The sequence below is a fragment of the Tachyglossus aculeatus genome, chromosome 24 (genome assembly GCF_015852505.1).
Source record: "Tachyglossus aculeatus isolate mTacAcu1 chromosome 24, mTacAcu1.pri, whole genome shotgun sequence".
Classification (NCBI taxonomy): domain Eukaryota; kingdom Metazoa; phylum Chordata; class Mammalia; order Monotremata; family Tachyglossidae; genus Tachyglossus; species Tachyglossus aculeatus.
This window is the reverse complement of record NC_052089.1, coordinates 24,905,292-25,049,470: the sequence shown is the minus strand read 5'-3', so window position 1 is coordinate 25,049,470 and position 144,179 is coordinate 24,905,292. Positions and strand designations below refer to the sequence as shown.

The 144,179-nt window shown below is 48.7% G+C and overlaps 3 protein-coding genes across 5 annotated transcripts; all 3 read left to right on the top strand.

Annotated features, from left to right (window-relative positions):
* The first annotated feature begins 910 nt into the window (after positions 1-910).
* Positions 911-2,333, top strand: OLIG1 (oligodendrocyte transcription factor 1). The gene has a single exon (XM_038766297.1). The coding sequence runs from the start codon at positions 1,038-1,040 to the stop codon at positions 1,638-1,640; it is 603 nt and encodes a 200-aa protein (XP_038622225.1). The 5' UTR covers positions 911-1,037; the 3' UTR covers positions 1,641-2,333.
* Positions 2,334-77,189: 74,856 nt separating this feature from the next.
* On the top strand, positions 77,190-104,644 carry IFNAR2 (interferon alpha and beta receptor subunit 2). 3 transcript variants are annotated; one of them, XM_038766224.1, is made up of 9 exons: positions 77,190-77,260; positions 84,651-84,806; positions 89,754-89,795; positions 90,873-91,002; positions 91,768-91,937; positions 93,886-94,064; positions 96,159-96,327; positions 99,776-99,909; positions 103,266-104,644. In XM_038766224.1, exons 2-9 carry the CDS (start codon positions 84,749-84,751, stop codon positions 103,941-103,943), a joined length of 1,560 nt encoding a protein of 519 aa, XP_038622152.1. In that variant the 5' UTR covers positions 77,190-77,260; positions 84,651-84,748; the 3' UTR covers positions 103,944-104,644. The 3 variants fall into 3 exon arrangements, with proteins under 3 accessions (XP_038622152.1, XP_038622153.1, XP_038622154.1); XM_038766225.1 differs by lacking the exon at positions 89,754-89,795; XM_038766226.1 differs by lacking the exons at positions 77,190-77,260; positions 84,651-84,806 and adding an exon at positions 87,284-87,315.
* Positions 104,645-113,763: 9,119 nt separating this feature from the next.
* Positions 113,764-142,932, top strand: IL10RB (interleukin 10 receptor subunit beta). The gene is made up of 7 exons (XM_038766275.1): positions 113,764-113,910; positions 120,106-120,229; positions 126,560-126,720; positions 132,008-132,174; positions 136,604-136,751; positions 139,485-139,642; positions 142,142-142,932. The coding sequence occupies exons 1-7, from the start codon at positions 113,871-113,873 to the stop codon at positions 142,364-142,366; spliced, it is 1,023 nt and encodes a 340-aa protein (XP_038622203.1). The 5' UTR covers positions 113,764-113,870; the 3' UTR covers positions 142,367-142,932.
* The last annotated feature ends 1,247 nt before the right edge of the window (positions 142,933-144,179 follow it).

Below are 144,179 nucleotides of genomic sequence, written 5' to 3'. Positions count from 1 at the left end.
GCTGTGGGGAAGGGAAGGAGGCAAGACGGGAGGGGATGGAGAGGGGGACGAGGGGGAGAGGAAGGAGGGGGCTCAGTCTGGGAAGGCCTCCTGGAGGAGGTGAGCTCATTAGTGTTATTGAGAAGCAGCGTGGCTCAGTGGAAAGAGCACGGGCTTTGAAGTCAGAGGTCATGGGTTCGAGTCCCGACTCTGCCACATATCTGCTGTGCGACCTTGGGCAAGTCACTTAAATTCTCTGAGCCTCAGTTCCCTCATCTGTAAAATGGGGATTAAGACTAGGAGCCCCACGTGGGACTTGATCACCTCGTATCCCCCCAGAGCTTAGAACAGTGCCTTGCACATAGTCAGCGCTTAACAAACGCCATTATTATCATTATTGTAACCTCCCCAGCGCCTAGAACAGTGCTTTGCGCATAGCGCTTAAAATAAATGCCATCATTATTATTCTTATCCTTCTTGATTTGTTTACCTTAAATATTCAATGCTAAAAAAAACCAAACAAATCAAGAAGGCTAATAACGATGATGATGGCATTTATTAAGCGCTGACTAGGTGCAAAGCGTTTGTCATTGGCATCATGAAGAGCCCACTGTTGGGTAGGGACTGTCTCTATATGTTGCCAATTTGCACAGTGCTCTGCACACCGTAGGCGCTCAATAAATGCGATTGATGAGGAAGAGTAATGAAATGGACGGACGGTTGGTCCCGGCGAGGAAGGGGAGGGAGAGGTGGGGAGGGGGTCCTCGGGGGGGAGATGGGGGGGTCCCCTCCCCTCCGGGCTCAGCCAATCAGGGCTCGCCGGGGCCCCGGCTCGCCCTCCCATTGGTCGGGGTGGCGCCTCTCCCACTCCCCAAATTGGGGGGCCGGCTTTAAAGGGGTCCGGCCGGGACAGGCCTCATCTTCCCCTCGACGCGCGCGTAGCGCAGTGCTTCGCGCCCCCGGAGCATCTCCAGGAGGAGGAGGGGGAGGAGGAGGGGGACCCCCCCACCCACCCCATCTCTCCTGGGCCATGAGGGGGTGAGGCCGGGCGGGCCACCATGCCGAAGCCCCAGCGTCCGGGGGAAGGGACGGGCATCTCGGGGCTGGGGCCCGGAGGGAGCCGGGATGAGGAGCAGCAACAGCAGCAACAGCAACAGCAGCAGCTGCGGAGGAAGATCAACAGCCGCGAGAGGAAGCGCATGCAGGACCTGAACCTGGCCATGGACGCCCTGCGGGAGGTCATCCTGCCCTACTCGGCCGCCCACTGCCAGGGAGCCCCCGGCCGCAAGCTGTCCAAGATCGCCACGCTGCTCCTGGCCCGGAATTACATCCTGCTCCTGGGCACCTCCCTGCAGGAGCTGCGCCGGCTCCTCGGAGAGGTCAGCGGGCCCGGGCCTCGCCTGCTGCTGGCCGGCCTGCCCCTCTGGGCCGCCCCGGGCTCCGTGCTCCTTCACACCCCCGGACCCCAGCCGGAGGGCTCCCCGGCGGCGGCGGCCGCGGCCGCCAGGCCCGCCAAGTACCTGTCGCTGGCCCTGGAGGACCAGGCCGGGCCCTGCGGGCCCTTCCCGCTGCCCGGAGGGGCCGCCCTCTGCACCTGTGCCATCTGCAAGTTCCCGCACCTCGTGCCCTCCGGCCTCGGCTTGGCGCCCTTCTCCAAGTGAGGGGGGCGGGGGGAGGACGGGGGGGATGGCCGCTGTCCGTTCTGACTAGCCTGTCTCTAATAATAATCATCATCGTGGTACTTGTGAAGCGCTTTATTAGGTGCCAAGCGCTCCTCTGGGCGCTGGGGTAGATGTGGGGTCAGCGGGTTGGTCCCCCGTCCCTGTCTCGCATGGGGCTCATCATCGTGGTCCTTGTGAAGCGCTTTGTTAGGTGCCAAGCGCTCCTCTGGGCGTTGGGGTAGATGTGGGGTCAGCAGGTTGGTCCCCCGTCCCCGTCTCGCATGGGGCTCATCATCGTGGTCCTTGTGAAGCGCTTTATTAGGTGCCAAGCGCTCCTCTGGGCGCTGGGGTAGATGTGGGGTCTGCGGGTTGGTCACCCGTCCCTGTCTCGGATGGGGCTCATCATCGTGGTCCTTGTGAAGCGCTTTATTAGGTGCCAAGCGCTCCTCTGGGCGCTGGGGTAGATGTGGGGTCAGCAGGTTGGTCCCCGTCCCTGTTCTGCATGGGGCTCCCTGTCATCATCAGGGTACTTGTGAAGCGCTTTTTTAGGTGCCAAGCGCTCCTCTGGGCGCTGGGGTAGATGTGGGGTCAGCAGGTTGGTCCCCCCGTCCCTGTCTCGGATGGGCCTCATCATCGTGGTCCTTGTGAAGCGCTTTATTAGGTGCCAAGCGCTCCTCTGGGCGCTGGGGTAGATGTGGGGTCAGCAGGTCGGTCCCCGTCCCTGTTCTGCATGGGGCTCCCTGTCATCATCAGGGTACTTGTGAAGCGCTTTTTTAGGTGCCAAGCGCTCCTCTGGGCGCTGGGATAGATGTGGACTCAGCAGGTTGGTCCCCCGTCCCTGTCTCGCATGGGGCTCATCATCATGGTCCTTGTGAAGTGCTTTATTAGGGGCCAAGCGTTCCTCTGGGTGCTGGGGTAGATGTGGGGTCAGCAGGTCGGTCCCCCGTCCCTGTCCCGCATGGGGCTCCCTGTCATCATCAGGGTACTTGTTAAGCGCTTTTTTAGATGCCAAGCACTCCTCTGGGCGCTGGGATAGATGTGGACTCAGCAGGTTGGTCCCCCATCCCTGTCTCGCATGGGGCTCATCATCATGGTCCTTGTGAAGCGCTTTATTAGGTGCCATGCACTCCTCTGGGCGCTGGGGTAGATGTGGGGTCAGCAGGTCGGTCCCCGTCCCTGTCCCGCATGGGGCTCCCAGTCTTCATCAGGGTACTTGTTAAGCGCTTTTTTAGTTGCCAAGCACTCCTCTAGGCGCTGGGATAGATGTGAACTCAGCAGGTTGGCCCCCCGTCCCTGTCTCGCATGGGGCTCACCATCATGGTCCTTGTGAAGAGCTTTATTAGGGGCCAAGCGCTCCTCTGGGCGCTGGGGTAGATGTGGGGTCAGCAGGTTGGTCCCCCGTCCCTGTCCCGCATGGGTCTCCCTGTCATCATCAGGGTACTTAAGCGCTTTTTTAGATGCCAAGCGCTCCTCTGGGCGCTGGGATAGATGTGGGGTCAGCAGGTTGGTCCCCCGTCCCTGTCCCGCCTGGGGCTCCTTGTCATCATCAGGGTACTTGTTAAGCGCTTCATTAGGTGCCAAGCGCTCCTCTGGGCGCTGGGATAGATGTGGGGTCAGCAGGTTGGCCCCCCGTCCCTGCCTCGCATGGGGCTCATCATCATGGTCCTTGTGAAGAGTTTTATTAGGTGCCAGGCGCTCTTCTGGGCGCTGGGGTAGATGTGGGGTCAGCAGGTTGGTCCCCGTCCCTGTCCCGCCTGGGACTCCTTGTCATCATCATCATCATGGTGCTTGTGAAGCGCTTTATTAGGTGCCAAGCGCTCCTCTGGGCGTTGGGGTATACTTGGGGTCAGCAGGTTGGCCCTCCGACCCTGTCTCGCATGGGGCTCCCTGTCATCATCACCATCATCGTGGTCCTTGTGAAGCGCTTTATTAGGTGCCAAGCGCTCCTCTGGGCCCTGGGGTAGATTTGGGGTCAGCAGGTTGCCCCCCCCCCCCACCCGGTCCAAGCGCTCCTCTGGGAGCTGGGGTAAATTTGGGGTCAGCAGGTTGGCCCCCCGTCCCCGTCCCTGGCTTCACCCCCGTTTTACAGATGAGGTGACTGAGGCCCGGAGAAGGGACGTGACCGGCCCCAGGTCCCACAGCAGACACGTGGCGAAGCTGGGGGGAGATACCAGGGGTCCTGCTGACCCCCAGGCCCGGCTTCTACCCACTAGGCCGTGCTGCCTTGGGTCGACCCCGGCCCTTGGCGCAGTGCTTGGCGCAGTGCAAGCGCTGAACGAGTACCACCTCTTCTTTATTAAGAGGGAGGGGGGAGAAAGAAGGGCCTCTCCTAGGCCTGGACCCCCAGCTTGGGCGGGGGTCGGGGGGAGGCGGTGGAGGGGCACCGTCGCTCTCCAGTGGAGGCTGGGTTGTGCCAAGCTTTGCTCCACCCTGGCACGGATTCTTATTCCCTCGCCCTTTGGGACTGAGGGAATTGGGCCTACTGAAAGCAAGCCTTGGCTGGAGTGTCTGTGCCCGGAGCTGGCACTGCCCCCAAGGGGAAGGGGGGCAGGGGGTGCCCAGCTTCTGCGCCCCCACCCCAGCCACCGACACCCCTCCAGGAGGCCAGCAGCCGCAGCAACGTCGGGATTTATTGAGCGCCTACTGCGTGGAGGGCACTGTACTAAACGCTTCGGAGGACACAATATTCCGGGGGACCCCTGAACGGGGTGAGGGTGGCACTGGGGTCACCCTGGAGGACGCTGGACCTTGTTTCCACCAGGGTTGGAGCCTAGTGAGGCTGGGGGAGGGGGGCATCGGGTGCTTTTCTCGTTCCAGGAACCCACACGAGGAGCGCATCCCACACCTCTCCAACCGGCGCCTTTTCCCCCCCCTTACTAAACCTCCATAACACTGCCCCTCCCCTCTCCCCCCCACAAAAAAACACAATAACCAATTAACTCTGAATCTAATTAAAGCAAAGCCACTGGGATCCGGGAGCCCACGGGGGTGGGGTGCAGACGACGACCCCCTCCCCACCCTCGGTGGCAGAGCTGGTGCCCTGGGCACCGCTTTGGGTTTCTGCCGTTTTGTGAAGTGTATTTTTTTATGTTGGAAATAGTGTATTTTTTAACTCTAGCACTTTATCTGTGTGGCTCTTGTGGTCTTCTCGGCTGGACAGTAGGAGCAGTACTCCATAGAGCTGGAATCGACGAAATAAAGAAAAGCGTTTGCAAAAGTTGGCTATTTGACTCGTTTATAAAGGGTGTGTGCGTGTGTGTGTGTGTGTGTGTGTGTGTGTGTGTGTGTGTGTGTGTGTGTGTGTTTCTGGGGGAGGAGGGGAAGAGGGACCCTCGCTGGGGATGGAGAATAAGATTATCTCGTTTCGAGTTTAATAATAAGCAAAGTAATAATAATAATGAGAGGGCCGGGGGCGTCCACAGAGCGAGCGCACCATATCCCCTGGCCAAAGTGACTTGCAGTGTCCAGGCCTCTGTTAATCCATAACAATAGTAATTAATAATAATGTTGGTATTTGTTAAGCGCTTACTATTTGTCTGTCTCCCCCTTCTAGACTGTGAGCCCGTTCTTGGCTCACGATTGAATGAATGAATGAATGTGCCAAGCACTGTTCTAAGCGCTGGGGTAGATACAAGGTAAGCAGGTTGTCCCACGTGGGGCTCACAGTCTTCATCCCCATTTTACAAATGAGGGAACTGAGGCACAGATAAGTGAAGGAACTTGCTCAAGGTCATACAGATGCCAAGTGGCAGAGCCGGGATTAGAACCCACGACCTCTGACTCCCAAGCCCGGGCTCTTTCATTCATTCATTCAATCGTCTTTATTGAGCGCTTACTGTGTGCAGAGCACTGGACTAAGCGCTTGGGAAGTACAAGTTGGGAATATATAGAAACGGTCCCTACCCAAGAGTGGGCTCTTCCACTAAGCCCCCCATCTGTTAAATGGGTAGAAGCGGGTTCCCTCTGCAAAGGAGGATAGGGAAAGTGGCAGTGGGCCAGGCCACTTTGCCAGCAGAGCATCAGTCACAGGAACAATCACCGGCTCATTCGGTCAATCGTATTTATTGAGCACTTACTGTGTGCAGAGCACTGGACTAAGCGCTTGGGAAGTACAAATAGGCAACATATGGAGAAGGTCCCTACTCAACCACTGGGCAGAAACAGAAAAGATACCATTTAATCACGGGGCGGGGGGCAGCAGGGTCTGCCTTGCTAATAGAAGAGAAGCAGCATGGCTCAGTGGAAAAAGCGCAGTCTTGGGAGTCAGAGGTCATGGGTTCTAATACCGCCTCCACCACTTATCAGCTGTGTGACTTTGGGCAAGTCACTTAACTTCTCTGGGCCTCAGTTACCTCATCTGGAAAATGGGGATCAATAATAATAATAATAATGGCATTTATTAAGCGCTTACTATGTTGCAAAGCACTGTTCTAAGCGCTGGGGAGGTTACAAGGTGATCAGGTTGTCCCACGGGGGGCTCACAGTCTTCATCCCCATTTTACAGATGAGGTAACTGAGGCCCAGAGAAGTTACGTGACTTGCCCAAAGTCACACAGCTGACAATTGGCAGAGCCGGGATTTGAACCCATGACCTCTGACTCCGAAGCCCGTGCTCTTTTCCACTGAGCCACACTGCTTCTCCCATTAAGACTGTGAGCCCCATGTGGGACAACCTGATTACCTTGTATCTCCCCCGGGGCTTAGAACAGTGCTTGGCACATAGTAAGCGCTTAACAAATACCGAAATTATTATTATTAATATTAGCAGAGCTCAATTTTTTGTCCCCACTTCTGGCAGGAGCCACTGGAACTGACCCCACAAATATCTAGTCCACAGATCCAGCGCAGCCTCCCCTGGACTTGCAGATGGAGAAACTGAGGCAGAGCAGCCCCGTGCCTAACTTAAAATCGCTTCAAAAACTACTAGCTGGGTTTAGTGCTCTGCACACAGTAAGCACGCGATAAATACCACTGATCGAAACCGAATGCAGTTCAAGCAGTTAGCTCTAGACAAATGGATTATCCTCGGTAGATTTGTCAACACACCAGTAAACTGTAATCCTGTCATTCCTCTTTCCTTTCAGTAAAACCCGCCTTCTGGTTGCAGTGGGCAGAGAATGCGTCTACTAATTCCATAAAATCGTATTTAATGAGCGCTCACTGTGTGTAGAGCGCTGTACCGAGTGTTTGGGAGGGTACAATAGAACAACAATAAACACATTCCCCGCCCAAAAGTTATACTGTACGCTCCCAAACGCTCAGTACAGTGCTCTGCACACAGTAAGCACGCGACAAATACCACTGATCGAAACCGAATGCCGTTCAAGCAGTTAGTTCTAGACAAATGGATTATCCTCGGTAGATTTGTCAACACACCAGTAAACTGTAATCCTGTCATTCCTCTTTCCTCTCAGTAAATCCCACCTTCTGGTTGCAGTGGGCAGAGAACGCGTCTGCTAACTCCATAAAATCGTATTTATTGAGCGCTTACTGTGTGTAGAGCGCTGTACTGAGTGTTGGGGAGGGTACAATAGAACAACAATAAACACATTCCCTGCCCAAAAGTTATACTGTACTCTCCCAAATGCTCAGTACAGCGCTCTGCACACCGTAAGTGCTCAATAAGTACGATTGATTTGACTGATTGTTTGGACTCAATTCCAGCTCTGGGCACCTGGGACCCCTCTGCCCTTGCTGGGTGGCAAACGTCCAATTTATCTCTCCCGGCCGGCGTTACCCGCTGATTTGGATTCTCCACACCACATTTTCCTCTCATTCGCTGGGATAATTAAGAGTTGATTCGAGGAAAGGTGCTGGGAGAAATTTCCCTTGCGCTTCTGTAAACGGTGTGGGTATCCTCTCCATTCCCCCTTTCTTACCTCCTTCCCTTCTCCACAGCACCTGTATATATGTATATATGTTTGTACATATTTATTACTCTATTTATCTTACTTGTACATATCTATTCTACTTATTTTATTTTGTTAGTATGTTTGGTTTTGTTCTCTGTCTCCCCCTTCTAGACTGTGGGACCGCTGTTGGGTAGGGACTGTCTCTATGTGTTGCCGACTTGTACTTCCCAAGCGCTTAGTACAGACACAGTAAGCACTCAATAAATACGATTGATTGATTGATTGATTGATCCTTGGCTCATCATGGCACGTGACTCGGTGCCCACGGGCCTTGGGCCAGGACTGAAGGGCATCAATCTCATGGATTTGGCATGCTGGCAAAGTCTCTGTTCTTCTCTGCAAGGTTGCATCCTTTCTCCAGATCTCTAATTTGCCCTCTTTGTCCCCTTGGAAATGAGTCAAGCTTGACCACCCCTTAAGTTTGCGGCTGCCTCTTTGAGTCCCAGGGGAGGGGGCCGGGCTTCATCCTGCCACAAAATCCCTCTCCTGTTTATCTTTGGAAGGTAGAAACCAGCCGGGAGACGGACAGGAGGGTCGGGACCAGAGGTTGTGGTGGGGGGAGGGCAGAGCGTTGGGTGTTATGCTACTCTTCTTGAGCATGAGTGACAGGTTAAAAAAATCTGTCAGGTCTCAGAGACAGTAAATTGTAAAAGTTACAATTTACAGTTGGGGAGGTCAAGTAAATCGATTCACCTATGCCATCTCCTGCTACCAAACAATAATAATAACAATAATGGCATTTATTAAGCGCTTACTATGTGCAAATCACTGTTCTAAGCGCTGGGGAGGTTACAAAGTGATCAGGTTGTCCCCCGAGGGGCTCACAATCCTTGGGCCTTGTCCCCAGTATAGTCACAAACCCTAGAGAAACTCCACTGTCCCTTCCCAGCCAGGCCTCCTCTGAGGGTCTCCAGCCTCCCGCTCACATGGCTGCACCTGGGCTTTCTATCGAGGGGTTTCTGGCTACTGTCCTGCCCTTTGATCCCAAGCTGGGGGGCCCGGGGCCCGGGGAAAGTTTCCCCGTCTTTAAGGCAAAGGGAAAAGAAAACTTCCCTGCCCTCGTTCTGGAAATAATAAAATAATAATAATAATGGTACTTGTTAAGTGCTATGTGCCAAGCATTGTTCTAAGTGCTGGGGCAGATGCAAGTTAAGCAGGTTAGATACAGGCCAGTCCTACATGGGGCTCACAGTCTTCGTTATTTATTTATTTATTTTCCTTAATAATAATGTTGGCATTTGTTAAGCACTTACTATATGCAAAGCACTGTTCTAAGCGCTGGGGGGATACAAAGTGATCAGGTTGTCCCATGTGGGGTTCACAGTCTTAATCCCCATTTTACAGATGAGGTTACTGAGGCTCAGAGAAGTTAAGTGACTTGCCCAAGGTCACGCAGCAGACGTACATATCTATTCTATTTATTTTATTTTGTTAGTATGTTTGGTTTTGTTCTCTGTCTCCCCCTTTTAGACTGTGAGCCCACTGTTGGGTAGGGACTGTCTCTATATGTTGCCAACTTGTACTTCCCAAGCGCTTAGTACAGCGCTCTGCACACAGTAAGTGCTCAATAAATACGATTGATTGATTGATCCCCATTTTACAGATGAGGTAACTGAGGCCCAGAGAAGTGAAATCACTGGCCCAAAGTCATACAGCAGACTCATGGTAGAGCTGGGACTAGAACCCAGGACTAGACACAACATCATCATCATCACCGTCGCCCTCATCGGAAACTCAAGACTGTCAGCTCCTTGTAGCTGGGGATTGTGTCCACCAAGTCTACTGTACTGTACTCTTCCAAGCGCTTAGTACAGTATGAACTTAGTAAATGCCATAGATTGGGTGACACAAATGACTGAGGGATGAGGCTGGTGGTGGGTGGGACGGGGGTTTGGTGAAAGAGGGCATCTATGGAGGTCCCTGTCCCTGGAGGGGGCCCCTCGGTGTTGGAGGGAACAAGATCTGGTTGTGAGCCATCATTCATTCATTCCATCGTATTTATTGAGCACTTACTGTGTGCAGAGCACTCTACTACTTGTGTACATACTGTGTGCAGAGCTCAGCTGGCCACCAGTGAGCCACAAAGTCTGGTTGTCCCCAGGAGCTGTTTTTGCCTCGAAAAGGCCGGTGAATAAGATTTTTCACAGATGGTCTACCCCGGGGGTTGAGGGAGAAGTGTGGGGGGCCCACCACGAGATCCTCCTCAGGCTCATGTGTCAGGTCATCATCATCATCATCAATCGTATTTATTGAGCGCTTGCTATGTGCAGAGCACTGTACTCAGCGCTTGAGAAGTACAAATTGGCAACATATAGAGACAGTCCCTACCCAACAGTGGGCTCACAGTCTAAAAGGGGGAGACAGAGAACAAAACCAAACATACTAACAAAATAAAATAAATAGGATAAAATAAATAGGATAAATAAATAAATAAATAAATAGGTGAGGTGGCCCTCTGCCCAGGGGCCACTTGGGCCCCGCTGACCAACCAGATGAACGTCCAACATCTAGACTGTGAACCCGCGGTGGCCAGGGGTTGTCTCTCTTTGTTACTCAACTGTACTTTCCAAACGCTTAGTACAGTGCTCTGCACACAGTAAGCACTCAATAAATACGACTGACTGAATGAAGGAAGGAACTTCCAAGGGCCACCGACTCTCAGCTGCACTGCTAGCCCCCGCTGACAGGCTGACTTCATGCCAACCGCTGCCTCCAGGGTTGGGTTTACAACAATGTCAGTCAGTTTGCGGGCGCGGGGCCTAATCACCAGACCCGGCTGCATGAAATCACTGACTGACTCATCGTGGGCACCGACTGATCTGAAATTCAATCAGGTGGTGGGGAAGCAGTGGCTCTGGGAGTCGTGGGTTCTAATCCCTGCTCTGCCACCAGTCTGCTGGGAGACCTCGCTCGAGTCACTTCACATTTCTGGGCCTCGGTTTCCTCATCTGTAAAATGGGGGTTGAGACTGTGAGCCCCGCATGGGACCGGGACTGTGGCCATCCTGATTTGCTTGTATCCAACCCCAGCGCGTAGTACAGTGCTTGCACATAGTAAGCACTTAACAAATACCATAATGATGATTATTATTAATAATATTAATATTAAGCATGTTGGGGAGCTGAGTTCCAGAGGATGGAGCCCATCTTGGATTCGTGATTCAGGAACATTGAGGTGGGCAGAGGAAGCGGCAGAGCTGTCTGTAGCCCCTGATGATCTCCTTAGGCACAAGCTCACCTCTTTATTTTGTGCTTTCCAAGTTTTCAGTATGCTGCAATTTTTTAAAACGGTATTTATCAAGCACTTACTATGTACTAGGCACTGTACTAAGCGCTGGAAACAAGCTGATCAGGTTGGACACAATCCATGTCCCACCTGGGACTCACACAGTCTTAATCCCCATTTTACAGATGAGGTAACTGAGGCACAGAGAAGTTGCATTGTGCCCTGAAAGCACTCGATAAAAACTACTACTAGTAACATTTGGCAGAAATCATGTCTACCAACTCTCATGTACTCGCGTAATACAGAGCTTTGCACACAGTGCTTAAAATTGTAAGGTTGCTGTGAACATAAATTCATTCACTCATTCAATCGTATTTATTGAGCGCTTACTTTGTGCAGAGCACTATACTAAGCGCTTGGAAAGTACAATTCGATAATAATAATTAATAATAATTATGGCATTTGTTAAGTGCTTACTATGTGTCAAGCACTGTTCTAAGCACTGGGGTGGATACAAGGTAATCAGGGTGTCCCACGTGGAGCTCACAGTCATAATCCCCATTTTACAGATGAGGTAACTGAGGCACAGAGAAGTTAAGTGACTTGCCGAAAGTCATGCAGCTGATAAGTGGTGGAGCCGGTATTAGAACCCACAACAGATGATTCCCAAGCCTGGGCTCTTTCCACTAAGCCACGCTGCATGGACCATGTCTACCAACTCTGTTGCATTGTACTCTCACAAGCGCTTAGCACAGTGCTCTGCATACAGTAAGCACTCAATATATACCACTGACTGATGGATAAATACTACCAACTGCTATTACTGAGCGCTCAAGTGATGCTAAGCACTCAGGCAGGCCTATACAGCAGAATTCTGTCCGTGGTGCTGAGGGAAATTACTAAAAAAAAAAAAAATGCCTCCGTCTCAGGACAAATTGGATTTATTAACCAACGGTCAGTGCCTCGAGGAGTTTATGATCTAATGGACCAAGCAGGGCCAACACAAACGTCTGATCGCGCAATGAGATAAAAGGCGCAAGGATAAGTGCCCCCAAACACCCCCAAAGTGATTTTCTGAAACACCTGACACTTGGAAACTGATCTAGGCTTTGTTTTTCAGGACACACACTTTTCCACTCCTTCAAATGGTCAAAGACGTTGGTAAATACTGTCTGTGGGTCACGGGTCATGGCTCTTAAACTAGTCACCCAGTTTCCTTTACATAAAAAAACCCAGGCATCCCCAGAAGAATAGACAGTAGTCAGTGTACACATTTCCCACTTTGCCGTGTAGGATTCCACCTTGCCAAGCTGGCTTGCATTAGCTGAAGGGTCACCATCTGTTCACGCAATGTTTTCCCAAGTGTCCAGAACGGGCAGTTCGAGTTTCATGTTATTATGTTATTAAGGAGGGGGGGGGAAAACTATCAATTTCCACGTGTCAGATGTTTGAAAAAAAAAATCCTTGTACTTAAGCTTTTGGCACGATTCAGTCCTAAGAGCTGAGGAACCTGCAGTTGGTGGTATAACAGGAAGCTTGTTGAGGGCTGGGACCGTGTCTACCAACTCTGCTACACTATACTCGCCCAAGCGCTTAGTGTACTGCTCTGGACCCAGTAAGCGCCCTGTAAATTTGATTGATTGATCGATTGGGAGGGGAATCCGGGAAGGCTTCTGTAGGAGGTGGGCTTTCAACTGGAGAATGAGGGATGAAAGTGGAAAACCTAATACATCCTGGAGTCTGCTGCCTGATGCTCAGCTTCGGGACCTGCTGATCTGCTAGCCCTGGCTCCAGACCTGTCCTCATCTCTCTGATGGCCAAAATAATAATAATAATAACAATAATAATGGCATTTATTAAGTGTTTACTATGTGCAAAGCACTGTTCTAAGTGCTGGGGGGGGGATTACAAGGTGATCACGTTGTCCCACAGGGGGCTCACAGTCTTAATTAATCCCCATTTTACAGGTGAGGTAACTGAGGCCCAGAGAAGTGAAGTGACTTGCCCAAAGTCACACGGCTGACAGTTGGCGGAGCCGGGATTTGAACCCATGACCTCTGACTCCAAAGCCCGTGCTCTTTCCACTGAGCCACGCTGCTTCTCTAAAGCCCTGGTTCCCTCCTTGGTTTGCTTTAAAACGCTTTTCCCAGCAGAAGAGTTACATTCATTCCTTAATTTATTTGTACTTTCCCAAGGGCTTAGTACAGCGCACCGCACAAAGTAAGTGCTTAATAGGGAAAGCACCCTGAAAATCAAAGACCCTACCCAGATGATCATTTCATCAGAGAAGCAGCATGGCTCAGTGGAAACATGGGTTCTGATCCCGACTCTGCCACTTATCTACTGTGTGACTTTGGGCAAGTCACTTAGCTTCTCTGTTCCTCATCTGTAAAATGGGAGTTAAGACTGTGAGCCTCACTTGGGACAACGTGATCACCTTGTATCCCCCCCCCAGCGCTTAGAACAGTGCTTTGCACATAGTAAGCACTTAACAAATACCACCACCATCATCATCATTATTATTATTTGTATTTATTAAGTACTTACCGTGTGCACAGCACCGTACTAAGAGCTTGAGAGAATCCAATAGAACAGCATAACAGACACGTTCCCTGCCCACCATCAGCTTACAGTCTAGAGCGGAGAATGTAGAATGGAGAGGAGGAACTCAAAGGGCCCTCATGCTATTTTTCTGTTGATTAAAATGTCAAAAAAATTCAACCCACCAATAATATTAATTAAGCAATGACTGGGCATTCTGAGCACTGTACTAAAAAGTGCTCGAGAAAGTATTCTAGTGGCAAAAGACACAATCCCTGCCCTTGAGAAGCTTTCAGCCTACCCGAAAGAGGGACACAAAATCATTTACAAGTAGGAGGAAAAATGAAACTGGAGAGGCAGGTAGCTTCACTCATTGACTCGTTCATTCATTCATTCATTCATTCAATCGTATTTATTGAATGCTTATTGTGTACAGAGCACTATACTAAGCACTTGGGAGAGTACGCTATAACAATGAATAGACACATTCCCTGGCCGCAACGAACTTACAGTCTAGAGGGGGAGGCAGGCATTAATATAAATAAATAAATTACAGATGTGGACATAAGTGCTGAAACATAAGCTCAAATAGTAAAGTATGTATATCAGCATGTCCCTCTTTGCTCCGGGTGACTGCTGAGGGTCCCTGCGGACACCTGGCCTGGGAATCAATCAGTCATATTTATTGAGTGCTGACTGTGTGCAGAGCACTGTACTAAGTGCCTGGGGAGAGTATAAATACAATAGAGATGGTAGACACCCAGCTTATAGTCTAGAGGGAGAGATAGACGTTAATATAAATAATTTTTGGATCTGTACATAAGCGCTGAGGGGGCTGAGGGAGGAGGGAATGAAGGATCCAAATCAAAGTGCTAGGGGGACGCAGAAGGCAGTGGGAAGAGAGGAAATGGGGACGTGACTCAGTGGAAAGAGCACGGGCTTTGGAGTCAGAGGTCATGGGTTCAAGTCTCGGCTCCGCCAATTGTCAGCTGTGTGACTTTGGGCAAGTCACTTAACTTCCCTGTGCCTCAGTTACCTCATCTATAAAATGAGAATGAAGAGTGCAAGCCCCCTGTGGGACAACCTGATCACCTTGTAACCTTCTTGGCACTTAGGACAGTGCTTTGCACATAGTAAGTGCTTAATAAATGCCATTATTATTATTACTAGAAGGAGGAAGGGGAATTTCGAGAGGCTTGGAAGATGGGGCTTCCAGGCAGGCCAAGAGGGGATAAAAGATCTCACGGTCTCCGGAGGACGAGACGGGCATTGTTCGACAGCTGAGGTTCAAGAAGATCATCATCATCATCATCAGTCGTATTTATTGAGCGCTTACTATGTGCAGAGCACTGTACTAAGCGCTTGGGAAGTCCAAATTGGCAACATCTAGAGACAGTCCCTACCCAACAGTGGGCTCACAGTCTAAAAGGGGGAGACAGAGAACAAAACCAAACATACTAACAAAATAAAATAAATAGAATAGATATGTACAAGTAAAATAAACAGAGTAATAAATATGTACAAACATATAGACATATATACAGGTGCTGTGGGGAAGGGAAGGAGGTAAGATGGGGGGGATGGAGAGGGGGACGAGGGGGAGAGGAAGGAAGGGGCTCAGTCTGGGAAGGCCTCCTGGAGGAGGTGAGCTCTCAGTAGGGCCTTGAAGGGAGGAAGAGAGCTAGCTTGGCGGATGGGCAGAGGGAGGGAAGATGCAAACACCCAGTAGGGGCAAGAACCCACCAACTCGGAAGGAGGGCCCAGGCCCGTCTCTTGGACAGAACCAAACCCCTCAACTCTCTAGGACAATTTCCAGCCTCTAGGCCCCCAAAGGCCTCCTTCGATGGTCCCCTCTCTTTCCCCAGAGATCCAGAAGAGTGGACAGACATCAGATCAAGGCAAACAGCCCCCGGGGCCCTCGTCCACTCGATCCTGCCTGAAGGACAGAGACAGCGGGCAGAAGACCCCAGAGACAAACTGACCCATCGTAGTGAGCCTGGATTCTTTACTGTCGGTTTCCGAGTGGAGGAGGAATCCTGCTTGTCAATCAGCTAACTCGCCGGACTAATAGAATCTGGCATTTGGTGTGTGTGGCGGGGCGGGGGGGGTCAACACCGAATTTAATTTAGAGACTTAACAATACGCCCACATGCCCAGAAAATGTGGATTCTTGATAGAGTTCAGCAAGCCAAAGGAGGAAGACGAAAACAGTGCATTAATGTATAGAGAGAGAATGGTAGCAATCAGGGCTCTGTGAATTGGACAGAGAACTTGGAGATGAAGCAATTATCAACCACTGGGGATTAATAGTAAAGAGTGAATACCGAGTTGTATATGTTAGGGGCAGAATATGTTGCCTATAGAAAACAACAAAGAGCGTGTCTTACTATTAAGTGAGATTAAACGTAATAGCCTGATTTCATCACAAAAGCAGAATTAAATTCAGATGGCGACTTCAAAGTGGACACAGGCACACAGGCTAGCGCATACATTTACATATAGCTGGCATAGCTCGGGAGCATCTCAATGGGATAAAGTTTCTTTGGCCACTTAAACAATTTTCCATTCTTTGCTTTTTTTTGTGAGCATCCACTGTATTTAGCCCATAATTGCGTGCGGTTAATAAGGCGGAGCGGAGAGTTATGCTTATTCATGGAAGCTGTACTTTTTAATTCTTTCAAATGAAAAAAAAAGGGGAGAAACAGCAGCCCGGGGTCAACGAGAAAGAAGGGCCGTAATCGGATAGCGGCGGAGGAATCGATGGGCTGAGCTGGGGTGTGGCCTTTCCCCTCTCTGCCTCTGCCCGGCCACTGGGTGGGTGAGGAACTCTCTCCCGCCTGGGAGCCTAAATGGAAAACCGGGGGTTTAGCGGTCATGGGGGTGGGCTGGTTGGGGAAAGTCGGCCTCTTTCTCCGGGGCTTGGGCCTGGTCTCGTTATGGGCTGATCATCTCTTAGAGGTGCAGGCGCGATGTAACCCTAGTGAAGCGGCGTGGCCTAGTGGATAGAGAGCATGGGCCTGGGAACCAGAAGAACCTGGGTTCTAATCTCGGCTCCGCCACTTGTCTGCTGTGTGACCCTGGACAAGTCGCTTCACTTCTCTGGATCCCAGTTATCTCATCTGTCAAATGGGGCAAAATCATTTTCCTCTCTGACTCCAATCTCCTTTCATATTCCCCCAAAATCTCCGGTGGCTACCAGTCAATCTGCGCATCAGGCAGAAACTCCTCACCCTGGGCTTCAAGGCTGTCCATCACCTCGCCCCCTCCTACCTCACCTCCCTTCTGTCCTTCTCCAGCCCAGCCCGCACCCTCCGCTCCTCCGCCGCTATTCTCCTCGCCGTACCTCGTTCTCGCCTGTCCCGCCATCGACCCCCGGCCCACGTCATCCCCCGGGCCTGGAATGCCCCCAATCCCTCTGCCCATCCACCAAGCTAGCTCTCTTCCTCCCTTCAAGGCCCTATTGAGAGCTCACCTCCTCCAGGAGGCCTTCCCACACTCCACCCCCTCCTTCCTCTCCCCCTCGTCCCCCTCTCCATCTCCCCATCTTACCTCCTTCCCTTCCCCACCGCACCTGTATATACATATATATGTTTGTACATATTTATTACTCTATTTATTTTACCTGTACATATCGATTCTATTTATTTTATTTTGTTAGTACGTTTGGTTTTGTTCTCTGTCTCCCCCTTTTAGACTGTGAGCCCACTGTTGGGTAGGGACCGTCTCTATATGTTGCCAACTTGTACTTCCCAAGCACTTAGTACAGTGCACTGCACACAGTAAGCGCTCAATAAATACGATTGATTGATTGATCGATATTCCAGCCTGCCCATGCTAGTTCACAGTTATCCATGTTTGATCCCCACCTTCTCCCCTCAGAGACAGGGAGGAAAATCAGACAATCCCTGCTTTTCTTTATTTTCCATATGCATTTGGCCCTGACCCACTGCCAACAACTTGGCATTCACCAAGCACAGAATTCTAATCCCATCTTCTAAAAATCTCCTGGTTATGGGACTGGCATCCAGCAGGCGGGCTTCCGGAACCGAGGCCAACGTGGACTGAAATGTCTGGGCCCCTAAGGTGCTGAAGCGGGATGGGCTGCAGCTGATTCTCTCTGGGAGGGCACCCCCTCCCCAGGTGACTGTTGGAGGCCGGCAAGACTGACTCCCAGTTTGAAGTTCTCCCAAGGCTGGGGTCCCTGAGGTCTTGAGGTGGCTCCCCCAGAGCGGCTTTGGAGCCTCCATGATGCTAGTCCCACTGGAGGCCGGGAATGGCTCTGGAATTCCAGATTCTAGGAAGGTTCTGATCACCCCTGAGGATTAGTGTGTGGACTTCCCAGGCTCTCCCAGGATCTCTGAACCTTGGGGGAGAGGGATACATGGGGTCTGGGCCAGATCCTCCCCATCTACCTAGGGCTGGAGGAGTTTCTCTTTGGTTCCAGGCCACTGGCCCCTTCCCTGAATCAGGGAGGCTGAGATGGAAAGTCCCACTCCCTCTACCCGACTTCGCCTCTCGCCGCTGTCACTGTTTGCCAGGAGGTAGTTTTCTCCGCGGGCTCCATCACTCTTACTGCCGTACAAGGCCTTCTGACAGCTCTAATGTCCCCGTCTCAGTCCTCTCATATAAAGAGGAGGAAGACCAATTGCCCCATACAAAAGACTGAAGTGTCGGTGTAAAAAGGTCACCAAAAATCCTATCATTGCTGTCTTTGGGGGTGGGGGAGTGGTGAAGGAGAACCGACAGGCGGGATGGTGTGAAAGCAACCCTGGGACCCTGAAAGACTCTCGGGGGCAAGAGGGAGGGAGGGTGCCAGAGGGAACGGCCACGTGCTTCCTCTTGGGGTTTCTCAACCTCCATACCCGCTAAAGGAGATTCATTCATTCATTCAATTGTATTTATTGGCGCTTACTGTGTGCAGAGCACTGTACTAAGGGCTTGGGAAGTACAAGTTGGCAACATATAGAGACAGTCCCTACCCAACAGTGGGCTCACAGTCTAGAAGGGGGAGACAGAGAACAAAACATATTAACAAAATGAAATAAATAGAATAGATATGTACAAATAAAATAGAGTAATAAATACATACAAACACATATACATGTGCTGTGGGGAGGGGAAGGAGGTAAGGCGGGGGGGATGGGGAGGGGGAGGAAGGGGACAGGCCCCTGCGCATGGCAAGGCCATCCAGAATCAAGGGGCAAGGGGGCAGCCAGGCAGGGCTGACCCATCTTCCTCTCCTCACTTCAGCCTGCAGTCCAACAGGCCAGCATTGCACGCAGAAAAACAGCAAGGCCTAGTGGACACATCACGGGCCTGGGAGTTAAAAGCACCTAGGTTCTAACCCTGACTCCTCCACTTGTCTACTGTTTGTCTTTGCGTCTGTCACTTCACTTCTCTGGGCCTCAGTTACCTCATCTGAAAAATGGGGATTAAGACTAGGAGCCCCAGGTAGGATAAGAACTGTGTCCAACCTTATTAGCTTGCATCTACCCCACGCTTAATACAGTGCCTGGAATACAGTAAGCGCTTAATAAATACCATAAAAATGGGGGGTGGGGGGGGAGGCACAGGAATTTCTAGAACAGAGAAGCATCTCCCTCCTCAGGACCCCTCCTAATAGCGAAGCTCTTTAATGGGGATGTCAATCGCTCACTTGGTGAGCTTGGCATGCTCACACGGCCAATCGCAAGGGAGATTTTGGGCAAGGGGGGAGAGGGTCAAAGAAACTGGGAAGAAATCCCAGAGGCATGAGGAAGAGGAGTCCAAGTTAGATGTGAAAAAGGACAGGTGTGGGAAGCTGGCATTTGCCAAGAAGACTTGGGGGTCAGGACGAGGAGCGGTAGGGTGGATGGGGGTATCTACAGAGGAGGTACTAAGGTAAATGCAGCAGTGGGCCCTGGGGGACAGTCACCCCTGGGTTTAAGTTAGAAATAAGTACCAGACCAAGGACAGGACACTATTCCTAAATCCTATTTTAGGATTCCATCACAGCCAAGGAGGCTGTTAACGAAGGAAATTCTGGTTATCAGTTCTTTGCCAAAGAGTGTGCGGGATTGACGTGGGTGGACGGAGCCTGCAATATTGGAGAGACTCGCGATCCCAGAGAAAGAGAGAGAGAGAGAGAAAGGTGGGCAATCATGGAGAGGGGGTCAGCCTCAGGCCAGGGCTCTTGTAGCCCAGCTCATGTCGGCAGCTTCCCACTGGGAAGCCGATCAGGGTGGATGCTCAGATCAGTCCATCGGAACAGAAGCCCGGACCAGCCAGTCAGAGCAGACAGGCCCGTTTTGGAATATCTTATCTTACAGTTCCCCGCTTTGGGGACTCACCCAGGATGAGAGATGGAGGCAGTGACAGTGTCAACTTGGACCAGGAGGGAGGAAAAACCAGAAGGTGGAGATTTGTGGACCTCCTGGGAAAGGCTTGCTGGGGCCAGGAGGCAGTAAGGCTGGGAGAGATGGAAGCTCTAGATCAAGAGGGAGAGGAAGTTGAGGCCCGAACCATGAGGAGAAGGGTGTGAGCTAGGAATTCCCACTGCAGAGCTAGCTACTGCCCATTGGGCTGCATTTGCCAAGGGTCCCGTTGCCCAGAAGCAGGGTGGCCCAGTGGAGAGAGCTCGGGCCTGGCAACCAGAGGACCTGGGTTCTAATACCAGATCTATCACTTGCCTGTTGTGCAACACTATATGTGTCACTGAACTTCTCTGTCAGTCACTTTCCTCATTGTCAAAACATTAAATTCCTAGTCTCTCTCCCCCTTAGACGGGGTGGCCCACGTGAGACAGAGACTGTGTTTTATCACCCAAGCACTTGATTCAGTGGTTGGCACATAGCACTTAACTAATACTACAATAATTATTATTACTATTATGAATAAAGGTCCATGGGAAGATTTTGATCTTTAAAGTATCCTTTCCTTTATCTCCATGGCAGAGACCCAGATACAGGTCTGAAATTAAGGCAGGTGGGCTTAAGAAACCGTGGTTTTGGCTTGAGCAGACCAGGCCAGAGTGGTATTTGTTAAGCACTTACTATGCGCTAGGCACTGTGATAATAATAACAATAATGATGGCACTTATTAAGCGCTTACTATGTGCAAAGCACTGTTCTAAGCGCTGGGGGGGGGGATACAAGGTCATGAGGTTGTCCCACATGGGGCTCACAGTCTTCATCCCCATTTTACAGATGAGGGAACTGAGGCCCAGAGAAGTGAAGTGACTTGCCCAAAGTCACACAGCTGACAAGTGGCGGAGCCGGGCTTTGAACCCATGACCTCTGCCTCCAAAGCCCGGGCTCTTTTCCACTGAGCCCCGCTGCTTCTCCACTGCTTCTTCACACTGTACTAAGCATTGTGGTAGATACAGGTTTATCAGGCTGGATTCAATCCCTGTCCCGCATGAGGCTCGCAGTGTGAATTCTCATTTTACAGATAACCGGGGCGCAGAGAAGTGAAGTGCCTAAGGTCACACAGCATCGCTTCCTGGAGAGCCCCCGCAGATTGGGAAGCAGCGTGGCTCAGTGGAAAGAGCCCGGGCTTTGGAGTCAGAGCTCATGGGTTCAAATCCCCGCTCCGCCAATTGTCAGCTGTGTGACTTTGGGCAAGTCACTTCACTTCTCTAGGCCTCAGTTACCTCAACTGTAAAGTGGGGATTAAGATTGTGAGCCCCCTGTGGGGCAACCTGATCACCTTGTAACCTCCCCAGCGCTTAGAACAGTGCTTTGCACATAGTAAGCGCTTAATAAATGCCATCATCATTATTATTATTATTATTATTATTGGCCATGGTCACGCGAAAAGGGAGACGGCGGCGGCTATCCCGTCCGGACGTGGAGGAGGGGTGCTGGGTGCTGTGGCTCGGGGAACCGGACCCGAGTTATGCGGTCACACATGGTCACAGGGTGGGGCGGAGGCAGAAGGGGGACAAGGACTCCCAGCTGAGCGCTCCTTCTACTAGGCCACACTGCCTCCTAGTGGGGCTGACTGGGGCCAGAGAGGGGCCCTTTGGGCTCGTCCACTGGATAATCGGGAAGCCTGGGCTGGCGGCTGCTGAGTTTCAGGCCCTGCCCGTGCTCGGGAAGACTCGTCCGGGCAATGTCCATCGCTCCCGCCTCACCCCCAAAACGGGCAAGGCGAGCCCCTGACCATTCAGGGTGGGACGCCCTGGGCCGCAGAGAATAATGATGGCATCTATTAAGCGCTTACCACGTGCAAAGCACCGTTCTAAACGCTGGGGAGGTTACAAGGTGATCAGGTTGTCCCGCGTGCGGCTCGCAGTCTTAACCCCCGTTTTACAGACGAGGTAACTGAGGCGCAGAGAAGTGACTTGCCCAAAGTCACACAGCTGACAATTGGTGGAGCGGCATTCGAACCCATGACGTCCGACTCCAAAGCCCGTGCTCTTTCCACTGAGCCACGCAGATGAATCGCCGGGGTCTGCCGGGATCCGAGCCGTCCCAGGCCGGGGCCCAGTGGGCGACCCGGCCCTCGGCGGGCCTGCTGGGAACCCCAGGCCCGATTGTTATTCAGGTGGGATGGCCCGGCCGTGAACTGAACTAATCAGAAAACCAACTGCACCCACACACTGTCGCTCACACGCAGGGCCAGGGGCCGCCCTCTCCCCCGACCTCTGGCCCCGGGCGGACGGGACGCAGGTTGTCCTTCTGGATTTCTGCACCTTCCCCGGTTACCAGACATCTGCGTCCGCTCCCCGCCCCCTGCCCCTCCTCCTTGTGTTGGGCATCAGGGTCAGAAATGTTCAACAATTCAACGTGGGAAGTCTCCCGGAGGAAGTACCAGGCCATAAATTTCGCTCCACAAGAGCCACCGATCAAGCTGGGGCTTGTTTAGAAGACTCCCTCAAAATCATCACAATAGGGGCTGTAGCTCTGGGCCGGGGGAGCGAGGGAATTCAGAAAGCCAACCAGTGGCTGGGATCGCTTGGGAGTTCTTCTTGCCCTTCTCTCCTGTAGCCGACAGTTCTGCTCCTTTCGTCCGGGGAAACGTTTGGGCGGTGGGAGCGGGACGTGAACCTACTCCGATGAGACCCGCCACCCACTCTCTTGCCAAACAGCCAATGGCCTCCTCCCCGTAAATTCCATCCACGTGATCTTCCCCCACCCTGAGAAGTATTTTTCCCAGAAAACTATCAGATGCCCTGAAACACTTAACCCAGTTCTCCGCCCCAGGTAGATGGTTGATTGGTACTGTTGATTGATTGACAGTGAGGTGCAACGGCGAGCTTACAGACTGGAGGAGGAGTTTGCAGATGGAGGAGGAGCTTAAAGACTAGAGAAGGAGTTTACAGATTAGAGGAGAAGTTTACAGAGTGGAGGAGCAGTTTACAGAGTGGAGGAGCAGCTTACAGAGTGGAGGAGCAGTTTACAGAGTGGAGAAGCAGCTTACAGGAGGACTTGCCTGATTATTCCCACCACTGTCTTGGTCAATCAACCAGTCAAAAGGATTTATCCGGCGCCAACTGTATGCAGAGCCCTATCCTAAGCCCTCAGAAGAGAACGATAGAGTTTGTGAACCTGTCAGCTGTCTCCACGCTCTATTTGCCAAATCTATTCACTTGGGCCCATCTTGTGTATCTACCCTCTCAACCTGAACTATGATACTGTTTATTAGTCCACTTGAATCAATTGTCTCAGACTGAAAGCTCCTCAAGCACAGGGATGGACTCTTTCGCTTCTTTGGTGTGTTCTCCAAGAGCTGAGAACTCGCGGATGTTCAGATAACCCTGTGGTTACTGGTACTAAAAACAAGAACTCAGTGGGAATCAATGCTCCCCAATCTGCTCTCTGGCATATAGATGGTAAATAATAATAACAATTATAATCGTGGTATTTGTTAAGCTCTATGTTCCAAGCACTGTAATAATAATAATAATAATAATGACATTTATTGAGCACTTACTATGTGCAAAGCACTGGGGAGGTTACAAGGTGATCGGTTGCCCCACAGGGGGCTCACAGTCTTCATCCCCATTTGACAGATGAGGTCACTGAGGCACAGAGAAGTGAAGTGACCTGCCCAGAGGCACACAGCTGACAACTGGCGGGGCGGGATTTGAACCCGTGATCTTCAACTCCAAAGTCTGTGCTCTTTTCCACTGTACTTAACACTGGGGTAGATACGAGATCATCCGGTCCCACAGAGGGCTCACCAACTAGGTAGGAGGGAGAACGGGTATTGAATCCCTATTATGTAGATGATGGAAGTGAGGACCAGAGAAGTGTGGTGACATGCCCAAGGTCACACAGCAGGTAAGTGGTGTAGCTGGGATTAATCAATCATTGGTATTTATTGAGCACTTACTTCATGCAGAGTACTGTACTAAGCATTTGGAAGAGTACAGTACAACAGAAATGGCAGGAACATTCCCTGCCCAGAACTAGTTTATAATCTAGAGGATGATCTTACAGTCTAGAGGGTAGACTTGTTGTGGGCAGGGAATATGTCTGTTATTGTTGTACTGTATTCTCCCAAGCGCTTAGTACAGTACTCTGCACAGAGTAAGTGCTCAATAAATAGAATTGACTGATTGACTAGAACCCAGGTCCTATGACTCCCAGGCGCATTCTCTTTCCACTAGGCCACACTGCTTCCCTGGGACTTAGAAAGTGGACCATCAATCGGACCATCATCATCATCATCAATCGTATTTATTGAGCGCTTACTACATGCAGAGCACTGTACTAAGCCCTTGGGAAGTACAAATTGGCAACATATAGAGATAGTCCCTACCCAACAGTGGGCTCACAGTCTAAAAGGGGGAGACAGAGAACAAAACCAAACATACTAACAAAATAAAATAAATAGGATAGATATGTACAAGTAAAATAAATAAATAAATAGAGTAATAAATATGTACAAACATAAGGGGACAGAAACAAGCTTCTTCTCCAACCCCCAGCCTTTTCCAACCTGGGCTCTTTCCTCATTAGCTGCAAAAGCAGTCAGGCTAGGCAAATCACAAGGAGAGCAGGGTGGTGGCCTATACCCCCTTCATTTCTTCCACGGCAAGAACCACAACATAGAATGTTTTCCTATGGGTTAAGCGCTTAGTAAGGCGCCGTGCACCCAATAAGTGCTCAATAAATACTATTGAATGAAAGTTAAAAATCAGCTTTGTCTCCCCAGCAGGCCAACCTTGAAAGGTGTGTACCTTGTGGTGATGAGATTTTTCTTTTTGAGGAGAGAAAGGCCGGGGAGGAGAGCGAGGGACGACGGGATCAGACTAAAACCCCCCTTCCCAGTCCTTGAGTCTCCAGATTATCACGGCTTTAATTGGGTCCGGTGCGCTGTCCCGAGAAATATAACAATACATCTCGTTCGATCTGAGTGGTCGGCAGGCCCGTGTACAATCCTGGCTGGCAGCTCTCATCATCATCATCATCATCATCAATCATATTTATTGAGCGCTTACTATGTGCAGAGCACTGTACTAAGCGCTTGGGAAGTACAAATTGGCAACATATAGAGACAGTCCCTACCCAACAGTGGGCTCACAGTCTAAAAGACTGTCTAAAAGCTCTCTACAGGCCGGCCGGCGGGAGCCAGCCGGTTAAGGAATGTGGGCTCACACCGCCACCCTTTCTAACCAGTCCCGACTTGGTTTTGGGGAGGCTGGCAGAAACTGACACTTTCTCTTTGGCTTAATTAAGTCGTTCAGAAGGAGGCTGGTCAAACAGTTGCATCTACGTGGGGAGTCCTGAAATGAACAGAAAGCAGAGGGCGTTGCCAACATAAAAAGGGGGATTCTGTTATTGTTACGGCGCGGATGGGTCACTTTTTCAAAGTTACTGCTGGCTGAGTGACCCAAACCCTGCAAGCAGCCATGAAAGATCATTAAAGCGGCTTAAACTCAGCTACCTTGGACTCTAAAGTACATTTAAAAAGGCCGGAGACAGCAGCTACGCTCCTTCGGGTAGCGTTTTCTTTCCTTTTATTTTTTTATTTAAAAAGGCAAACGGCAAGCTCAGAGCAGTTCTTGTTCCCATCGGGCAAACACAGTCAATGCCAGGGGGTGCCTAGGGCAAGAGTGGCCTCAATGATTAGGGGAGGGGGTGTGTATGTGTGAGAGCTGGGTGGGGGTGGGGGTTCATTTTACCAATCATAAGGGGGAGGGGTGGGGGGATTGTTGATCCGGAGGAGGCGGACATCACAGGAGAGAGCACGGCCGTTTAAATTCCAACTTTGGTTCTTGGCCGATGTTATGACAACGGCAGACAATATCCACCTCCTGGATTTTCTGGAGGGACGTGGGCTCACTTAGAAACTTCCTTTTATTTCTAGGGGGAAAAATGAGCCTGGTAGAGGGTCCCCGGCCCAGCCCCTTTCTCCCCTGACTGTCATTCACGTTGGTAAATCCTGGGCTCAATTCTTCCCGGAGCCTAGAACTATAGAGCATCCTCCCCCGAGGACCGACGTCTGATGTGGGAAGAGATCGCCTGGGGATAGGGGACTCCTCAACGGGCTTGGGGAGGGGGCCGGGAAAGGAGCAGGGAGGAGGAGCCACTTCTGGACCCATCACTGGCACAGACATATTTCGGGAACTTCTCAGCCCTCGTTTCCACCTTCTTGGTGCTCAGCCCTACTCTGGGAACCACGAGACCTGTGTTCCACGAGGTGGATGGGCCCGTCAGGAATCCCGAACAGTCCCCGGCTAATGTGGACAGTGAAGACCACAGCGGTTACCGAGGTAACCCCCCACATCGGTTCACAGCGCATCAGCATTCAGCTGCAGACACTTTGGCCGTTGGTGGGCCCTGCACATAAAACGCCTCTGTGGGCACCATACCGTGTGCCACATCCCAGCCCGCCTACTCGCTTGTCACATTCCCGGGCCCCAGCAGAAACACGATGGGCAGGGATGAGCACGTGCGGGCACAGTTGACCAACCACTAGCACTAGAATCAACTTCTTCACGTGGACTTTAGGTCCTAAAGTCCCACAACTGAGGTACAGGCGTTGTTCTCGATGGGCAACTCGGTCACTGTTTGTTGATCTTTTTCCCTCTCTGAGTCGTGATGTGGTTTGAGAGATGCCCGGGGTGGGAGGGGGTTGGCATTGGGGGAACGGATTGGGGGAGAAGAGGAAGAGCACCTTAGGATGATGAGCATTGCCAGAGAGCACTCTCATCGGGGCAGTTAAATGCTTTTCTAAGAGATGGAAATCCCTACTGTATTCCCACAAGGCAGGAGGGTGAGTGACCCTGATGGTTTAGGAGAATTTTAGGGCATCACAGACTTTGGGGGAATCAATCAAATGTTACTTACTGAGCCCTATGTGCAGAGCACTGTACAAGTTCTTGGACAAGTACAATAGAGTTGGTAGACATGATCTCAGCTCTCAAGGGGTTTACAATCTAGTTGAATCTAAGAGCTGCTCTTTTGTAAGTCTCAAGTCCAACTTTGTCCTGGTGGAAAGAGCGTCGAACTGGGAGTCAGGAGACCTGGGCTCTAATCCCAGCTCCACTACTGGCTTGCTGAGTGATCTCCAGCAAGACACTTAAGCTCTCTGGGCCCCAATTTCCTCACCCGTACAATGGGAATAAAAATACCTGCGCTCCCTCTTAGATTGCCAACCTGCATGGGTTAGGAATCGGGGACCAGAATTCCCAACTTGTTCTGTTCCTTCTGCCCTAGACTGAATTGGGGCACCTCACAATAGCATCAGTCATTATGGTTTTTCTGTTGAGCACTTCCCGGGTGCTGAGAGCGGTGCTAAGCGCTGGGGTAGATACAAGATAGATCGGACTCAGTCTCTGTCCTACGTGGGGTTCTCGGGCTAAGAGTGAGGGAGAGCAGGGATCTCATTCCCCTTTTACAGAGGAGAAAACCGATGCCCAGAAAGTTATGCGGTTGGCCCAAGCTCACACAGGCCATTGGCAGAGCTGGGATTACAACCTTGATCTCTCAACAGCCAGCACCTCCAGCTGTGGCTATGGACCTCCAGCCTTCGTTCTGAGCCCTCCGCGCCCCGCAACGATGCGTGCCGACCCCCCATGGGACCTCATCCCCTTCAGCCGGACGGCTGGTGGCCTTTCACAAACAGCATCTCTCTCCACGAGACGTCATCGGCGGGTGGCGGGTGGGGAGAGCGGATGGGGGTGAGAGGGGAGACCAGATGGCGACACCCGGGCTCCGGCTGCGGGACGGTCCTCACGTCGCACCAGCTGGCGGCATTTTGGCGGGTCCGGAGGGTTTGGGGGTCCAGCTTAGGGCCAGGGTCTCCCCTCTTCTGACTCCCTGGGGGCCCAGTGGGGGGATTTCTCGCTGCCAAACCCAACCTTCTCCCAAGCCACCCAAGCCCCTGCTGCTTGCTGAAGTCGGCCTTTGGTTGGCCCGCCCCATCTTCTGCCTCTCTCCACCCGGGCAGGCGGAAGGCCACCCCACAGCAGTTCAGACACTGCCTCCAAAGTCCTAAAGACAGAGAGGGAAGGATGCACAAGGGCTGGCCTCGGGCCAGCTCTCTCGCCCCGGCCCTCGGACGTTCCACATGGAGGTTTGAGACTCGGCTGGACAAAGAGCGCAGTTTCAACGTGGAGCCCCGCGTTCCGCTGACAGACGCAGAATCGACTGATGGAGTGGGCCCCGGGCCGCCTTTCAAAAAGCCCAGTGACACGGGAGGGGAGGGAGGGAGGGCCGGCCGGCGTGGGGATGGTCTTTCTGCAGGTGTTCGCCCACTGTCCCTGTATTAGCATGCATTTGCATGCAACTGTCAAACAGTTGGCTGACAGAAACTCTGAGTAGCTCTGGACGCGGCCCAGACCTGTCAGGGGCTTTCTCCTTGCCGGTCGAGGTTGGCTCCGACCGCAATTAAAAACAGGAGACGAAAACTTCTGACGCCGCGGTCGGAGAAGTCACAGCTGGGGCCAGGTGGGGAGGGAAAGGGGGTTTTGTTAGGGAAAAATGGAGAGGAGAGGAAAGGGGAGCGGAGGACAGGCGGCCAGGGTCTCCCCACTACCGGGACCGTTGGGAGATGGTGGTCCAGGCCCAATGGGACCCCTCCAGGCCAGGCCTCAGTTGGGCAGGGATCGGGGCCTGGCCGCTGGGGACCACATTTGGATGCAGAGAGAGAGAGAGAGAGGGAGGTAATAATAAGAATAACTGTGGGATTTATTAAGTGCTTACTACATACCAGGCATTGTACTAAGCGCCAGGGTGAATACAAACAAATTGGGTTGGACGCTGTTCCATGTGGGGCCCACAGTCTCAATCCCCATTTGAGGTAACTGAGATACAGACAAATGAAGTCACTTGCCCAAGGCCACACGGCAGACAAGTGGCGGAGCCGGAACCAGCCAACGGGAGAGGGCTTAGGGAATCTGCAAAACTGGGGCTCAAACCACCCTGAAATTCCATTTCTGCTCCATCGGCCTCTGGAATGACTTGGGGTTGTGCGGAACCTTTCCCCACCACCACTGGGGCAGGGAGTGAGGGAGGAGGACTGGGCGATTCTTCGGTTTTGGGTTGTTTTTTTTCCCTTTGGCATGAGGATTACGGATCATCCCGGCAGAGGGATCGCAGGATTGGGAAGAAAGAAAGGAATAAAAAAAACCCCAAAACTGCCAGTCTGGGCCTGGAACCCCGGCCGGGCCGGATTAATCAGGAGAGACGGAGGAAGCGGGAGAAGAAGTTGTCAAAAGAGCTCGGGGAGATTTCTATTTGGGAGGCCCACATCCTCCGGCGTTATTGTTCCCAGATTCCCTAACCGAGCCATAACAATTTATTAAATGCTTCATCTTTAAACAGGGGTGGGACACTACAGTTTCATGAGGCCGGACAATAGGTTCTGTTTATTCGCCGACAATAAAGAGATTGTTTGACTGGAAGCTGCAAGTGACTGAGCCATCTGGCCCATATCACCACAGTAAAACATTGTCTGCGGTACAAAAAATGACTACATCCCCAGGACCGACTAATGCGAGGCCCAAATAAAGCCCCGCTCTGACGCCGTGATATCACACTGCACCGGGGACACCAGCACAATTGAATCTGGTCACCGAGAACACAAGTGAGATAAGACTATTTAAAGACCATTTTACAGGAGACTTTTTGTCCTCTGGGCCAAGCCATCCAGAGCCGACTACAGGCCTGAAACATCTTTTGCATTCGCTCTTCAGGCCACAGTGCCGTTCTGTTCGGGCCCTGGCAGGGCTCCTGGGGGGTTGTGCTGGATCCAGGAAGTCGCTGTCCAGTTACAGAGGCGACACCTGCACGCTTTTTCTTCCGACAACGTTCTACTGACGGGCTCCCCCCGACCTGCCCCAGCCTTTTCCCCCAATCCCCCCCAGACAAGGAGGCCTTTCTCCTCGCTGCCAGCGGGAGAGCCGGGCCTGCCAGGAGGCTCTCAAAGGGCAGAACAAGCCCCTCTCAGGGCTGTCCCACCTGAATGGCAGCTCCGTGACACAGGCACATATGCGTGGACACCCACATCCACACACACACAAACTTCTCCCACCCTTCCAACCGTCTCCAAAAAAGAAAGACCATTTCACTCGACGAAAGGCCCCTTCCTTTGGGCTGAAAGGGTGCTTGCATTACTGCCTTTGAGAGCATGAGCATCGCCATTTCTGGGTCTGACCAGAAATGACCACCAGTCCAGAACTCTGTATCTGACCCAGGCCCTATGGCGATTCACAGAACTGGGTGACCATTCCCCTCCTGGAGCCCCCGACCTCATGGTTCAGGTCTAACAGCCGGAACTCTCCATTCTCCATCCTTAGCTCTCCCTTCTGGGACCCACTGTGGACCACCCGACACCCTGAACTCTCCTCCTCTCCACTCCTGACTTTCCCTCAAGTGACCCAGAACGGATGGCTCGCCCATGGTGATGCCTTGGATCGCTTGGACCCTGCCAATGAAACACTTGAACTTGAAATTATTGTTACTATTGTATTCGTAAAGTGCTTACTATGTGTCAAGCACTGTTCTAAGTGCTGGAGTAGATAGGAGTTAACTAGGTCAGGTACGGTCCCCGTTCCACATGGGGCTCACAGTCTAAGTAGGAGGGAGAACAATCAATGGATCGCATTTACTGAGCCCTTACCGTGTGCGGAACACTGTGCTAAGCGCTTGGGAGAGTACACCATAACCGAGTTGGTAGACACGCTCCCTGCCCACAGTGAGCTTACAGTCTATAGGGGGAGAATGGGCACTGAATCACCATTTTACAGAAATAAATAGAAAAAACTAGTAGTCATTTTAGACTCTACTCCTCTTCGAACCATGTAAGAGGTGGCTGGATACAAAACACTCTCTTTTCAAGGACCCAATTTACTATTTTTTACCTCTCCCTGGGGTGGAAACATAAAGGCCGATTCTATATTCTTCCTTCAGACCGACCTCGTTCCAGTAACTCACCTGCCCAGAAAAAAGCCTAAGGCCTCATTCATTCACTCATTCAATCGTATTTATTGAGTGCTTCCTGTGTGCAGAGCACTGTACTAAGCGCTTGGGAAGTACAAGTTGGCAACACATAGAGACGGTCCCTACCCAACAGTGGGCTCACAGTCTAAAACTCCCTGGATATTTTTTAACACCCAAATGTGGACTACAGCCACTGTACTTTCCAAACCCCCCATTTCCCAGGATTCCTGCTCTTTCTTGTGGTGGCTGTTCCCACACGTGAGCAAGCAGGAGTTTCGGGTCTCCTAAAAGCAATTGGGAAGGGGCTGGCCAGGTCCCTGCTAGACTGTAAGCTCCTTGAGAAAAGAGTCCTAGTGGACTCTTCCAAGAGCTTAGTACGGTGCTCTGCACACAGTAAACGCTCAACAAATACTACTGATCGACTGAAAGTGGTGTCAGTAGGGGCCATGGAATGGGAGAGGCAAATATGGGGGTGTGGGAGGCTTTGGGGGCAGGGGGAAGTGGGCTGGGAGCCACAAATAGCATACCAAGTCCACCCCAACCATCTTTCCAACCATTTTGAGTCATCTTTCTCCCCAGACGGATTCTCGCCACCTCCAGAGCCACCCCTGGCTTCTAGATATCCCCATTCTACATCCAATCCGGAAGACCACCGCTTTTCCATTCACTTCCTAAGGGGCGCTCCCAAACCAGGTCTCCATCCCCTCTTCCCGACGTTTCTTACGGACTGGCTGACTTCTGAGAAGCCAGGCCTACACGGGCAGCTGTACATTAGAGTGTAAGTGCCTCGTGGGCAAGGAACATGTCACTTCTCTGCCTGGTCCTTCGCTGTCGTTTAGTCTAGCACACAGCACCCAGTGGGCAATCAGTACAAGCCACGACCACTCCCGACAAGACAGAAAAATGAGTACGACTGCCAGCCGGCCTCTCAATCTGCACTTCAATAAGGCATGTTTTCACCCCTCTTGCACCCCCCTCCAATCCCTGCCCATGTTAAATCTAAGCCCCTAAATAACCTCATCCCTTGAACTTTGACCCCCTCCCTCTGTTCCTGGGGTCTCCCCTGCCCCTCTGGGCCTTGGAAGGCAGAAGGAGGCTGAGTTTTTGAGCTCCTGAGTCTCAGTGTCACCCAAGAGGCAAGCCAGGCCCAAGACAGGGGATGAGAAGGTCTCCACCGTTTCATCTATTCCACGGGATTTTTAAATCATCCGTGCTGAAGATAATGACTATTAATCATTTGCACTTCTGTCGCCCTTTCATCCATGAGATTCAAAGTGGTCCTCCTGTAATGGGTCTCTCCTCGGGAATAAGGACCCGCTCTGGAGGTTGTGGGGAGAGGGCTATTCCCGGGTGACCCTCGAGATGAGCCTCCCTCTTCCTTGACAAACTTCCCCCATCAATCAAGAAACCCTAAATGACTCCCTGCGAATGGCTGGCTTTGGGACTCTTCGTCAGGACGCAGACCTTCCCCTCTACCCTGCCAAATCTGCGGGTCATTTATGGCCTTCTGCTTTGAGGATTTCCAGGGAACAGAAATTAGTTTCGCGCTCTGCCCCTGAGTGCTAGGAGCTGTCACACATCATCAATATAATTATAGTATTAATGAAACACATCCTGTGGGATGAGGCACTGTACTAAGCCCTGGGGTGGATACAATCCAATCAGATCAGACACGGTCTCGGTCCCACATGGGACTCAGGATCTGAGGGGAGAGGATGGCAGATATTGAATCCCCACCAAACAGATGAGGAGACTGAGGTATAGAGAAATCAAGTGACTTAGCCAAGGTCACCTGGCAGGCATGTAGTGGGGCCGGCATTAGAATGCAGATCCCCTGATTCCCAGGTGCATGGCCTTCACACCAGGTCCAAAATTAATGAAAAGTTGAAAGATCATACACACACATAATTGATGTCGGCTGGTCTTCCTTATTAGACAGTCAACTCCCCGAGGGCAAAGGTGGCATTTTTTGCCTCCTCCTGTATGAAACTCTGTGCCCAACAGAGAGTCATCGTCATCTTCGGTATGATGAACTACTTATAGCAGATCCTCAATCAATCAATCAATCGTATTTATTGAGCGCTTACTGTGTGCAGAGCACTGTACTAAGAGCTTGGGAAGTATAAGTTGGCAACATATAGAGACGGTCCCTACCCGTCCTGTGCTCCGTCCCCAGGAGGTGATGAGTATACCCCTCAGAACATAGTAGGCATCCAAACACTGTAGTGGATACTCAGTTTGTTCCTCCCAAATTCCCCTACTCACTGGGTCTGTTCTTGTCTGTCCTGCCGCCTTCTTGCTCACGCCCTGCTCTCTTCCCTAAAACTCCCTCCCCCTCCGTATTCGTTTGCTCATTCAATAGCATTTGAATACTGAGCGATACTGTGTGCAAAGCACTGTACTAAGTGCTTGGGAGAGTACAGTATAAAATAAAAGGACACATTCCCTGCCCACAACAAGCTTATAGTCCATATCTGACAGACTCCACCTCTCCCAAATCTTCAGAGCTCTTCTGAGATCACATTTCCTCCAGGAAGCCTTTCCTGCATCATCTCTCCCAAGCGCTCAGTACAGTACACAGAAAGCACTCAATAAAGACAATGTATTGATTGATTGATCTCTCATCTTCCAACTCTGTTTCCCCATTACCGCCACTTCAGCACTTTCGTGTCAGCTAAGCTCACTTGTCATCGCAATCCCCCATCCCACTGATGTACACAAGTCTTCCCTGTTATTTGATTTAAGGCTCAATCTCCCCAACTAGACTGAAAGCTCCTAGAGGGCAGGATTTGCGATTACTCTGCTCTCTTGAGCTCTCAGTCTGGAGCGCCGCACCCGGTAGGTGCTCAGTAAATACTACTGATGGATGAGGAAGATGAAGATGGTGATGAATATGGAGATGCTAAAAATGGTTTATTTAATAATAATAATAATGGTATTTGTTAAGCGCTTACTATGTGCAGAGCATTCATTCATTCAATCGTATTTATTGAGCACTTACTGTGTGCAGAGCACTGTACTAAGCGCTTGGGAAGTCCAGGTTGGCAACATATAGAGATGGTCCCTACCCAAAAATGGGCTCACAGTCTAGAAGGGGGAGACAGACAACAAAACAAAACATATTAACAAAATAAAATAAATAGAATAAATATGTACAAGTAAAATAGAGTAATATGTACAATCAATCAATCAATCATATTTATTGAGTGCTTACTGTGTGCAGAGCACTGTACTAAGCGCTGGGAAGTACAGGTTGGCAACATATAGAGACGGTCCCTACCCAACAGTGGGCTCACAGTCTAGAAGGGGGAGACAGACAACAAAACAAAACATATTAACAAAGTAAAATAAATAGAATATGTACAAGTAAAATAAATAGAGTAATAAATATGTACAAACATATATACATATATACAGGTGCTGTGGGAGGGGAAGGAGGTAAGGTGGGGGGATGGGGAGGGAGAGGAGGGGGGATGGGGAGAGGGAGGAGGGGGATGGGAGAGGAGGGAGAGCACTTTTCTAAGCGCTGGGGAGGTTAGAAGGTGATCAGGTTGTCCCACGGGGGGCTCACAGTCTTAATCCTCATTTTACAGATGAGGTAACTGAGGCACAGAGAATAATAATAATAATAATAATAATAATAATAATAATGGCATTTATTAAGCACTTACTATTTGCAAAGCACTGTTCTACGCGCTGAGGAGGTGATCAGGTTGTCCCACGAGGGGCTCACAGTTTTAATCCTCATTTTACAGATGAGGTAACTGAGGCACAGAGAAGTGAAGTGACTTGCCCAAAGTCACACAGCTGACAGTTGGCGGAGCCGGGATTTGAACCCATGACCTGGAGGCTCTCTGGGGCGATTTGAGGGGAACAAAAAACCAGGGATGACTTTTTCTTCTTGATTCCGGACTCCCACTTGGAAACAAGAGGCGTTAATTCCAACAGCACCCTGAGCAGCTCCTGGGTCCATTCAGATTTTTTTATCTAAGCCAGCGCTTAGTACAGTGCCTGGCAATAGTAAATGCCGAACAAATACCACAATCATTATGATTATTCTTATTATCTCCCGCATAAAGGACATCACTTATTATTATCTATTATATTCTAAATAGAGAAGCAGCGTGGCTCAGTGGAAAGAGCCTGGGCTTGGGAGTCAGAGGTCATGGGTTCGAATCCCGGCTCCACCAACTGTCAGCTGTGTGACTCTGGGCAAGTCACTTCACTTCTCTGGGCCTCAGTTCCCTCATCTGCAAAATGGGGATGAAGACAGTGAGCCTCACGTGCGACAACCTGATCACCTTCCAGATGAGGTAACGGAGGCCCAGAGAAGTTAACTGACTTGACCAAAGTCACACAGCTGACAAGGGGTGGAGCCGAGATTCGAACCCATGACCTCTGACTCCAAAGCCCGGGCTCTTTCCGCTGAGCCACGCTGCACCTCTGCTCATGGGTTCAAATCCCGGCTCCGCCGGTTGTCAGCTCTGTGACTTGGGACAAGTCGCTTCACTTCTGTGGGCCTTAGTGAGCTCATCTGTAAGATGGACCCCCCGTGGGACAACCTGATCTCCTTGTGACCTCCCCAGCGCCTAGAACAGTGCTTTGCACATAGTAAGAGCTTAATAAATGCCATTATTATTATTATATTATTATATATATAATAATTATATATATTATTATAATATATATTATTATATAATAATATAATAATAGTGATGGCACTTATTAATTATATTATTTATATATTATATATTATTATATTATTATAGATATATAATAATATAATAATAATGATGGCATTTATTAATTATATTTATAATTATATTGTTATGATATAATATATAATAATATTATATATTATTATTATTATTATCACTTTGCTGTGTAACTTGGAATTCCCATGGTAACCGGGTCCTGATTGGTCAGGGTTTTCCTGGCTCCTGCTCCCTATCTTGTGATCAACAGCGCCGCTCACTGGCCAGTTGGAAGTCAGTCCGGGGCAGGGGGGGTTCTCCAGTCCTCTTGGACCCTTGTCGGAAGAATAGGACACACCGACTTGTCCGTGTCCCTTTAATAATAATAATAATAATAATAATAATAATAATAATAATAATAATAGCATTTATTAAGCGCTTACTATGTGCAAAGCACTGCTCTACGTGCTGGGGAGGTTACAAGGTGATCAGGTTGTCCCACAAGGGGCTCACAGTCTTAACCCCCACTTTACAGATGAGGGAACTGAGGCACAGAGAAGAAGAAGAAGAAGAATGGCATTTATTAAGCGCTTAGTATGTGCAAAGCACTGTTCTACGCGCTGGGGAGGTTACAAGGTGATCAGATTTGTCCCACAAGGGGCTCACAGTCTTAACCCCCACTTTACAGATGAGGGAACTGAGGCACAGAGAAGAAGAAGAAGAAGAATGGCATTTATTAAGCGCTTAGTATGTGCAAAGCACTGTTCTACGCGCTGGGGAGGTTACAAGGTGATCAGGTTTGTCCCACAGATGAGGTAACTGAGGCACAGAGAATAATAATAATAATAATGGCATTTATTAAGTGCTTACTAGGTGCAAAGCACTGTTCTACGCGCTGGGGAGGTTACAAGGTGATCAGGTTTGTCCCACGAGGGGCTCACAGTCTTCACCCCTATTTTACAGATGAGGGAACTGAGGCACAGAGAATAATAATAATAATAATAATGGCATTTATTAAGTGCTTACTAGGTGCAAAGCACTGTTCTACGCGCTGGGGAGGTTACAAGGTGATCAGGTTTGTCCCACGAGGGGCTCACAGTCTTAATCCCCATTTTACAGATGAGGGAACTGAGGCACAGAGAATAATAATAATAATAATAATAATAATGGCATTTATTAAGCACTTACTATGTGCAAAGCACTGTTCTACATGCTGAGGAGGTTACAAGGTGATCAGGTTGTCCCACGAGGGGCTCACAGTCTTAATCCCCATTTTACTGATGAGGTAACTGAGGCACAGAGAAGTTACGTGACTTGCCCAAAGTCACACAGCTGACAATTGGCGGAGCCGGGATTTGAACCCCTGACCTCCGACTCCAAAGCCCGGGCTTTTTCCACTGAGCCACGCCGCTTATAAAATCCAGATCCCAAGGGGGATGGATCATCATCATCAATCGTATTTATTGAGCGCTTACTGTGTGCAGAGCACTATACTAAGCGCTTAATGTGCCCCCACTGCCCCAACCTCGACGGCTATCGACACCAATTGGAGAAGAATCCGGACCTCGGACGCATGTAGCGGCGAGGCCGTCGGCTTCAGGTTTAATTGAAAGTAGAAAGGCATCTGAGTTCCAAATGGATGACGGTAGATGACCATCAGTAAAAGAATTGATCCGAGCAGTTTTAAAGCAATCGGAGGGGCCGAAGTGCAGGCGATTTCATTAATAAAACATGACCATCTGTGGCATGACGGTACACTACGGTGCTCAATAAATACGACTGATTGACGGATGAGAGGAACAAATTCCCAGGGCTGGGACTGGGCACCAGGAGCAGGGAAGGCAGCTCCCGGTGGGACCTTTGTACTTCCCAAGCGCTTAGTCCAGTGCTCTGCACTCAGTAAGCGCTCAATACGATTGATGATGATGATGATGACCTGCCTAGGGGATGGGATTGGAAGAGATCGGGTGAGTGACACACTTCACTTGGCTTTCTGGACTCCCAGGAATACTGGGTTAGAGGCTGGGGCTCTTAGTACAGTGCTAAGCGCTTAGTCCAGTCCTAAGCGCTTAGTCCAGTGCTCTGCACACAGTAAGCGCTCAATAAATACGATTGATGATGGGGGCTAGAGCTAAGGGAGATGAAGTTTCTCGAGTACAGAAAATGAGTTGTGATGTTGAAGAAAGGATTAGGATTTTACCTTTCGTAGGCCGAAGACCCTTTTTTCCCCAGCAGTGTGTGGACTATCATCATCAATCAATCAATCGTATTTATTGAGCGCTTACTGTGTGCAGAGCGTGGACTAAGCGCTTGGGAAGTACAAGTTGGCAACATATAGAGACGGTCCCTACCCAACAGTGGGCTCACAGTCTAGAAGGGGGAGACAGAGAACAAAACCAAACATATTAACAAAATAAAATAAATAGAATAGATATGTACAAGTAAAATAGAGTAATAAATATGTACAAACATATATACATATATACATGGTATATAGATATGATATATATATCAATGCTATTTATGAAGCGCTTGCTGTACTATGCACTAAGGAGAGTATACTACAACACAGCTGGTGGACACATTCCCTGCCCACTATAAATTTACAATCTAGAGGGATTCATAAGTCCATCAATTGGTGGTATTTCTTGAGTATCTATAGTGTATCCAGGGCACCACTCCAGGCACACGGGAATCAATCAATTGTATTTATTGAGCACTTACTGTGTGCAGAGCACTGTACTAAGCGCTTGGGAAGTCCAAGTTGGCAACATATAGAGACGGTCCCTACCCAACAGTGGGCTCACAGTCTAAAAGGGGGAGACAGAGAACAAAACCAAACATACTAACAAAATAAAATAAATAGAATAGATATGTACAAGTAAAATAGAGTAATAAATATGTACCAACATCTATACATGATATATATATGATATATATCAATGATATTTATGAAGCACTTGCTGTACTATGTGCTAGGGAGAGTATACTACAACCCAGCTGGTGGACACATTCCCTGCCCACTATAAGTTTGCAATCTAGAGGGATTCATAAATCCATCGATTGGTGGTATTCCTTGAGTATCTATGGTGTATCCAGGGCACCACTCCAGGCACACGGGAAGGGTGCGATAGAAGCCAGGGTTCAATTTCCAAGGTTTGCATCATCATCATCATCAATCGTATTTATTGAGCGCTTACTATGTGCAGAGCACTGTACTAAGCGCTTGGGAAGTACAAATTGGCAACACATAGAGACAGTCCCTACCCAACAGTGGGCTCACAGTCTAAAAGGGGGAGACAGAGAACAAAACCAAACATACTAACAAAATAAAATAAATAGAATAGAGATGTACAAATAAAATAAATAAATAAATAAATAGAGTAATAAATATGTACAAACATATATCCATATATACAGGTGCTGTGGGGAAGGGAAGGGGGTAAGATGGGGGGGGTGGAGAGGGGGACGAGGGGGAGAGGAAGGAAGGGGCTCAGTCTGGGTTTGCATGAGTTCCGAGGGTTTTGAACGACAAAAGTCCACCAGGAAACCTGACTGGAGGGTGGAAGACTGAAAAACCAACCCTGTCAAAGCTGAAAACCACAGCATGCTTCGCGTCCAATTAACATACTGCTTGGGGAAAAGCTGGAAAAGAGAAGGGGGATTAGGGACGGGGTGTCCCTTGGGAGAAGAGGTCTCCGTCACCTCAGATGGAACTAAATTGGGCCTGAGAGGAGCTGGAGGGTTTGGGTTGTTTGGAGAGAGTGGGAACCGGAGTAGGGAGAGAGCGAGTTAGTTGGTCCTTCAGGAGCAAAATCTCCTCTGCAACTCTTGGAAAAGGCTCAGAAAGCAAAATCAGGAAAGAGGAGACTGATTTGCACTCAACCCCGGTTTGGGATTTCCTGTGAATGCCTCGAAAGTTTGCCTCCACCGCGGTATTTGAAACATTTGAAAATAGAAATATAAGGGCCGAGAGAGCACTCTGAGGCCAGTGGCACTTTCTGGCTAGTGTCCCCACTTGCCCAAGGGAACAACACACTCATCCCCGACCCGTGTGCTAGACCCTCTGCGTGCCAAGCCCGTCCCTCCTCCCAGTGAGGACCAGATCTGAACAGCCCCGGCGCCTTTCCTGGGCCTAATTTTATCTCTGTTTGGGACTCATTACCGTGGCGGGGCTCATTGCTCGCAAACAATCGCCGGTTTTCAGGATAACAAGGGGATTGTGGTGTCTGTTTCCAGCGTATTCCTTAGAGGGCGAGCCGTCTCCAGCTGAGAAAGGTGGATTCCTTGTTAAGCGCTGGAAAGAGCCCGAAATGGAAATGTGTGTTCCTTTCTTCAACGTGCTTAATTGCCCATAAATGTCATTAAGTCCAGAAATGTTTTCCACCTAATAAACTTGGGCTCATGATGTCTAATTAGCCCGGGAAGCTGAAAGATAACAACTTACCGGTCTCCGTTGAAGAAAACATGTTGAATAGGTGACTTTCAGCTCGCGGTGGTGGGGACGCAGGGATTGTAGCTGTCAAAATGGAGCGTGATCACGGTAATTAAGTTTCATGTCTCCGTTTCAGCACAGAGGACTCACTGGCTTCCTCACAGATGTTTCAAAAACCGTGGTGGGGGCAAACTTTCGAGGCATTCACAGGGAATCCAAACTATATGCCGAAAACCCGTGGAAAGGATAATAATGATGATGATGACGATAGTGCTGATAGCTGCAGCATTTCTTAGGCGCTTACTACGTGCCACGAACTGTGCTAAGCGCTGGGGTAGAAACAATACAATCAGAATAGACACAGATCCTCTCCCACGTGGGGCTCAAAACCAAGGTGGAGGGAGAACAGGTATCATCATCATCATCATCAATCGTATTTATTGAGCGCTTACTGTGAGCAGAGCACTGTACTAAGCGCTTGGGAAGTACAAATTGGCAACATATAGAGGCAGTCCCTACCCAACAGTGGGCTCACAGTCTTAAAGGGGGAGACAAAACCAAACAAACAAAATAAAATAAATAGAATAGATATGTACAAGTAAAATAAATAAATAAGGTATCTTATCTCTATTTTCAAAGAGAAGGAAACTGAGGCACAGAGAAATTAAATGACTGGCCCAAGGTCACGCATTAGATCTAGGGAACAATTCCTGAAGAGTGAGAGTTTTTTTTTCACCCCAACGGCTCATTTCTCAAGAGAATCAGGGTGGCTCAGTGGATAGAGCACGGATCCGAGAGTCAGAAGGACCTGGGAGGTTTTTTTGTTTGTTTTTTTGTGTTTTTTTAATGACATTTATTAAGCGCTTACTATGTGCAGTGCAGTGCACTCGCCCAGCAGGAAACCGGGAAAAAACACTCAGCTGCAGAGAAGCAGCGTGGTTCAGTGGAAAGAGCCTGGGCTTTGGAGTCAGAGGTCATGGGTTCAAATCCCGGCTCGGCCAATTGTCAGCTGTGTGACTTTAGGCGAGTCACTTCACTGTGCCTCAGTTACCTCATCTGTAAAATGGGGATTAAGACTGTGAGCCCCCCGTGGGACAACCTGATCACCTTGTATCCTTCCCACTGCTTAGAACAGTACTTTGCACATAGTAAGCACTTAATAAATGCCATTATTATTATTATTATTATTATTATTATTAACACGGGCGGCCAAGACCGTGGCGGTTGCTGAGGTAACCTCCAGCTGGCAGGGAGCTGTGGCATGGCGTGGGCACTCAGACACCATCACTTGGGTTGCCCATCCAAGGGCAGCATGTGTCCTCTGTGTGGTGTGAACCCCAAAGCTGGGCAGGGATGAGAGCCCCGTGGCAGTGTGTAACCCGCTGGCACAGTAATAATAATAATAAAAATAGTACTTGTTAAACACTTGTTAAACACTTACTATGTGCCAAGCACTTTTCTAAGTACTGGAGTAAATAATAACAATAATGATGATGACGTTTGTTAAGTGCTTACTATGTGCAAAGCACTGTTCTAAGTGCTGGGGAGGTTACAAGGTGATCAGGTTGTACCAAGGGGGGCTCACAATCTTAATCGCCTTTTTACAGATGAGGTAACTGAGGCCCAGAGAAGTTAAGTGAACTGCCCAAAGTCACACAGCTAACAAGTGTCAGAGTCGGGGTTTGAACTCATGACCTCTGACTCCAAAGCCCGTGCTCTTTCCACTGAGCCACGCTGCTTCCCTAATACAAGTTAATCAAGTTGGACACAGTCCCTGTCCCAAATTGGGCTTATACTCTTAATCTCCTTTGTTGACAGATGAGGTGACTGAGGCACAGAGAAGCAAAGTGACTTGCCCAAAGTCCCACATGGAAAAGTTCGTAATGGCCTTCTAGCTGACCAATCGATGGTGTTTAGTGCTTTCTGGGTGCAGAGCGCTGTACTGAGCGCTTGGGAGAGGACAACCCAATTGGTAAATGCAATCTCTACCCTCAAGGAACTTCTAGTCTAGTGCCCTAAAGGTTCCACTGTGCAGAGAACTTGGACTTAGGCCACAACATGCCACTACACCAGGCCCCGCTCCCTCTCCAGTCACCAACAATCCTGCAAGTGCCGTCGACGATGCACTGGCAACCGGAAAAAAAGTTTTTATTTTTCAGGTACTCGGTAAGCGCTCGCCAACCACCTGGATAGACACAAGATAATCAAGTTGGCTCGAGTCCCTGTTCCACGTGGGGCTTTCAGGCTAAGCAGGAGGGAGTAGGATTTAATCCCCATTTTACAGATGGGGAAACTGAGCTGCAGAGAAGCGGAGTTGCCCAAGATCACACACAGCTGGTGAACGGCAGAGATGGCATTAGAACCCAGCTCCTCTGACTCCCAGGGCCTGGGCTCTTTCTCCTAGGCCGTGCTGCTTCTCCTGCTGCTTTCCGGCTACTGTTACGGGAGGTCTTCAAAACTTCCTCCATCTCCAATTGGCCGGGAAAAGAGCGTCTGAGGCTGAACTCCACCCTGCACCAATGGAACAATTCCAGACTCTGACCCGGAATTCCACACCAATCCCTGGACCGCACTGTGCCATCCATTACCTCTCACGCCTCCTCTCTGCCTACTGGCAAGCTGGTTCTCCTTCACCATACGTCCCCGAAACAGTGAGAGGTCTTCCCCACACCCAACGCAAAACGCAAACACCCCGGAGAGGATGGGTCTGGCGTGACGGAGACCCCCGGGCCTAACGCGTAAACCTGGAAGGATTATTTTCCTGGCTGTGTGCTACCTGTTACCCTCCCTCCCTCCCTCTCAGCTTCCGGGGCCGCTACTGCTGTCAGTAACACATGTTTTCCTGCTCCTCTCGGGTGGCCCCAGCCTCATTAGCAAAGGATTTGGTGCGCGTTAGTTAATTGAACCCTCTTCTCGCCACCTGCCACTTGCTGGCCTCATGTGCACACTAACTGCTCCTAATTGTCATCATACGGCAGGCCCGCTGCAACGGCTCGGGAACAGGTCCTTAGCGGGGTGCGCGGGAGGCCCCCCCGGCTCTGGCGGCGCGGCGTCCAGGGGAACGCTGGAACGATTCAGTCGGGGACCAGATGCTTGGGGAACGTCCAGCGGGTGGGGATTGATGGGCCCATGAGCCGGCTCAGGTGGTCCCCTCCTGGGATCCGGGGAAGGCCGTCACAGGGCAAACCTCCGGGCTTGGCCCACATTCATGTCCGCGGGGTCACTGGGCTCGCTTGGCTGCCCCTTCTCCCAAGGCCCTGCTGTGTGACCCTGGGCAAGCCACTTAACCTCTCTATTTCTCAGTTTCCTCCTGGGCAAAGTGAGCACCCTCTTAGATTGTGTGCCCCAGGTGGGATGGGGACGGGGTCCAGACGGATGATCCTCCATCTATTCCAGCACCTAGCACAGTGCTAGGCTCCGGGGAGGCGCTTGAAACCATACCAGACCTCAAACACGGAGAGTGTAGACACAGCCACCCTCTGCTCTGCTCCTTCTGCAGTGACACTTCTGGGTTCTCTAGGCATCCATTACACCACCTCAATTATTTATTCGTTGGTTATTCAATCTTTTATTGTGATTATGCGTAAATATGTTTAGGCCCCCAGCCCCAACATAGCCACCCTCTGCTCTGTTCCTTCTGCAGTGACACTTCTAGGTTCTCTAGGCATCCATTACACCACCTCAGTTATTTATTCATTGGTTATTCAATCTTTGATTGTGATTACTCTATGCGTAAATATGTTTAGGCTCCAGCCCCAACACAGCCACCCTCTGCTCTGTTCCTTCTGCAGTGATACTTCTAGGTTCTCTAGGCATCCATTACACCACATCAGTTATTTATTCATTGGTTATTCAATCTTTGATTGTGATTACTCTATGCATAAATATGTTTAGGCCCCAGCCCCAACACAGCCACCCTCTGCTCTGTTCCTTCTGCAGTGACACTTCTAGGTTCTCTAGGCATCCATTACACCACCTCAGTTATTTATTCATTGGTTATTCAATCTTTGATTGTGATTACTCTATGCGTAAATATGTTTAGGCCCCAGCCCCAACACAGCCACCCTCTGCTCTGTTCCTTCTGCAGTGACACTTCTAGGTTCTCTAGGCATCCATTACACCACCTCAGTTATTTATTCATTGGTTATTCAATCTTTGATTGTGATTACTCTATGCGTAAATATGTTTGGGCCCCCAGCCCCAACACAGCCACCCTCTGCTCTGTTCCTTCTGCAGTGACACTTCAAGGTTCTCTAGGCATCCATTACACCACCTCAGTTATTTATTCATTGGTTATTCAATCTTTGATTGTGATTACTCTATGCGTAAATATGTTTAGGCCCCCAGCCCCAACACAGCCACCCTCTGCTCTGTTCCTTCTGCAGTGACACTTCTAGGTTCTCTAGGCATCCATTACACCACCTCAGTTATTTATTCATTGGTTATTCAATCCTTGATTTTGATTATGCATAAATATGTTTCGGCCCCCACCCCAACACAGCCACCCTCTGCTCTGTTCCTTCTGCAGTGACACTTCTAGGCTCTCTAGGCATCCATTACACCACCTCAGTTATTTATTCATTGGTTATTCAATCTTTGATTGTGATTACTCTATGCGTAAATATGTTTAGGCCCCCACCCCAACTAGACTGTAATTTATATTAACGTCTGTCTCCCCCTGAAGCTCCTTCGTTCATTCAACTCAATCGTATTTATTGAGCGTTTACTGTGAGCTCCTTGTGGGCAGGTAACATGTGGGCCAACTCTGTTGTACACTCCCAAGTGCTTAGCACAATGCTCTGCACAGAGTAAGCTTAATGCATTGATTGATTGATTTGCTCAGCTTGCTGGGGAAGGAGGAGCTACAGCACATATTTTCCTACACTATTTGGACATGGTACATTCTTTTCCCAAAAAAAGGAGTCAATTCCATAATTACATGATTTCCCCCGCCAATGAAGGGGAAAATGATTGCGTGGTGCCGTGCACATGGGTGTTGCGGTCCAGTCATGATGGTCCTGTGCATCTCAGACTGTCCTTCAGCCTTCCTGCATTGTAACACACAGGGTTTTTTGTGTTTGTGTTTTTCCAGCTTTAGAGTGTTTGATACAGTAAAATCGCCAAAAGTGGCCAGGGTATAAGAGATAACAATGATATGGGCGTTTGAATGGAAAAAAAAAACCAATGTCAGTTAAGGCGGTATCACCGAACGCCTCAATCTCTGTACTTCCCATTGAATCAAGTTCTTCCAAAAGTCAAACCGGTCTTTGAGTACTCCCTGTATACATCAAATTCCTAGGTTTTTTTGATGCTATTTGTAAAGTGTTTACTATATGCCAGAACTCAACAAAGCGCTGGGGTAGTTACAAGCTAATCGAGTTGGACACAGTCCATGTCCCACATGGGGCTCACAGGCTTAATGTCCACTTTACAGATGAGGGAACTGAGACACAGAGAAGTGAAGTGACTTGCCCAAAGTCATCTAGCAGACAAGTGACGGGGCCAGGATTAGAAGCCAGGGCCACGCTGCTTCTCAGTTACATCCTCGTACGGTATTAAAAACATAGTAGGGGCTTACCAAGTGCTTAGTACAGTGCTGTGCACACAGTAAGTGCTCAATAAATACGATTGAATGAATGAATGAATGAATACACGTTTTTGAGGAGGATGATGACTGTGAGCTGATGGTCCTTGGGAATTTTTCCCCCACAAAATCCCCAAGCAGCAGCAAGCATCCTTTCCAGCCACAAGGCGGAACAGCAATGACAGACGGCAGGGAGGCACTTCCCTGGCACAAACTGTCTGAGATGGCAAGCCCCTCGAGGGCAGGGAGCTTGCCCACAGCTCCTATTTTACTCACCCCAAGTGTGGTGTTCTGTGCTCCCCTATTACTCTATCAACGATCCCCCCCATCTCTCAAGCCCATAACCTTGGCGCTGTCCTCGACTCATCTCGCTCATTCAACCCACACGCTCAATCTGTTGCCAAGTGCTGCCGGCTCTACCTCCACGACATCTCTAAAATCCACCCGTTCCTCTCCAAACTGCTACCACGCTGACCGAGGCGCTCATCATTTCCCACCTTGACTACTGCATCAGCCTCCTCGCTGACCTCCCTGGCTCCTGTCACTATCCTCGCCGGCCCTCTCTTCACTCTGCTGCCTGAATCATTTTTCTGAAAACCATTCCGTCCACATCTCCCCACTCCTCCAGGAGAGGAGGTGTTCGCTCAACAACCTCTGCATTAAACAGAAACTCCTTACCTTGGCTTCAAAGCACTCAATCAGCTCTCCCCCTCCTACCTTACCTCGCTGATCTCCTATCACCCCCCAGCCCAGTCCATTTCTCAAACACCAACCTCCTCACAGTACCTTGATCACGTCTATCTCGCCGACAACCCTTGGCCACGTTCTCCCTTGGGCATGAAATTCCTTCCCGCTTGATATCTGACAGTCCACCACTCTCCCCACTTTCAAAACCCTGCTTAAATCTCCAAGAGACCTTCCCAGACTAAGTCCTTTATTTTCCCCATCCACCCTCCTCTCCGGATTGCCTACGCACTTGGGTGAATGCTCCTTAAGCACTTTGATACTCACCAGATCTCCGCAGTACTTATGTAAATATTCTTATATTCTAATATTTCCTCTATCCCTAATTCTAGACTGTGAGCCCGTTGTTGGGTAGGGACCATCTTCATATGTTGCCAACTTGTACTTCCCAAGCACTTAGTACAGTGCTCTGCACACAGTTAGTGCTCAGTAAATATGATTGAATGAATGAATGAATGAATCTGTCCCCCCCTACCCCCTTTAGGCCATAAACTCCTCGTGGGCAGGGATTTCATCTACCACCTCTGTTCTATGGCGCTTTCCCAAACACGTGGTACAGTGTTCCGCACACAGTAAGTGCTCAATAAATACCACTGATTGATTGATATTTATTGAGTTCTTACTGTGTGCAGAGCACTGTACTGAAGACTTGGGAAAGTACCATACATGAGAGCTGGTAGACATTATCCTTGCTCACAAGGAGCTCACAGTCTAGAAAGAAATAACCAGGCTGGACACAGTCCCTGTCCCATATGGGGCTCAGAACCAATACCACCCAAAGACTGAATGAGGAAGCGTGAGTTTCGATTTGGAGCATTTTTCTCGTTTACTTCATTTGGACACCTTGGCATCTCAATCAGTCCGTGGCATTTATGGAGAATTTACTCCATTTAGACCACTATGCTAAGCTATGCTAATACAACAGAGTAGACACGTTCCCTGCCCTATTTCCTCTAAACTGTAAGCTCATTGTGGGCAGTGAGTGTGTCTGTTTATTGTTTTGCTATACTCTCCCAAGCACTTAATTCAGTGCTCCGCACACAGTATGCACTCAGTAAATATGACTGACTGACTGACTGCCCATAGCGAGCTTGCGGTCTAGAGGGGGAGACGGCCCTTAATATCGATAAATTCGATCTCCAAAAATGCCCAGCCCGGCCCCAGCTCAAAACCAAATGTACATCTAACTCTCGTCTTGGTGGTCTTCCTTTCTCTCTCTTTATGTCTTTCTCTCCTCTCCCCTCCACACTCGGCCTGTGAACTCTGAGGGCCGGGGCCTCTGGCAGGTTTCCAAAACAGGAGAAAGGGGGGGAAAGAAAACCAAGCAGACAGACAGAGAGTGGCAGTTTGACACCGGACTGTCACCATTAAAGCGGTCCTCCGTGTGACCCAGGCCCGGCCCCGGCGCTCCGTACCCAATCACAGCTGAAGGGGCATCTGCCGCCCTTCCCGAGGCCTGCAGCTCCATGCTGAGAAACCAGCTGCCTCTGTTTACGCTCTCCTTCTCCGGCCTTCTGGTCGGCTCGTAGCCAGCCCGGACCGGCTCTTCCAGCCCTGGCCTTCCTCTGTCTCCTTGGGCCCAAACTGGCCTGGTGGGGCTCGAGTCAGTGGATTGAAGCCAGCGATGGATGGGACGCCTCTCCTGCCTGACGCAGTGGCATCGCTGGTCATCCAGAGCCATCCTCGGGGTTGGGAGCAGCCTATGTTGGAGCCCCCCACGGTCCCCCATCCCGGTCTCTGCCGAGAGGCAGAAACTGAAGCAAGCCCGGACTCCCAGCCCGGAGACGGGCACACTTGAGTTTTGTTTTACCCAGCCCACGGGGACTCACGGAGAACCGTGACCGAGTTGTGGGATGGATGATAATTAGTGTCAGGACACGGCAATGCCTTAGGTGAGGGGAAGATCCAATTATTACCAGTGTATTTCTTAAGCACCGTGGTTTGAGCACTGTGCTAAATGCAGGGGTAGATCAAGCAATCGTACTTGCTGGTATTTATCGAGTGGTATTTATTGAGCGCTTACTGGGCCCAGAGAATTGTACTAAGTGCTTGGGGGGGTACAATCGAGTAGGTAGGTAGGATCCAGTGAACAATAATAATAATAACGATGGTATTTGTTAAGTGCTTACTATGTGCCAAGCACTGTTCTAAGCACTGGGGTAGATACAGGGTCATCAGGTTGTCCCACAGTCTTAATCCTCATTTTACAGAAGAGGTAACAGGCACAGAGAAGTTAAATGACTTGCCCAAAGTCACACAGCTGGCAAGTGGCGGAGCCAAAATTAGAACCCATGACCTCTGACTCCCAAGCCCGGGCTCTTTCCACTAAGCCGTGCTGCCTCCCAAGCATTCAGATAGCGCTCAATAAATACGACTGAATGAATTCAGATAAGAAGCATTCAGATACAATGGGCTCACAGTCAGAGAGGAGAAATATTTCATTCTCATTTATTTATATTAATATCTGTTTCCCCCTCTAGACTGAGAGCTCGCTGTGGGCAGGAAATGTGTCTATTGTTATAGTGTACTCTCCCAAGCGCTTAGTACAGTGCTTGGCACACACTAAGCACTCAATAGTGCGACTGAATGAATGAATAATTTTTCAGATGTGGAAACTGACTTGTTCAGTGACTTGTCCCAGGAGAGCCAGCAGGCTAATGACAAAACCCGGGTCTCCCGATCCCACAGCTCAGGGCTCTTTCCATTAAAACAAGTTGCCCCCTACTGCAGCTCCATGAAACGAGTGGATGAAATGGTGGCTGTCGTCACAAGGCCTGGGGCAAGCCCTTTTTTCCCATCCTCCCTCCCCCTCCCAGCCCCAACCGGAGTCCTGGCCCCAGGAACGAGTAGATACTGGGATGGTGGCCACACCTGTGACCTCATACACCTCTGAATATCAGTTATCTACGGGGGCCATTGGTGGCCAACTTCCAAATGGGCATCGCCTGGAAAGCCAAGGCCCCCCCATTTGCCCCCTCCCTCCCTGGGCCGAGGACCTCTGCCTTATCAGTTTCTCCTTCTTGTTCACGGGGTGGAAGAGGAAGAGTTTCCTCTCAATCAAACAATACCGCAGGCTGGAATACAGGCCTGTATGCCTTCCTCCTTAGACTCTGAGCCCCACGTGAGACAGGGACTGTGTCCCATCTGACTAACTTAGGTCTCCCCCAGCACTCAGAACAGTATTTGACACATATTAAGCGCTCAACAAATACCATAATAATATACACAAAAGAGTTCACTGTCGGCCCATCTTCAAGGCGAAGGATGATTCTACTATTTCTACACGTGTCCTAGGCCTGTTCAGATTTGCTTTTCTGAACTGTGCTGTCTGCTGCTTTCTGATGTCTCTCTTCCCTTCTCTTAGAACCTTAACTAGAAACATAATAATGATAAGAAGTCTGGGATTTTTGAAACAATTATAAAATTGGTAGTTCATTCATTCAAATTTATTGAGCGCTTACTGTGTGCAGAGCACTGTACTAAGCACTTGAGAAGTACAAGTTGGCAACATCTAGAGACGGTCCCTATCCAACAACTAAGTGCTTATTCTGTACCGAACACCATACTGGGCACTGAGGAGGGTACAACATTCATTCATTCATTCATTCAATCGTATTTATTGAGTGCTTACTGTGTGCAGAGCACTGTACTAAGCGCTGGGGAAGTACAAGTTGGCAACATATAGAGACGGTCCCTACCCAACAGCGGGCTCACAGTCCACTCTGTCGACATGTTTTGTTTTGTTGTCTGTCTCCCCCTTCTAGACTGTGAACCCATTGTTGGGTAGGGACCGTCTCTGTATGTTGCCAACTTGTACTTCCCAAGCGCTTAGTACAGTGCTCTGCACACAGTAAGTGCTCAATAAATATGATTGAATGACTGACTGAATTCAATCATATTTATTGACCGCCTACTGTGTGCAGAGCACTGTGCTAAAGGTCACGGTCCCTGTCCCACCTGAGGCTCACAGCCCATCTGATTCCCATTTTGTAGAGATGAAATGAAGGCCCAGAGAGGTTAAGTGACTTGTCCAATGTCACACAGTAGGCCAGGCCAATGTGCTTTCCACTGGGCCAAGCTTCCACCAATACACCCCCTACCCGTGGACTCCCCAACTCATTTTCCCATTTTAGCAAGCAGCAAGTCGAGTTGGGGGTATCTGTCCTGGTTCAGGGCTCCTTTTCCTCGCTGCTCTCACAAAGGGCTGTTAGTGCTCAGTTGAGTTGGGCTGTTAGTGCTCAGTTGAGTTTCCTTTCTGAGTCTCAGGCTGGTGGGCTACTGGGGAATAGTGATAGCTTGCTGCCGATCCCTCGCCTACATCCTGCCTCTGGCCTGGAACTCCCTCCCTCTTCAAATCCGACAATGATTCTCCCCCTCTTCAAAGCCTTATTGAAGGCCCATCTCCTCCATGAGGCCTTCCCTGACTTGACACCTGTCCACATGTTTTGTTGTCTGTCTCCCCCTTCTAGACTGTGAACCCGTTGTTGGGTAGGGACTGTCTCTATCTGTTGCCAACTTGTACTTCCCAAGCGCTTAGTACAGTGCTCTGCACACAGTAAGCGCTCAATAAATATGATTGAATGAATATGCCCCCATTTCCCCTTCTCCCAATCCCTTCTGCATCTCCCTGACTTGCTGCCTTTGTTCTTCCCCCCACCCAACCCGACAGCACTTTATGTATGTATGTATCTGTAATTTATTTATTTCTATATTTCTACTAGTGTCTGTCTCCCTGCCTCTAGACTGTAAGCTCGTTGTGGGCAGGGAATGTGTCTGTTGACTGTGGTACTCTCCCAAGTGCTTAGTACAGTGCTCTGCATACAGCAAGCACTCAAAAAATATGATTGAGTGAATGAATAATAATAATAATAATAGTATTTGTTAAGTGCTTACTATGTGCAAAGCACTGTTCTAAGCGCTGGGGGGATGCAAGGTGATCAGGTTGTCCCACGTGGGGCTCACAGTCTTAATCCTCATTTTACAGATGAGGTAACTGAGGCACAGAGAAGGGAAGTGACTTGCCCAAAGTCACCCAGCTGACACGTGGCAGAGTCGGGATTAGAACCCATGACCTCTGACTCCCAAGCCCAGGCTCTTTCCACTGAGCCACGCTGCTTCTCTATTGTATTTATTAAGCATCTACCGTGTGGTATGCACCGAGAAAAAATACAGAGGTGAGAACTAGATAAGGAGGGGAAGGAGTTGAAAACAGATAGAACAGGAAAGATGAAACAACCAAAGCATAAAATCAACATAAAAGCCAAATACAATGAAACTTCAATACATACATGAAGAACACTGTACTATGCACTGGAATAGATACAAGCTAATCAGGTTGGACGCAGTCCACATCCCACATGATGCTCACAGTCTTATTCTCCACTTTACAGATGGGGTAACTGAGGCATCGAGAATCAATCAATCGTATTTATTGAGCGCTTACTGTGTGCAGAGCACTGTACTAAGCGCTTGGGAAGTACAAGTTGGCAACATATAGAGACAGTCCCTACCCAACAGTGGGCTCACAGTCTAAAAGGGGGAGACAGAGAACAAAACCAAACATACTAACAAAATAAAATAAATAGAATAGATATGTACAAGTAAAATAAATAGAGTAATAAATATGTACAAACATATATACAGGTGCTGTGGGGAAGGGAAGGAGGTAAGATGGGGGGGGATGGAGAGGGGGACGAGGGGGAGAGGAAGGAAGGGGCTCAGCCTGGGAAGGCCGAGAAATGAAGTGACTTGGCAAGGACACCCAGCAGACTAGACTTGGGACTAGAACCCAGGTCCTTCTGATTCCCAGGCCTGTGCTCTATCCACTAGGCTACAGTACTTCCCACCCACCCCTCAGCCCCAAGGCACTTACAACCCTATAATTTATTTATACTACTGTCCGTCTCCCCCTCCAGGCTGTAAGTTCAGGAACGTCTACGAACTCTGTTGCACTCTACTCTCCCGAGCGTTCAGTACAGTGCTCTGCACAGTCAGCGCCCCATTGATGGGTCTCCCCTGATTCCCCAGTTCTAGGGGCCTTTGACATCGAGCCCACTTTTAGACCATGAGCCCGCTTTTTAGACTGTGAGCCCACTGTTGGGTAGGGACTGTCTCTCTATGTTGCCAACTTGTACTTCCCAAGCGCTTAGGACAGTGCTCTGCATCATCATCATCATCAATCGTATTTATTGAGCGCTTACTATGTGCAGAGCACTGTACTAAGCGCTTGGGAGGTACAAATTGGCAACATATAGAGACAGTCCCTACCCAACAGTGGGCTCACAGTCTAAAAGGGGGAGACAGAGAACAAAACCAAGCATGCTAACAAAATAAAATAAATAGAATAGATATGTACAAATAAAGTAAATAGAGTAAAAAAAATATGTACAAACATATATACAGGTGCTGTGGGGATGGGGGGATGGAGAGGGGGACGAGGGGAGAGGAAGGAAGGGGCTCAGTGTGGGAAGGCCTCCTGGAGGAGGTGAGCTCTCAGCAGGGCCTTGAAGGGAGGAAGAGAGCTAGCTTGGCGGATGCACACAGTAAGCGCTCAATAAATACGATTGATTGACTGATCCACCAGAAAAATTCGGTACCGACTTGTTCATCCCAACCTGCTGGAGTCTGGTGATGGAAACTAACAATGACTGCGTGGAGCGGGGGGCCTCTGGCCCCGCCAAACTGTTACTTCGGAGTTAAGTGCTGACTTTGATGCAAACGAGCCTTTAATTGTTCCATCCTCTCCCGCGGCTCCCCCCACGCAGCGCCTTTCCAGATGTTCCCAGCAGCTCGGCGGATTAGCGGGGAAAACCACAATTAGGGGTTGTCCTGTGAAAGGTCTACACGCCCCATTAGCTCCCGCCAGCCCCGACGGAGGAGAGCCTTCAATCAAGAGGAGATTTTGATATACATCTGTTTCTGGTGGGCCGTCAATCCGGAAAGACGACGGGGGGCTTGTTTGGGGTCGCTTTTCAGGACGGAGAGATGCCTGTTGCTTTTGTTCTCTGGAAGGGGCTTCGCAGCCTGAGAGGCCTCTGGTGTATTTACAACCTCCTGCAGCACTTTCTTTTCCTTCCCGGTATTTGTTAAGCGCTTACTTTGTGTCAAACACTGTTCTAAGCTCTGGGGTGGGTACAGGTTAATTACGTCGGACACAGTCCCTGTCCTGCATGGGGCTCACAGCCCAAGTAGGAGGGAGAACGGGTATTTAATCTCCATTTTCACAGTTGAGGAAACTGAAGCCCGGAGAATAATAATATGTCCTTGAAATAAGTCACTTTATGCATGACGTGACTTGAAATAAAGTTTCAATAATAATAATAATAATAATAATGGCATTTATTAAGCGCTTACTATGCGCAAAGCACTGTTCCAAGCGCTGGGGGGTTACAAGGTCATGAGGTGGTCCCACGTGGGGCTCACAGTCTTCATCCCCATTTTACAGATGAGGGAACTGAGGCCCAGAGAAGTGAAGTGACTTGCCCAAAGTCACACAGCTGACAAGTGGTGGAGCCGGGATTTGAACCCATGACTTCTGACTCCAAAGCCCAGGCTCTTTCCCACTGAGCCACGCTGCTTCAAGTCAGACTTACGGGAAAAACTGTGTCACATCACGTCTTCCGGATGATTTCCTCATAGCACCCAGGAGTTGGGCTCTGATGTAAGACTCCGTCAGCCTTGGTGATAATAATGGTTTTTATTAAGTGCTTCCTAGTTGCCAGAGCTCTCTGCCATTCAGGCAGGGACTGTTTTACAGATGAGGGAAATGAAATGACTTGGTCAAGGTCACACAGCCAGCCACTTGACAAAACCTCGGGAAGGCTGCTGAAGCGTCCAGTAGAGTTAGAAGACTAGATGGGAGTCTAGCATGCAGCCCGCTGAATTGTAAACTCCTCTGAGGGCAGTGAGCATGGATACTAACATTACTGAATTCTCCCACACTCTTAGTACAGCGCTCTGCCCAAAGAGAGCGCTCAGTAAAAAGTTTTGATTCATCGCAAACATGTTCAATCGAAGATACTTATTAAGCATTTACTCTGTGCAGAGCACTGTACTGAGCGTTGGGGAGCGCTTGCAATACGGTTGGCAGAACTGGAAACATTGCCCACCGTCAGTGAACTCCACAGGCTCTTTAACTCTTCATAGATACCTTCTCTTCTTCCATCTCCTCATCCCTATCATTAGTAGTATTTATTGAGCACCCACTAGGTGCAAAGCACTCTACTAAGCACTTGGGAGGGCAGACTAGAAGTAGACTGGGAGTCCCCCAGCGCTTAGAACAGTGCTTTGCACATAGTAAGTGCTTAATAAATGCCATTATTAGTATTAGTATTTCAGGCCAGTCATTTCTCCATCCCCTATCCCCACCCCAAAAACCTCTGGAGAGACTAGAAATAGCTGGGACGGCGGTGACTGAAATTAGAAAGTCTGTCGTGGGACGAAGAGTGGACGTGCCAGTGAAAGTTAAAATAATTACCTGCAAAGAGTGGACAAGTTTCTTTCATCTAATTAGGTAATCTGCCCAGGTGTTTAGCACCAAAGCACCCTTAAGGTAATTGGAAAAGTCAAGGATGGAAACTAATTAGCAGTGGTAATTCAAAGCAGACATCGAATGGTGATTAACCACAAATCACCATCACAATGGGGTCCCTTTATCCTGAGCCACTTTTCAAAGGAAAAAAGAGAGGAAACCAATTTGGGACTTTAGAGTGGCTCCCAACCACCCAGCCTGGCTTCTCCCTAGTCTGCTTTTTGGGGGCCCAAGCAAGAATCAGGGGTCCCCAGACTCAAAGTAGGCATCCATCCACAGAATCACCACTGCCCCCTCCCCAGGGAAGGATTGCAAAGGTGAAGCCACCCTGTTTTTTTTTTATGGCATTTATTAAGCGCTTACTATGTGCAAAGCACTGTTCTAAGTGCTTTCCAGATCAAATGTTGTCACAGGTTGGAAAGAGCCCATTCCAGCTCCCAAACTTTCTCCCTCAGCTGCAGCTGGCCCTGGTAATAATATTAACAATAATGATGGCATTTATTAAGCGCTTACTATGTGCAAAGCACTGTTCTAAGCGCTGGGGAGGGTACAGGGTGGTCAGGTTGTCCCACGGGGGGCTCACAGTCTTCATCCCCATTTTACAGATGAGGTAACTGAGGCCCAGAGAAGTGAAGTGACTTGCCCAAAGTCACACAGCTGACAAGTGGCGGAGCCGGGATTCAAACCCATGACCTCTGGACTCCAAAGCCCGGGCTCCTTCCACTGAGCCACGCTGCTTCTCTAATTCTCTATATTAATAATAATTGTGGTATATTAATCAATCAATCGTATTTATTGAGCGCTTACTGTGTGCAGAGCACTGTACTAAGCGCTTGGGAAGTACAAGTTGGCAACATATAGAGACAGTCCCTACCCAACAGTGGGCTCACAGTCTAAAAGTGCTTTGTTAAGCACTTGCTATTTGCCAGGCACTGATCTAACTTTCTCCCTCAGCCGCAGCTGGCCCTGGTAATAATATTAATAATAATTATGGTATTTGTTAAGCACTTACTATTTGCCAGGCACTGCTCTAAGTGCTGGGGTGGATATGAGATAATCGTCCCTGTCCCACATAGGGCCCACAGTCATAATCCCCATTTTACAGAGGAGGAAACTGAGGCACAGAGAAGTGAAGTGACTTGCCCAAGGTCACACAGCAGATTAGAACCCATGACCTTCTGATTCCCAGGTCCATGCTCCAGCTCCTGGTCATGGAGGGCACGACAGGATTGGGAGCCCCATTTGGTTCCATGTCAAGTGGAAGACAGGACCTTTTCCACATGAAGGACTCTTCTGCTAATTCCCCATCCATGGGGAAAGAGAGATAGGTCATGGTCCAGGCTGCACATAAGCATGACGGAGGGAGGGAGAGAGGGAAAGAGAGAGAGAGAGAGAGAGCGAGAGAGAGAGAGAGGAAGAGGAAGAGAGAGAGAGAAAGAGGAAGAGAGAGAGAAAGAGAGAGAGAGAAAGAGAGAGAGAGAGAGAGAGAGAGGAAGAGGAAGAGAGAGAGAGAGAAAGAGGGAGAGAGAGAGGAAGAGGAAGAGAGAGAGAGAGAAAGAGGAAGAGAGAGAGAGAGAGAGAGAAAGAGGAAGAGAGAGAGAGAGAAAGAGGAAGAGAGAGAGAGAGAGAGAGAGAAAGAGGAAGAGAGAGAGAGAGAAAGAGGAAGAGAGAGAGAGAGAGAAAGAGGAAGAGAGAGAGAGAGAGAGGAAGAGGAAGGGAGAGAGGGAGAGAGAGAGAGAGAAAATAAATATGATGCTCCCTGTAAGTCTGAAACCAGGGAACCCAAGACTGGAGAAGAAGGGAGCTAAGCACTGGAATCGATTCCTTAACACAGGTTCTTGGCCCTCAAGTTTCAGGCCCAGGGCTCAGTCATGGTTCCTGACGGGAGGCTTCATCCTCAGTGTTGTGCAGAAAAGGTGCAAAATACATCCTCCCATTATGAAAAAAAATGGCACTCGTCTTAATGGTTGTAGTACCAATTCTGTTTACTAAGCACCTACTCTGGGCAACACACTGCACTAAGTGGTAGGGAAAAATTTACAGGTGAGCATTGGATTTGGGCCCTGAACCCCAAAGGGTTCAGTTTCCTCTAGACTGTAAGCTCACTGTGGGCAGGGAATGTGCCTGTTCATTGTTATATTGTGCTCTTCCAAGAGCTTAGTACAATGCTCTGCACACCATTAAGTGCCCGTTCATTGTTATATTGTGCTCTTCCAAGAGCTTAGTACAATGCTCTGCACACCATTAAGTGCTCAATAAAAACATCCGACTGATTAAGAATAAGGTCAGGTGCTTAGTTCAGAGCTCTGCACACGATAAGCACCCAGTGTATGCCACTGCTTCACAGATTGGTGACAGACACAAGAGGAGAGATAAAAGGATAAAACACACAAAAACAACCCAAGAGACAAGGAAAGTGATCAAATCGAGGCCTTCGAGGTTCTCTCCCCCGCCAGCCTTGAATCACTAAATACAAATTCACTTTCTATCCCATCCCACGCTTCTTCCCGTTTCCAACTCCCTCCTCTTGCTCAGCCACTCGGAGGGGGGGAAGCGCCTGGGTTGAGCCCACCCTTCTCGGGAGTGGTTTTCAGGAGATCATGGAGAGTTTTTCTCTTCTTTGCAAAGCTTGGCAGGACCCAGATAAACGCCACGAGCCGCTCCCATCCGAAAGTGGAAACCACGGCCTGCTTCATTCAGTCGTATTTTTTGAGCCTTTACTGCGTGCAGAGCGCTTGGGAGAGGACAACAGAACATCAACAGTTGCATTCCCTGCCCACAGTGAGCTTACAGTCTAGAGGGGGGAGACAGATAGTAATAGAAATAGATAAATGACAGATATGGACATAAATGTCGTGGAGGTGGCGGGGGGCGGTGACGAATAGAGGGAGCAAGTCAGGGTGATGCAGAAGGGAGAGGGAGAAGAGGAAAGGAGGGCTTAGTCAGGGAAGCCCTCTTGTCCTCAGACCATCATGTGGGAACTGGCTGAAGGGAGGCAGTGGGCAGAAATTGCTGCCACCAATGAAAGCCACTCACCAGGGAATTCCCATATTCCTCCATGTCTGCCTCCCACCTTGGCCAGAAAGAAACAAACACACCCCCGTGTTTTGACTTGGGAGCTAAGAATAATTGCCATCGATACTGATTGGCCCAGGGGGACGGGGTTTGAAGTTAAAAATTACACACTGCGAAATCCCGGGGGGCGGGGGGTGAGCCGCGCTTCTGTTGCCACTTATTTACGCTGTGTTCCTATGTTTAAACAAAATGGAGGGAAAGTGAGAAATTAATATCCTTCCACAGTAGCCCAGGTGTCCGTTGAGAGCCGGTCCCTGCTGGTGCTGCTTGTCATCATCATCATCAATCGTATTTATTGAGCGCTTACTATGTGCAGAGCACTGGACTAAGCTCTTGGGAAGTACAAATTGGCAACATATAGAGACAGTCCCTACCCAACAGTGGGCTCACAGTCTAAAAGGGGGGGACAGAGAACAAAACCAAACATACTAACAAAATAAAATAAATAGAATAGATATGTACAAGTAAAATAAATAGAGTAATAAATATGTACAAACATATATACACATATACAGGTGCTGTGGGGAAGGGAAGGAGGTAAGATGGGGGGGATGGAGAGGGGGAGGAGGGGGAGAGGAAGGAGGGGGCTGAGTGTGGGAAGGCCTCCTGGAGGAGGTGAGCTCTCAGTAGGGCCTTAAAGGGAGGATGAGAGCTAGCTTGGCGGATTTGCTTCTCTGGTTTCGCCCCCAGACAAGGAGAGGACGCTGGGGACAGTGACCCATGCTGGATGAGGAGCAGAGACGATTCTGGCCCCCAACCCACCAGTGCGGTTCTCCCCTTGAGCGGGGGGAGCGTCAATCCACTGATGCCATTTACTGAACATATTGTGTGCGGAGCACTGAACTTGGTGCTTGGGAGAGTATGAGTGGTGAGAACACCGCGCTCCAAGAGTTTACAATCCAGCAGTGGAGGGAGACCCTGAAATAAATTCCACTATTGGCTTCAAGGCTGTCCATCACCTTGTCCCCTCGTACCTCACCTTCTTTCTCTCCTTCTCCATCTCAGCCCGCACACTCCGCTCCTCTGGTGCCGCTAACCTTCTCACTAGTCTCGTTCTGGGCTGTCCCGCCATCGACCCCCGGCCCACCTATGGCCTGGAATGTCCTCCCTCCTCTAATCTGCCAAACTAGAACACTTCCCCCCTTCATAGCCCTACTGAAAGCTCACCTCCTCCAAGAGGCCTTCCCACACTGAGCCCCCCTTTTCCTCTGCTCCCCCTCCACTCCCCATCACCCAACTCCCTCCCTCTGCTCTACCCCCCTCCCCGCCCCACAGCACTTGTGTATACATGTACATACTTATTATTCTATTTATTTTATTAATGATGTGTGCATATCTATAATTTTATTTATTTATATTGATGCTATTGACGCCTGTCCACTTGTTTTGTTGTCTGTCTCCTCGCTTCTAGACTGTGAGTCCGTTGTTGGGTAGGGATTGTCTATATTTGTTGCCGAATTGTACTCTCCAAGCCCTCAGTACAGTGCTCTGCACACAGTAAAGCGCTTAATAAATATGATTGAATGAATGAATGAAGGAGGGAAAAGGATTCCCACAAGTAGTAATGTCTAGCTTTAGCTGTTTCAGAGGGTTGGGAAGTTGCGTGTTTTGTGATGGGTGGGTGGATGTATGAATGTGTGTATGCCCACACACGTGAATTTTCTAGAAGACATAAAAGAAAGCCCACCTACCCTCTCACATTCACATTAGAAGACCCTCCTGCAGTCAACAATCAGCAAAAAATATAAAGCACTTGCATAACTATGTCTACTGTCCTCAACTGAATATGGTCATTTATTCCACGAAATCTATCTGTAAATACTTTTTTTTGGTTTTTGTATGTTCCCCAAACTCCGCCCACTGTAGACCCTATATGAGTCCTCGATAACTATGGATTCTGTAGCCATCCTTCAACTTTTTCTTTATTGCATTTGTTACATGCTTACTATGTGTCAAGCATTGCTCTAAGCACCGGGGCACATACAAGGTCCCTGTCCCACGTGGGGCTTACAGTCTAAATAGGAGGGAAACAGGTATGAAATCTCAATTTTACGGTTGAGGAAACTGAGGCCCAGAGAAGCCAAGTGACTAGCCCAAGAGCCGGGATTAGAACCCAGGTCCTCTGGCACCCAGATCCAGGCTTTATCCACTAGGCCACGCTGCGTCTGTGATGATCTGGGAGAGAAACTCTACTAGAAAAGTGAAGCTTAGTACATTGCACTGCACTCGGAAGAAATCAATAAATACCATTACTACTACCGGTGCCCAGTACACAGAGTGGCATCAGCACATTTTGCAGGGCATCCGTGATCGCGATGACATAAAGATTCCCGCTGTCACTGGTTATCTCAGTGGCCAAAATTTAACTGGCACAGGACTCGTGACCCCCATGCTTATATTTGGTGATTCTCTTCTGGACGGGGAAACTCCTACACTTCCAGACCCTAACGCTTCTCCCGGTCACCGCTTCCTCTGTCCCAGCGGGAGCGGCGGATACGTTTAACTTCTTGCATTCGGTTATAGAGGGAAAGAGATTTTGTAAACCCGAACAGGCCCTTCAGACGGCGAGACGTAAAACTACCGAATTCATCTGAAGCACATTCTTTTCTGCTCCGATCATTTCATTTCCAGACTGATAAGCCCCAGTCTGGATGTTTGGTGAGGGATGTTTCCATTTTCTTTAACTCTTAAAGGGCACCTTCATTTGAAAACATGCTGGGGCTTTCTAATGAAGATACGAAGCAGGAAACCTGAGCACCTGAAAGACCGTGAAACACAAAGAAAACAGCAATTGGCTTCTTTTCTACAATCAGGATGGTAGTAAATATTACGCACCTAATTTGCACCAAACCCTTTGCAAAGTTCAGGGAAAAAAACAACATTATCAAATTGGATGCAGTCCCTGTCCCACATGGGGCTCACTGCCTATGGGGAAGAGAGAACAGATATTTAATTCCCACTTTACAGAGGGGGAAACCGAGGCATGGCAAAGTGAATTGACTCGCCCTATAATGACCCTGTTATTTTACTGTCCAGTTGGGGAGACAGACACATGATCTACACGGACGCACAGAAAGGAAAAAAGGGTTCAAAGGAAATTGAAAAGGAAAGACGATGAAGTTCTGTTCACTTAGCACCCACGTGGCTATTCCAGTGGAGTGAGTCATCTATCTAAGAAAGACAGTTTTGAGAACTCCAGACCATACAATCCACCGGGGTTAGGGAATACCAAGGAGATTTTTTTTCAGAACTGTTTTCTAAGAGACTTTATAATCACCACACAAGGGACAGCAGTCTCTAGTCTGTTTCCACATAGCACTCTGTGCCAAATGAACTACTTAAAGGTAGATTTCCAAAGCAGAACAATCCGATTTAAGAATTCCCGTTCAGGGTGAAGACGGATGATTTTCTTTGAAAGCGGACTTTTTCCTATTTGGCCCAAATATGTTTTCCTTCAAGAGTGAATCAAAACTCCAGTTTACTGACCAAGCCAGTTACAAAATCCATCGTCTTAAGGGCAGAAAAAAACAAATCTCTCAGAGAGAAAGCTGGTCCCTGGGAACGTCATCTGAAGAAAAATCCAAGTTAGAGAATCTCTGGATGGGGAAGGGGCCTGGAAGTTGAGAAGTAGAATCGGGAGGCAAAGTTTGACCTCTTAGGGCAGACCGTGCCCTGAGCCATGCTACACATTCCAGATGGAAACTCTTTGGATCGTTGTGCAAAAATAAGACCCACACAAACCCGGCACCCAAACCCCAGGCATTGTGGATGTGTGTGGGCAAGCTGGACTTGGTAGTTTAGAGCCGTGGCTGGGAGCCCACTGTTGGGTAGGGACCGTCTCTATATGTTGCCAACTTGTAATTCCCAAGCGCTTAGTACAGTGCTCTGCACACAGTAAGCGCTCAATAAATATGATTGATTGATTGATTGTAGCCTTACCACTATTGTTGCTTTCAACAATAATAATGGCAGCCATGCCACACGTTCCCAATCCCCCAGATGGTGAGATAAAAAGTCATGAAATAGTTTAAGCCCTGCCATGGTCTTCTGCCCTGGATAATACATTTGTTGTGGGATAATAATCACAATAATTAATAATTGTGGTATGTGTTAAGCACTTACTATGTGCCAGACACTGTACTAAGCGCTGGGGTGGGTGCAAGCAAATCATGCTGGGCACAGTCCCCGCCCCACGTGGGGCTCGCAGTCTCAATCCCCATTTTACAGATGAGGTAACCGATGCTTTGCTCAGAGAAGTGAAGTGACTCGCCTGAGGTCACACAGCAGACAAATGGCGGAGTTGGAATTAGAACCCATGACCTCTTGACTCCGAGGCCCATGCTCTATCCACTATATGCCTATTATGTGCCAAGCACTAGGCTAAGCGCTGGAGTATGTAAACGATAATCAGGTTGGACACAGTCCCTGTCCCTCATGGGGCTCACATTGGAAGTGGGAGGGAGAACAGGTAGAAAATCCCCATTTTAAAGACGGGGTAATGAAGGCCCAGAGCAGTTAAGTGACTTGCCCAAGGTCACACGGAAAGTACACGGCTGAGGGGCAAATCATTTTCCACCAGCAGCAGGTCCTGTGGGCCCTGGGGGGCAGACCACTAGGTCTGGGACTGGTCAGGGGAGAAGCGGAGTTGGTTAATGGTGCGTGAAATTTTTTGATCCAGTGTCACAGGGAGAGAAATGGAGTCCACCCTCTTGGCAAAGAAATAATAATGATGGTATTTGTTAAGCACTTACTATGTGCAAAGCACTGTTCTAAGCGCTGGGCGGGGGAATACAAGGCGATCAGGTTGTCCCACATGGGGCTCACAGTCTTCATCCCCGTTTTACAGATGAAGCAACTGAGGCCCAGAGAAGTGAAGTGACTTGCCCGAAGTCACACAGCTGACAATTGGCAGAGCCGGGATTCGAACCCACGACCTCTGACTCCAAAGCCCGGGCTCTTTCCACTGAGCCACGCTGCTTCCCCTATAGAACAAGGCAGGACCGGGTTCGGGATAACCAAATCTCAGCTAAGCAGACACAAGCCTAAAGTTCCTTGAGGTTTGGGAAACGAACATATCTGTGTTTGCTCACTGCCTCAATCAGGAGAAACACAACTCGGCAAGTGAACTCCTTCAGACTGTCACACGAATCTTAAAACAATGGACTAAAATTCCCAAAAAGCAATTTGTAGAAATAATGGGGTTCAAATTCCTGAATAAACTTGTCGCAGTCAGTCGATCGCATTTATTGAGTGCTTACTGTGTGCAGAGCATCGTACTGAGTACTTGGGAAAGTACAACAATAAACAGACACAAAGTACTTGCAGCATGGCTCAGTGGAAAGAGCATGGGCTTTGGAGTCAGAGGTCAGGGGTTCAAATCCCGGCTCCACCAATTGTCAGCTGTGGGACTTTGGGCAAGTCACGTAACTTCTCTGTGCCTCAGTTACCTCATCTGTAAAATGGGGATTAGGACTGCCCCTGTGGGACAACCTGATCACCTTGTAACCTCCCCAGTGCTTAGAACAGTGTTTTGCACATTGTAAGCGCTTAATAAACGCCATTATTATTATTATTTTCATTACAGCTTCTTCTTCCTGCTGCCCCAACTTCTATAGTCAGTCAATAAGAATTTATTGAGCACTTGCTGCATGCATAACACTGCTCTAAGCACTTGGGAGGGAGTTCAATAATTCAATAGAATAGATTGGTAGACACAATCCCTGCCCTTAAAGAGTTTATGATTTGCTCTCCCGACTCAATTGCAAACAGGACAGCAGGAAACAGGCGCCTTACTTAGTACTGTGCTTCAAGCAGAAAGCACTCAATAAATTCCCTGATGAAAATGCTGACTCTGAACGGACACTGGGTTAGACAACCTCATCTCAGGCCGAGGATACCACCCCTGCATCAGACCACGCGTATCAGGGGTACTTCTTTCCCACTAAATCCCACCTTTTCTCTCAATCTCTCCTTTGCTCTGTCCCATCCTTCCATAGTTTTTCTCCTCTCATCACCTAATATGACCTCTTTTTTTTTTTTTTACCATATTAGTTAAGCACTTAATCAGTATTGAGCACCGTTCTACGTGCTGGGGTAGATACAGGTCACTCTGGTGGGAGCACGGTCTCTGCTCAAGGCCCTACTGAGAGCTCACCTCCTCCAGGAGGCCTTCCCAGACTGAGCCCCTTCCTTCCTCTCCCCCTTGTCCCCCTCTCCATCCCCCCCCATCTTACCTCCTTCCCTTCCCCACAGCACCTGTATATGTGTAGACTTTTAGACTGTGAGCCCACTGTTGGGTAGGGACTGTCTCTATATGTTGCCAATTTGTACTTCCCAAGCGCTTAGTACAGTGCTCTGCACATAGTAAGCGCTCAATAAATACGATTGATGATGATGATGATATGTATATATGTTTGTACATATTTATTACTCTATTCATTCATTTATTTTACTTGTACATATCTATTCTATTTATTTTATTTTGTTAGTATGTTTGGTTTTGTTCTCTGTCTCCCCCTTTTAGACTGTGAGCCCACTGTTGGGTAGGGACTGTCTCTATATGTTGCCAACTTGTACTTCCCAAGCGCTTAGTACAGTGCTCTGCACAAAGTAAGCGCTCAATAAATACGATTGATTGATTGATTGCTCCGCCTGGAGCTCACAATACAGGTAGGATGGAGTACTAGTATTCACTCCCCATTTTACCAGTGAGACAAGTGAGGCACTGAGAAGTTAAGTGACTTGCCCAAGGCCACCCATCAGGTAATTGGCAGAGCAGGTGGTCCAACTCCCAGGCCCAGGCTCTGAGAAGCAGCGTGGCTCAGTGGAAAGAACAAAGGCTGACAGAGGTCGTGGATTCTAATCCCGGCTCCACCACTTGGCTGTGTGACCTTGGGCAAGTCACTTAACTTGTCTGGGCCTCAGTTCCCTCATCTGTAAAATGGGCCCTCCTCAAAAATCTCCAGTGGCTACCGATCAACATACGCATCAGGAAAAAACACCTCACTCTCGGCTTCAAGGCTGTCCATCCCCTCGCCCCCTCCTACCTCACCTCCCTTCTGTCCTTCTCCAGCCCAGCCCGCACCCTCCGCTCCTCTGCCGCTAGCCTCCTCACTGGGCCTCGTTCTCGCCCGTCCCGCGTCGACCCCCGGCCCACCTCATCCCCCGGGCCTGGAATGCCCTCCCTCTGCCCATCCGCCAAGCTAGCTCTCTTCCTCCCTTCAAAGCCCTACTGAGAACTCACCTCCTCCAGGAGGCCTTCCCACACTGAGCCCTCTCCTTCCTCTCCTCCTCCTCCCCATCCCCCCCACCCTACCTCCTTCCCCTCCCCACAGCACCTGTATATATGTTTGTAATAATAATAATAATAATAATAATTGGCATTTAAGTGCTTACTATGTACAAAGCACTGTTCTAAGCGCTGGGGAGGATACAGGGTGATCAGGTTGTCCCACGTGGGGCTCACAGTCTTCATCCCCATTTTATAGATAAGGTAACTGAGGCTCAGAGAAGTTAAGTGACTTGCCCAAGATCACACAGCAGACATGTGGCGGAGCCGGGATTCGAACCCATGACCTCTGACTCCAAAGACCGGGCTCTTTCCACTGAGCCACACTGCTTCTCTATGTAATGTTTGTATGTTTGTACGTATTTATTACTCTATTTTACTTGTACATATTTACTATTCTATTTTATTAATATGTTTTGTTGTCTGTCTCCCCCTTCTAGACTGTGAGCCCGCCGTTGGGTAGGGACCGTCTCTAGACGTTGCCAACTTGGACTTCCCAAGCGCTTAGTACAGTGCTCTGCACACAGTAAGCGCTCAATAAATGACTGAATGAATGAATGAAGACTGTGAGCCCCACACGGAACAACCTTGTATCTACCCCAGCGCTCAGAACAGTGTTTGGTACATAGTAAGTGCTTAACAAATACCAACAGTATTATTTCCGCTAAACCACACTTCTTCTCCGGTTTTTCCAGAAGCCACCAGGGGCCAAGGCCCGGTCCCCACAAGGCCAGGGGAGACTCCCCTCTGATGATCCCCTCCCACCCTCGCCTCCCTTCCCAACACAAACCCAATTACGGGGGACACCTCATCCCTTCCCCACCTCCCCCTCTCACTGCCCAACCAACGGTCGGCCGGGCCCCAACCCTTCACAGGATCCAACAAACATTAAATCGCCTGAGAAGCAAACATGTGGCATGAAAAAAGTCATCTCCAACAGACCTGAGAGGCTGGAGGGCGAAGGGCCATGGCTCCATCCTGCAGGCTGCACCCCAACACCATCTTCCAGTGGGGAGATTGCGGTCACTTCAGCAGAAGAACTTGGAAAGAGCCCGGGTTTGGGAGTCAGATGTCACGGGTTCTAATCCCGGCTCCACCCGTTGCCAGCTGTGTGATCTTGGGGAAGTCATTTGACATCCACCTCACCTGTAAAATGGGGATTAAGGCTGTAAAACCCAGGTGGGACAACCTGATCATCTTGTATCAGATTAGATACAAATCTCATGGGTTCAAATCCCAGCTCCACCAGTTCATTCATTTATTCATTCAATCGTATTTATTGAGCGCTTACTGTGTGCGGAGCACTGTACTAAGCGCTTGGGAAGTACAAGTCGGCGACATATAGAGACGGTCCCTACCCAACCGTGGGCTCACAGTCTAGTCAGCTGGGTGACTGTGCGCAAGGCACTTCACTTCTCTGGGCCTTAGTTCCCTCATCTGTAAAATGGGGGACTTGCCCTGATGAGAGCTCACCTCCTCCAGGAGGCCTTCCCAGACTGAGCCCCTTCCTTCCTCTCCCCCTCGTCCCCCCTCCATCCCCCATCTTACCTCCTTCCCTTCCCCACAGCACCTGTATATATGTTTGTACATATTTATTACTCGATTTATTTATTTATTTATTTATTTTATTTGTACATATCTATTCTATTTATTTTATTTTGTTAGTATGTTTGGTTTTGTTCTCTGTCTCCCCCTTTTAGACTGTGAGCCCACTGTTGGGTAGGGACTGTCTCTATACGTTGCCAATTTGTACTTCCCAGGCGCTTAGTCCAGTGCTCTGCACATAGTAAGCGCTCAATAAATACGATTGATGATGATGATGTAAAATGGGGATGAAGACTGTGAGCCCCCCGTGGGACAACCTGATCCCCTTGTAACCTCCCCAGTGCTTAGAACAGTGCTGTGCACATAGTAAGCACTTAATAAATGCCATCGTTATTATTATTATTGTATCCTCCCCAGCGCTTGGAACAGTGCTTTGCACATAGTAAGCGCTTAATAAATGCTATTATTATTATTATTATTATTATTATTATTATTCAGCAAACCCTGTGCAAATCCGTGCGCGGGGAAACACCGCCACCTCGTGGGCTTCGTTTGCAACGCCTGCAATTACAGGGCTGTGTGTCTGTGTGTGTCTGTGTGTGTCTGTGTGTGTCTGTGTGTGTCCGTGTATTGGGAGGGGGCAACGTCGAGATCGGACTGTCACAACGGCAACATGACAAGCAGAGCGGCATAGTGGATACAGCACAGGCCTGGGGGTCAGAAGGTCGTGGGTTCTAATTCCGCTGTGCCACTTACTTGCTGTGTGACCCTTAAGCAAGTCATTTAATAATAATGATGGTATTTGTTCATTCATTCAATCGTATTTATTGAACTCTCACTGTGTGCAGAGCACTGTACTAAGCGCTTGGGAAGTATTTGTTAAACGCTTACTATGTGCAAAGCACTGTTCTAAGCGCTGGGGAGGTTACAGGGTGATCAGGTTGTCCCACGGGGGGGGGCTCACAGTCTTCATCCCCATTTTCCAGATGAGGTCACTGAGGCACAGAGAAGTGAAGCGACTTGCCCCAAGTCAATCAATCGTATTTATTGAGCGCTTACTGTGTGCAGAGCGCTGTACTAAGCGCTTGGGAAGTATTTGTTAAGCGCTTACTATGTGCAAAGCACCGTTCTAAGCGCTGGGGAGGTTACAAGGTGATCAGGTTGTCCCACGGGGGGGGCTCACAGTCTTCATCCCCATTTTACAGATGAGGTCACTGAGGCACAGAGAAGTGAAGTGACTTGCCCCAAGTTAATCAATCGTATTTATTGAGCGCTTACTGTGTGCAGAGTGCTGTACTAAGCGCTTGGGAAGTATTTATTAAGCGCTTACTATGTGCAAAGCACTGTTCTAAGCGCTGGGGAGGTTACAAGGTGATCAGGTTGTCCCACGGGGGGGGCTCACAGTCTTCATCCCCATTTTCCAGATGAGGTCACTGAGGCACAGAGAAGTGAAGCGACTTGCCCCAAGTCAATCAATCGTATTTATTGAGCGCTTACTGTGTGCAGAGCGCTGTACTAAGCGCTTGGGAAGTATTTGTTAAGCGCTTACTATGTGCAAAGCACCGTTCTAAGCGCTGGGGAGGTTACAGGGTGATCAGGTTGACCCACGGGGGGGGCTCACAGTCTTCATCCCCATTTTCCAGATGAGGGAACTGAGGCACAGAGAAGTGAAGTGACTTGCCCCAAGTCAATCAATCAATCGTACTTATTGAGCGCTTACTGTGTGCAGAGCGCTGTACTAAGCGCTTGGGAAGTACAAGTTGGCAACATAGAGAGACATACGGTCCCTACCCAACAGTGGGCTCACAGTCTAGTCACACAGCTGACAGTTGGCAGAGCCGGGATTCGAACCCATGACCTGTGAGCCACGCTGCTTCTCCACCTGTCTCCATGTTTTGTTTTGTTGTCTGTCTCCCCCTTCTAGACTGTGAGCCCGTTGTTGGGTAGGGACCGTCTCTAGATGTCGACTTAGACTTCCCAAGCGCTTAGTACAGTGCTCTGCACACAGTAAGCACTCAGTAAATACGATTGAATGAATAAGCTTAATCAGGCCAGATGCTGGCTCTGTCCAACAAAGAGGTCAGTCAGTCAATCTTATTTATGGAGCACTTACTATGTGCAGAGTGCTGTACTAAGCGCTTGGGAGCATACAATATAACAATAAGCGGATAAATCCCCTGCCCACAGTGAGCTTACAGTCTACAAAGGGGAGACAGACATTAATATAAATTAATTAATTAAAGATATAGATATGAGTGCTGTGGGGCTGGGAGGCGGGGATGAATAAAGGAGCAGGTCAGGGCAATGCAGAATGGAGTGGGGAAGGAGGGTGTCATCAGGGAAGGCCTCTTGGAGGAGGTGTGCCTTCATCCAGCGCTTAGAACAGTGCTTTGCACATAGTAAGTGCTTAATAAATGTTATCATTATTATTCTTTGAAGGGGGGGGGGAGAATAATTGTCCAGCAGATATGAGGAGGGAGGGCTTTAGGCCAGAGGAAGGGGCAAATAATTGGCGGCAATTTAGACCAGATCAGGGTATAGTTTGAAGGTTGGTGTTAGAGGAGAGAAGAAGTATGCTGGGTTGTCCTAGAAGAGTAGCGAGGTGAGGTAGGAGGGGAGAAGGTGATTGAATTCATTCATTCATCCATCCATCCCTTCAATCATTCCTTCATTCAATCGTATTTATTGAGCGCTTACTGTGTGCGGAGCACTGTACTAAGCGCTTGGGAAGTACAAGTTGGCAACATCTAGAGACGGTCCCTACCCAACAGTGGGCTCACAGTCTAGAAGGGGGAGACAGACAACGAAACAAAACATATTAACAAAATAAAATGAATAGAATAAATATGTACAAATAAATAGAGTAATAAATACCTCCAAACATATTGCTGTGAGGACGGGAAGGAGGTAAGGCCGGGGGGATGGGGAGGGAGTCAAGACCACCCAGGGCCAGCCAAGACCAGCCAGGACCACCCAGGGCCACCAAGGACCATCCAGAGCCACCCAAGGCTAGCCAGAGCCACCCAGGACCAGCCGGGACCAGCTGGGGCCACCCAGGGCCGCCAAGGACCAGCTAGGGCCACCCAGGGCCAGCCGGGGCCACCCAGGACCAGCCACGGCCAACCAAGACCAGCCAGGACCACCCAGGGCCACCAAGGGCCATCCAGGGCCACCAAGGACCATCCAGGGCCACCCAAGGTTAGCCAGAGCCACCCAGGACCAGCCGGGACCAGCTGGGGCCACCCAGGGCCGCCAAGGACCAGCTAGGGCCACCCAGGGCCAGCCGGGGCCACCCAGGACCAGCCAGGGCCACCCAGGACCAGCCACGGCCAGCCAAGACCACCCAGGGCCACCAAGGACCATCCAGAGCCACCCAAGGCTAGCCAGAGCCACCCAGGACCAGCCGGGACCAGCTGGGGCCACCCAGGGCCGCGAAGGACAAGCTAGGGCCAGCCAGGGCCACCCAGGACCAGCCACCCAGGACCACCAAGGACCATCCAGAGCCACCCAAGGCTAGCCAGAGCCACCCAGGACCAGCCGGGACCAGCTGGGGCCACCCAGGGCCGCCAAGGACCAGCTAGGGCCACCCAGGGCCAGCCAGGGCCACCCAGGACCAGCCACCCAGGACCATCAAGGACCATCCAGAGCCACCCAAGGCTAGCCAGAGCCACCCAGGACCAGCCGGGACCAGCTGGGGCCACACAGGGCCACCAAGGACCAGCCAGGGTCACCCAGGGCTACCCAGGACCATCCGAGGCCAGCCAGGACCAGCCAGGACATTTATTCATTGATTCATTCAATGTATTTATTGAGCGCTTAACTGTGTGCAGAGCACTCTACTAAGCGCTTGGGAAGTCCAAGTCGGCAACATCTAGAGACGGTCCCTACCCGACAACGGGCTCACAGTCTAGAAGGGGGAGACAGACGACAAAATAAAACATGTAGATGGGTGTCAAAGTCGTCAGAACAAATAGAATTAAAGCTAGATGCACATCATTAACAAAATAAATAGAACAGTAAATATCATCATCATCATCAATCGTATTTATTGAGCGCTTACTATGTGCAGAGCACTGTACTAAGCGCTTGGGAAGTACAAATTGGCAACATATAGAGACAGTCCCTACCCAACAGTGGGCTCACAGTCTAAAATATGTACAAGTAAAATAGAGTAATAAATTTATTGAGCACTTACTGTGTGCAGAGCACTGTAATAATAATAATAATAGTAATGATGGCATTTATTAAGCATTTACTATGTGCAAAGCACTGTTCTAAGCCCTGGGGAGGTTACAAGGTGATCAGGTTGTCCCACGGGGGCTCACCGTCTTAATCCCCATTTTACAGATGAGTTAAATGACAGTTTATCAGTGTGGGTTGAACTCTGTCTGTCTTTCTTCCCTCTCCCCAGGCTCAGCTCTCCCTTTCCTCATCTATGCAGGTGGATCTGTGACCTTCGGCCTTTTGATAATCACCTCACCCCTAACCCCACAGAATTGATGTACGTCTCTTTAAATGATGTTATATATTCATATTAATATTTTTCTAGACTGTAAACTCCTTAAGGGCAGGGAACCGGCCTGCTAATATTGTTGTACTCTCACAAGCGCTTAGTGAAGTGCTCTGTACATAGTAAGTGGTCAATAAATACCACTGATTGATTGATTGATTGAATGCTTATCCCCTCCGCATGGAAGTGTGTGGGGAAGGCAAGTGGGGAGCAGGGAGTGTGGAATTTATTATTCATTTATTGAGAACTTGTATTTATTGAGGACTTACTTTGAGCAAACACTGTACTAAGCACTTGAGAGAGTACAATATAAGCTCTCCATCACCTCGCCCCCTCCTTCCTCACCTCCCTTCTCTCCTTCTGCAGCCCAGCCCACCCCCCTCTGATCATCTGGCCCGGCTAACCTCCTCACTGGGCCTCGTTCTCACCTTTCCCACCATCAACCCCCCGATCCACATCCTTCCTCTGACCGGAATGCCCTCCCTCCACACATCTCGGGTAGGGACCGTCTCTATATGTTGCCAACTTGGACTTCCCAAGTGCTTAGTACAGTGTTCTGCACACAGTAAGCGCTCAATAAATACGATTGAATGAATGAATGAATCTGTCAAGCTACCTGTCTTCCTCCAAAGCCCTACTGAGCGCTCACTACCTCCAGGAGGCCTTCCCAGACTGAGTCCCCCTTTTCCTCTGCTCCTCTTTCCCTCCCCATCGCCCCCAACTCCCTCCTTCCCTCTGCCTAATCCCCTCCCCTCCCCACAGCACTTGTGTATATTTGTACATATTCATTACTCTATTTTATTAATGATGTGTATATCTCTATAATTCTATTTATTTTGATGGTATTGACGCCTGTCTACTTGTTTGGTTTTGTTTTCTGCCCGCCCCCCCCCCCCCCCCCTTCTAGTCTGTGAGCCCGGTTGTTGGGTAGGGATTGTCTCTATCTGTTGCCAAACTGTACTTTCCAAGCGTTTAGTACGGTGCTCTGCACACAGTAAGTGCTCAATAAATACGATTGAATGAATGAATCTGTTAAGCTAGCCCTCTTCCTCCCTCCAAAGCCCTACTGAGCGCTCACTACCTCCAGGAGGCCTTCCCAGACTGAGCCCCCCTTTTCCTCTGCTCCTCTTTCCCTCCCCATCGCCCCCAACTCCCTCCCTCTGCCTAATCTCCTCCCCTCCCCACAGCGCTTGTGTATATTTGTACATATTCATTACTCTATTTTAGTAATGATGTCATCAATCATCATCATCAATCGTATTTATTGAGCGCTTACTGTGTGCAGAGCACTGGACTAAGCGCTTGGGAAGTACAAGCTGGCAACATATAGAGACGGTCCCCACCCAACAGTGGGCTCACAGTCTAAAATGGGGAGACAGAGAACAAAACCAAACATACTAACAAAATAAAATAAATAGAATAGATATGTACAAGTAAAATAAATAAATAAATAAATAAAATAAATAGAATAGATATGTACAAGTAAAATAAATAAATAGAGTAACAAATATGTACAAACATATATACATATATACAGGTGCAGTGGGGAAGGGAAGGAGGTAAGATGGGGGGATGGAGAGGGGGACGAGGGGGAGTATATCTCTATAATTACACATATACACATATATGATGATGTGTATATCTCTATAATTCTATTTATCTATCTTGATGGTATTGACGCCTGTCTACTTGTTTTGTTTTCTGCCCCCCCCACACACACACACTTCTAGTCTGTGAGCCCGGTTGTTAGGTAGGGATTGTCTCTCTATCTGTTGCCAAACTGTACTTTCCAAGCGCTTAGTACGGTGTTCTGCACACAGTAAGTGCTCAATAAATACGATTAAATGAATGAATGAATGAAGTGGCTTGCCCAAGGTCACCCAGAAGACAAGTGGTGGAGTCGGGATTAGAACCCACGTCCTCTGACTCCCAGCCCGGGCTGTTGCCACTAAGCCACCATCTGTTAAGCGCCTCACAGCACTTGTGTATATATCTGTAATTTTATTTATTTGTATTAATGTCTGTTTATTTTTATTAATGTCTCCCCCCTGCTCCAGAGTGTGAGCTCGTCGTGGGTAGGGATTGTCACTTTTTAACTGTTGTAGTGTCCCCTCCCCAGCGCTTAGTACAGTGCTGCACACAGTCCCGACTCTGCCACTCATCTGCTATGTGACCTTGGGCAAGCCACTTCACATCTCTGTGCCTCAGTTACCTCATCTGTAAAATGGGGATAAGGACTGAGAGCCCCACGTGGGACAACCTGATTACCTCGTATCTACCCTAGCCCTTGGAACAGTAAGCCCGCTGTGGGCAGGGATTGTCTCTATTGCTGAAATATGGAAGCAGTGTGGCTCAGTGGAAAGAGCGTGGGTTTGGGAGTCAGAGGTCGCGGGTTCTAATTCTGCTCCAGCACTTGTCAGCTGTGTGACTTAGGTCAAGTCACTTCACTTCTCTGAGAGCCCCACGTGGGATAACCTAATGACCTTGTATCTCACCCAGCACTTAGAACAATCAATCAATCAATCGTATTTATTGAGCGCTTACTGTGTGCACAGCACTGTACTAAGCGCTTGGGAAGTACAAGTTGGCAACATGTAGAGACAGTCCCTACCCAACAGTGGGCTCACAGTCTAAAAGAACAGTGCTTGGCACATAGTAAGTGCTTAAAAAACCATCATTATTATTATTACTTTCCAAGCGCTTAGTACAGTACTCCGCACACCGTAAGCGCTCGATAAATACGATTGACTGAATGAACGAATGAATGAACAGTGCTTGGCACATAGTAAGCGCTTAACAAATGCCACAGTTATTATTAGTGGTAGTCAGCGCTTAATAAATTCGATCGAGGCCGTAGTTGGGAGGGCTTGTCTCTGCTGCTGAAGGGTGGTTTTCATGGCATTTATTAAGGCATTTTATGGCATTTATTATTTATGAAGCAGCGTGGCTCAGTGGAAAAAAGCACGGGCTTTGGAGTCAGAGGTCATGGGTTCAAACCCTGGCTCGGCCAATTGTCAGCTGTGTGACTTTGGGCAAGTCACTTCACTTCTCCGGGCCTCAGTGACCTCATCTGTAAAATGGGGATGAAGACTGTGAGCCCGGCCGTGGGACAACTTGATCACCTTGTAACCTCCCCAGCGCTTAGAACAGCGCTTTGCACGTAGAAAGCCCTTAATAAATGCCATCATTATTATTCTTAAGCGCTATGTGCAAAGCGCTGTTCTAAGCGCTGGGGCGGTTACAAGGTACTCAGGTTATCCCACATGGGGCTCACAGTCTTCACCCCCATTTTAGAGATGAGGTCACTGAGGCCCAGAGAAGTGAAGTGACTTGCCCAAAGTCACACAGCTGACAAGTGGCGAAGCCGGGATTTGAACCCATGACCTCTGACTCCAAAGCCCGGGCTCTTTCCACTGAGCCACGCTGCTTATCTAGAGCTTCCCGAGCGCTTAGCACAGAGCTCGATAATAATAATATAAGAATGATATGGCATTTGTTAAGTGCTTACTATGTGCGAGGCACTGTTCTAAGCGCTGGGGGGGGGATACAAGGTGATCAGATGGTCCCATGTGGGGCTTCTCCCATGAGAAGCCACATGGCTCAGGGGAAAGAGCCCGGGCTTTGGAGTCAGAGGGCATGGGTTCAAATCTCGGCTCCGCCAACTGTCAGCTGTGTGACTTTGGACAAATCACTTCACTTCTCTGGGCCTCAGTGACCTCTTCTGTAAAATGAGGATTAAAACTGGGAGCCCCTCATGGGACAACCTGATCACCTTATAACCTCCCCAGTGCTTAGAACAGTGCTTTGCACATAGTAAGCACTTAACAAATGCTATTATTATTATTATTATTATTATTATTATTATTATTATTTAGGGCTCACAGTCTTAATCCCTGTTTTCCAGATGAGGTAACTGAGGCCCACAGAAGTGAAATGATCTGCCCCAAAATGACACGGTTGAGCCGGCATTGGAATCCATGCCCTCTGGCTCCCAAGCCCGGGCTACATATTTATTTTATTTATTTTATTTTGTGAATATGTTTTGTTTTGTTCTCTGCCTCCCCCTTCTAGACTGTGAGCCCGCTGTTGGGTAGGGACCGTCTCTCGATGTTGCCAACTTGGACTTCCCAAGCGCTTAGTCCCGTGCTGTGCACGCAGTAAGCGCTCAATAAATACGATTAATTGATTGATTGTACATATTTATTACTCTATTTATTTATTTTACTTGTACACATTTATTCTATTTATTTTATTTTGTGAATATGTTTTGTTTTGTTGTCTGTCTCCCCCTCCTAGCCTGTGAGCCTGCTGTTGGGTAGGGCCCGTCTCTCGATGTTGCCAACTTGGACTTCCCGAGTGCTTAGTTCCGTGCTCTGCACACAGTAAGTGCTCAATAAATATGATTAATTGATTGATTGTACATATTTATTACTCTATGTATGTATTTTACTTGTACATATTTATTCTATTTATTTTATTTTGTGAATATGTTTTGTTTTGTTGTCTGTCTCCCTCTTCTAGACTGTGAGCCCGCTGGTGGGTAGGGACCGTCGCTCGATGTTGCCAGCTTGGATTTCCCAAGCGCTTAGTACAGTGCTCTGCACACAGTAAGCACTCAATAAATACAATTGATTGATTGATTGATTGATTGTACATATTTATTGCTCTATTTATTTATTTTACTTGTACATATTTATTCTATTTTATTTTGTGAATATGTTTTGTTGCCTGTCTCACCCTTCTAGACTGTGAGCCCGCTGTTGGGTAGGGCCCGTCTCTAGATGATGCCAACTTGGACTTCCCAAGCGCTTAGTACAGTGCTCTGCACACAGTTAGCGCTCAATAAATACGATTAATTGATTGATTGATCGATTGATTGTACATATTTATTACTCTATTTTACTTGTACATATTTATTCTATTGATTTTATTTTGTTAGTATGTTTTGTTTTTTTGTCTGTCTCCCCCTTCTCGACTGTGAGCCCACTGTTGGGTAGGGACCGTCTCTATATGTTGCCAACTTGTACTTCCCAAGCGCTTAGTCCCGGGCTCTGCACACAGTAAACTCTCAATAAATACGATTAATTGATTAATTGATTGTACATATGTATTACTTTATTTATTTATTTTACTTGTACATATTTATTCTATTTATTTTATTTTGTGAATATGTTTTGTTTTGTTGTCTGTCTCCCTCTTCTAGACTGTGAGCCTGCTGTTGGGTAGGGACCGTCTCTCGATGTTGCCAGCTTGGACTTCCCAAGCGCTTAGTACAGTGCTCTGCACACAGTAAGCGCTCAATAAATACAATTGATTGATTGATTGTACATATTTATTGCTCTATTTATTTATTTTACTTGTACATATTTATTCTATTTATTTTATTTTGTGAATATGTTTTGTTGTCTGTCTCCCCCTTCTCGACTGTGAGCCCGCTGGTGGGTAGGGCCCGTCTCTAGATGTTGCCAACTTGGACTTCCCAAGCGCTTAGTGCAGTGCTCTGCACACAGTAAGTGCTCAATAAAGACGATTAATTGATTGTACATATTTATTACTCTATTTATTTATTTTACTTGTACATATTTATTCTATTTATTTTCTTTTGTGAATAGGTTTTGTTTTGTTGTCTGTCTCCCCCTTCTAGCCTGCGAGCCCGCTGTTGGGTAGGGACCGTCTCTAGATGTTGCCAACTTGGACTTCCCAAGCGCTTAGTCCAGTGCTCTGCACACAGTAAGCGCTCAATAAAGACGGTTAATTGATTGATTGATTGTACAAACTTATTACTCTTTATTTTACTTGTACATACATTCTATTTATTTTCTTTTGTGAATATGTTTTGTTTTGTTGTCTGTCTCCCCCTTCCAGACTGTGAGCCAGCTGTTGCCAACTTGGACTTCCCAAGCGCTTAGTCCAGTGCTGTGCACACAGTAAGCGCTCAATAAATACGATTTTTGGATTGCCACGGAGCCACGGTGCTTTTCGATCAGTCCGATTGAACGGGGGCCTAACTGCCGGAGGGGCTGGATGACGGAGTGAGCGTGTGACGCTGAAGGCGGGCGGGCTGGAAAGCCCCTCCTGCTCCCGGCCGGGGAAGGGGGCGGAGGGCAGGCCCGCTTTGGTTTTCGCAGTTTTGGGGGTCGCCCCAGCCAGGACCGGCCCCAGGTAACCAGGGGGGACACGCAGAGGGGGCGAGGGCCGCAGGCCGCAGGCCCCCGGATTGCCTGGCTGGGCCTGGTTGCCCCCCCCCGGATGGGCCTGGGTGGCCCTGGCTGGTCCTTGGTGGCCCCGGCTGGTCCCGGCTGGTCCTGGGTGGCTCTGGCTAGCCTTGGGTGGCCCTGGATGATCCTTGGTGGCCCTGGGTGGTCTTGGCTGGCCCTGGCTGGTCCCGAGTGACCCTGGCTGGCCCTGGCTGGTCCTTGGTGGCCCTGGGTGGCCCCAGCTGGTCCCGGCTGGTCCTGGGTGGCTCTGGCTAGCCTTGGGTGGCTCTGGATGGTCCTTGGTGGTCCTGGGTGGCTGGTCCTGGGTGGCCCTGGCTGGCCCTGGGTGGCCCTAGCTGGTCCTTGGCGGCCCTGGGTGGCCCCAGCTGGTCCCGGCTGGTCCTGGGTGGCTCTGGCTAGCCTTGGGTGGCTCTGGATGGTCCTTGGTGGTCCTGGGTGGCTGGTCCTGGGTGGCCCTGGCTGGCCCTAGCTTGTCCTTCGCGGCCCTGGGTGGCCCCAGCTGGTCCCGGCTGGTGGCCCCAGCTGGTCCCGGCTGGTGGCCCCAGCTGGTCCCGGCTGGTGGCCCCAGCTGGTCCCGGCTGGTGGCCCCAGCTGGTCCCGGCTGGTGGCCCCAGCTGGTCCCGGCTGGTCCTGGGTGGCTCTGGCTAGCCTTGGGTGGCTCTGGATGGTCCTTGGTGGCCCTGGGTGGTCTTGGCTGGCCGTGGCTGGTCCTGGGTGGCCCTGGCTGGTCCTGGGTGGCCCCGGCTGGCCCTGGGTGGCCCTAGCTGGTCCTTGGCGGCCCTGGGTGGCCCCAGCTGGTCCCGGCTGGTCCTGGGTGGCTCTGGCTAACCTTGGGTGGCCCTGGATGGTCCTTGGTGGCCCTGGATGGCCCTTGGTGGCCCTGGGTGGTCCTGGCTGGTCTTGGTTGGCCGTGGCTGGTCCTGGGTGGCCCCGGCTGGCCCTGGGTGGCCCTAGCTGGTCCTTGGCGGCCCTGGGTGGCCCCAGCTGGTCCCGGCTGGTCCTGGGTGGCTCTGGCTAGCCTTGGGTGGCTCTGGATGGTCCTTGGTGGCCCTGGGTGGTCTTGGCTGGTCTTGGCTGGCCGTGGCTGGTCCCGAGTGACCCTTGCTGGCCCTGGGTGGCCCCCGCTGATCCCGGCTGGTCCTGGGTGGCTCTGGCTAGCCTTGGGTGGCCCTGGATGATCCTTGGTGGCCCTGGGTGGCCCTGGGTGGTCTTGGCTGGTCCTGTCTGGCCCCGGCTGGCCCTGGGTGGCCCTAGTTGGTCCTTGACGGCCGTGGGTGGCCCCAGCTGGTCTCGGCTGGTCCTGGGTGGCTCTGGCTAGCCTTGGGTGGCCCTGGATGGTCCTTGGTGGCCCTGGGTGGTCCTGGCTGGTCTTGGCTGGCCCTGGGTGGCCCTGGCTGGTCTTGACTCCCTCCCTATCCCCCCCCCGCCTTACCTCCTACCCCTCCCCACAGCACCTGTATATATGTATATATGTTTGGAGGTATTTATTACTCTATTTATGTATTTGCACATATTTATTCTATTTATTTTATTTTGTTAATATGTTTTGTTGTCTGTCTCCCCCTTCTAGACTGTGAGCCCACTGTTGGGTAGGGACCGTCTCTAGATGTTGCCAACTTGGACTTCCCAAGCGCTCAGTACAGTGCTCTGCGCACGGTAAGCGCTCAATAAATACGAATGAACAAATGAATGACTGGCCCTGGCTGATCTTGGCTGGACCTGAGTGGCCTTGGGTAGCCCTGAGAGGTCCTGGGTGACCCTGGGCGGCCTTGGATGGCTCTGAGAGGTCCTGGGTGACCCTGGGCGGCCTTGGATGGCTCTGAGAGGTCCTGGGTGACCTTGGCTGGCCCCTGGCCCCTTCCTCCCCAGCAGTGTCTTCCCCCCACCCCCCGCGTCTCCCTATGCCTCGGGTTCCCCTCCTGCCCCGGGGTTGGTGTTGGGGGCGAGGGGGGACCAGACAGCAGTGCCAACGTCCCGTGTGGGAAAACCCCAGGCCCCATTTGGCCAACGCAGCCCTGCTGCTGCCCCGGGCAGGGAATGGGGGGCCCCGAAGAAGGCCCCATCCACTAGTAATAGTCATGGAAATCGATAGGCATGGGACGTTGGCCAAGTCACTTCACTCCTCTGGGCCTCAGTTCCCTCATCTGGAAAATGGGGTTCGAGACTGTGAGCCCCACGGGGGACAGGGACTGTGTCCAACCCGATTTCCTGTGTCCACCCCAGCGCTTAGTGCAGTGCCTGGCACAGAGTAAGCGCTTAACAATTATTATTTTGATACTTGTTAATAATAATAATAATGATAGCATTTATTAAGCGCTTACTATGTGCAAAGCACTGTTCTAAGCGCTGGGGAGGTTACAAGGTGATCAGGCTGTCCCACGGGGGGCTCACAGTCTTTATCCCCATTTTACAGTTGAGGGAACTGAGGCCCAGAGAAGTTAAGTGACTTGCCCAAAGTCACACAGCTGACAAGTGGCGGAGCCGGGATTCGAACCCATGACCTCTGACTCCAAAGCCCGGGCTGTTTCCACTGAGCCACGCTGCTTCTCTGTTAAGTGCGTACTGGTGTCATTCATTCAGTCAGTCATTTATTAAGTGCTTACTCTGTGCAGAGCACTGTACTAAGGGCTCGGGAAAGTACAGTGCCACGATAAACAGTGACATTCCCTGCCCACAGTGAGCTCGCAGGGTCGAACGCTGTTCTAAGTGCTGGGGTAGATGTAATAATAGTTATGGTATTTGTTAAGCACTTACTGTGTGACAAACACTGCTCTAAGCACTGGAGATGAGCTCAGCAGTTTAGACATTGGCCCTGTCCCACATGAGGCTCGCGAACGTAATCTGTACTTTTACAGATTTAACTGAGGCCCAGAGAATAATAATAATTGTGGTATTTGTTAAGCACTTATGATGTGCCATGCACTGTACTAAGCGCTGGGGTGGATACAGGCAAAGCGGGTTGGACACAGCCCCTGGTCCACGTGGGGCTCACAGTCTTGAGCCCCATTTTCCAGATGAGGGAACTGGGGCCCAGAGAAGTGAAGTGATTTACCCAAGGTCACACAGCAGACAAGTGGCAGAGCCGGGATTAGAACTCAGGTCCTTCTGACTCCCGGGCCTATGCTTTAGCGCTACCAATCAGTCCTAGCTACTGAGCAACCAGCGTAATAGGGAGAACTCCGTTCGGGACTAAGCACTGGGGTAGAAACAAGATAATCAAAGTAGACCCCATGGACTAAGCTTCTTGTGGGTAGCGAATGAGTCGACCATCGCTGCTGTATTGTACTCTCCCAAGCACTTTCCCTTTTATTCATTCATTTAATTGTATTTATTAAGCATTTACTGCGTGCAGAGCACTGTACTAGGCGCTTGGGAAAGTACAATACAACCAAAACAGTGACAGTCCCCGCCCACAATGAGCTCACAGTCTAGATTGGGGGTGACAGATATCAATAGAAATAACACATCAATACAAATAAATAAAATCACAGATATGTACACAAGTGCCTTGGGGCTCGCAGGGGAGGAAGAGCAAAGGGAGCAAGTTAGGGCGAGGCGGAAGGGGGTGGGAGATGAGGAAAAGTGGGGCTTAGGCTGGGAAGGCCTCTTGGAGGATCAGTCAATCAATCAATCACATTTATTGAGCGCTTACTGTGTGCAGAGCACTGTACTAAGCGCTTGGAAAGTACAAGTTGGCAACATATAGAGACAGTCCCTACCCAACAGTGGGCTCACAGTCTAAAAGGGGAGGATGGTACTTTGCACGCAGTAGGTGCTCAGTAATTATGATTGATTGATGGGGCTGACAATCTTGGAGGGAGAACAGATATTGAAGCCCAGTAAAGAAACTGAGAACCAAATAGATCAATCAATCGTATTTATTGAGCGCTTACTGTGTGCAGAGCACTGGACTAAGCGCTTGGGAAGCCCAAGTGCAATATCAACAGGTCAGACACAGTTTCCATCCCACATAGGACTTACAGTTCATTGAGGGAGAGGTCTAAAGGGGAAGAACAGATATTTAATTCCCACTTCTACAGATGAGAAGTTGTGGCTTGTCCCAAACCACAGGCCTGGCAGAAGAGCAGCGTGGCCTAGTGGAAACCTCGTGGGTTCTAATCTCAGCGCCGCCGCTTTGCTGTGTGACCTCGGGCGGGGTGCTTCACTTCTCTGCGTCTCAGTTCCCTCATCTGGAAAATGGGGCCTGAGCCTGTGACCGCCACGTGGGACGTGGACTGTGTCCAACCTCATTAGCTTGTATGGGTCCCAGGGCTTAGTACAATGCCGGCCACATACGAAGTGCTTAACGAATATCATCGAAACAAAATGAAACAAGTAGCAACTTGGTTTAAGTCTTTTGGCCCCGAAGTCTGTGGCTCTTCCTGTTAGGCAACACTTCTCTGTAAGGGGAAGTCCTAGGTATCTTTCCAGTCGTATGATTCTCTCCTGAGAAGCAGCATGGCTTAATAATAATAATAAATCATGGTGGTTTTTGTTAAGCGCTTACTATGTGCCCTTCCCCACAGCACCTGTATATATGGAAATATGTTTGTACATATTTATTACTCTATTTATTTATTTATTTATTTTACTTGTACATATCTATTCTATTTATTTTATTTTGTTAGTATGTTTGGTTTTGTTCTCTGTCTCCCCCTTCTAGACTGTGAGCCCGCTGTTGGGTAGGGACCGTCTCTAGATGTTGCCAACTTGGACTTCCCAAGCGCTTAGTACAGTGCTCTGCACACGGTAAGCGCTCACTAAATACGATTGATGATGATGATGTGCCAAGCACTGTTCTAAGCACTGGGGTAAATACAAGGGAAGCAGGTTGTCCCACGTGGGGCTCACAGTCTTAACGCCCATTTTCCAGATGAGGGAACTGAGGCTCCGAGAAGTGAAGTGACTTGCCCAAAGTCACGCAGCTGACAAGGGGCAGAGGCGGGATTAGAACCCACGATCTCTGGCTCCCAAGCCCGGGCTCTTTCCGCTGAGCCACGCTGCTCATGAGAATAGAGCACAGGCCTGGGAGTGAGAAGGGCCTGGTTTCTAATTCTGGCTCTGCCGCTTGTCACTTCTCTCTGCCTCAGTTCCCTCATCTGGAAAATGGGGATTAAGACCATGAGCCCTGTGTGGGACAAGAACTCAACCAATTACCATGTATCTACCCCGGCGCTTAGTACAGTGCCCGGCACATAGACTGTGAGCCCACTGTTGGGTAGGGACCGTCTCTCTATGTTGCCAACTTGTACTTCCCATGCGCTTAGTACAGTGCTCTGCACACAGTAAGCGCTCAATAAATATGATGGATTGATTGATTGATTGATTGATTGATAGAAGCGCCTAACGAATACCACAGTGACAATCACAATCGATTTCTGGGTTTCGGACTTCTCCAGCATCCTCTTCGGTCAATCAGCAGTGTCGATTGAGCATCAACTGTGTGTGCGGTGCCCTGCAGCGTGGCTCAGTGGAAAGAGCCCGGGCTTTGGCGTCAGAGGTCATGGGTTCAAATCCCGGCTCTGCCAATTGTCAGCTGTGTGACTTTGGGCAAGTCACTTCACTTCTCTGGGCCTCAGTTATCTGTAAAATGGGGATTAAAGACTGTGAGGCCCCCGTGGGACAACCTGATCACCTTGTAACCTCCCCAGCGCTTAGAACGGTGCTTTGCACATAGTAAGCGCTTAATAAATGCCAACATTATTATTATTATTATTACTTGGGAGAGCACGGCAGAGTTAGAAGGCGTGATTCCCTTCTTTCCAGGATCTACAGGCCAGTTTTTGTCGACCAGAGGAAGAGATTCCCACCACGGGCACTCTCCGTGGTCGCTCTGTAGCAGACGCAGCTGTGCCCCCGGCCAAGTTTTTAGCACGTTGGAAGGTTTCGCTTTCACCCTGGGGTCTTTCGCTTGCCAAATTTAGCCAACAGCCGAGGCCGATGGGGGAGTCCCTAGCTCCGGCCTCCTTCTCCCACCAGGAAGCTTTCCCCCAGGTGCTTCCCTCCATCCCAGGCCTCTCTCCTGCCCCTCTGCCTTCTTCTCCTCCTTCATTTTCCTTACAGCCCCCACCCCCATCTCACAGGAGCAGGGATTGAGGATGAAATCCCAGTACTCAGTACAGCGCCTCGACTGTGAGCCCGTTGTCGAGTAGGGACCGTCTCTATATGTTGCCAACTTGTACTTCCCAAGCGCTTAGTACAGTGCTCTGCACACAGTAAGCGCTCAATAAATACGATTGAATGAATGAATGAATGAAATACCTGCCCATGTAACGCCCAGACCGTGAGGCCAAATGTGGGAAAGGGACTGGATCTGATCTGCTTATATATCAATCAATCAATCATATTTATTGAGCGCTTACTGTGTGCAGAGCACTATACTAAGCGCTTGGGAAGTACAAGTTGGCAACATATAGAGACAGTCCCTACCCAACAGTGGGTTCAGAGTCTAAAAGGGGGGAGATAGAGAACAAAACCGAACATACTAACAAAATAAAATAAATAGAATAGATATGTACAAGTAAAATAAATAAGTAGAGGAATAAATCTGTACAAACACATATACATATATACAGGTGCTGTGGGGAAGGGAAGGAGGTAAGATGGGGGGATGGAGAGGGGGATGAGGGGGAGAGGAAGGAAGGGGCTCAGTCTGGGAAGGCCTCCTGGAGGAGGTGAGCTCTCAGTAGGGCCTTGATAGATATCTTATATCTATCACATTGTTTGGCACATTGTAGGCGCTAAACAAATACCGCAGTCACCATCGTAAGACTGTAAGCCTGTTGTGGGCAGGGAATGTGTCTGTTTATTTTTGTGTTGTACTCTCCCAAGCGTCTAGCACAGTGTTCTGAACACAGTACGCACTCAGTAAATACGGCTGAATGAACGACTATGCAGTTGAATCCAAACATCAGGGCTGAGGATGGGATGAAGTTTTTCGTATTTATTTCAATCGTATTTATTGAGCGCTTACTGTGTGCAGAGCACTGTACTAAGCGCTTGGGACCTTGGGAGGTATATATATATGTATATGTATATATGTTTGTACATATTTATTACTCTATTTATTTTATTTGTGCATATCTATTCTATTTATTTTATTTTGTTAGTATGTTTGGTTTTGTTCTCTGTCTCCCCCTTTTAGACTGTGAGCCCACTGTTGGGTAGGGACTGTCTCTATATGTTGCCAATTTGTACTTCCCAAGCGCTTAGTCCAGTGCTCTGCACATAGTAAGCGCTCAATAAATACGATTGATGATGATGATGATGATGATGATGATGAAGTTACGTAAATGCTCAGCGTGACCTTTGGGTTGCCTTGGCATCTTCCGCAGGTCGAAACACCTCTGCGGAATCGTGATTTGGTGACGTTACTTCCATCTCCCGTCAGCTCAGATGAGGTAACGGAGAAGGGTCGAAATTCCCCAGAGGGATGGTTTTGAGGCGGCGAAGCTCGTCGTCTGAGGGGACCGCTGATATTTTAACCTGGGGTAAGTGGCTCGTTTTCCTGTTAAAACTGCCTGGGATTTTCATACTATTCCTCCTCTAAGTGCCACGGGGCATTCTCGTGCCCCAGCACCCGCTCGGGCGAAATCCAATGGACGACCAAGCGCGATGGGAAAGGGACTCTGGATTCTTCCGTAGAATAAGGAGACCAACCCCATTTCTTGCTGCTGTGGACTTTTATTCCTCACCTCAACCCTTGCCCACAGAGCCCTCACAGGGCCAGCTGCTGTTTCAGTGAGGAAGTGATCAATCAATCAATCAGTCGTATTTATTGAGCGCTTACTGTGTGCAGAGCACTGTACTAAGCGCTTGGGAAGTACAAGTTGGCAACATACAGAGACAGTCATCATCATCAATCGTATTTATTGAGCGCTTACTATGTACAGAGCACTGTACTAAGCGCTTGGGAAGTATAAATTGGCAACACATAGAGACAGTCCCTACCCAACAGTGGGCTCACAGTCTAAAAGGGGGAGACAGAGAACAAAACCAAACATACTAATAAAATAAAATAGAATAGATATGTACCCAACAGTGGGCTTACAGTCTGAGAGGGGGAGAAGAGTGATGGGTTTTTGGTTTTTTTATGGTACTTGCTAAGCGCTTCCTATGTAAGCAGCATGGCTCAGTGGAAAGAGCCCGGGCTCGGGAGTCAGAGGTCGTGGGTTCTAATCGCGGCCCTGCCACTTGTCAGCCGTGTGACTCGGAGCAAGTCACGTCACTTCTCTGTGACTCAGTTCCCACATCTGTAAAATGGGGATTAAGACTGTGAGCCCCACGGGGGACAAACTGATTACCTTGTATCTCCCCCTCTCCACCCCCACCGCCTTACCTCCTTCCCTTCCCCACAGCACCCGTATAGATGTATATATGTTTGTACGTATTTATTACTCTATTTATTTTACTTGTACTTATCTATTCTATTTATTTTATTTTGTTAATGTCAGTCAATCGTATTTATTGAGCGCTTACTGTGTGCAGAGCACTGTACTAAGCGCTTAATATGTTTTGTTAATATGTTTTGTTCTCTGTCTCCCCCTTCTAGACTGTGAGCCCACTGTTGGGTAGGGACCGTCTCTATATATTGCCAATTTGGACTTCCCAAGTGCTTAGTACAGTGCCCCGCACACAGTAAGCGCTCAATAAATACGATTGATTGATTGATTTGAACAGTGCTTGGCGCATAATAAGTGCTTAACAAATGCCATCATTATTATTATTACTATTACCAGGCACTCTACTAAGGTCTGGGGTAGAAACAAGTAAATCAGGATGGACACAGTCGCTGTCCCACAAAGGGCTCACATTCTTAATCCCCGTTTGACAGATGAGGTAACTGAGGCACAGAGAAGTGACTTGCCTAAGGTCACACAACAGCGCTTAGAACAGTGCTTTGCACATAGTAAGCACTTAACAAATGCCATCAAAACACAACAGACACGTGGAAGAGCCGGGATTTAGAACCCAGGTCCTTCTGAATCCCAGGCCTGTGCTTGATCCACTAAGCCACGCCGCTTCCAACCCACTGGCGAATGACTCAAAAGTTGACCGAAAGGGAGGGGACGTGGCACTGTGGGAACCGGCCTGGGAGTGAGACCTGGGTTCTAGCCCCAGCACCTCCCCTGGCCTGCTGGGTGACCCTGAGGAAGTCACTCAACCCCTCTGTGCTTCTGCTCTTCCTATCTCCTAGAGCGGGGGACGGGGACTGTACCCGATCCGATCGTCCTGTTGTCCACCACATTTCTTAGTGTAGTGTTTGCTAATGGGGCGTGATATGCTCATGGGGCTTCCCACTTCAGTCCATACTTCACGCTGCTGCCCGGATCATCTTTGTGCAGAAACGGTCTGGGCATGTTACTCCCCTCCTCAAAAATCCCCAGTGGCTGCCTGTCAACCTACGCATCAAGCAAAAACTCCTCACTCTCGGCTTCAAGGCTGTCCATCATCTTGCCCCCTCCTACCTCACCTCCCCCTCTCCTTCTCCAGCCCAGCCCGCACCCTCCACTCCTCTGCCGCCGCTAACCTCCTCACTGTACCTCGTTCTCGCCTGTCCCGCCATCGACCCCCGGCCCACATCCTCCTCCCGGCCCGGAATGCCCTCCCTCCGCAAATCCGCCAAGCTCGCTCTCTTCCTCCCTTCAAAGCCCTCCTGAGAGCTCACCTCCTCCAGGAGGCCTTCCCAGACTGAGCCCCCTTTTTCCTCTCCTCCTCCCTATCCCCCCGCCCTACCTCCTTCCCCTCCCCACAGCACCTGTATATATGTTTGTACAGATTTATCACTCTATTTTACTTGTACATATTGACTATTCTATTTATTCTGTTAATGATGTGCATTTAGCTTTAATTCTATTTGTTCTGACGACACCTGTCCACATGTTTTGTTTTGTTGTCTGTCTCCCCCTTCTAGACTGTGAGCCTGCTGTTGGGTAGGGGCCGTCTCCGTATGTCGCCAACTTGTACTTCCCAAGCGCTTAGTCCAGCGCTCTGCACACAGTAAGCGCTCAATAAATACGATTGAATGAATGAATATGCGCTTAGTAAATATTATTACAACAACAATAATAACCTCAAAAGGCGAGGAGGAGAAGGGGAGGGTGTTGGCTCCCACAGATGTGTTTGAATAATGCTTGAGCAGTATCCTTGCAAAAGCTCCAAGTTGAAAAGAAAATGATCTTGTGATTCCCCATGAGGTTGCAGTTTTAAACAAGGGTCATGTTTGTGGTAAAACTGTGTTTGGTAAATCAGGGTGAACGCCTGACGCTCACCCCAGCGGGAGCCCAGGCTATCTCAAACATACTTCTGCCTAAACTTCCTGGCTTTGTGGCCCCAAAAGAAGTCGACTTCCTGCATCAGAAGGTTGGTAATTTTCCACCCCACGGCTGAAAAGGACAGAAATTCAGCTCCTCCTCATGAGTTAAGTGATCTAAAATGAGAAGTAGGCAAATCAAATGTCAGTTTCCACACTGGGGAGAGTGCAAAGAGCACAGGAATGTGCTCTTAGACTGTGAGCCCACTGTTGGGTAGGGACTGTCTCTCTATGTTGCCAACTTGTACTTCCCAAGCGCTCAGTATAGTGCTGTGCACACAGTAAGCGCTCAATAAATACGATTGATTGATTGATTGATTGAATGGAGTCAGGATGCCCAGGTCCTCGTCCCGGCTCCCCCACTCGCTTCGGTATGACCTTGGGCAAGTTACTTATCTTCTCTGTGCTTTGGTTTCCTCGCCTGAAAAATGGGGATAAAATACGAGTTCTCTCTCCCTCTTAGACTGAGCACTGTGTCGGGCGGCAGCTGTGTCTGCTGTAGGGCTTAGCACAGTGCCTGGCAAAGAGTGAGCGCTTCTCAAGCAAAAACTCCTCACTATTGGCGTCAAAGCTCTCCGGCACCTTACCCCCTCCTACTTCACCTCCCTTCTCTCCTCCTACATCCCAGCCCGCACACTCCGCTTGCTCCTCTGGTGCCGCTAACCTCACTGGGCCTCGTTCTTGCCTGTCAATCGATCAATCAATCATATTTATTGAGCGCTTACTGTGTGCAGAGCACTGTACTAAGCGCTTGGGAAGTACAAGTTGGCAACATATAGAGACGGTCCCTACCCAGCAGTGGGCTCACAGTCTAAAAGGGGGAGACAGAGAACAAAACCAAACGTACTAACAAAATAAAATAAATAGAATAGATATGTACAAGTAAAATAAATAAAAATAGAGTAATAAATATGTACAAACGTATATACGTATATGCACGTGCTGTGGGGAAGGGAAGGAGGTAAGATGGGGGGATGGAAAGGGGGACGAGGGGGAGAGGAAGGAAGGGGCTCAGTCTGGAAAGGCCTGTCCCACTGTTGAACCCCGGCCCGCATCCCACCTCTGGCCCTCCCTCCTCAAATCCGCCAAACTAGCACACTTCCCCCTTTCGAAGCCCTACTGAAAGCTCACCTCCTCCAGGAGGCCTTCCCAGACTAAGCTCCACTTTTCCTCTACTCCCCCTCCCTTCCCCATCACCGCAATTTGCCCCCTTTACCCCTCTCCCCGCCCCACAACTCTTGTGTATATATGTACATATTTATAATTATAATTCTATTGATTTTTATCTTTATTAATGATGTATGTATATCTATACTTCTCTTTATAATAATAATAATGATGGCATTTATTAAGCGCTTACTATGTGCAAAGCACTGTTCTAAGCGCTGGGGAGGTTACAAGGCAACCAGGTTGTCCCACAGGGGGCTCACAGTCTTCATCCCCAGTTTACAGATGAGGGAACTGAGGCACAGAGAAGTTAAGTGACTTGCCCAAAGTCACACAGCTGCCACTTGGCGGAGCCGGGATTTGAACCCATGACCTCTGGACTGTCTCTATATGTTGCCAACTTGTACTTCCCAAGCGCTTAGTACAGTGCTGTGCACACAGTAAGCGCTCAATAAATACGTTTGATTGATTGATTGATTTCCATTGAGCCATGCTACTGATGCCTGTTTACTTGTTTTGTTATCTGTCTCCTCCCTCCTAGACTGTGAGCCTGTTGTAGGCAGGGATTTTCTCTCTTTACTTTCCAAGCGTTTAGTACAGTGCTCTGCACACAGTAAGCGCTCAATAAATACATTTGATTGATTGATTGATTTCCATTGAGCCATGCTACTGATGCCTGTTTACTTGTTTTGTTATCTGTCTCCTCCCTCCGAGACTGTGAGCCCGTTGTGGGCAGGGATTTTCTCTCTTTACTTTCCAAGCGCTTAGTACAGTGCTCTGCACACAGTAAGCGCTCAGTAAATGCGACCGAATGAATGAATGAATATCCACTGAGGAATGAATGGTGCCAAATTGAGGGTTTGTGTTGCAGTCTCCCCGACTGAGTCATTTCCACCGAGCTGAGTCTAGAGAAAACACTTGCGGCTTTTTCTCATACTTGCATTTGTTCCCTTTCCAGTGTACTTCAGTCTGGTGATTGGTGGTTCATCCAGCCCGACCGGTAAGAGATTTTCAAGTGTTTTTTGAGTTGTTTGTGCAGGGCTTTTACACCTCCCCGCCAAAGTTCCCATCTACATCTGCTCAAACTAACGGCCCCGAAACTCTTGAGAGGTAAAGCACCGGAGAAACTGGAGGGATTCTGGCCCGACCCCCTCAAGCCGTGCCCCCCAAAATGCCCCGTTTTGCTCGAACTGGCCCGGGAGTAGTCACTGTAGAAATAGGAATAGGAGTAGCAGTAGCAACGGTCTGATTTTTTTATGCCTGCCTCTCCTGCTAGAATGGAAGATTCTTCACTCACTCATTCATTCATTCATTCATTCATTCATTCATTCAATTGTATTTATCATCATCATCAATCGTATTTATTGAGCGCTTACTGTGTGCAGAGCACTGTACTAAGTGCATGGAAAGTACAATTCAGCAATAGAGACGATCCCTGCCCATACCCAAGTGTGCTTCCCAAATGCTTATTACAGTGTCAGAGGCACTCAGTAAATCAATCAATCAACGGCATTTATTGAGCGCTTACTATGTACATACCTGTACAAGCACATATGTACTTATGTACATATCTTTAAAGTATTTATCATCAATTACTTGTTCATGTTAATGTCTTTCTCCCCCTGTAGACTGTAAGCTCATTTTGGGCAGGGAAAGTGTCTGCTTCTTCTCTTGTACTGTAATAATAATAATTGCGGTACTTGTTAAGCACTTACTATGTGCCCAGCACTGTTCTAAGCACTGGGGTATATACAGGGTAATCAGGTTGTCCCACATGGGGCTCACAGTCTTAATCCCCATTTTACAGATGTGGGAACTGAGGCCCAAAGAAGTGAAGTTTCTTGTCCAAGGTCACACAGCAGACAGTGTACTCTCCCAAGTACTTAAGAAGAGTGCTCTGCACATAGTAAGCGCTCAATAAATGTCATCGATTGATTGATTGATGTGCAAAGAACTGTACTAAGGCCATATTATTGTCCCCAGAGGTTAGGCTAATTCACACCCAAGCTCAAGGCAGTGGATTCATCTTTCCAGTCTTTGCCTGTCCACACAACATGTGTTGCTCTTTCTCCTGCAGAAACCCCAGCATCCTGTTCGCCCTTCACATTAAAGATGAAATCTCAGAACTTCCATCACAACCTGACGTGGGGATTAAACGACTGTCCTGTTACGCCCACTCGATTCACGGTGCAATATACAGCCATCAGGTTCGTTCGCTCTCCGGGGCCTTTCCGTGGCTGAATTCTTTCTCTTTCGGTCTCACCGGGGATCAAAGTCACCGTCAACCCGTGGCACCTTGTGAACCCTTGAAATGGAGCCGTCCGGGAGCTCAGGAGCCAAAGTTCCAATTTCTGGAAGCGATCGGCCCCCTTTCCGCATGTGAACGAGACTTGGTTCTTTCCCCCAGTTCATTGGTTCAGGAGAAAATAAAAAATCTTCACGGCCACCAGGCTGGCGCTCAGCCTGTGGGTTCGGCTCGTGCTGTGGCTTGTGAAAACAAAAAATGGGTGGGCTGGGACTTATTTGGAAGGTGCCGAAGGACCCGGATCCTTCTGATTTCCAGGCCCGTGCTCTATCCACTAGGCCATGCTGCTTCCCCTAGTTTGGGGAGGTTTCCAGGTGGAGATGGTGGTGAAGGAGAGGAAGGGTGGGAGAGGAGAAGGAGGGCAGAGACTTGTGCAAGAAACAGATCCGCTTGGTCAGAGCGGAGAGCATTTAGCCAGACGGGGCGGGCGGGGAGGACGAGGATGTCGAAGAGAAGTGGTTGCAAGAAGACCTGCCATCTGAGGACCCGGATGAGGCAACCCTGCCTGGTTGCCCGAGGAGGCGGGGGCTACTGGAAGCGGCTGGCCCGGGGACAGGTGGCGGCGGGAGCCCTCGGAGCCCCCGAGCCCCCTGGGTGATTCCGGAGTCAGTGATTCTTGGCAGGCCACAGTTGAGAGCTTCGTTTCCCATCCTGTCTCCCATCACAGTCAAGGCGACAATTTCACCGAGGTCTCCGAGTGCACCCGCACCCCGAGGTTCTACTGCGACGTGACCAACAGATTCGTAGATGTCGGGGAGACCTACATCACCCTAGTGCAGGGCTTCGCCGGGGACCGGGTCTTCACTGAAAATCTGGAGTTCATGCCGATAAAGGACAGTGAGTGTGTTTGGCTTGGGGTGGGCCCGGGTCATTCGTTCGTTCTTCCGATCGTATTTATCGAACGGCTCGTATGCAGAGCACTGTGCGAGTGCTTGGGAGAATACGGTGTAACAATAAATAGACACATTCCCTGCCCGCAGTGAGCTTACGGTCTAGCGGGGACGGCTCGTCTCATCAGGGTTCTCCAGATAACCCAAGAGACGGCCGCAGGGAGATCGTGGGCTTGAACCTTGGAAGTGATGTTTAATTCCAGAACTCAAACCCTCGGTGCAGAATGGTTACGGGGGTTAATTGAACAGTGACAGTGTGCTAACCCCGCTGGGGTAAGCTCTGCGGTGGATGCGAGATTTAACTGGTCGGAAATGGTCCCTGCCCCACACGGGGCTCACCGACTCTAAGGGAGGGAGAGCAGGACTCTTTTCCCCATTTTCCAGGTGAGGAAACTGAGCTGCCCAAGGTCACACAGGAGGCCAACGGCGGAGCTGGTCTTTAGAACCAGAGTCTCCTGACTCTTCATCTTTGGTTTTTGGTTTGGTTTTGTTTTTTGAGGGGGTGCTTACGGTATTTAAGTGCTTACTATGTGCCAGGCACAGTTTAAAGTGCTGCGGAATCAGGTTGGACACAGTCCGTGTCCCACCTGAGGCTCGCAGGCTTAATCCTCGTTTTACAGATCATCATCATCATCATCAGTCGTATTTATTGAGCGCTTACTGTGTGCAGAGCACTGGACTAAGCGCTTGGGAAGTACAAATTGGCAACATATAGAGACAGTCCCTACCCAACAGTGGGCTCACAGTCTAAAAGGGGGAGATGCGGTATCATACAGATGAGGTATCCGGCTGAGAGAACTGAAGTGACTTGCCCGAGGTCACCCAGCACACGCGTAGTGGAGCCAGGATTAGAACCCAGGTCCTTCTGACCCCCAGGCCCTTGTTCTGTTCACTAGGCCACACTGCTTCTGCTGAGACATGTGACCTAAGTCTCACTAGCCCCAGGCCTGTATCTCTTAGAAACCAAAAAAAAAATAATATTGAGGCACATAATGAAGGAAACACAGCTGGAAAGAGGAGGAGGTGGGAGAGGTGAGAACATTAGAAAAGGAGTCAGACCTGGATTTTTTTTTATCTTATTAGTTAAGGACTTAGTGTGTGTCAAGCACTGTTCTAAGCACTGAGGTAGATGCAAGTTAATCAGGCTGGATAAGGTCTCTATAGGAAGCAGCGTGGCTCGGTGGAAAGAGCCCGGGCTTTGGAGTCAGAGGTCAGGGGTTCAAATCCCGGCTCTGCCAACTGTCAGCTGTGTGACTTTGGGCAAGTCACTTCACTTCCCTGTGCCTCAGTTACCTCATCTGTAAAATGGGGTTGAAGACTGTGAGCCCCCCGTGGGACAACCTGATCACCTTGTAACCTCCCCAGGGCTTAGAACAGTGCTTGGCACAGAGTAAGCGCTTAATAAATGCCATCATTATTATTATTATTATGAGACTCACAGTCAAGTAGGAGGGAGGATCAGTATTGAATCCCCGACTTTGTGGGGGAAGTGAATCAATCAATCAATCGTCTTTATTGAGCGCTTACTGTGTCCAGAGCACTGTACTAAGCGCTTGGGAAGTACAAGTTGGCAACATATAGAGACGGTCCCTACCCAACGGTGGGCTCACAGTCTAAGTGAAGTGACTTGCCTAAAGTCACACAGCAGAGCTGGGATTAGAACTTGGCTAATAGCGCTTTATTCGCCGGGCTCCGCTCTCCTGCTGATTTTGCTGTGGGTCTCAGGTCAGACCGCTGACCCTCTCTGTGCCTTGGGAGCCCCGCCAGAGGGAGAAGAGTGCTAGAGAGAGACACCGTCTGTGAAATGCTGACTGTTATTTCCTGGGTGTGACCGAGCCGGGTCCCCGGTGCCCCGACTTGTGCTAATCGGGAATCTTGGATGTTTCTGTCCGTAGCAACTCTGGGCCCGCCTGAGGTTCACATCGCTGCTCTGGAGGATCAGATTGAAGTCACAGTGCACTTGCCAGAGGGCCTCCTAGATGACCCCAAAACCCCCTCCAACCCGTGGCCTTTTCATGAGTTCAACGGGCTCACCGGCACCATTAAAGTGGCATCGATGAACCGTCCCGAAGAGGTGTGTGGACCGGTGGCATTTCTTTCACGGCAGCTGGGAGCCTGCAAGGGGGAAGGCTTGTCGGGGGTGGAAAACAGCCCTCAGCTGCAGTTTCAAATTCACTCATTCATTCATTCAATCGTATTTATTGAGCGCTTACTGTGACTAAGCGCTTGGGAAGTACAAGTTGGCAACGTATAGAGACGGTCCCTACCCAACAGTGGGCTCACAGTCTAGAAGATATTCAAATATTTCACGTCCCAGTGAAACCCCCCTTTGTCACCGTCATCATCCATCAACTGGATTTCCTGAGCACCTTCTGCGTGCAGAGCACTGTACTAAGCGCTTAGGAGAGTCGAGACGGAGCACCCGCATGGGGCGTGGGGGTGGGAGTGGGGGCGGGAGCCAGGAAGGCGCCCCTTTGCCCTCTCTGCGGAGTTCGGGTAGACCCGTTGATCATCATCACCATCATCGTCAATCGTATTTATTGAGCGCTTACTATGTGCAGAGCACTGTACTAAGCGCTTGGGAAGTACAAATTGGCAACATATAGAGACAGTCCCTACCCAACATTGGGCTCACAGTCTAAAAGGGGGAGACAGAGAACAAAACCAAACATACTAACAAAGTAAAATAAATAGAATAGATATGTACAAGTAAAATAAATGAATAAATAAATAGAGTAATAAATATGTACAAACATATATACATATATACAGGTGCTGGGGGGAAGGGAAGGAGGTAAGATGAGGGGGGGATGGAGGGGGGATGAGGGGGAGAGGAAGGAAGGGGCTCAGTCTGGGGGAGTGGTGGGGGCGGGAGGGATCGAGGTGGGATGTTGTGCTTGGGAAGGAAGGAAGAAGGAGCCTCTGAAGGCCTAAGGCATCAGCTGATGGGGTGGGAATTCCTAAGCCAATCAGGAAACTCTCAGAATGAGGCTAAACCTGAGTCAATCAATCAATCAGTCATATTTATTGAACGCTTACTTTGTGCAGAGTGCTATATTAAGTGCTTAGTAGGGTACAGTATAATTAATAATAATGATGGTATTTGTTAAGCGCTTACTGTGTGTCAGGCACCGTACCAAGCCCCCAGCAAATCAGGTTGGACACAGTTCCTGTCCCCCATGGGGCTCATCATCATCATCAATCGTATTTATTGAGCGCTTACTGTGTGCAGAGCACTGTACTAAGCGCTTGGGAAGCACAAATTGGCAACATATAGAGACAGTCCCTACCCAACAGTGGGCTCACAATCTAAAAGGGGGAGACAAAACCAAACATACTAACAAAATAAAATAAATAGAAATAGATGTGTACAAGTAAAATAAATAAATAAATAAATAGAGTAATAAATATGTACAAACATATCATCATCATCATCATCAATCGTATTTATTGAGCGCTTACTATGTGCAGAGCACTGTACTAAGCGCTTGGGAAGTACAGATTGGCAACATATAGAGACAGTCCCTACCCAACAGTGGGCTCACAGTCTAAAAGGGGGAGACAGAGAACAAAACCAAACATACTAACAAAATAAAATAAATAGAATAGATATGTACAAATAAAATAAATAGAGTAATAAATATGTACATACATATATACAGGTGCTGTGGGGAAGGGAAGGAGGTAGGATGGGGGATGGAGAGGGGGACGAGGGGGAGAGGGCTCATCGTCTCAATCCCCATTTTACAGATGAGGGAACTGAGGCCTAGGAAAGACTTGCCCAAGGTCACACTGCGGACAAGTGGCAGAGCCAGGATTAGAACCCATGACCTTCTGACTCCTGGCATAACAGAGTTGGTAGACACGTCCCCTGCCCACAGTGAGCTCGCCCACTGCTTCATCTCCGCAAGCCCAAGCTCATATTGGTAAAATGTGGTCCGCAACCATGGAGACCAGCCCTGCTTCCATGGAGTCGAAAACCAGACTGGACGCTCCAGGCCACGACCAGTTCAGCTCAGATTATTTTCCCTTTTTTAAGTTTCCGCCGCCCTTCGCGTGACGCATGGGTCGGAGGAATTAATAAAAACGTTGGCCCTAGCTCACTGTGCGGCGTGGATGTGGTCTTGTTTTACCTGCTTCGAAGAGATCATTCTGATTTCCATTTCAGTCTCGCTTGATTAAAATCAAGGACATCCACGGAGGCTTCAGCTCTGTCGTAGAAGGTTTGTTTCTGAACACCAATTACTGCATAACCGCTGAGATACATAGCCCCTTGAATACAAATTCCCAGCCGTCGGACTTAAAGTGCACCGTCCTCGCCTCCAGCGTGAAGTCAGGTAGGTGATGCAGTGTATTTGGGGGAAGCAACCGGATTTTACGGGTGATCAATGTTTGCTTGTACTTAGAGGAAACCACTCTGCATTTTCAAGGATCCTTCTGCATTTTGGCATAGCTCCGAGTCTCTCTTCCTCCTCCTTCTCCTTGAAATTCTAGACTCCTAGACTGTGAGCCCGCTGTTGGGTAGGAACCATCTCTATATGTTGCCAACTTGTACTTCCCAAGCGCTTAGTACAGTGCTCTGCACACTGTAAGCGCTCAATAAATACGATTGAATGAATGAATGAATGAAACGTCCCTTAATTAGCCCACCTTTCTTCAACACCCTAGCCCATCCACTTCTCAACGCTTTCTCCTCAATCCCGGATCATCTCTAGACTGTAAACTCATTATGGGCACGGAACATGTCTGCTAATTCTGTTGTACTGTACCCTCCCAAGCGCTTAGTACAGTGCTGTGCGTATAGTAAGCGCTCACTAACAGATTAACCCATCACTGTGGATGGGTGTCTGAGATTATATGTACTTAAGCTGCATTGGGACCAATGACTAGTGAAGTCTTTGAAAATTGCATGTTATTATTAGTCGGTCTGTTGTATTTATTGCTCAATAAATACGACTGAATGAATGAATATGTATATATGCTTGTACATATTTATTACTCTATTTATTTTACTTGTACATATTTATTCTATTTATTTTATTTGGTTTATATGTTTATTTTGTTGTCTGTCTCCCCCCTCTAGACTGTGAGCCCGCTGTTGGGTAGGGACCGTCTCTATATGTTGCCAAAACTTGTACTTCCCAAGTGCTTAGTACAGTGCTCTGCACACAGTAAGTGCTCAATAAATACGATTGAATGAATGAATGAATGAATGAAATTTCCTTTAATTAGCCCACCTTTCTTCAACACCCTAGCCCATCCACTTCTCAACGCTTTCTCCTCAATCCCGGATCATCCCTAGACTGTAAACTCGTTATGGGCACGGAACATGTCTTCTAATTCTGTTGTACTGTACCCTCCCAAGCGCTTAGTACAGTGCTGTGCGTGTAGTAAGCGCTCACTAACAGATTTACCCATCACTGTGTACATTGACTGTGGATGGGTGTCTGAGATTATATGTACTTACTCAAGCTGCATTGGGACCAGTGACTAGTGAAACTTCGAAAATTGCATGTTGTTATTAGTCGGTCTGTTGTATTTATTGCTCAATAAATACGACTGAATGAATGAATATGTATATATGCTTGTACATATTTATTACTCTATTTTACTTGTACATATTTATTCTATTTATTTTATTTGGTTTATATGTTTATTTTGTTGTCTGTCTCCCCCCTCTAGACTGTGAGCCCGCTGTTGGGTAGGGACCGTCTCTAGATGTTGCCAAAACTTGTACTTCCCAAGCGCTTAGTACAGTGCTCTGGACACAGTAAGCGCTCAATAAATACGATTGAATGAATGAATGAATTTATTGAGTGCTTTTTGTGTGCAGAGCACTGTACTAAGCACTAGGGCGAGTGCAGTATAACAGTAAAACGGGCACATTCCCTTCCCACAATGAACTTACTGTCTAGAGGGGGAGACGAACATTAATATAAACAAATAAATTACCAATATGTACATAAGTGCTGCGGGGCTGGGAGAGAGGATGAATAAAGGGAGCAAGACAGGGTGATGCAGAAGGGAATGGAAGAAAAGGAAAAGAGGGTTTAGTCAGGGAAGACTTCTTAAAGATGTGCTGTCAATAAGGCGTTGAATAATAATAATAATAATGGCATTTGTTAAGCACTTACTATGTGCCAAGCACTGTTTTAAACCCTGGGATAGATACAAGGTAATCAATCAATCAATTGTATTTATTGAGCGCTTACTGTGTGCACAGCACTGTACTGAGCGCTTGGGAAGTACAAGTTGGCAACATATAGAGACAGTCATCATCATCATCATCATCAATCGTATTTATTGAGCGCTTACTATGTGCAGAGCACTGTACTAAGCGTTTGGGAAGTACAAATTGGCAACATATAGAGACAGTCCCTACCCAACAGTGGGCTCACAGTCTAAAAGGGGGAGACAGAGGACAAAACCAAACATACTAACAAAATAAAATAAATAGAATAGATCTGTACAAGTAAAATAAATAAATAAATAGAGTAATAAATATGTACAAAGATATATACATATGTACAGGTGCTGTGGGGAAGGGAAGGAGGTAAGATGGGGGGATGGAGAGGGGGACAAGGGATGAAGCAGGGGAGGGTAATTGTCAGATATGAAGAGGGAGGGCATTCAATCAATCAATCAATCATATTTATTGAGCGCTTACTATGTGCAGAGCACTGTACTAAGCGCTTGGGAAGTACAAATTGGCAACATATAGAGACAGTCCCTACCCAACATTGGGCTCACAGTCTAAAAGGGGCAGGTTACGGGCGATGTCTGCAGCCATAGAGGTGAGATCGAGGGACAGTGAGAAGAAACGGTCCTCTCCCTTAAGTTCAGTGCTATAATCAGATTCATATGGGTTTGACTACAGTAATAACAATAATAATAATAATAATAATAATAATGAAAGAAGAACAGACCTATCCCAAAAGTTCAGTGTTATAATCTGAGAAGGAGATTAGCTCAGAGAAGCAGCATGGCTCAGTGGAAAAGAGCCCGGGCTTTGGAGTCAGAGGTCATGGGTTCAAATCCCGGCTCTGCCAATTGTCAGCTGGGTGACTTTGGGCCAGTCACTTCACTTCTCTGGGCCTCAGTTACCTCATCTGTAAAACAGGGATGAAGACTGTGAGCCCGATGTGGGACAACCTAATCACCTTGTAACCTCCCCAGCGCTTAGAACAGTGCTTTGCACATAGTAAGCACTTAATAAATGCCATCATTATTATTATTATTATCTGGTTCACACAGGTTTGACTACAGGTCGTTGTTCCTGTTTAGTAGCTGCACTTTCTGTCTGTCAGTCAATCAGTGGAATTTGTTGAGTGCTCACTGTGCAGGAAGCATTCATTCAATCGTATATATTGAGCGCTTACTGTGTGCAGAGCACTGTACTAAGCGCTTAAGCTCTTGAGAGAGTACAAGAGTACAATTAAAATGGAGTTGTTCTTCCTGCCCAAAGGAAAGGAATTAGGGTTTTGTCAAGCCCTGGGAAGTTACGGTTTTTACCTCAGAAATAAGAGGTTGAATGAGCGTATTGTGTGAAAATATACTTTTAGGACCTGGGAGTTGTTTTTTTTTTCAGGGAAATAGATGTGGTGGGTTTTGTGGACCCACAAAACCTTCTGTTTTTCTTTCAAGGAATCGAGGAATTTCCTCTGAAGCATTACATATATAGCCATATATATACATATACAGCCATACTCCAAATAAATGCATCACCAACTTTCGCTGCCCAACCAAGTTGCTTAATTTGAAATACATTTGGTGTTTTGTTTGCAGAGCCCATAAAGTCACAAGTGGTCGGAGGGACATTTGTGTTTGTTTTTCTGTTGATCTTCGGCCTCCTCTCTCTGATGGCCCTGAAAATCGGAGGCTGCATTTGCTTAAGGAGAAAGCGTCTCCCCAAAGTTTTGGTATGTCCTGATTTGCCTTTCTTTTTTACCTTGTGTCTAGATGAATATTTTTATGTGTTTGTGCATTTGTTATGCAAGAAGCACAGATACTTTGTGTTAATGGGGAGCTGTACAGAAGCAGTGCGGCCTAATGGATAGAGCACGGGCCCGGGAGTCTAGGACTGACCTGGGACCTCGGTTCTAATCCCGGCTCTGCCACTTGTCTGCTGTGTGACCTCAGGCAAGTCACTTCACTTCTCTGGGCCTCAGTTCCCTCCTCTGTCATTCATTCATTCATTCAGTCGTATTTATTGAGCGCTTACTGTGTGCAGAGCACTGTACTAAGCGCTTCGGAAGTACAAGTTTTGGCAACATCTAGAGACGGTCCCTACCCAACAGCGGGTTCACACTCTCGAGGGAGGAGACAGACGACAAAACAAACATATAAACCAAATAAAATAAATAGAATAAATATGCGCAAGTAAAATAAATAGAGTAATAAATATGTACAAGCATATATACATATTCATTCATTCAATCGTATTTATTGAGCGCTTGCTGTGTGCAGAGCACTGTACTAAGCGCTTGGGAAGTACAAGCTTTGGCAACATCTAGAGACGGTCCCTACCCAACAGCGGGTTCACAGTCTAGAAGGAGGAGACAGACAACAACACAAACATATAAACCAAATAAAATAAATAGAATAAATATGTAATATGGGGATGAAGACTGTGAGCCCCTTGTGGTACAGGCACCGTGTCCAACCTGATTAGCCCGTGTCTCCCAAAGCCGCGTGGCTCAGTGGAAAGAGCCTGGTCTTGGGAGTCAGAGGTCGTGGGTTCTAATCCCGGCTCCGCCACTTGTCAGCTGTGTGACTTTGGGCTAGTCACTTCACTTCTCTGAGCCTCGGTTACCTCATCTGTAAAATGGGGGTTAAGGCTGTGAGCCCCACGTGGGACAACCTGATCACCTTGTATTCTCCCCAGCGCTTAGAACAGTGCTTTGCACATAGTAAGCGCTTAACAAATGCCATTATTATTACCCCAGCGCTTAGAACAGTGCTTGACACATAGTAAGTGCTTGACAGATACCATAATTGTTATTATATCAACTGCAAAGAGGCAGGAAAGAGTCTCATTTTTTCAGGCGGGTTAGCTGAGAAACAGAAAGGGCCGATGAGCTGCCCAAAGTCACACAGCAGAGCCATTGGTAGAGTCGGGCCCGGATCCCTCCCATCTCTTCAGGATTTATTGGCCACCTACTTTGTGCAGACTCATTAGGGGCAGGGAACGTGTCTGCTTATTCTCTGTACTGTACTCTCCCAAGCGCCTAGAACAGTGCTCTGCACATAGTAAGCGCTCAATAAATACCATCGATTGATGGACTGATTGCAGACCACTAGGCCCTTGGGAAAATATCGTAGACCAAAAAGGCATGGCATCATAAGTGTTTAACAAATACCATAATTGTCATTATTAGTAATAATAATGATGGTATTTGTTAAGTGCTTACTATGTGCCAAGCACTGTTGTAAGCGCCGGGGTAGATACAAGGTAATCAGGTTGTCCCACGTGGGACTCACAGTCTTAATTCCCGTTTTACAGATGGGGTAACTGAGGCACAGAGAAGTTAAGCGACTTGCCCAAAGTCAAACACCTCTCTTCCTCCCTTCAAGGCCCTACTGAGAGCTCACCTCCTCCAGGAGGCCTTCCCACACTGAGCCCCTTCCTTCCTCTCCCCCTCGTCCCCCTCTCCATCCCCCCCATCTTACCTCCTTCCCTTCCCCACAGCACCTGTATATATGGATATATGTTTGTACATATTTATTACTCTATTTATTTATTTATTTATTTTACTTGTACATATCTATTCTATTTATTTTATTTTGTTAGTATGTTTGATTTTGTTCTCTGTCTCCCCTTTTTAGACTGTGAGCCCACTGTTGAGTAGGGACTGTCTCTATGTGTTGCCAACTTGTACTTCCCAAGCGCTTAGTACAGTGCTCTGCACACAGTAAGCGCTCAATAAATACGATTGATGATGATGAAGTGGCGGAGCCGGGATTAGAACCCACGCCCTCTGACTCCCAAGCCCGGGCTCTTTCCATCAAGCCATGCTGCTTTTCTATTATTCCTGCCCTCAAAATGTTTACCGTCTAACGGAGGAGCTAACGATGTAGTCCTTCCTAGCTTGAAGCCGGCATTCCTTTGCAGCAAGGGGGCCAGAACATAGTCGGATATGGAAACCGGATCCAACATCCTCACTGGCATCCATTGCAGGTTTTCTAGAGGCAAGGAAGCAAGGGATTTAAAAGTAATTCCGTGTGGAACAGTGCACTCGATCAATTCATCGATCAATCAGCGCTATTTATTTATTTATACATTCATTCATTCAGTCGTATTTATTGAGCGCTTACTGTGTGCAGAGCACTGTACCGAGTGCTTGGGAAATACAAGTTGGCAACATATAGAGACGGTCCCTACCCAACAGCGGGCTCATAGTTTGTGGTATCTGTCAGGTGCTTACTATGTACCAGGCACTGTACTGAACACTAGGGTAGATACAAACTAATCAGGTTGGACACAGTCCATGTCCTATCTGGGGCTCAGTGTCTTAATCCCCATTTTACAGATGAGGTAACTGAGGCAAAGAAAATACTAATGGCATTTATTAAGCGCTTACTATGTGCCCAGCACTGTTCTAAGCACGGAGGGGGATACAGGGTGATCTGGTTGGCCCAAATGGGGCTCACAGTCTTAATCCCCATTTTCCAGATGAGGGAACTGAGGCACAGAGAAGTGACTTGCCCGAAGTCACACAGCTGACGATTGGCGGAGCCAGGATTTGAACCCGTGACCTCTGACTCCAAAGCCTGTGCTCTTTCCACTTAGCCGTGCTGCTTCTCTAAAGAAAAGAGAAAGAGGAGCGAAGTGACCTGCCCAAGATCACACACGGCAGATGAGCGACGGAGTCAGGATTAGAATCCAGGTCCCTCTGACTCCCAGGATTGTGCTGTATCCACTAGGCCCCTAGAGCGCCCGGTCCGGACTGAGCTGGAGCCTCTGCTTCCCGCCGACATAGGGGTGAGGCAGATAGCAAAGAAACCAAATGAGGCACAGTTTTGATCCTCAAGGGGCTCCCGCTTTGATGGGGAGAGAGAACTGGCATTTAATCCCCATTTTACAGATGAGGAACCTGAGGCCCAGAGAAGCTGAGTGACTTTCCCGAGGTCACACAGCAGGAAGTGGCGGAGCCGAGAGGAGAACCCGGATCTCCTGACTTCCCGGATCCGGGCTACTTACGCGAGGCCGGCCCGCGTGCCTAATGGATAAAAAAAAAGATACGTCCGCGTACGACTCTCTGCTTCTGTGTTGTAGGACATCTTGACCCTCCCGTTCCGTGTGTTCCAAGACCCGCTCCCCGAGAAAACGTTTCCGGTGGAAATCATCTGCCGGCCTGGGCGGAGGAGGCCCCCGAAGCGGATGCCGAGCGGCAGCGATCCGAGTGACGACGACAGTGAAGACGAGGAGAGCGAGAGCGGCGGTTACATGGGCCACGTCCTCTCGTGCATCGCCACCGTGACCGGGCAGCCCTCCGAGCACGAGGAAGACTCGGAACCCGGAGGGGCCTCCGAGCCGGAGGGGGACCCCGAACCCGAAGAGCCGGGCGGCTGGGGGGCCGGGTCCCTCCACCCCGGCTTGCCCGCCGGGGTGGCCTCGCCCGAGGGCACGGACAGCCGGGTTTGGGATCCGGTTCCCGAGGAGGACTGCTTCCCCGGTGACCGCCTGGGGAACAGAGGGCACTTCAACATCGATTTGAGCTCGGTGTTCGTGAAGATCGCCAGGGAGGAGGCGGTCGGGGGGAACCAGAGCTCGTCGCCCGCTCCGGATTGCCCGGTTCAGACCGAGCTGGAACCTCTCCTTCCCGCCGACTTGGGCGTGAAGTCGTCGCCCGCCCCCGCCAGCCCCAGGTGGGACCTCTCGTCCGAAGGAGTGTCCTCCGAGGACGGCGGCTCCTCGGAGGAAGACCTGGGCGACGGATACATAACACGATGACTCTCGGGCAGATGGGCAAATCCTCGGCGCTGAGCGATCCCGGTCTGCCCTGGGGAGAAGGCGCGAGGGAGGCAAGCGCTGGGGCTACATTTCAGAACAGCCGTCCGGGGGTGGGAGGAGAAGGACATCGTGCCGTCGGTAGAAAACGCACTTCGCAGCTCCGTTTCTATTCCTGACAAGTCTCCCCTGCCCGCCGGAGTATTTTCCTAGTCTGGCTCATTCCCTCCCCGGAACCAGCCCTGCCCATGCCCCCAAAGCCATGGGAGAGTGGACACCTCTGACGGGGCCCACGGTCTCGGGTCAAGGAATCCAACCCGGGACGAGACCTGAAGCAGTTGGCGGCGGAACCGAAGAGGAATTCAGTCTGACTTCCAAGTAGGACGCGTTTAAGGGAAAGGGCTTCCAGGCGGGTGGAGTGGAGGCACCAGTGGTGGCCCGAAACAAAATCCAGGCCGAACTCCGCGTGAGCTGAGGAGATGGGAGAGAATTAAGTCACCTCTTCTCTGAGTCCACTCCCTTCACCCCTGGACTCCAGTTATATTCTGAAGACGGTTCTCAGATGACTCTCCAAGTCAGTAGGCTTGGAGGCGCTGAGGAGATCGGATAGGAAGACCGCTTACCTAGCTCTGAAGGCCCAGGGATGGTTTAATAATAATTGTGGTATTTGTTAAGCACTTACTAGGCTGTGAGCCCACTGTTGGGTAGGGACCGTCTCTATATGTTGCCAACTTGTACTTCCCAAGCGCTTAGTACAGTGCTCTGCACACAGCGCTCAATTAAATACGAATGATTGATTGATTGAGCCCACTGTTGGGTAGGGACCGTCTCTATATGTTGCCAACTTGTACTTCCCAAGCGCTTAGTACAGAGCTCTGCACACAGTAAGCGCTCAATAAATACGATTGATTGATTGAATTCATTCATTCATTCATTCATTGTCGTATTTATTGAGCGCTTACTGAATACAACCACCTTGGACACAGTCCCTGTCCCACATGGGGCTCACAGTCTCAATCTCCATTTTATAAATGAAGGAACTGAGGCACGGGGAAGTCAAGTGATTTGCCCAAGGCCAGACAGCACACATGACCTGAGCCCACTGTTGGGTAGGGACTGTATATGTTGTCAATTTGTACTTCCCAAGCGCTTAGTACAGTGCTCTGCACACAGTGAGCGCTCAATAAATACGATTGATGACGATGATGACCTCCTGACGCTCAGGCCAGTGCTGTATATTCACCACGCCAGGCTTCCCGGAGTAGGAAGAGACCATGAGAGGTCACCTGGTCCAGCCCCCTGCCTCCGCTTGTCCTTCCCTTGAAAACTCCACCACCTCCTTCAGGAGTCCATTCTGGCGCTCTGTCTGCTTGAGGATGGAAAAGTCCTTTCCTGCTTTCCAAACGGAATCGTCCAGCCGTGATTGAAGTCCACTTCTTCCCAACTGGGCCTCAGTGGGCATGGAGAGCGGTCGGTTAGAATCGTCCCATAAACCCCTTCAGTGCCTCTAAGGAGGTTTATTTTGTTGCCTGACACGGTCCGGCCTGGTGCCAACTCAAGTGTGCCCTCCCCGTTCATGTGACTTGACGGGCGGTGGCACAGCGGGGCACACCTCCGTTCTACTGCTGCGAGCCCCGAAAAACAAAAAACAAAAAAGAAAAATAGCAAGACCTCCTCTCGGAGACCGGTCAGGGCCCAAAGCCCTTTGAACTCTGGAAGAGAGGTACTCCAGAAAGCCCGGGCACTAATAGTGCAACATTAACCACTGATCAAACAGCATTATAAGGGACCGAGCTTTCCTTTGGTGGCTGGGAAAGGGGAAAATTATGCCTTAAAAGAGAATTTCTAAGAATGGTGCCTTATAATAATAATGATGGTATTTGTTAAGCGCTTCCTATGTGCAAAGCACTGTTCTGTGTGCTGACGAGGTGATCAGGTTGTCCCACGGGCTCACAGTCTTAATCCCCATTTTGCAGGTGAGGTAACTGAGGCCCAGAGAAGTTACTTGACTCGCCCAAAGTCACCCAGCTGACAATTGGCGGAGCCAGGATTTGAACCCATGACCGGGCTCTTTCCACTGAGCCACACTTAAGTGCAGAGTCAAGAGATGCAATTAACAAGAGGGATTTGAGAACCAGTCCAATAACAAAAATGATATCCAGGGCTTCCTCCCCTAACCTTTGCAGGTCGGTCGTGGCCCAATTTCGTGTTACTTCCTTGCTGTTCCCGCCAATCTGTGAACCGAAGTCCTGTCTACCGATGCAAAGGTTCCAAGATAGTAGCAGGAGGGGGAAAAGGGACGCTCGCCTTCCTATTTTTCTCGGTCAGAATTTGTAGTCGACTCCGGGTTATCTGTTCTGGTGGAGGGGAGGAAGAGCAGAGTGTTTTGACGCGCTGTAAGCCCCTCTAAGCTGTGAGCTCGTCGTGGGCAGGGAATGTGTCTGTTTTTTGTTATTATACTCTCCTAAGCGCTCAATAAATGTGAATAAATGTGACTGAAGGTTCCATAATCCCACGACGATCAGATCGCTTCCAGAAGCCCCTTCCCCTGCCCCTCAGGATGGAGTAAAACCAGCAACGTGGGAAGTTGGCAACTTTTAGAACATGGGGGTGATCGTGGCCGTGGCTACCGCTGCGACTGCTGCTCTCTGAGCCATAAGGAGCCTCTGCTCCTTTAGCTGCAGTGTTCAATCGCTCACATTCCATTTATTATTGTCCCCGAGTCCTACGTTATTTTTGTTTTTATTGTTTGTCTTTCCGGATGTGTCTGTCCCCCCTCTCCCTCTTATTCCCCGAGAATGTGAGTTCCTCGAGATCTAGGGTCCGTGTCTAATTCTCACATGTGTAATTTTTTCTACGTTTGCACCTTGTAGGATTTTAATAAATACTACTACTACTACCACTATTGCTGAATCTGTGTCTAATTCTCACGTGTATTTTTTTCTAGGTTTGCACCTTGTAGGAGTTTAATAAATACTGCTACTACTACCGCTATTGCTGAATCTGTGTCTAATTCTCACATGTGTATTTTTTTCTAGGTTTGCACCCTGTAGGAGTTTAATAAATACTACAACTACTACTGCTGAAATGCCTGATGATGATGCTGTTTGTTAAGTGCCTATTTGGTGCCAAGCACAGAGGTGGATTCAGATAAATAATAATAATAATAATGGCATTTGTTAGGCACTAACTATGTGCAGAGCACTGTTCTAAGCGCTGATAATGATGGTTTGTACAAAGTGATCTGGTTGCGCCACGGGGGGCTCACAGTCTTAATCCCCATTTTACAGATGAGGGAACTGAGGCCCAGAGAAGTGACTGGCCCAAAGTCACACAGCTGACAATTGGCGGAGGCGGGATTTGAACCCATGACCTCTGGCTCCAAAGCCCGGGCTCTTTCCACTGTTGAGAAGCAGCCTGGCTTAGTGGATACAGAAGGACACGGGTTCTAATTCCACCTTCCCCACGTGTCTGCTGTGCAACCTTGGGCAAGTCACTTGACTTCTCTGAGCTTCAGTTACCTCATCTGTAAAATGGGAACAGATCGTGAGCCCCGTGTGGGACAGGGACGAGTCCAACCTGATTTACGTGTATCCACCCCAGCACTTAGTTACAGTGCCTGACACGCAGTAAGTGCTTAACAAATACCGCAATTATTATTATTGTAATCATATCCAAAATAGCATCGGTCTGACGTGGGATTTGGACTCTGAGAGGGAGGGGTAAACAAGTATTTTATCCCTTTTTGAGAAGCAGCGTGGCTTAGTGGCAAGAGCCCGGGCTTGGGAGTCAAAGGTCATGGGTTCTAATCCCGGCTCCACCACTTCATTTGGTCGTATTTATTGAGCGCTTACTGTGTGCAGAGCAGTGTACTAAGCGCTTGGGAAGTACAAGTTGGCAACATATAGAGACGGTCCCTACCCAACAACAGGCTCACAGTCTTATCAGCTGAGTGACTTTGGGCAAGTCACTTCACTTAGTACAGTGCTCTGCACACAGTAAGCGCTCAATAAATACGATTGATTGATTGATTCACTTCTCTGGGCCTCAGTTACCTCATCTGTAAAATGGGGATTAAGACTGTGAGCCCCACGTGGGACAACCTGATTGCCTTGTATCTACCCCCACGCTTAGAACAGTGCTTTGCACATAGTAAGCACTTAAATGCCATCCTTATTATTATTATTATTATTAGGAAACCGAGGCACAGAAAGGCTGATTTGCTCAAAGTCGCACAAACAGGCAAGTGGCCCAACTCGCAGTAGAAATCCAGACCTCACGACGTCCATTGCCGGATTCTTTCTACTACGCCTGATGCTGCCGGTAATCCACAAAGTGGATGTAGAATCCCAGCACGGGAAGGGGCCGGTCCCGGCCAGCTTCCTGCTTCTGGGAAGGAAGTCATTAAAATGATCCTAGAGGCAATCCAGGGAAGGATTTTCTTGCAGCATCATCAATCATCATCAATCGTATTTATTGAGCGCTTACTATGTGCAGAGCACTGTACTAAGCGCTTGGGAAGTACAAATTGGCAACACATAGAGACAGTCCCTACCCAACAGTGGGCTCACAGTCTAAAAGGGGGAGACAGAGAACAAAACCAAACATACTAACAAAATAAAATAAATAGGATAGATATGTACAAGTAAAATAAATTGAGTAATAAATATGTACAACCATATGTACATATATACAGGTGCTGTGGGGAAGGGAAGGAGGTAAGATGGGGGGGATGGAGAGGGGGGACGAGGGGGGAGAGGAAGGAAGGGGGCTCAGTCTGGGAAGGCCTCCTGGAGGAGGTGAGCTCTCAGCAGGGCCTTGAAGGGAGGAAGAGAGCTAGCTTGGCGGATGGGCAGAGGGAGGGCATTCCGGGCCCGGGGGATGACGTGGGCCGGGGGTCGATGGCGGGACAGGCGAGAGCGAGGTACGGTGAGGAGATCAGCGGCAGAGGAGCGGAGGGTGCGGACTGGGCAGTAGAAGGAGAGAAGGGAGGTGAGGTAGGAGGGGGCGAGGGGATGGACAGCCTTTCTTGAACTCATTTGTTGCTGTTCACCTGTTCTTTGCATTCACATACATTTTTGTGAAAGTGCTGAAAGGGTAGCGTTCCAAAGAAATACGGAGAAATCTTTGTCTCTCGATGCTGTCGTCCTTTCGGTCCATCACCCCGTGTAGCGGATTTGCCGGGGAAAGGCAGCACTGGGCCTGACAGTCTATCACCAGAAGTGGCCGTGCTTCCAAACACCCCCTCTGGAAAGCCTTCCCTGCTTAATTTTTCCCATCCCAAGTTATTTCCGCCCCACAATCTCTCTTCTCGTGTATTTAGGCCTATCCTCAGCACTTTCATTCAATCGTATTGATTGAGCCCATACTGTGTGCAGAGCACTGGACTAAGAGCTTGGGAAGTCCAAGTCGGCAACATCTAGAGACGGTCCCTACCCAACAACGGGCTCACAGTCTAGAAGGGGGAGACAGATAAAACAAAACAGATAGGTGTCAAAACCTCCCCGGCGCTTAGAACAGTGCTTTGCACATAGTAAGCGCTTAACAAATTTATTACTCTATTTTATTTGTACATATTTATTCTATTTTATTTTGTTAATATGTTTTGTTCGCTGTCTCCCCCTTCCAGACTGTGAGCCCGCTGTTGGGTAGGGACCGTCTCTAGATGTTGCCAACTTGGACTTCCCAAGCGCTTAGTACAGTGCTCTGCACACAGTAAGCGCTCAATACGATTGAATGAATAAATGAAAACCGTCAGAATAAACAGGATTATAGCTATATGCACATCATTCCTTCCTCTCCCCCTCGTCCCCCTCTCCATCCCCCCACCTGACCTCCTTCCCTTCCCCACAGCACCTGTATATATGTATATATGCTTGTACATATTTATTATTCTATTGATTTTATTTTACTTGTACATACCTATTCTATTTATTTTATTTTGTTAGTATGTTTGGTTTTGTTCTCTGTCTCCCCCTTTTAGACTGTGAGCCCACTGTTGGGTAGGGACTGTCTCTAGATGTTGCCAACTTGTACTTCCCAAGCGCTTAGTACAGTGCTCTGCACACAGTAAGCGCTCAATAAATACAATTGATGATGATCATTAATAAAATAGACTAGTAAATACGTACAGGTAAAATAAAGTACTATATATGTACAAATATACACAAGTGCTATGGGGAGGGGAAAAGGGTAGGGCAGAGGGAGGGAGGGGAAGTATCGACGTGCAGATAGGTGGTATATAAGATGATCTCCCCAGGCTGCTCGCTTTCACTTATTTATTAACAGTTCCATCTTTTCTGATTCCTGCTCCTACCAGGAGAATCCTTTTTCTTCCTCCACCTCCTACTGTGTATAACCGTTTCTTTCTCCCTGCCTCCCCGCACTGGGACACGGGCTCCTGGGGGCAGGAGCTGAATCTGTTGCTTCCAGCTTACTCCCTCCCAGGTGCTTAGTACAGTGCCAAGAACTCTGCTGGACACACAGTAGTTGCTACAGAAGCACCACAGAGCGATTGATCACCGCATGCTTCCAGCCCCTGTGCAATCGGGTGGGATTATCCCGGCCCACCTGCCCAAATTTAGCTGGAAGAACCTCTCTTGGGCATAGGCTGAGGCCCCCCACCCCCCAGGACAACTGCAAATGTGCACAGTTTGGAGCTGTTTCTGCCTCTCGGGTGGCTTGGGTTTGGAGAAGGAAGGGTAGGGATGGGATTTCTGGAATACCGTTGGGATTGGCCACAAATTCCCAGCAAGCCCAGAAACCCCACCTTGGCCCCTCAGGCTGTCGATGATGTTCCGGTGTTAGCAGACAAGCGCTTAGGACAGTGTTCTGCCCATAGTAAGCACGCAATAAAATATGACTATTTTATATGAAAATAAAATATGACTATTTTATATGAAAATAAAATATGACTATTTTATATGAAAATAAAATATGACTATTTTATATGAAAATAAAATATGACTATTTTATATGAAAATAAAATACGCGAAGCAGCATGGACTAGTGGGTAAAGCGTGGGCCTAGGAGCGAAAGGATCTGGGTTCTAATCTTGGCTCTGCCACTTGCCTGCTGTGTGACCTTGGACAAGACACTTCGCTTCTCTGAGCCTCAGTTTCCCCAACTGTAAAGTGGGGATTCAATAACGATAATAGTAGTCATTGTAGTATTTGTTAAGCGCTTCCCATGTGCCAAGCCTCATACTAAGCGCTGGGCTAGATTCAAGATAATCAGGTCCCTTGTGGGGCTCCCGGTCTTAAGTAGGAGGGAGAATAGGCACTGGATCCCCACTGTGCAGATAAGGGAAATGAGGCACAGAGAAGTGAAGTGACTTGCCCAGGGTCACACAGCAGGTAAGTGGTAGACCTGATGATAAAACCCTGGTCCTCTGAGCCCCAGGCTTATGCTCTTTCCACTAGGCCACACTGCTTCCTTCCTGTCTCTATATGTTGCCAATTTGTACTTCCCAAGCGCTTAGTACAGTGCTCTGCACATAGTAAGCGCTCAATAAATACGATTGATTGATTGATTGATTTAGACTGTGAGTCCCAAGTAGGACAGGGACTGTTTCCAGCCTGATTATCCTTAATGTACCCCAGCGCTACAAACAGTGCTAGACACATAGAAAAGCCCTTAACAAGTACCAGCGCTTAGAACAGTGCTTTGCACATAGTAAGCGCTTAATAAATGCCATTATTATTATTACCATTAAAATAAAAAATTGATTGACAAGGGGCACCAAGCTCCTCAATCCCCATGGTGATTCCTGCCTGATGATTCCCTCTACCTCGATCAATTAATCAATCAATCAATCCAATTTGAGTGTCTCCTGGGTGCAGAGACGCTCCTAGACTGTGAGCCCGTTGTTCGGTAGGGATCGTCTCTATAATGTTGCCAACTTGGACTTCCCAAGCGCTTCGTGCAGTGCTCTGCACACAGTAAGCGCTCAATAAATACGACTGAATGAATGAATGAACGCAGAGACACTTGGCAGGGTACAAGTTGCCGAATTGTGCTTTCTGAGCTCTTAATACAGTGCTCTGCACACAGTAAGCGCTCAATAAATACGATTGAAGGAATGAATGAATGAAATGAATTAGCAGGCACGAACCCTTGCCCTTGAAGAGTTTATAAGGCCTAGCAGGCCAGGCCGACGCTCAAATATAGGAGAATGAAGGGAAGTGGGGTGGGGTGTACAGAAGAAAGAGTGCTTAAGTAATCATCAGGTAGGTAAAATGTGCTACCTGTGTCTGCAAGTACAAAGTCCGTGATCGGCACGGAGGGTTGGGCTTGTAGTCGGGGGAATAAAAGTTGAGGAGAAGAGAAATGAATCAGGGAAGGCCTCAGTTCCCTCAGTTCAATTCATTACTGGGCCCACACTCTCTTCTCCCACTAACAACAATAATAAATAATAATGATGGCATTTATTAATAATAATAATGATATTTGTTAAGCACTTACTATGTGCAAAGCACTGTTCCAAGCGCTGGGGAGGTTACAAGGTGATCAGGTTGTCCCACGGGGGGCTCACAGTCTTAATCCCCATTTTACAGATGAGGGAACTGAGGCCCAGAGAAGTGAAGTGACTCGCCCCATGTCACACAGCTGACAATTGGCAGAGCTGGGATTTGAACCCATGACCTCTGCCTCCAAAGCCCGGGCTCTTTCCACTGAGCCACGCGGCTTCTCTGCCACTACCCCCCAGCTCTCACAGCCTCACCTAGGGGAAAGAGCCTGGGCTGGAGAGTCAGAGGACCTGCCTTCCAATCCTTCTCTGCCACATATCCGCTGCGTGACTTTGGGCAAGTCACCTCACTTCTCTGCGCCTCAGTCACCTCATCTGTAAAATGGGGGATTAAGACCGGAAGCCCCACAAGGGGCAACCTAATTACCTTGTATCTGCCCCAGTGCTTTTAACAGTGCTTGGCACATAGGAAGCGCTTAACAAATACCATCATCTTCATTATTATTATTATTACCCCAGCAGTTAGAACAGTGCTTGGCACATAGTAGGCGCTTAATAAATGCCATCATCATTATTATTATTACCTCTCCCTCCTCACATCCGCCAAACTAGCTCTCTTCCCCTCTTCAAAGCCCTACTGAGAGCTCACCTCCTCCGGGAGGCCTTCCCTTTTTCCCCTTCTCCTCCTCCCCTCCCCATCGCCCCGACTCTCTCCCTCTGCTCTACCCCCTCCCCCGCCCCACAGCACTTGTGTATATTTGTACATGTTTATTACTCTTGATTTTATTAATGATGTCTACAGATCTATAATTCTATTTCTCTATTTTGATGCTATTGATGTCTGTCTCCCCCTTCTAGACTGTGAGCCGGTTGTTGGGTAGGGATTGCCTCTATTACCTTACCTCCTTCCCCTCCCCACAGCCCCTGTATATATGTATATATGTTTGTACGTATTTATTACTCCATTTATTTATTTTATTTGTACATATTTATTCTACTTATTTTATTTTGTTAATATGTTTTGTTGTCCGTCTCCCCCCTTCTAGACTGTGAGCCCGCTGTTGGGCAGGGACCGTCTCTATATGTTGCCAACTTGGACTTCCCAAGCGCTTAGTCCAGTGCTCAGCACACAGTCAGCGCTCAATAAATACGATTGATTGATCGATTGCTCCTCCCTGGCTAGCCCTCCACCTCGGTGGGCCCTCCCGGAACGCCAGGGCCGGGTCCTGGGTTCGAATCACCCGACTGGCAGTTCCCAAGTTGGCTCAGCGGTTCCTCGGGGCCGGTCCCGAAAAGAGGGCGAGGACCGACCCGCTGGGGAAGCCCCTCGCCCCATTTTGGGGGGAGGAAGAGGAGGAGGAGGAAGAGAGGGGAAGTCCGGCCGAGGAAGGGGCGGGAGCCTCGATTCCTGGAAGCCGGGCCGGGGCGGCCACCGGACGGTCCCACCAGGTTGCCCCGGGGCCATGGAGCGGACCTTGTTGGCCTTCGACCTCCTTTTGGCAGGTGAGACCCCCCCCTTCCCCCCCAGGAGATCTTGGGGAGCCCTGCAGCCCGAAATCCTTTTCAGATGGGGCGGGGAGACGAATAAATTATTATTATTCTGCTATCTGTTAAGCGCTTACTCTGGGCCAGACACGGTATTAACTGCTGGAAGGTCAAAATCTGCCACTCCTCTCCTGGCCCCCGACCTGGGAAGAGCCCCTGAGGCCCTACTGTACTGAGAAATAATAATAATAATTCTGGTATTATTTATTCTATGTGCCAGGCACTGTACTAAGCGCTGTTAGGTCAAAATCGGCCACTCCTCTCCTGGCCCCCGAGCTGGGAAGAGACCCTGAGTCCCTATTGTACTGAGAAATGATGATAATAATTCTGGTATTTCTTAAGTGTTTACTATGTGCCAGGCTCCCTACTGTACTGAGAAATGATAATAATAATTCTGGTATTTCTGCTATGTGCCAGCCACTGTACTAAGCGCTGTTAGGTCAAAATCGGCCACTCCTCTCCTGGCCCCCGACCTGGGAAGAGACCCTGAGTCCCTATTGTACTGAGAAATGATGATAATAATTCTGGTATTTCTTAAGTGTTTATTATGTGCCAGGCTCCCTACTGTACTGAGAAATGATAATAATAATTCTGGTATTTCTGCTATGTGCCAGGGGAGACTAAGTGCTGTTAGGTCAAATTCTGCCACTCCTCTCCTGGCCCCCGACCTGGGAAGAGACCCTGAGTCCCTATTGTACTGAGAAATGATACTAATAATTCTGGTATTTCTTAAGTCTTTAGTATGTGCCGGGCTCCCCACTGTACTGAGAAATGATAATAATAATTCTGGTATTTCTGCTATGTGCCAGGCACTGTACTAAGCGCTATTAGGTCAAAATCTGCCACTCTTCTCCTGGCCCCCGACCTGGGAAGAGACCCTGAGTCCCTATTGTACTGAGAAATGATAATAATAATTCTGGTATTTCTTACGTGATGTGCCAGGCACTGTACTAAATGCTGTTAGGTCAAATTCTGCCACTCCTCTCCTGGCCCCCAACCTGGGAAGAGACCCTGAGTCCCTATTGTACTGAGAAATGATGATAATAATTCTGGTATTTCTTAAGTGTTTACTATGTGCCGGGCTCCCTACTGTACTGAGAAATGATAATAATAATTCTGGTATTTCTGCTATGTGCCAGCCACTGTACTAAGCGCTGTTAGGTCAAAATCTGCCACTCCTCTCCTGGCCCCCGACCTGGGAAGAGCCCCTGAGTCCCTATTGTACTGAGAAATTATAATAATAATTCTGGTATTTCTTAGGTGATGTGCCAGCCACTGTACTAAGCGCTGTTAGGTCAAAATCTGCCACTCCTCTCCTGGCCCCCGATCTGGGAAGAGACCCTGAGTCCCTATTGTACTGAGAAATGATAATAATAATTCTGGTATTTCTTAAGTGATGTGCCAGGCCCTGTACTAAGTGCTGTTAGGTCAAAATCTGCCACTCCTCTCCTGGCCCCCGACCTGGGAAGAGACCCTGAGTCCCTATTGTACTGAGAAATGATGATAATAATTCTGGTATTTCTTAAGTGTTTACTATGTGCCAGGCTCCCTACTGTACTGAGAAATGATAATAATAATTCTGGTATTTCTGCTATGTGCCAGGCACTGTACTAAGCGCTGTTAGGTCAAAATCGGCCACTCCTCTCCTGGCCCCCGACCTGGGAAGAGACCCTGAGTCCCTATTGTACTGAGAAATGATAATAATAATTCTGGTATTTCTTACGTGATGTGCCAGGCACTGTACTAAGTGCTGTTAGGTCAAAATCTGCCACTCCTCTCCTGGCCCCCGACCTGGGAAGAGACCCTGAGTCCCTATTGTACTGAGAAATGATAATAATAATTCTGGTATTTCTTAAGTGTTTACTATGTGCCAGGCTCCCTACCCAACAGTGGGCTCACAGTCTATAATGGGGAGACAGATGACAAAACAAAACATATTAACAAAATAAAATTAATAGAATAATAAATATGTGCAAGTAAAATAAATAAATGGAGTAATAAGCAGTTACTGTGTGCACAGCACTGTACTAAGTGCTTTAATAACAGGCCTCTCCCTCCCCATCAGTCCTCGGAGGACTGTCATTATTTTGCTGGTGTCACTAGATGACCTCTTGAAGTCTCCTCCAGGTGTGCCATTTTTTTTTCTTTACTTTATTCATTGATTCACTCATTCAATCGTATTTATTGAGCGCTTACTGTGTGCAGAGCACTGTACTAAGTGCTTCGGAAGTACAAGTTTTGGCAGCATATAGAGACGGTCCCTACCCAACAGCGGGCTCACAGTCTAGAAGGGGGAGACAGACAACAAAACAAACATATAAACCAAATAAAATAAATAGAATAAATATGTACAAGTAAAATAAACAGGAATAAATATGTACAAACATACACATATTCATTCATTCAGTCACATTTATTGAGTGCTTACTGTGTGCACAGCACTGTACTAAGTGCTTGGGAAGTACAAGTTTTGGCAACATATAGAGGCGGTCCCTACCCAACAGCGGGCTCACAGTCTAGAAGGGGGAGACAGACAACAAAACAAACATATAAACCAAATAAAATAAATAGAATAAATATGTACAAGTAAAATAAATAGAGTAATAAATATGTACAAACATATACACATATTCATTCATTCAGTCGTATTTATTGAGCGCTTACTGTGTGCAGAGCACTGTACTAAGCGCTTCGGAAGTACAAGTTTTGGCAACATCTAGAGACGGTCCCTACCCAACAGCGGGCTCACAGTCTAGAAGGGGGAGACAGACAACAAAACAAACATATAAACCAAATAAAATAAATAGAATAAATATATTCTAAATTATAATATTATAATATATAATTTATAATATTATAAATTTATAAATAAATAGAAGTAAAATAAATAGAGTAATAAATATGTACAAACATATACACATATTTATTCATTCAGTCGTATTTATTGAGCGCTTACTGTGTGCAGAGCACTGTACTAAGTGCTTGGGAAGTACAAGTTTTGGCAACATCTAGAGACGGTCCCTACCCAACAGCGGGCTCACAGTCTAGAAGGGGGAGACAGAGAACAAAACAAGTAGCTACCTCAATAACCGGGTATTCATCTGTCTGTTCTTTTATTCATGTCTGTTATGCCTATTTTCCCACTTTAGGTCCTTTTTTTTAAATGGCATTTATTAAGCGCTTACTATGTGCAAAGCACTGTTCTAAGCGCTGGGGAGGTTACAAGGAGATCAGGTTGTCCCACAGGGGGCTCACAGTCTTCATCCCCATTTTACAGATGAGGGAACTGAGGCCCAGAGAAGTGAAGTGACTTGCCCAAAGTCACACAGCTGACAAGAGGCCTTTCCAGACTGAGCCCCTTCCTTCCTCTCCCCCTCGTCCCCCTCTCCATCCCCCCCATCTTACCTCCTTCCCTTCCCCGCAGCACGTGTAGATATGTATATATGTTTGGACATATTTATTACTCTATTTATTTATTTATCTTGTACATATCTATTCTATTTATTTTATTTTGTTAGTATGTTTGGTTTTGTTCTCTGTCTCCTCCTTCTAGACTGTGAGCCCACTGTTGGGTAGGGACTGTCTCTGTGTGTTGCCGACTTGGACTTCCCAAGCGCTTAGTCCAGTGCTCTGCACACAGTAAGCGCTCAGTAAATACTTTTGATTGATTGAAGTGGCAGAGCCAGAATTCAAACCCCTGACCCCTGACTCCAAAGCCCGTGCTCTTTCCACTGAGCCACGCTGCTTCTCTTGAAGACAGGCATTGCATCTTTTACTTCCGTATGTTGCCCTAATAATAATAATAATCATAATCATGGTATTCATTAAGCGCTTACTATGTGTCAAACACTGTTCTAAGCGCTGGGGCAGATACAAGCTAATCGAGTTGGACACAGTCCACATCCCACAAGGGGCTCACAGACTTAATCCCCACTTTATAGATGAGCGTGGCTCAGTGGAAAGAGCCCGGGCTTGGGAGTCCGAGGTCAAGGGTTCTAATCCCGGCTCCGCCACTTGTCAGCTGTGTGACTTTGGGCAAGTCACTTCACTTCTCTGGGCCTCAGTGACCTCATCTGTAAAATGGGGGTGAAGACTGTGAGCCCCATGTAGGACAACCTGATTACCTTGTATCTACCCCAGTACTTACAACAGTGCTTGGCACTTAGTAAACAGTTAACAAATACCATTCATCATCATCATCATCAATCGTATTAATCGAGCGCTTACTATGTGCAGAGCACTGTACTCAGCGCTTGGGAAGTACAAATTGGCAACATATCATCATCATCATCAATCGTATTTATTGAGCGCTTACTATGTGCAGAGCACTGTACTAAGCGCTTGGGAAGTGCAAATTGGCAACATATAGAGACAGTCCCCACCCAACAGTGGGCTCACAGTCTAAAAGGGGGAGACAGAGAACAAAACCAAACATACTAACAAAATAAAATAGAATATTTATTTATTACCATTTATTTATTATTTATTTATTACCATATTTATTACCATATTACCATATTTATTATTTATTTATTACCATATTTATTACCATTATTATTAGGTAACTGAAGCACAGAGAAGTTAAACGACTTGCCCAGGGTCGCACAGCAGGCAAGTGGCAGAGCCGGGATTAGAACCCAGGTCCTCCTGACTGTCAGGTCCGGGCTGTAGCCACCAGGCCACGCTGCTTCCCTAGCGCTTAGTCTGTCCCTCGTCTGACCTAATACTCAGTACAATGAGTCAGTGTTGCTGATCCTACTATTGTGCTCCCCTTCTAGGCTGTAAGCTTGTTAAGGGCAAGGAATGTGTCTATTATATTGTTGTGTTGAACTCTCCCAAGAGTTTAGTATAGTGCCCCACATACAGTAAGCGCTCATTAAATATGATCAATTGCTTCCATCTCATCCACCTTTGACCCCTGGCTTATGCTATTCTCCCAGCCTGGAACGCCCTTCATTCATTCATTCATTCATTCATTCAATCGTATTTATTGAGCGCTTACTGTGTGCAGAGCACTGTACTAAGTGCTTGGGAAGTACAAGTTGGCACTTCCTCCTCCTCCCATTCATTCAATCACATTTATTGAGCGCTTACTGTGTGCAGAGCACTGTACTAAGTGCCTGGGAAGTACAAGTTGGCACTTCCTCCTCCCCCCGACCTCCCAGTGCCAACCGCAAATCCACCCGCCCTCCTAAAACCTCACCTCCTCCAGGAAGCCTTCCCCAGTCAAGTCCCAGCACCCTGGCTCATCTCAAATCCAACATCCACCTCTATATTTATTTATACCTATCTTCAGTACTTATGTGTACCACCTATTCCGTTTGACATTCAATTACACAGCAGCGGAGAAGCTGCTGTGGCTCCGCAGAAAGAGCCCGGGCTTTGGAGTCAGAGGTCATGGGTTCAAATCCAGGCTCTGCCAACTGTCAGCTGGGTGACTTTGGGCAAGTCACTTCATTTCTCTGGGCCTCAGTTCCCTCATCTGGAAAATGGGGATTAAAATTGTGAGCCCCCCGTGGGACAACCTGATCCCCTTGTAACCTCCCCAGCGCTTAGAACAGTGCTTTGCACATAGTAAGCGCTTAACAAATACCAACATTATTATTATTATTAATTATTTATTTTGACATGTCATCTGGGGCTATTCAACTCACTATTTGGTCCCCGTTTTCCCTACAGCGGCCACTACTTTCAAATATTCTGCGTGCACCTGTCTCCCCCCATTAGATTGGAAGCTCCTGGTAAGCAGGGAGCTCGATTTGCCTGTACCACTCCAGCGCTTACTACAGTGCCTGGCACATACCATTATTATTATTATTATTATTATTATTATTATTATTATTATTATTATTCTGCCTCTGTGATGCTGTCCCTAGGGCTTAGTACAGTGCACGTTGCACAGTAGATACTCAAAAATATTCCATGATTTCATATATATAGTAGTGCACGTATGTAACTATCACTCTATTTTTTGAGCGCTTACCGCGTGCAGGGCACTCGACTGTGCTTGGGAGAGCAAAAATAATATAACAGACACATTCTGGGCCCCCGAGGTTTTACACGCACACATTATAGAAATCAAAACGTGGGTCTACTATTACGTATCGCCCTGGCTGAAGGATGTTCATGAAATCTTTTCTCTCGCCTTTCCAGTGCTGGGAGCAGTGCCAAAGCCAGAAAATGTCAGGATGAACTCAGTGAATTTGAAGAACATCTTACAGTGGGAGTTGGCCCCTTTCCCCGAGGAAAATGTGACCTTCACAGCTCAGTCGATGAGGTACAGTGGGGTCTACTCTGTCTGCCTTTTCCTCCCTTTTTAACTTCCAGCTGAAGGGTCCTAGCTCCCAAGAAAATTCCCCCCCTCCAATCTTCTAGTCTGTTTTTCCAGTCTGCACCCTCACTCCTTAACACGCTCTTGAGTAAAGGAAGGAATCATCATCATCAATCGTATTTATTGAGCGCTTACTGTGTGCAGAACACTGTACTAAGCGCTTGGGAAGTCCAAGTTGGCAACACATAGAGACAGTCCCTACCCAACAGTGGGCTCACAGTCTAAAAGGGGGAGACAGAGAACAAAACCAAACATACTAACAAAATAAAATAAATAGAATAGATATGTACAAGTAAAATAAATAGAGTAATAAATATGTACAAACATATAGGCATATATACAAGTGGTGTGGGGAAGGGAAGGAGATAAGATGGGGGGATGGAGAGGGGGGCGAGGGGGAGAGGAAGGAAGGAAGAAAGGGAATGATCCTCAATCTTAATGGAAGCAGTATATTCTGGCGGAGCATGTGTAGGACCGTTTGGGGTACAGAAACATCATGGCCTAGTGAAAAGAACACGGACAGACCTGGGTTTAATCCCTGCTCTGCAGTGTGGCCTTGGGCAAGTCACTTAACTCCTCAATACCTCAGTTTTGTTGCCTCTAGAATGGGGATAAAATACCTATTCTCTTTTCCCTTTAATAATAATAGTAATAATAATGATGATGGTATTTGTTAAGCGCTTACTATGTGCCAAGCACTGTTCTGAGCACTGGGGTAGATATTACTCTATTTATTTATTTATTTATTTATTTTACTTGTCCATATCTATTCTATCTATTTTATTTTGTTAGTATGTTTGGTTTTGTTCTCTGTCTCCCCCTTTCAGACTGTGAGCCCACTGTTGGGTAGGGACTGTCTCTATATGTTGCCAACTTGTACTTCCCAAGCGCTTAGTCCAGTGCTCTGCACACAGTAAGCACTCAATAAATACGATTGATTGATTGATTTGATGGGGCTCGCAGTCTTGATCCCCATTTTACAGATGAGGGAACTGAGGCACAGAGAAGTGAAGTGACTTGCCCAAAGTCACACAGCAGACAAGTGGCGGAGCCAGGATTAGAACCCACAACCTCTGACTCCCAAACCTGGGCTCTTCCCACTAAGCCACACTGACTGTGAACCCCATGTTCACAGTGGGGCTTGGGGGCTATATCTGAGCTAGCGCTTAGTACAGTGCTCTGCACACAGTAAGCGCTCAATAAATACGATTGATTGATTCTATTTACCTCAGCGCTTTGCATGGTGCTTGGTGCATAGTAAGCGCTTAACAAACATCCCAGTGATGATGATGATGATTCATTCATTCATTCAATCATATTTGTTGAGTGCTTACTGTGTGCAAAGCACTGTATTAAGCGCTTGGGAGAATACAACAATAATAATAATAATGATGGTATTTGTTAAGCGCTTACTATGCACCAAGCACTGCAATGAACTGATACATTCCTGCCCACACTGAGCTCACACTCTAGAGGGAAACGGTGATTAGTATTCTAGGCTTCACTCAGCCACCAGCCTTTTGTGTGGCTCAAACAATCGGTGGTATTTGCTGAGCACCCTGTGAAGAGCACCGTACGAAGCGCTTGGGAGTCTACACACGTCCCGGAGCTCAACCATTCTCATCGGTAAAAGGGTAAGTCACAGGGGCCAAGTGAAGATAATTAATTAATTCCTTAACAGGACATAGTTTGCTCCTCAATTCATTTTTAGGGGTAAGGTTCTCCTGGAAAAACCCTCTAATAAGAACTGGAATCTCTGAGCCCATTAATGTGAAATCCCTGTGGAAAACGCACAGCCTTTAGAAAATCTCATCTGTTCCTGCCTCAGCTTGCCAGAATTGCCAGGAAACAGAGCGCTTTCGGTTCACTTTTCACAAGGCAAGACCGGATTCCCCTAGTCTTGACTTTCATGGGGGCGACCACGAAAGCCGCCTCTCGAAACACCCAACCGGGCTGAGATTTCAGACGGGAATCTTATTGCTCCGCCGCCTTATTTTTTTTTGAATGACTCATACTACCCCGTAATTGCCAAGAGGTTTGTAAATTGTCGGGGGGGGGGAATTCCCCAAATCAGGAAATTGTGGGATTCTTCCTTCCACTGTTGCTCCACTGTGAACAAAAAGTCTGGGTGTTCTCCCAATGTGGCAGGCCCCCATTGACCCCATGGGAGATATTTCCCAAAAATCCTTCTTCAGCTCGGCCCTGACTCATAGTGACTTCACCCTCACCGTGGCGGGGATGAGGGCCCTCCTATAAATTTGAGCAGAGAAGCTCCCCAGATGGCAACAGCCGAGGTGTCTGGTTCCGGGGGGTAACCCCCGTGAGCGCTGCCGCAGAATCAACCCATCAATCCTATTTACTGAGCGCTTACTGCACGCAGAGCACGATACTAAGCGCTTGGGGGAGTCCAGTATAAGTGCTCTGTGCACAGTAAGCGCTCAATAAATACGACTGAATGAATGAATGAAGGGGACAAGAGATAAGGTGGATATACGATCATCAGGTCAGACACAGCCCCTGTCCCATTTGGGGCTCATAATCTAAGTAAAAAAAGAATAGTTATTGAATCCCATTTTTACGGATGGAGAAACTGAGGCACAGAAAAGTTATATAATAATAATAATAATGGTATTTGTTAAGTGCTTACTATGTGCACAGTCTTCTAGACTGTGAGCCCACTGTTGGATAGGGATCGTCTCTATATGTTGCCAACTTGTACTTCCCAAGTGCTTAGTACAGTGCTCTGCACACAGCGCTCAATAAATACGATTGATTGATTGATTGCAAAGCACTGTTCTAAGTGCTGGGGGGGATACAAGGTGATCAGGTTGTGCCACGTGGGACTCACAGTCTTCATCTCCATTTTACAGATGAGGTAACTGAGGCCCAGAGAAGTTAAGTGACTTGCCCGTACTTCCCAAGCGCTTAGTACAGTGCTCTGCACACAGTAAGCGCTCAATAAATACGATTGATTGATTGATTGCAAAGCACTGTTCTAAGGGCTGGGGGGGGATACAAGGTGATCAGGTTGTCCCACGTGGGACTCACAGTCTTCATCCCCATTTTACAGAGGAGGTAACTGAGGCCCAGAGAAGTGAAGTGACTTGCCCAAAGTCACACAGCTGACAAGTGGCGGAGCCAGGATTCGAACCCATGACCTCTGACTCCCAAGCCCGGGCTCTTTCCACTGAGCCACGCTGCTTCTCTAACTTGCCCAAGGTCACTCAGCAGGCAAGTGGCAGAGCTGGGATGGGAATTCAGGTCCTCTGCCTCCTGGCCCTGGGCTCTTTCCGTTAGATCCCACTGCTTCTCACTCTGATTAGGTGGATTTGAGGCAGGGAGGGAGTTCTAGGCTCCAGAAAGAAGGGTGCCTGGAACGTGGCAGGATCGGGAATCCTAATAATAATAATAGTAATAATGATGGCATTTATTAAGCACTTACTATGTGCAAAGCACTGTTCTAAGCGCTGGGGAGGTTACAAGGTGATCAGGTTGTCCCACGGGGGGCTCACGGTCTTCATCCCCATTTTACAGACGAGGTACCTGAGGCCCAGAGAAGTGAAGTGACTTGCCCAGAGTCACACAGCTGACAAATGACGGAGCTGGGATTTGAATCCATGACCTCTGACTCCAAAGCCTGGGCTCTTTCCACTGAGCCACGCTGCTTCTCTAACTAGCCCCACTCCAGTAGGGGCAACCCGGCCGTTTCTGGCAGGGGCTACTCATTCTCACTTAGGAAGATGGCGTTCTCCAGGTAGATGGCCCATTCTCCGTCCTGCCTAGGTCTCGAAAAACCAATCCTCCCCTGCTCCAACTTTGGAAATTGGGGACTGCGTCGACCTCCCTTGTGGGATGTGAGGTTTGGCTTCCCACGGGGTAGCTACAAGCTAATCAGGTTAAATATAGTCTCCGTCCAACACAGGGCTCGCCGTCTAAGTAGGAGGGAGAACCGGTATTGCATCTCCATTTTACAGTTGAGGAAACTGAGGCACAGGGGTCTCGAAAAACCAGTCCTTCCATGCTCAGTTACTTTGGAAACACAGACCCGGGTCCTTGGGGACTGTGTCGACCTCCCTTGTGGGATGTGAGGTTTGGTTTTCCACGGGGTAGCTACGAGCTAATCAGGTTGAATATAGTCTCCATCTAACCTAGGGCTCGCAGTCTAAGTAGGAGGGCGAACCGGTATTGGATCTCCATTTTACAGTTGAGGAAACTGAGGCACAGGGGTCTCGAAAAACCAGTCCTTCCATGCTCAGTTACTTTGGAAACACAGACCCGGGTCCTTGAGGACAATGTCGACCTCCCTTGTGGGATGTGAGGTTTGGTTTTCCACGGGGTAGCTACAAGCTAATCAGGTTGAATATAGTCTCCATCCAACCTAGGGCTCGCAGTCTAAGTAGGAGGGAGAACCGGTATTGGCGCTCCATTTTACAGTTGAGGAAACTGAGGCACAGGGGTCTCGAAAAACCAGTCCTTCCATGCTCAGTTACTTTGGAAACACAGACCCGGGTCCTTGAGGACAATGTCGACCTCCCTTGTGGGATGTGAGGTTTGGTTTTCCACGGGGTAGCTACAAGCTAATCAGGTTGAATATAGTCTCCATCCAACCTAGGGCTCGCAGTCTAAGTAGGAGGGAGAACCGGTATTGGCGCTCCATTTTACAGTTGAGGAAACTGAGGCACAGGGCAGTGAAGTGACTTGCTCAAAGTTACGCAGCAGACAGGTGGAGGAGCTGGCCTCTGTGCCTCAGTTCCCTCATCTGCACACAGTAAGCGCTCAATAAATACGATTGATGATGATCTGTAAAATGGGGATTAAGACTGTGAGCCCCACATGGGACAACCTGATTACCTTGTAACCTCCCCAGCGCTTAGAACAGTGCTTTACACATAGTAAGCGCTTAATAAATGCCATCATTATTACTATTGGAAGCAAGGTCCTTCTGATTCCCAGGCCTGGGCTCTATCCATTAGGCCTGTGTGCCAAGCACTGTCCTAAGCCCTGGGGTAGGCCCAAGGTTATCAGATTGGACACAGTCTTGGGTTCCACACGGGACTCAAACTCTCGGTAGGAGAGAAATGCCATTATTACCAGTACAGCTGTTAACTTTGAATGATGTGTGGTGATGGGGAAAAGGTCTGGTGGAGATATTTGAAATCCACAGAGAATCGAAATGCCTCATTTTAATGTTTCATTCTAACCTCCCCCACCCACAAAACCCTTAAACGATACTGCTAATAAAGGGCTACATCATCCCCCACCTTTCAGCCCCAGCGATGTTGCTCTCAAGGGCTGAAACGAACCAAACAGGAGCAAAAGGGAAACAAAGAGTAGTAGCAGTGCAGCTCACTGTACCGGAACCCTGAGGAAAGTTCAAACAGAAGCCAAAGACACGTTCCCTGACCGCAAGGAACTTCTAGTGTAGTAATTACACCGTAAGCTCCTTGAGGACTCTATTATATTCATTCAATCGTATTTATTGAGCGCTTACTGTGTGCAGAGCACTGTACTAAGCGCTTGGGAAGTACAAGTTGGCAACATATAGAGACGGTCCCTACCCAACAGTGGGCTCACAGTCTAGAAGGCTGTATTATACTCTCCCAAGCGCTTAGTACAGTGCTCTGTGCCCAGAAAGTGCTCAATAAGTGCCAGTGCCTGACTGGTAGATATCAGCGGATGAGGGCCAGTCAATCAATCAATCAATCGTATTTATTGAGCGCTTACTGTGTGCAGAGCACTGTACTAATGGCTTGGGAAGTACAAGTTGGCAGTCAGCCATTAGACCGGACAGATAAGGTCACTGGGGGCAGAGAATATGTCTGTTTTCATTATATTCATTCATTCAATCGTATTTGAGTGCTGACTGTGTGCAGAGCACTGTACTAATGGCTTGGGAAGTACAAGTTGGCAGTCAGCCATTAGACCGGATAGATAAGGTCACTGGGGGCAGAGAATATGTCTGTTTTCATTATATTCATTCATTCAATCGTATTTGAGCGCTGACTGTGTGCAGAGCACTGTACTGAGCGCTTGGGAAGTACAAGTTGGCAACATATAGAGACGGTCCCTACCCAACAACGGGCTCGGTCTAGAAGCGGGAGACAGGCAACATATGGACAGGCGTCATCATCAGAATAATTAGAAGTAAATGCTGTACTTTGCCAAGCGCGTAGTCCAGCGCTCTGCACACATTAAGCGCTCAATAAAAACGACTTAATGACTGGACGTTGTCCGGAGAGCCCGGCTAGAGGGTTGTCCTTTGGTCTCCCCGCGCAGCTACACGGGAGTCTTCGAAGACGTGTGCAGGAACATCGTGCTCACGCGGTGTGACTTCTCGCATCTGGCCAAGTACGGTGACCACACCTTGCGGATTCGGACGGAGACGGCGGGAGGCCACTCGGACTGGGTCAACGTCACCTTCCACCCGGTGGAGGACAGTAAGGCGTTTCCCCGGCCTCCCCCGAGCCCGCCGCCCTTCACAATGAGCGCCTTCCCCCGGCTTCCTCGCCCGCCGGAGGTCCGAGCCGCTCGCCCTTCTGCTCCTTTTCTCTTTTCCTCCCCTTCAGCCCTTTGATGCTCCGAGTTTTGACTCAGGCCGACTCAGACTGAGCCCCTTCCCCCCAGACTGAGCCCCTTCCTTCCTCTCCCCCTCGTCCCCCTCTCCATCCCCCCCATCTTACCTCCTTCCCTTCCCCACACCACCTGTATATATGTATAGATGTTTGTATATATTTTTTTCACTCTATTTATTTATTTATTTTATTTGTACCTATCTATTCTATTTATTTTATCTTGTTAGTATGTTTGGTTTTGTTCTCTGTCTCCCCCTTTTAGACTGTGAGCCCACTGTTGGGTAGGGACTGTCTCTATATGTTGCCAATTTGTACTTCCCAAGCGCTTAGTACAGTGCTCTGCACATAGTAAGCGCTCAATAAATACGATTGATGATGATGATGATGATGATGCTGGGAGAAACAGTTCGGCTTAGTACTAGAGAAGCAGCGTGGCTCGGTGGAAGGAACCTGGGCTTTGGAGTCGGAGGTCATGGGTTCAAATCCTGGCTCTGCCAATAGCCAGCTGTGTGACTTTGGGCAAGTCACTTAACTTCTCTGGGCCTCAGTTACCTCATCTGGAAAATGGGGATGAAGACTGTGAGCCCCCCCGTGGGACAACCTGATCACCTTGTCACCTCCCCAGCGCTTAGAACAGTGCTTTGCACATAGTAAGCGCTTAATAAATGCTATCATTATTAGTAGTAGTAGTAGAAAGAGAGCACGGGCCTGGGAGCTGGAAGACGTGGTTTCTCATCCCTGCTCTGCCACGTGTCTGCCGTGTGGCCTTGGACAAGTCACTTCACCACTCTGAGCCTCAGGTTCCTCATCTGTAAAACCTGGATTCAATCCTACTCCTTCCTACTTTTCATTCATTCGTTCAATCGTATTTATTGAGCGCTTACTGTGTGCGGAGCACTGTACTAAGCGCTTGGGAAGTACAAGTTGGCAACATAGAGAGACGGTCCCTACCCAGCAGTGGGCTCACAGTCTGAGCCTCAGCTTCCTCATCTGTAAAACCTGGATTCAATCCTACTCCTTCCTACTTTTCATTCATTCATTCATTCACTCGCATTTATTGAGCGCTTACTGTGTGCACAGCACTGTACTAAGCGCTTGGGAAGTACAAGTTGGCAACATAGAGAGACGGTCCCGACCCAACAGTGGGCTCGCAGTCTAGCCTAGCCTGCCCAACAAAGGGCTCACAGTCTAGAAGGGGGGGACAGACAACAAAACAAAACGTGTAGACAGGTGTCAAAATTGTCAGAACAAATAGATTTATAACTATATGCGCATCATTAGCGAAATAAATAGAATAGTATGTACAAGTAAAATAAATAGAGTAATAAATCTGAACAAATATATACAAGTGCTGTGGGGAGGGGAAGGAGGTAGGGTGGGGGGGGGTGGGAAAGTGGAGAGGAAGGAGGGGGCTCAGTGTGGGAAGGCCTCCTGGAGGAGGTGCCAACTTGTACTTCCCAAGCGCTTAGTACAGTGCTCTGCACACCGTAAGCGCTCAATAAATACGATTGATTGATTGATTGATTGATTGATTGATTGAGGTGAGCTCTCAGAAGGGCTTTGAAGGGAGGAAGAGAGCTAGTTTGGTGGATTCATTCATTCAATCGTATTTATTGAGCGCTTACTGAGTGCAGAGCACTGGACTAAGCGCTTGGGAAGTACAAGTTGGCAACATAAGTTGGCAACGTGGTGGATGTGTGGAGATGAGATCCGAGGTCTCCCGGCAATCGGTCTCGAGCTCTTTCCACCAGGCTGCCCTGCCACTATCTTCGGGCTACTAATAATTGTGGGGCTTCTTAAGCACTTACTAGGTACCAAGCATTATATTATGTGCTGAGGTAGATTATCAGGTTAGACACAGTCCCCGTCCCACAGTCTAAGAGGGAGGGAGAATGGTTAGCAATTGACTCCCCATTTTACTGCTGGAGAAACTGAGGCATGGGGCAACCCACTGACTTGCCGACGATCACACAGCAGGCAATGGTAGAGCCAGAATTAGCATTTAGGTCTCTTGGCTTTCAAGCCCAATCGGTCAGTGGTATTGATTGAGCACTGATATAGGCAGAGCACCGTGCGTGGCTCAGTGGAAAGAGCCCGGGCTTTGGAGTCAGAGGTCATGGGTTCGAATCCCGGCTCCGCCACGTGTCTGCTGTGTGACCTTGGGCAAGTCACTTCACTTCTCTGAGCCTCAGTTCCCTCATCTGGAAAATGGGGATGAAAACTGTGAACCCCACGTGGGACAACCTGATCACTTTGTAGCTCCCCCCCCCCCAGCGCTTAGAACAGTGCTTCGCACATAGTAAGCGCTTAACAAATGCCAACATTATTATTATTATTATTACTAAGCGCAGGAGTACAATAGAAAGATCTTAAGACAGTTGTTGTTCTTTACTTCTCTGCATTTCATTTACTGAAAAATAATCTTTCCACAGTCCTTTAGCTCCAAAATCCTAATTTAAATCCCCGCCTCGGGCCTCTTCTCAAAAATTCATGCCAAATGTAACTGCAGACGTTTGTTTTCCATTTTATGCCCTAGTGTAGCCTTTTTTCCTCCCATCCCAAAATGTATTCCCACACCCCCTCATTACGTCCCCGAGGGATAATGAGCATTCCTAATCCCTAGCCTGAAAGATTCCATTACAACAGGGATCCGGGAACATTGAACCCTGGGGTTAGAAGAGGCTTGAGAGGTCATGTCATCATCATCCTCATCATCAATCGTATTTATTGAGCGCTTACTATGTGCAGAGCACTGTACCAAGCGCTTGGGAAGTACAAATTGGCAACATATAGAGACAGTCCCTACCCAACAGTGGGCTCACAGTCTAAAACGGGGAGACAGAGAACAAAACCAAACATACTAACAAAATAAAATAAATAGAATAGATATGTACAAGTAAAATAAATAAATAAATAGATAGGGTAATAACAGGTGAAAGATTAAACCGTTCAGGTCAGACAGTGGATTCATGCCACCCCATCTGTAATTTATTTTAACTTCTGTCTCCCCATGTAGACTGTAAGCTCCTTCTGGGCTGGGATTGGGTCCGACAACTCTGTTGTGTTTTACTTTCCCAAGCGCTAATTACAGTGTTCTGCACACAGTGACCGCTCAGTAAACTATCACTGATTGATTAATTGATGGGAAATAATGGACAGATAGGGATTGTTCCTGCCTGCGGTTGCGCAGAGTGTGCGAGGTTTGAAAAAGTAGGTAGAGTTAAACTGTCCATTCCACTACATTTCAGCCAGTAGAATTTGATGGAATAAAAAGGTTGTGGTATTTGTTAAGCACTTACTGTGCTTAACAAATACGTGTTCCTGATGGATTCTAAGATATAATGTGACCAGCTTTCACGGGTTTCGGCAAAGCTTTCCTCTTAAAGGTTTTCTTTCTCCAGCCCTCTTATCGTCTCACAAACCTCTGTAGCGGCCCACAGACTTTACCAGAAAGTTCAGAAGTTGTACTTGCTCATTAGATTGTAAAAAGACGGGGGATGGGAATTGTGTGCCTTCCTTCTGTTGAACGCTCTCAATGCCAGCACACAGCAGGCATCCAGTATAGGGCTCTAATAATAATAATAATGGTATTTGTTAAGCGCTTACTACTACTACTACTAATAATAATAATAATAATGGCATTTGTTAAGCGCTTACTAATAATAATAATAACAATAATAATGGCATTTGTTAAGCGCTTACTATGTGCAAAGCACTGTTCTAAGCGCTGGGGGGGATACAATGTGATCAAGTTGTCCCACGTGGGGCTCACAGTCTTAATCCCCATTTTTACAGATGAGGGAACTGAGGCTCACAGAGGTTAAGTGACTTGCCCAAGGTCACACAGCAGACTTGTGGTGGAGCCGGGATTCAAACTCATGACCTCTGACTCCAAAGCCCGGGCTCTTTCCACTGAGCCATGCTGCTTTCTATGTGCCAACCACTGTTCTAAGCGCTGCCAAGCCCTGTACTAAGCTTGGCAGCTTAGTACAAGCGCTTAGTACAGTGCTCTGCACACAGTGAGCGCTCAATAAATACGACTGATTGATACTGAGCGCTGGGGTGGATACCAGCAGATCACGTTGGTCACAGTCCCTGTCCCACGTGGGGCATCTCCATTTTACAGATGAGGTAACTGAGGACCAGGGGAGTAAAGTGATTTGCCTAAGGTCACACAGCAGACACGTGGCGGAGCTGGTAAGAACAGTGCTTTGCGCATCATCATCATCATCAATCGTATTTATTGAGCGCTTACTGTGTGCAGAGCACTGGACTAAGCGCTTGGGAAGTACAAGTTGGCAACATATAGAGACAGTCCCTACCCAAGCACATAGTAAGCGCTTAATAAATGCCATTATTATTATTATTATTATTATTATCAGAACCCATGACCTTCTGATTCCCGGGCTCACGCTCTATCCGCTACGCCACGCTGCTTCTCTGCGCACATTAGGCATCCGGAACAGCTTTCTGCAGACGGGAGGCGCCCAGTACAGCTCCCTACACACCCTAAGTGCTCAATAACTCAGAGCCCCAGTGCGGTGTGAGCCCCACGTGGGACAACCTGATCACTTTGTATCCCCCCAAGCGCTTAGAACAGTGCTTTGCACATAGTAAGCGCTTAACAAATGCCAACATCATCATCGGAGAAGCAGTGTGGCTGGAGAAGCAGTGTGGCTCAGTGTAAAGAGCCCGGGCTTTGGAGTCAGAGGTCGTGGGTTCAAATCCTGGCTCCGCCAACTGTCAGCTGTGTGACTTTGGGCAAGTAACTTAACTTCTCCGTGCCTCAGTTACCTCATCTGTAAAATGGGGATTAAAGCTGTGAGCTCCCCGTGGGACAACCTGATCACCTTGTAACCTCCCCAGCACTTAGAACAGTGCTTTGCACATAGTAAGTGCTTAACAAATACCATCATTATTATTATATTATTATTATTATCATCAGTTCAGGAGCTTCTCCACGCACGTGCATCGGTCCACATGGCAGTTTTGCCGTACGGTTTTTACTTGCCTGTAGCCCGATTCCCGTGGGGTCCCGGGTCGCGTGGACTCTCGTGGCCTCCGGTCCGGTGCCGAGTGGGCGCGGGGGGGGTGTCGAAGGAAGAATCTGGGTTTTTGAGGGGTGACCGTCCTCCCGTTCTCTGTCCCCAAGCTGTCATCGGACCGCCCGACCTGCAGGTGAAACCCGTGTCCAGCTCCCTGCACGTCCACTTCTCGTTCCCGAAGATTGAAAACGAACCCGAAACGTGGACGTTGAAGGACTATTACGGCTCCTGGGAGTATAAAGTGCTCTACTGGAAAAGGGGCACGGCCCAGAGGGTAAGATCACGACACCCGCCCCCACGAGCTGGGGAAAACGAGGGTCTTAAATTGGGCTCCGGGGCAGCTATTTTTTATTTTTTTAGGGTATTTGTTACATGCCAGGCACTGTTCTAAGCGCTGGGAGAGCTACAAGTTAGGTTGGACACAGTCCACGTCCCACATGGGGCTCACAGTCTTCATCCCCATTTTACAGATGAGGGACCTGAGGCCCAGAGACGTAGAATTGTGATCTTGGGCAAGTCACTTAACTTCTCGGGGCCTCAGTTGCCTCATCTGTAAAATGGGGATGAAGACTGTGAGCCCCACATGGGACAACCTGATCACCCTGTATCCTCCCGAGCGCTTAGAGCAGTGCTACGCACGTAGTAAGTGCTTAACAAATGACAATTATTATTATTATTATTATTAGAATGACTTGCCCAGGGTCACACGGAGGACAAGTGGTGGAGCCGGGATTAGAACCCAGGTCCTTCTGCTCCATCCACCAGGCCACACTGCTTCTCCAGCAAAAGGGTAGAGGCAGCCTGATTTCTTGGCAGAAATGGTCTTTGCGAAGAGGCCCTCCGCCCATCCACCAAGCTAGCTCTCTTCCTCCCTTCAAAGCCCTACTGAGAGCTCACCTCCTCCAGGAGGCCTTCCCACGCTGAGCCCCCACCTTCCTCTCCCCCTCTTCCCCCTCCCCACAGCACCTGTATATATATATATAAATGTTTATACATATTTATTACTCCATTTTCTTTGTACATATTTATTCTATTTTGTTAATATGGTTTGTTTTGTTCTCCGTCTCCCCCTTCTATCATCATCATCAATCGTATTTATTGAGCGCTTACTATGTGCAGAGCACTGTACTAAGCGCTTGGGAAGTACAAATTGGCAACATATAGAGACAGTCCCTACCCAACAGTGGGCTCACAGTCTAAAAGGGGCTCGCAGTCTAAAAGGGACTTCTAGACTGTGAGCCCGCTGTTGGGTAGGGACCGTCTCTAGATGGTGCCAACTTGGACTTCCCAAGCGCTTAGCACAGTGCTCCGCACACAGTAAGCGCTCAATAAATGCGACTGAATGAATGAAAAGGCCAGGCCTAGTTGGGGGATTGCTGGGAGTCGGGGCTGAGGGGGCGGATAGACCCCGGCTCTGGGAACCAGAGATCGGCGTTCTCATCGTGGCTCTGCCGATGGGGAAATACTTGCTGGGCCTTGTCATCGGTCCAGAAAAATGACTTAAGATCTACCGATCTTGAGAAGCAGCGTGGCTCGGTGGAAAGAGCCCGGGCTTTGGAGTCAGAGGTCATGGGTTCAAATCCCGGCTCTGCTAACTGTCATCATCATCATCATCATCTTCATCAATCATATTTATTGAGCGCTTACTATGTGCAGAGCACTGTACTAAGCGCTTGGGAAGTACAAATTGGCAACATAGAGAGACAGTCCCTACCCAACAGTGGGCTCACAGTCTAAAAGGGGGAGACAGAGAACAGAACCAAACATACTAACAAAATAAAATAAATAGGATAGATATGTACAAGTAAAATAAATAGAGTAATAAATATGTACAAACATATATATATATATACAGGTGCTGTGGGGAAGGGAAGGAGGTAAGATGGGGGGATGGAGGGGGGGACGAGGGGCAGAGGAAGGAAGGGGCTCAGTCTGGGAAGGCCTCCTGGAGGAGGTGAGCTCTCAGCAGGGCCTTGAAGGGAGGAAGAGAGCGAGCTTGGCGGATGGGCAGAGGGATTGGGGGCATTCCGGGTCAGGGGGAGGACGTGGGCCGGGGGTCGACGGCGGGACAGGCGAGAACGAGGGACGGTGAGGAGATTAGCGGCGGAGGAGCGGAGGGTGCGGGCTGGGCTGGAGAAGGAGAGAAGGGAGGTGAGGTAGGAGGGGGCGAGGGGATGGATGGACAGCCTTGAAGCCCAGGGTGAGGAGTTTCTGCCTGATGCACAGATTGATGCGTACAACTGTCAGCTGTGTGACTTTGGGCAAGTCACTTCACTTCTCTGGGCCTCCGTTCCCTCATCTGTAAAATGGGGATTAAGACTGTGAGCCCCACCCACGTGGGACAACCTGATCACCTTGTATCCCCCCCAGTGCTCCGAACAGTGCTTTGCACATAGTAAGCACTTAACAAATACCATTATTATTATTATTACTGCGATCTTGTGGTATTTGTCAAGCACTTTCTGTGTGACCCACACTTTCCTAAGCACTGGGGTAGGTATATAAGCACATTTAATACATTCTCTGTCCCTCATTAGGTTTGCAGTCTGAGGGAGAGGTAACCCCCGAGCTCAAAGCCCTACTGAGAGCTCACCTCCTCCAGGAGGCCTTCCCAGACTGAGCCCCCTCCTTCCTCTCCCTCTCCCCATCCCCCCCGCCCTACCTCCTTCCCCACCCCACAGCACCTGTATATATGTTTGTACAGATTTATTACTCTATTTTACTTGTACATATTTACTATTTATTTTATTTTGTTAATTTGTTTTGTTGTCTGTCTCCCCCTTCTAGACTGTGAGCCCGCTGTTGGGTAGGGACCATCTCTATATGTTGCCATACAGTAGTACAGTGTACAGAGTAGTATAGTGCTCTGCACACAGTAAGTGCTCAATAAATACGATTGAATGAATGAATGAACAGGGATCGAAGCCCCACTTTACAGATCAATCAATCAATCGTATTTATTGAGCGCTTACTGTGTGCCGAGCACTGTACTAAGCGCTTGGGACGTACAAGTCGGCAACACATAGAGACAGTCCCTACCCAGCAGTGGGCTTGCAGTCTAGAAGGGGGAGACAGACAACAAAACCAAATGTACCAACAAAATAAAATAAATACAGATGAGGAAACTGAGGCCCAGAGATGTTAAACGACTTTCAATCATTCAATTCAGTTGTATTTATTGGGCACTTACTATGTGCCGAGCACTGAACTAAGCATCTGGGAGAGTAAAATGCAACAATAAACAGAGACATTCCCTGCCCACAATGAACGACTCACTCGAGGTCACACGGCAGGCCAGAGGCAGGGCTGGGATCAGAACCCAGGCTTTCGCTCTTTCGACTATCAATCAATCAATCGTATTTATTGAGCACTTACTGTGTGCAGAGCACTGTATAAGCGCTTGGGAAGTACAAGTCGGCAACACATAGAGACAGTCCCTACCCAACAGTGGGCTCGCAGTCTAGAAGGGGGAGACAGACAACAAAACCAAACGTACTAACAAAATAAAATAAATGCAGATGAGGAAACTGAGGCCCAGAGACGTTAAACGACTTTCAGTCATTCAATTCAGTTGTATTTATTGGGCACTTACTATGTGCCGAGCACTGAACTAAGCATCTGGGAGAGTAAAACGCAACAATAAACAGACACATTCCCTGCCCACAATGAACGACTCACTCGAGGTCACACGGCAGGCCAGTGGCAGGGCTGGGATCAGAACCCAGGCTTTCACTCTTTCGACTATCAATCAATCAATCGTATTTATTGAGCGCTTACTGTGGGACTAAGCGCTTGGGAAATACAAGTCGGCAGCATATAGAGACAGTCCCTACCCAACAGTGGGCTCGCAGTCTAGAAGGGGGAGACAGACAACAAAACCAAACGTACTAACAAAATAAAATAAATACAGGTGAGGAAACTGAGGCCCAGAGACGTTAAATGACTTTCAGTCATTCGATTCAGTTGTATTTATTGGGCACTTACTATGTGCCGAGCACTGAACTATCTTGTACATATCTTGTACATATCATATCATATCATGATATACATGGCATGTATATACATATGTGTATAAACACATATGTATATACATATCATATCATGATATACATGATATGTATGTACATATGTGTGTAAACACATATGTACATACATATCATATCATGATATACATGGCATGTATATGCATATGTGTATAAACACATATGTATATACATATCATATCGTGATATACATGATATGTATGTACATATGTGTATAAACACATATGTATATACATATGTATATGTATGTATATACATATGTATGTATATACATATGTATACACATATGTATATACATATGTGTATAAACACAACAATGAACAGAGACATTCCCTGCCCACAATGAACGACTCCCTCGAGGTCACACGGCAGGCCATTGGCAGGGCTGGGATCAGAACCCAGGCTTTCGCTCTTTCGACTATCAATCAATCGTATTTATTGAGCGCTTACTGTGTGCAGAGCACTGTACTAAGCGCTTGGGAAGTACAAGTTGGCAGCATCTAGAGACAGTCCCTACCCAACAGTGGGCTCACAGTCTAGACTAGGCCACGCCGCCTCTCTTTCTCCAGTTCCAGCAAACACCAGGATTAAAACCTAAGCTAAGCCCCTCACCCCCGGGGGTGGCTAACCCCGACTCCGTGCGCCCCTCTTCTTCGTCAGCTCGAGTTGATCACCCCGTTTGAATCGGACCTGCTCCCCGATCTGGATCCTCAGACAACCTACTGCCTTCAAGCCCAAGGGCTCGTCCCCGCCCTGAACAAGTCGGGCCTCTGGAGCCGGCCAGTCTGCGAGACCACGGCTGATGACGGTAATAATAATGATTCATTCATTCAATCGTATTTATTGAGCGCTTACTGTGTGCGGAGCGCTGGGCTAAGCACTTGGGAAGTACAAGTCGGCAACATATAGAGACGGTCCCTACCCAACAGTGGGCTCGCAGTCTAGAAGGGGGAGACGGACAACAAAACACGTAGACAGGTGTCAAAACCGTCAGAATAAACAGAATTAGAGCTATATGCACATCATTAATAAAATAGAGTAGGAAATATGTACAAGTAAAATAAATACAGTAATACATCTGTACAAATATATACAAGTGCTGTGGGGAGGGGATGGAGGTAGGGTGGGGGGGATGATGGCATTTATTAAGCGCTTACTATGTGCAAAGCACCGTTCTAAGCGCTGGGGAGGTTACAAGGTGATCAGGTTGTCCCACGTGGGGCTCACAGTCTTCATCCCCATTTTCCAGATGAGGTAACTGAGGCCCAGAGAAGTTAAGTGACTTGCCCAAAGTCACACAGCTGACAGTTGGCGGAGCCGGGATTTGAACCCATGACCTTTGACTCCAAAGCCCGCGCTCTTTTCCACTGAGCCACGCTGTAATGGGCCGCGTCACCCTCCAGGACGGGGTTGCCCCCAAATTCCGGTCCCAAAAGTAATAAATAATAATCGCCGTAATGACAGCGTGGCATTTGTTAAACCCTTATTATGCGTCCAGCGCTGTCCTAAAGGATGGGGTAGATCTGCATCGTTAGGTTGGACACAGTCCTGTCCCACACGGGGCTCACAGTCTAAGGAGAAGGGAGACTAGGCGTTGAACTCCCATTTTACAGATGGGGAAATGGAGGCACGTAAAGGTAAGTGACGTGTCCATGGTAATGCAGCAACCAACATCCAGTTGGGGGATTTTAAACGCCCGTGGTTCGGCTGGCCAGCTTGGACCCGGGAAAACGATAGGCCCATTTCTCCAGCCCCACTGAACGATTCTCACATCAGCTCCTTATCCCACCTTCCCACTTCGCTGACCCTTTCTGGAATTTCTCTCTCTTCTCCCTGGGTGTCCCTTCACCCGTTGGTCTGGTCGATGCTGTAAACTCCTCGAGGGCGGGCACCCTGCCTGTGTAACTCGGCTGGCACGGCCCCCGACCCACAGAGGGTGGATCGGAGTTAAAGACTGCATCATCCTCATCATCAATCGTATTTATTGAGCGCTTACTATGTGCAGAGCACTGTACTAAGCGCTTGGGAAGTACAAATTGGCAACATAGAGAGACTGCAGATTGGAGGCGGTCCTAGAATGGGTAGAGGCAAGACCGGAAGGGGAACAGAGGAGGAAGGAGTGGGGTGGCCTCCGGGCCAAAACTGAGCCCAGCCACCCTGACTCTGCCGCTCACCTCCTCACCGTTAGGCCTCGTTCTCGCCCGTCCCGCCGTCGACCCCCCGGCCCACGTCCTCCCCCTGGCCTGGAATGCCCTCCCTCCGCACTTCATCATCATCAATCGTATTTATTGAGCGCTTACTATGTGCAGAGCACTGTACTAAGCGCTTGGGAAGTACAAATTGGCAACATCTAGAGACAGTCCCTACCCAACAGTGGGCTCACAGTCTAAAAGGGGGAGACAGAGAACAAAACCAAACATACGAACAAAATAAAATAAATAGAATAGATATGTACAAGTAAAATAGAGTAACAAATATGTACAAACACCCTCTTCCGCACATCTCCCTCTCTTCCTCCCTTCAAAGCCCTACTGAGAGCTCACCTCCTCCAGGAGGCCTTCCCACACTGAGCCCCCTTTTTTCTCTCCTCCTCCCCATCCCCCCTACCCTACCTCCTTCCCCTCCCAACAGCACCTGTATATGTGTTTGTACAGATTTATTACTCTATTTTACTTGTACATATTTACTGTTCTACTTATTTTGTTAATAATGTGCATCTAGCTCTATTTTTATTTATTCTGATGACCTGACACCTGTCCACGTTTTGCTTTGTTGCTTGTCTCCCCCTTCTAGGCTACCTCCCAAGCGCTTAGTACAGTGCTCTGCACACAGTAAGCACTCAATAAATATGATTGAATGAATGTGAGCCCATTGTTGGGTAGGAACCATCTCTATATGTTGCCAACTTGTACTTCCCAAGTGCTTAGTCCAGTGCTCTGCACACAGTAAGCGCTCAATAAATGCGATTGAATGAATGAATGAATGAGTATTCTATTCTATTTATTTTATTAGTATGTTTGGTTTTGTCGTCTGTCTCCCCCTTTTAGACTGTGAGCCCACTGTTGGGTAGGGACTGTCTCTAGATGTTGCCAACTTGGACTTCCCAAGCGCTTAGTCCAGTGCTGTGCCCACAGTAAGCGCTCAATAAATACGATTGATTGACAGGAAGGAGGACAACGCTTGGCTTCATTCATCATCATCATCAATCGTATTTATTGAGCGCTTACTATGTGCAGAGCACTGTACTAAGCGCTTGGGAAGTACAAATTGGCAACATATAGAGACAGTCCCTACCCAACAGGGGGCTCACAGTCTAAAAGGGGGAGACAGAGGACAAAACCAAACGTACTAACAAAATAAAATAAATAGGATAGCCGACGCAGCCCCAGCCAACCTTACCCATCCGGAGGGAGCCCCAACTTGGCATGGCCCCAGGGAGTGCCCGATCTGCCCCGTGACCCTGCCAGGTGGAGGGAGGGCAGCCTCTCTAGAGCCCGGGGGGAGCGGAAACTTGACTCGGGGTTCGATTTCTGTCCCGCAGGCAAAACGCCCGTGTGGGTTATCGCCGTCACGCTGCTGGCGTCTCTGGTAGCGGTTCTCCTGGTGGTCCTCTGCAGCTTCTCCGTGCTCTGGTACTTATACCGCCAAGCCAGATATGTCTTCTTCCCCGGCTATTCTCTCCCGCAGCTTCTCAAAGAGGTACGGTGGACCCTTCTCTGCTTTGATAAAAAGAACTGCCGTCTTGGCTCGGCTCTGTGGCTGCGAGGAGACCGGTCATTCGCTCCCCTCGTCTGTAAGCTCCTTGTGGGCAGGGAACATGTCTACCTGCTCCTTTATATTGTTCTCGCCTCGCTCTGCCAGTTGTCAGCTGTGTGGCTATGGGCAAGTCACTTCACTTCTCTGGGCCTCAGTTCCCTCATCTGTTAAATGGGGATTAAGATTGTGAGCCCCCCGTGGGACAACCTGATCACCTTGTAACCTCCCCAGCGCTTAGAACAGTGCTTAATAAATGCCATTATTATTGTTATTATCATTATTATTATTCTCTCTCCAGCGCTTATTACAACGCTCTGCATACTGTAAGCACTCGATAAACCACAGTGATTATTATGTAACCTTCCCAGACTGAGCCCCTTCCCTCCTCTCCCCCTCGTCCCCCTCTCCATCCCCCCATCTTACCTCCTTCCCTTCCCCACAGCACCTGTATATATGTATATATGTTTGTACATATTTATTACTCTATTTATTTATTTTACTTGTACATATCTATTCTATTTATTTTATTTTGTTAGTATGTTTGGTTTTGTTCTCTGTCTCCCTCTTTTAGACTGTGAGCCCACTGTTGGGCAGGGACTGTCTCTATATGTTGCCAATTTGTACTTCCCAAGCGCTTAGTACAGTGCTCTGCACACAGTAAGGGCTCAATAGATACGATTGATGATGATGATGTAACCTGGGGCCGGAGATGCTGAATTGGAGATCCCAGAAACACTTGTGGGTTGGCCAGACCCCTTTGAGGGTACGTAATTCCCATTAGTAGGAAGGAAAGTGGATTGCCGAGCGGAGGGGAGGGAGACCCAACACACAAGCTTCCGCAAGTTCCTTGAGGGCAGGGATCTTATCATCATCATCAATGGTATTTACTGAGCGCATAATGCGTGCAGAGCACTGTACCATTAAATATATATAATGGTATTTGTTAGGAGCTTAGTATGTGCCAGCCTCTGGACTAAGTGCCAGGGTAAATACAGGCTAATCAGGTTGGACACAGTCCCTGTCCCACATGGGGCTCACAGTCTGAATCCCCATTTTACAGACGAGGGAACTGAGGCCCAGAGAAGTGAAGTGACTTACTCAAGGTTACCCAGCAGACAACTGGCAGAGCCGGGATTGTAGGAGTGATACCATCATCATCAATCGTATTTATTGAGCGCTTACTATGTGCAGAGCACTGTACTAAGCGCTTGGGAAGTACAAATTGGCAACATGTCCCTACCCAACAGTGGGCTCACAGTCTAAAAGGGGGAGACAGAGAACGAAACCAAACATACTAACAAAATAAAATAAATAGAATAGATATGTACAAGTAAAATAAATAAATAACTAATATGAGTGATATGAGGGGGTAGGGCTGCGTCACAGGTTGGGCGGAGTAATGCATGAGCGGGAGAGGCCCACCTGGAAGGCTTCCTGGAGGAGGTGGCCGAAAAGAAGGGAGGAGCCCATCCGGCAGGTTTAGGAAGGTTGCTCCCGCGACGAGGGGCGGCTTGGATGGGAACGTCGAGAAGGCAACGGGACTGACACAGAGGAGGCTGAAGGGGAGAGAATGGGGTGGGTAGGGGAAGTGGGGGGAGTAGCAGAGGTGGCAATTGGGAGCTTAGTCCAGAGGGCAGCAAGGGGTGGTGGCAATATCGAATCACCCTACCCCTTCAATCAATCAATCAATCATATTTATTGAGAGCACTGTACTAAGCGCTTGGGAAGTACAAGTTGGCAACATCTAGAGACAGTCCCTACCCAACAGTGGGCTCACAGTCTAAAAGGGGGAGACAGAGAACAAAACCAAACATACTAACAAAATAAAATAAATAGAATAGATATGTACAAGTAAAATAAATAAAGAGTAATAAATATGTACAAACATATACATTCAATCGTACTTATTGAGCGCTTACTGTGTGCAGAGCACTGTACTAAGCGCTTGGGAAGTCCAAGTTGGCAACATCTAGGGACGGTCCCTACCCAACAGTGGGCTCACAGTCTAAAAGGGGGAGACAGAGAACAAAACCAAATATACTAACAAAATAAAATAAATAGAATAGATATGTACAAGTAAAATAAATAGAGTAATAAATATGTACAAACATATACATTCATTCAATCGTACTTATTGAGCGCTTACTGTGTGCAGAGCACTGTACTAAGCGCTTGGGAAGTACAAGTTGACAACATCTTTCTGTTCTCTGTCTCCCCCTTTTAGACTGTGAGCCCACTGTTGGGTAGGGACTGTCTCTATGTGATGCCAATTTGTACTTCCCAAGCGCTTAGTACAGTGCTCTGCACATAGTAAGTGCTCAATAAATACGATTGATTGATTGATTGATTGATCTAGGGATGGTCCCTACCCAACAGCGGGCTTCAACATCGTATCTGTCCTTAGAGGAGGCTTCGTACACATCTCTCCCCCTCTCTCCACAGTGTCACCCTTCCCACGGCACCCCGTTTCTCTCCTCCCCGCTCTCCGAGAAGGAACCCTGTGACAGACTGAGCGTCGTCTTGGGGGAGTCCGACAGCTGCAAGCGGCACGCCTCGGTAGGTAGCCCCCGAGCCGGCGGAGTTCCCGAAGAGAAGCCCCCGGTCGGGCCCGATGGCCCAGTGGTTACCGTGTCGGCCCCAACGGAGCCGACTGAAGAAGGCTCCTGAAAATCCCGTTCCTGCCACGCTCTGTGCCGAGGAGAGGCCCCGGGACGGGGCCGGACGGATGGACTTGGTTTAACTGTACTGAGCACCGAGGTCAGGATGAGGGCCACGTCTTCTGTTCCAAGGATGGGCTTGAACGGTAGAAGAGGGTCCGCCATGTGACCCTCCCGCTTCAGGATGAAGCCTCGCCCTTCCCGCGAAAGGTGCCGGATCTTCCGGAAGCGGGCGGGAGAGATGGGGATGGCATGATCCCAGGAAATCCTGCCTCATTCCAACCTCGCTGCTCTTTCTATTTAACTGTTCTTTTTGTTTAAAGGAAATATTAGTGGCTTTATTTTTTTTTTTTTGGCATTGCGTGCTGGCTCAAGCTAGCACGTTAATCAGTATTTTTCTACCTTAATATATGGATGAATATAAGAAGCCCGAAGAAGACTGCCAAGATCTTTCTTTGGTAACTCCTGAGTTATTCAACTTTTTTTGTGAATGGTATTTGTTAAGCGCTAACTATACGCCGGGCACTGAACTAAGCACTGGGGTAGATGCAAACTAACGGTCCCTGGTCCCACATGAAGCTCACAGTCGTAATCCCCGTTTTACAGGTGAGGTAACTGAGGCACGGAAGGGAAGTGACTTCCCTAAGGTCACACACAGCAGACAAGTGGCGGAGCCGGAATTAGAACCCAGTTCCTTCTGGCTCTCGGGCCTGTACTCTATCTACTAGGCCATACTGCCACCCTACTTACCGACTCCGCCCCTGTCAATAACACAGAGGCCTCAACTGTTGCCCCCAAATCAATCAGTGGAACTTATTGAGTGCCTTTCGTGCAGAGTGCTGAACTAAATGCTTGGCAGCAAACACCAGAAACGACACATTCCCTCCCTCTGGAAGCTTACAATCCCTCTAGACTGTAAGCTCACTGTGGGCAGGGAATGTGTCTGTTTATTGGTGTATCGTACTCTCCCAAGCGCTTAGTACAGTGTTCTGCACTAAATACGACTGAATGGATCTCACAGGCAAACCTTCTTTACAAAGAATGGGAGCAGGAGGAAGGAGGAGGATGTAGGGGGAAGTAGCCAAATCTAGCAGGATGGAATAGCAGAGTATACAATTGAGTAGGCAGATAGGTTCAGAAATGATTATCTAGTTAATTCAAAATATGTACAGAAAGAATTTAATAAAACTTAAGCTCGTTGTGGGGGGGGAAGCGTGACTACAAACTCTGCTATACTGCATGCTCCCGAGTGCTTAGTACAGTGCTCTACACATAGCACGTGCTCAATAAATACAATTGAATGAATGAATAAATATGATTTCTGATTGATTCTTTTGCCCTTTAAATGTTTTCAACTTCTGTCTCCCATTCACAGTGGTATTGTGATTTTCCTCTGGTTGTCCCGGATTTCAGGGAGGTTTCATCCTTCCCCCTCCGTATCCGTGAAGCCAACACCAGTCCCCTCTAGACTGTGAGCCGCTGTTGGGTAGGGACCGTCTCTCTATGTTGCCAACTTGGACTTCCCAAGCGCTTAGTACAGTGCTCTGCCCACAGTAAGTGCTCAATAAAGACGATTGAATGAATGAATGAATGAATACCACCCGTGCCTTGAGGCAACAGTAGCCATGGAAACAACAGCCACCTGTGCCACCTGCCTGTGAACGTGGGCCAGACTTGCAGGCATCCACACTTTGGCTCTTCACTTGTTTTTGCGATTTAGATCCGTTGTCCTTTTCTTTTCAGGTCTGCCAGTCTCCGAAGTGGCTAATTCTCCGCCACATCCACTTTTTCCAAGGCCATTCACTCATTCAGTCATATTTACA

What these genes read in the sequence shown, in the direction of transcription:
- OLIG1 (XM_038766297.1), top strand. Translation starts at nt 1,038, where the DNA reads ATGCCGAAGCCCCAGCGTCCGGGGGAAGGGACGGGCATCTCGGGGCTG.
- IL10RB (XM_038766275.1), top strand. Translation starts at nt 113,871, where the DNA reads ATGGAGCGGACCTTGTTGGCCTTCGACCTCCTTTTGGCAG. An exon ending in CGAGACCACGGCTGATGACG is followed by an intron (nt 136,752 to 139,484) that starts GTAATAATAATG and finishes TCTGTCCCGCAG; the next exon opens with GCAAAACGCCCGTGTGGGTT. An exon ending in TCCCGCAGCTTCTCAAAGAG is followed by an intron (nt 139,643 to 142,141) that starts GTACGGTGGACC and finishes CTCTCTCCACAG; the next exon opens with TGTCACCCTTCCCACGGCAC.
- IFNAR2 (XM_038766224.1), top strand. Translation starts at nt 84,749, where the DNA reads ATGGTTTTGAGGCGGCGAAGCTCGTCGTCTGAGGGGACCGCTGATATT. An exon ending in CGCTGATATTTTAACCTGGG is followed by an intron (nt 84,807 to 89,753) that starts GTAAGTGGCTCG and finishes TTCCCTTTCCAG; the next exon opens with TGTACTTCAGTCTGGTGATT. An exon ending in CGCCTCCAGCGTGAAGTCAG is followed by an intron (nt 96,328 to 99,775) that starts GTAGGTGATGCA and finishes TTTTGTTTGCAG; the next exon opens with AGCCCATAAAGTCACAAGTG.